Consider the following 120,067-nt stretch of genomic DNA (forward strand, 5'->3'; position numbering starts at 1 on the left):
ACGACTCAATCCATTGGAACTTCCTGTATTATATGTTGCACCGAATGAACTTCACTGAGAAATGGGTGTCGTGGATCCGCGGTTGCATTGAATCTGCCAGGATATCAGTACTCGTCAATGGCAGCCCTGGAGATGAATTTCCTATGGGTAGAGGTATCCGCCAAGGGGACCCTATTGCTCCATTCCTATTCCTGGTGGTTGCTGAAGGGTTAAATGGCCTTCTAAAACAGGCGAGGAGTGTGGGCAAATTCAATGGCTATAAGTTTGTCAATGGTGAAGGGGTTGAGGTCTCTATTCTCCAGTTCGCTGACGACACATTGTTTGTGGTGGAGGCGATGAGGCAGAATGCCTTCACGCTGAAGTGTATCCTCCGAGGGTTTGAATTAGCCTCTGGATTAAAGGTTAATTTCCATAAAAGTAGTTTGATTAGCGCTTCTGTTCCTATCCGAGAATTGCAGATTTTGGCAACCATATTGAATTGTAAGCTATTAAATCCACCCTTTCTCTACCTTGGAATTCAAATTGGAGGCAACCCAAGAAGATTGGGTTTCTGGGATACAGTTATTTCTAAACTCAAGAGAAGACTGTCAAATTGGAGGAGAAAAAGTCTCTCTTTCGGAGGTCGCGTGTGCTTGATTAACAGCACCTTATCTTCAACCTCGCTGTACTATTTATCTCTGTTCAAAATGCCGCCAGGAGTTATCACAATCTGCAATCAAATCCTAAGAAGGTTTTTATGGGGGGGCCCTGACGTGAGTGACAGAAGTGTTGCTTGGGTTTGTTGGGAAGAGGTCTGTAAGCCAAAGATCATGGGTGGCCTGGGTATTAAAAACTGGGAAGGATTTAATCGCGCTATGCTGAGCAAATGGAGATGGAGACTCTGTTTTGAGAGTGGAAGTCTATGGGCTAGAATTATCTCTGCTAAATATAATGTCGTAAATGGAAGAATCAGGAATTATACACGGAGACATGTTTCTTCATGGTGGAGGGATATACAGAAATTTTGTTTTGAACCTCAACAAGGAGCCTGGCTTGACTCTTCACTTAGCTTATCAGTTGGTAAGGGAAACCGCACAAGTTTTTGACATGATAATTGGTCTGGCCCGATTCCTCTGGCCCGATTCCTCTGGCCTCAAAATTCAACCGCTTGTTCACTCTCTCCACACAACAAAACGTATCTATCCAGGAGGTTGGGAGTTGGCATGATGATAGTTGGGTATGACACCTTTCTTGGCGAAGGGAGCTTCGTGACCGAGAGAAAGCTTGGCTCCAAGAACTGGTTTCTGAAATCGGAATTATTCAACTTAAGAAGGATGCATCTGTCTGTTGGAAGTGGTTACCATGTTTGGATGGTTTCTCCGTAAGCTCTGCCTACTCCACCCTCTCGGGTTCACCATATGTTCCCCCTGCCCCAGTATTTAAACATGTCTGGCAGATGCTAGCTCCCTCTAATACTAAAGCCTTTGTCTGGAGGGTCATGTGGGATCGAATCCAAACCAGATCAAATCTTTATAGAAGGAGCATACTGGCAACTGTGGACGATCTACACTGTCCCTTTTGTCATCGTGAGATTGAATCGACGGACCACCTACTCCTCTCGTGTAGCTATGCCTATAAGGTTTGGTCCAATTGTTCCAATTGGCTGGGTATCATCTCTGTGTTTCCCAAAAGCTGTAGAGAACATTTTCTTCAATTCCCTTTCGGTACCTGGAATTCCAATCAGAGGTTGGCTTGGTGGTCCCTATGGAGTGCGGTGGTGTGGTCTCTGTGGTCATGGAGGAACAAACTCATCTTCCAGCACGAGGTTCTGGATTGGTCCAACTTGCTTGAGATCATTCAGTGGAGATCCTGGAGCTGGATTACTACAATGAATAGGGACTTTCGCTGCTCGTTATTTGAATGGACTTCAGAACCGCGTGCCTGCATTGCTCAGATTGGACCTTAATGCTGGTTTCTGTTGCTGGCTCTAGTGCCATTCGCTCCTCTTGATTTTTTCTTGTTTTTTTCTCTGTTCTTTCTCTTTCCCCCTCATTTGTATTGGATTTGAAGTACCCCTTGTGTTTTATATCAATATAATTCTTATGGTTTATAAAAAAAAATGTTTTAATATATTTTAACTTTCTAACCTATAAACTTGTTGGCCTGACTAAAGACTTTGATATTAGATAAAACTTAAAAGTGGCTATCATACCTAAAATAAAGTCTATAACAAGTAACATGGGTTATATTATGTACTTTTTAAGTAGGTCGTATATATTTATGCAATGTTTCGTCTTAGCATATTTTAACCTGCTTTGGAATAACAGTGTTTTTCTTATAGATTCATGCTATGTTCGGCAAAAAGATATATGTTGTATTATTTTGCTTGTCATTCAATTAAATATTACATTTGAAAAGAGATATCTTTGTGAACAATTGTTTCGTGCGAGTCATGAAGAGTAAGCATTTCTAGTATCTAAAATTGTTCATATAATCATATGTGTACGCATGCGTGGAGAGTCTGTACAGCATAATCCTTTAAAAACTAAATTTATGTACGTGCTGTATTATTAATGTGTTGAATCCAAATAACCAAAAAAAAATCCAAATAGTATTTTTATAAACAATTGAAACTTGTGAGTTATAATGTCAATCAGTCTTCTATAATTTCTATTTATGACTTTGTACATGTGCTCGTGCGCATGTAAGTGGCACATTACTTTTTTTTTAGATAAGCCAAGTGGCACATTACTTGACTTATCATGGGCATGATATAGACTTAGCTAGGTTATTAGTCTTGTGAGCGGTTTGACACATTTAACCCTTGATTTATTCTTGATATAAAAAAATACCCATTTGTTTAATAAATTAGACTCCAATTTTTTTTTAAATCTATTTAGTAAAAACTATGAAACTTCAAGCCATTCAAAAAGTATTATAGCTCTAGTAGTATGACCAACTTTTAAAAAAATGACCATTATTCTTGATAAAAAAAACCCTATTTGTTTAATAAATTAGACTATAATTTTAAAAAAAATCTATTTAGTAAAACTATGAAACTTCAAGCCATTCAAAAAGTATTATAGCTCTAGCAGTATGACCAATTTAGGTAAATGTAATTAGTTCAATAATATTTCCATTATTTCTATTATTATATCATATTTTTAATATGTTAAAATTATATATATTGATTAACTTATTTGAAAATTTAAACATTCTAACTCATATTAAAATTTGAGTATGTAGATTTAATTAGATATAAACTTATAATACGTTTAATATTGTGAGATTGGGATGACAATGAGGTAGGTCGAGGTCGGGTTTAGCTCTCTCAACCTCGACCCGTTAAGAGCGGAGCGGGTACAGGGTAAGGTTGAAAATGTGGAGGATGAAAATACAAAACTCAAACTCATCCTTGTTGGGTTTGGGAAATCTGCGAAATGCACGTGTCCTTCTTAATTAATTTTAAATATTTTTATTTAATCTTATTATAATATATATATTTAAATAATTAATATTGAAAATAAGTTTTAATTTAAATAATTGTGAACATGCTCTCTTCTTTTGTTTTGCTTGCAAAAAGTGTAAGAGAGAAATACCTGATTTGGTAGAAAATCATATGAGGAAAGCCAAATGCAAAAGGATAAAATTGTCTCATGCTTTTTTTTTTACAGTTTTAAAGAATAAGAAAAACTAATTAGGGTAAAAGTTGTACCTTATTTACAATTTTAATATGTCAAAAAACGTGTGTGAAGAGTAAAAAAGAAGAGTAAAAAAGTATAGTGTATTAAATACAAAGGTAAAAAGAAATAAAAAATATAGTGTATTATTTTATTTGGGTTCCGCTAACATGGAGCCCGAAAATCGGGCTCCAAAATTAGAGCCATGTGTTTGACCGGTGATCAACCTTAATTTCAATTTTCAATTTTTTTAAAAAAATTATAATTTACATTAAAACTTAATTAATGAACAAATCTTAATTTAATTTAATTAATCAGACCAACTCTCTTCTCAAACAACAGTCAACACTCTTTCCTCTACTCAATCAACACTGCTACTATGAATCAAATCAATCAAATGCCCATCATGCCTAATTCTTCAAATTCTCACATTATATTCGTTCCTTTCCTCTGAAACCTAAACAGTTGTCCATTGCATTTGGTTTGAAAAGATGGGAAAACCTTCAAGAAGCCTCGCCGCCCGTACGAGAAGGAGCGTTTGGATGCGGAGCTGAAGCTCGTCGGAGAGTACGGTACGGGCTCCGCTGCAAGAGGGAGCTCTGAAGGGTTCAGTACGCTCTCAGCCGCATCCGCAACAATGCCAGAAATCTGCTGACGCTCGACGAGAAGAACCCTCGCCGGATCTTCCAGGGTGAGGCTCTTCTGAGGAGGATGTTCCGTTAAGGGCTTCTCGATGAGACCTAGAACAAGCTCGATTATGTCCTTGCTCTTACTGTGGAGAACTTCCTTGAGCGCCGCCTGCAAACCCTTGTCAGCAACAGTGGTGGATGAACCACCTACACCGCTTGCACACGGATATGTGACGATGATGTGGTGGTGGTCCGACAACCGTGGGAAAAAGGGGGAGGAGGGCGATTCCGGCGCCGTCCTCATGGATCTGGAGCCTGGTACACCTCTGCGAGACCTTCTCCCATGACCTTCTCACAAAACCTCCTCGCCTTAACCACCCCGAAAAATTCCAAACAGATCTGAAAAATATGGGTCTCTCATGGTATCAAGATGGTGCCTTCAATGGATTTCTATGATCCATGGGCTCTAGATCTCACAGTCGCCAGCGCCAGCGATGAGAGACCCATGGATTTCAAAATTATTTCACAGTAGGGGAAACTTGCAATGTTTTCCAGCGATGAGAGACCCATGGATTTCAAAATTATTTCACAGTAGGGGAAACTTGCAATGTTTTCCAGCGATGAGAGACCCATGGAACCCAAATAATCTAATACTTGAGTATATACTTCCACATCTCTGTTGGTTAGACACCACCACGACTTAGAAATTTTGTTATGAAGATTTGATTTTTCAATTCGTTTAGTGTTCAAATCTGGTGATAGCATCTTTGAGCTTCAAATTTAATATTGTATTGTAAAGATTTGATTATTCTGTTGATTAAGTGTTCAGAACACTGTTAATAGCATATTTTTGTTCATCTTGATCTGATTCATCTTCTCTTTGTAAAAATTTCTAGATTTAGAGATTCAATGAATGAATAGATTTCTGGGTTTGAGTAGTGGGGGAAGAAGATGAATGTGGAACAGGAAGAATGTGAGATTTTTATTAACTTTATTACAATTTTTTAATTAAATATTTTTATTTTTTATTTTTTTAAGTGAAGGGTGATAGCAGGTAAAAAACAGGGCTCCAAATTTGGGGCCTGAAAAATAGGGCTCCACACTAGCGGGGCCCTATTTTATATATATTTTACTTGTCTATCCCATATATTTTATTTTATTTTCAAAAAAATAAAATATTGATTACTACCTGAGAGAAAAGTAAAGTATCATTCCCCGCCATTTAAAACCCCTTGAGACTAACTTCATTTCAAGCGTGACTCTGTCTCTCTTCCCTCCCATTCGCACCGCCACCACTCACCGCTCCGGCGACGCCGATGGACAACGGCGGCGAACTCAACCTCGACGAACAAGTTCAACTAATCTACAGCAACGATCCAACCCACACCGAAACCCTAATCACAAACCTCACCTCCTCCTCCAACCACCACCGCTCCCAAGCGGAGACACTTCTCAACCACTTAGGCTTCCATTTTCTCCCCCGAATCGCCAAATTCCTCCGATTATCCCCCAACCCGACAACCCGAACCATGTGCGCTCTCCTCCTCCGCAACCTCATCCTCACCCACTGGCCCCAAGTCTACGCCGTCCCCCGCTCCACCATCTGCCACCTCCTCGCCTACAGCCTCCACATGGAGTCCGATCCTTCCATCGCTAGGAAGATCTGCGACACCGCTTCGGACCTCGCCGCGATCATCATCCTTCCTTATAGCTATGCCCGATCGTCCGATCTCCTCTACTGGCCTAGCTTCATCCGATTCTTTAACAGTGGTGTTGCCTTAGCGGACCAGAGACTCAAGCAAATGTGCCTTCGAATCTTCGCCAGAGTGCCGCAGAATGTCCGTGAATTCCTGCTCCCTGATTCGACCTCCCGCCATGATTTCCTCGCCGGGTCTCTCGCCGCCCCCAATTGCTTTGATGTTCGTGTCACCGCCGTTGCTGCCGCCGTCAATTTCCTTCAGTGCCTCCCCAATCTCTCCGAGCAGGACAGGTATGATACACTTTCAGTCCATGTACTTTCAAAATTGACCAAATGTGGTTCATTCATTAAATTGCCATGTAATAATTACAACAAAAAATTGATATGGTTCACAATTTTATTCAGTTTAGGGGTTAGGGTTTATGATTTAGGGTTTAGTCATTGGATAATTAACAAAAAGTTGTGGTATACTGTATATATTTATTTTCTCCGTTGGTTGTTGTGACAATTTTTTGCTGAAATGCCATGTTAACATGATATGTTGTGATAATTTGTTATTCAAATTAGCTTGGTTATGGGAGATTTTCATTTGATTGTTTCAACTAGCTTACAAATTTTAACTGAAAATATTTATGTAAGAAAACTGGTATAACTGACTAACTTTACATACAGGTTTGAAGATTTGCTGCCGTTGATGATGAGTACTTTTACTGATGTGTTGGTTTCCGGACATGAGGCTGCCGTGCAAGATTCTCTTAAGCTCTTCATTGAGCTTGCAGAGAATTGGCCTCGATTACTTGAGAAGCAAGTCACCAACATGGTTGAATCCATGCTGGAAGTTGCTGAGGATGAATCTCTAGAGGAAGGGACTTGTCATTTAGCTCTTGAGTTTGTTATGACCCTTTCTGAGACTGGAGAGCGTGCACCCGAGGTGATGAGGAAGATGTTGCAGTTTGTGCAGAGACTGTTACTTGTGGCGATGAAACTGTTGCTGGATATTGGGGGTGATCTGGTTGAGGCTGAGGCTGAAGGTACCAATAACTATGAATATGGACAGGAGTGTTTGTATAGGCTTTCCGTTTACTTTGGTGGGAGCGCTATAGTGCCAATTGTTTCTGAGCTGTTGCCAACTTATCTGGCTGCTTCCGAATGGAAAAAGCGTCATGCTGCACTCATTGCCCTTGCACAGATTGCAGATGGTTGTTCAGATGTATGTACTTTTACACCATTCAGAAGTTATCCTGTTATATATATTGTATTATTGTTATGTAAAGATTCTTGTACACTTCGATATTAGATGGTGTAGTTGGACTTGTATTTTCAACTTTTATTTTTTGCATACATGTATCCATGCCTATGATATCATAATCTTTGACGCTGCAGGAGATGATAAAAAATATGGATCATGTATTGTCGATGGTTTTAGATTCATTTCATGATCCCCACGCTCGAGTGCGATGGGCAGCTGTAAATGCAATCCGGCAATGGTCCACTGATTTGGGGCCAGACTTGCAGGTTAAATATCACCACCTAGTTCTGCCAGCATTAGCTGGAGCCATAGATGATTCTCAGAATCCCCGATTACAGGTTTGCACTGTTATATTGTTTAGGTTAGGCACAGTACTCATGTATTAATTCAAGTCACTTAGACTCCTCTATTTTATTATTTTGTGAAAATTTGCAAAAAAATTCTAATCGACAGTTTATATTCTCAGTCATATTAGGTTAATGATTCATGCTGTATAATCTAGCTTGAATGCTGTTCAATCTAACTTGGCCATTTGTTTCCTGTATTTGCAGGCTTATGCTGCTTCTGCCGTGTCAATTTTTGCTGAAAACTGTATTATTAGGTTTGTAAAACCTTATTCAAATATCCTTAGGTTTGTAATTTATTAATTTTTTCTCAATAATTGTGTGCATTGCATGAGTGTATATAATGTCACTTTGTTTGATGATTGCTTCATAATCAATAAATGTTGACCACTTCTACAGTACCGTTCCATGTTGGTACAGTGCAATTTGCTCATGTGAAAACATAGCTGGCCATAGTTCAACATATCGTTGATGAGCTGAAAATCAGAAATAATTATCTTTTAATTTTTCAGTAGTTTCAATTTTACAAAATATTCCCTAAGAATTGTTAATAACTGATTTTCCTTACTCTGAAACCATCCCTGCAACAGGCATTGTAATTTGTAACAAGTAACGACCTCCACCGTTTGCCAGTGAACCACCATGGTCATTCATTCAACTGCACCTAACAGTCATGTAATTCAGGTATCCATTCTCTTTCTCTGGACTTTGGTTCCTAAAATTCACCAATGTATCCTACATTGTGCTGTTCCATTCAATTTTTTCCCTTTTCTTTGTTGGCAAATGAAAACAGGTCATAGCTCCTATGAATTGATGATGAAATGTTATTTAAGAGCTACCTCTGTGACAGCAGCAAATCAAATGGGGGAGATATTTTGACAACATCTTTTGTAATTTTAGGTTCCTTATCTGGATTAATCTATATAGTAGTTTTACTTGTACATGCTCCCTGAGTTCCAAAGTAATAAATGTTAATGTGTCATGTTGGAATATTATAGTATGATACTGAGTTATACTATGTAGAGTTTACAACTGTTGTATATGAAGTTCGCATTATCGGATCTATAGTTTCATTTATAGAAAGATTGCTTGTGCTTATTGGAGACAGTGCACTGGCCTTCTGGCCCCTCCTAATTAACCAATGTTCTTATTTTATGCGCTTTAGGGGAACTTAAGGCTACAAAAACCTTTAAATTAGAGCATGTCACCGTGCAGTTTTCGTATTTTTCAGTTTAGTAATATATAATTTTCAGTTTTCAAGTAAAATTTAATTTGGTGATTTCTACGCTTCAAAATGAGTAGTCTTTCATTGTCACTTGGGAGTATTCTTAATACACACACACAAAAAATGACTTTTTCAATAGTTAGAAAAGAAACTCAATGTATCGATCTTTCATTGCAAAGCAAAAAAATTCATATGAAAAAGATATCTTTATAAACCCTTGTAACCTTGCCTAATAAAGCCAATGCATCTTCTATGAATTTTGTCGAGCAACATAACATTATAATGGCTTGATAACATTTTTTTCTTGATGTAAAATATGTGATTCTACTGTCTCAAGTTTTTCTTTCTCAAGCAAATCAAGTTCATTTATTTTTGAATTAAACAAATTCACCATTGTTTAAATATTTTCATTATTAAAATCCTCAATTGCATTTTTTTTATCCAAATACTAATATGATTTTTTATAGGAAGTAGTTTATATTTATAAATTAGACCCTAAACCCTACACTTTGCATTAAAAAAGCCCAAGAAAGACTTAGGCACTTAGCCAAGCTTTTAAATAGATTTTCAATTGATCAAGGTCGTGTGTATTAAAACAAATCATTGTTATATTTGAATGTTTACAGAAAGAGTCGTCCCACCTTCTATTGTTATTTCTTAAAGTTAATTTCTTTTTCATGTATACTAGCATAATGAGTGCCTGGCCTTGGATACCATTTGGGTATAACGGACTTTCATCTCCATAGATAAGAGTTTCGTTCATTTTTTTATCTCGAAGTAATGCTAACGTCTGTTTGTGTTGTTGGTATCGGTGGGTATTGAGACATTAAGCCCACTCATTATTGGCAATAATATTATTCTTCAAGCATAATCCAGCTTCCCTCCGTAGTGGCTTCTATCAAAGGACTCAACCAGAATCCAATGTAACAATGTCTTCTATGAGATTGTTACAATCTAATTGGCAGCCATGAAACATGAAAATGCTAATTAGCAACTAACATCAACCTTCACTTCCTAGTAGTCTTCCACCAGATAGTATGGTCTCTCCTTTCACAGGCAGAAACTGGACGTGATCTTAGGTAATGAAAATATTTTCTGATCCGACGGCCACATGCACTTAGGATAGAAACTTTCAGCAGCTTAGATCAAACTAATAGCAGACTGGATCAGCTTAAGTTTCTCGAGAATTAATTCTGAAACCCATAAGCTTCTCACAGTTTCTCCCAAGAATTGATTCTGACTTTAGAATCAATTGTAGAATAATTTCCAAACACGCATTGAGACATGATAAAGACACATATTAAGATTGTAGGGAAAAATAACACCTGAAGATGGTCAACATATACAACCAAACTCCTAGGAGGCTAGGAGAATCAGTAGATCACACATTAAAATATACACCTAAAATCTCTGGAAACCATTTAAAAATAAAATACCGCGAATAGCATGTCAATGAAGCAGAATCTATCAGCACATCAGAATATAGAGCAGTGAGTAAGACATCATGACCACCGCAATTTTCTACCTTCGTTGAGGATCCACTGATGAACAGCACACCAATTGTATCCAGAATGGTCTGCTCTTGATTTTGCTTTTTTCTCTCTTGATGCCTGCAGGATATCTTGCCGGAGAGTTCCATTCTTTTGCAGCATCTCCTTTCACCACTTGATCTCCAGGGGATTCAGGACCCAGAATAGAGTTAACAGTTTTCAATCCAGAACCATTGTTACCATTCTTCTGAGTCACTGAATGTTCTTCCATTTTTGGAGATTCAGGCTTGCTGCTGCTATTTGCAGCCTCGCCTAATAGGCTCTTTAGAGGTGTGTGCCCCTTGCTGTTGCTCCTCCAGTTTGTTACCTTGGCTATTATTTCTTCATTCTTCTTTCTCCCTTGAGACTCATTATTAACCTGAGTTTGAGTGGGGAACCAACCAGCCTGTGAAGTGGAATCTGGCTGTTGTGATTTCTGGACTTCTGAAGCAGCAGCACCTTTAAGGCTAACCACATGGCTAGACTCAACCAATGTCATGAACGACGGAGGTTCGAGCATTTCTGATTTTCCGGACTGCTGTCTCTCAGATGCAGCTTCTGCTTTTGGAATGTTCAAGTAGGATTTATCCGCCGCCTCTGCTGATGCTAGTGAACCGGTTGATGGTAAAATTTCAGTATCAGTCCCCGATGGTGCATTGGATTGCATAGAGAAAACTGCTAAATGGATCACGAAATAGTTAAGACCAATTTTTTTTTGCACAAAAGCCCATTTTATTATTTTAGCTTTAGTGGTTTATACAAATTTAGCAAGGCAATAAGGTTGAAAGAAATGCAAGAATCAACTATGCGACAAATGCAATTTGCAGTATCACTTGATCAATTCAACCCCATATGAACCAGAACTTCTGTAAAATTAGATGCAAATGAAGGAATTTTCATGAATAGTATAGTGCTCAAAATATCTAGAATTCAAAGAGACCTATGGCTGAGATTACAGGAGATGGATATTAAAGATAGAGTAGCGGTTCGGGAGACATGTTTAATGTGTATGAGTCATTAATCTCCAATTAAGAACGTAGCAAGAAAAGGAAAGCATGGCGAATGAATACTATTTCAGTATAGTACCAAGATCTACAGATAACCTCTCTTGGCGCATGTTTGGATTAACATTTGTCACACTTGATTTTGGTAAAATTGGCTACAGTAGAAGTGATTTGAAAATGAAGTGATTTATGTTTGGATACATTTATGAAAACGTGAGTTTTGTTGGGTAATGTTGTGAAATGCAGTTGTAAGTTCTCACAATTGATTATGTTCAATAAAGAAGTTACACTCTAGCTTCTACAAGAATTAATTACGGTTCAGAAATCAATTCTAAAAATTGGCTCACAAACATCAGTATTTTCATCCAGAATTGATTTTACTCCACCAGAATTGATCCTAGGGTTTCCTGTTGCACCATACCAGACATATTAGCTGGCTTCAATGACCAGCCTAGTATAATGCAATTGCCTAACAGATATGATGTGTCTATAATGTGAAAATGCATTCAGTTACAAACCAAAAAGATATATATACCTGAAACAGAACCCCAGTGGCCTTCCAAACTGTCACAACGGCTACTAGAGTAAACTGAAGCATCAAATCCAGATGAACTATGTTTAACCAAATTATTACCACTTTGATCTTGAACAGGCACAGCAGTAACCAAAGTCACATCCTCACTATGTTCTCCACCTGGATTACCTTCAACAGCAGCATCATGCTGAGCAGAAGGCTCAGTATTTAAAGAAGTAAATGATGTATACTTCCTGGCAAGGTCTTCTGCAGCCTTCACTAATAGTTCTGCATCTCGTGCTTCGTGTGAATCAGCAAAAGTTCCAGCAGATCTGTCACATTCTTCACTTAGTTTGATTTGGCCATTGATTTCATCTTCTTTCATGACTTCCCGGGCACCTGATAGTGAATCTATATCTTTGCATTCTGTACCATTAGACTTTCCCGCAGGGCCATCAATTCCAGCATCTGAAGTAACTGGGATTTCAAAATGACTGCTAGAAGAGTTAAACGATGAAGTATCTCTATCTGTGAAATTTTCTTTGCATTGAGCATCAGTTATAACACATTGTTCGGTTTTACCCATTTCACCAGCATCATCACTCTTAAATACGTCACTTGATTGCATGACATATGGTTGCAAGAGGTCACTGGGTTGAAGATCATTCAAAATAATCTGAGTATCATTTCCCACATTAGCTTCTCCACCCTGCCCATCTAAAGCTACATTATTTACTTCAGTTATGATTTCCTCATGATGGCTTACATTGCCTATGTTAATGACACTAGTTGTTTCACCGGTTGCATTCCCAACAGATGCATCCCTCTGACTCTCATTTGATGGGGCCACTGAATCACCTTCAGTTAAACTTATCTGTGGAGAATTTTTTTGAACGCCAACAGGTCCCTGGTCTTCAGAAAGATGAACCACATGATTCTCATTCACCTCAGTTTTCATGGCATTCATATACAAACCACTTTCATGCGAACTTTGATAACTTTCAACTGTGAGCTTGACTGGGGATAATTCAGTACAATCTTCAGCATGCATGTCTTCAGTCATAGGCTCACTGTTGATCTGCTCTGACTTCACGCTACTATCCATAACATGCATATCTGAAGAGAGGACATCACTTTTTTCACTCAATTGGCTTGTGATGAAATGAAAATCATCTTCCTCAGTAATTGTTCCCATTAATCCATCTTCCTTGTCTTCCAATGAGTCAGACAAGTGTAGGCTGGGAGGATTTGGGAATATCACTCCTTTGTGATCTCCATAATAACTTTGAAGATATGTTACAACAGGTCTATCATCAAGTGTAGCAAACTGTGTGATGTCTTCAGTCATAGGCTCACTGCTGACCTGCTCTGACTTCACGCTACTATCCATAACATGCATATCTGAAGAGAGGATATTACTTTTCTCACTTAATTGGCTTGTGATGAAATGAAAATCATCTTCTTCAGTAATTGTTCCCATTAATCCATCTTCCTTGTCTTCCAATGAGTCAGACAAGTGTAGGCTTGAAGGATTTGGGAATATCACTCCTTCGTGATCTCCATAATCACTCTGAAGATATGTTGCATCAGGTCTATCATCAAGTATAGCAAACTGTGTGGTGTGTGCAGATTCTACCTGAGCATCATTAGTGATTACGGACGGGTTTAACTCAAGAGGGAAGTCATCTTGGGGAAGCAATGAAACGAGAACAGCACCATTCTTTTCCTTCAGATTACCAACTCCATCACCCACTTGATGGTCCAAGGAAACAGCATCACTAATTGCTATTTCAGACACTTCTTTATCAGATGAGTCGACAATTTCAACCATGACTTTTTCTGATTTTATCTCATTCTTTCCTTCCAAATTAGTTTCCTCTTCAACACACATAGAACTGCAATCTGCCACATTTTCAACAGCATGGATATTTTTTTCTACCAATACATCTGGTATAACTTCAGCGTTGCTGGGCTGCGAGTCACTTGGCAAACCAACAAAATCGTCACCGTGCGCAACAGTCGATTCTTTAGTCCCCAAATCTGCAACTAAACTTGAAAATGAATCAACGGTAGAGCTTGACAATGGACCTTGCAACTCCACTGTTTTGTCTTCTACTTCAACACTTGCACTTTGCAAACTTTCAGGATTTTCAATTTGGCCATCATTGCTTGAGTTGACAATTAATGGACTAACATCTGCAGCTGTGAAATGAATTATAAGACATGATAGAACCACAGAGAAGATACAAATGTTGGAGCTTAAAAAAATGATAATTATAAATACACTTCCAAAAGATTTTAACACCATGGAATTCTTAAAATATATATTATGTTGATTTTCTAATTAACAGATATATCTTTGCATTTTAGCTTATATAGGTCTGAAAAGTGAAAACACCATTCCCAACCAGTTCTTACCATTTATTGGTAGAGTAAAAAAAATATTGCTGTTGCAAAATCAAACATACTTTCTTTTTTGTAATAACTCTTCTGCCAAGCATTAAGTCATTGAATTCACAACAAGGTGACAAGGTAATTCAAAAGCTTTAACGATAAAGGCTCAGATAACACTCATAAAAAGGTAACTTTTCATTGACCAAAAGAAGGCAAGACGAATAGGGCACTTCCAGTTACCTCCATGTATAACACTCGTGATGTAGGACTCATGTGAACAGATCCAGATTCTGATGTAAAATTTTGCTAACTAGGACTGAGTTGACCAATCAAATTAACATGCACAGATAATAAAACCAATAAACCGCTTTATGGAATTTTCACAACCATTAATCTTGACACTCATACATCATGTAAAAACAAACTTCCCAAAATTCTTAATTAATCAGACAAAAGTGCTTTATTGTGCAACTCCATACTCATTCAATAAAGTCAAGCAATGCAAATCTTAATAAAGAGATGATGACGCGAGTGTAAAAAAACCCATCGCGTTACCATTAAACACATTGTGCTCAGAAGGCCCTGAAAGAATTTGTTCTTTAATGTGGACTCCTTCCACATCAGTACCTGAGTCCAAACTTTCTTCTTGTAAACGCTCCTTAATTCCTGGACTCAATCCACTATCCATAAACTCAGCAACCGCATCTGAAAACACATCATCTTCTGATCTTTCTGATCTAACCAACTTTTCCCCAATTCCATCATTACCCTTCTCATTGTTGACCAGGTCCAAGGCAATTGAACTTGAACCTGACGCAACCAAACCTAAAAAAAACATCAACACATTTTGGAATTTAGTATCAATTCCAAAGACCATTTATATATATATATATAGACAAGAAAACAACAACACTAAGTCAATAACAGTTAACAATGTTGAACATTGCATACCTGGTGTCTTGAAATCATCATCAGAAACATGTTCATCATCTGAACCAACCAATTTGTAGCCTTCAATGGTTCCACAGATCTTCTTGTGCGCACGTCTGTGTTTGGCACTTGGATGTGGATTCGGGAATGGCCACCCACATTTGCGACACACATGAACTCCATGACTCTCATGCCCTTCAACATCATAAACAAAAAACCATAAAAATCTTCACTAGACCCACAAGATTTCCAAACCCACAAAAAAGACAGAGACTTTCCGTAAGAAAAACACAAAAAAACAAACCCCAGAAAGTGAAATAATATAAAAATCGAAAGAAGTGAGAAATGAGAGAGAAATTGAAAGAGAAAATGCAGAAAAAGTGAAATGCACCTGAAGTGTGAGTTCTTCTTTGATCTTGGTCACCCATTAGTCAACGAAACAGAGGAAGAAGTCAACCAAAATGGAGGAAGCAGAAAGCGAAGAAGAAGAAGAAGAAGAAGAAAATGGTGGAGCAAGAAAAACAGAGGAATGGAAGGAGATTAGAGAACTATGAAGAGGGTGTGACAGTGGTTAGGAAGAAGAAAACAGAGGGAGGGACCCACAACGTAGGTCACTGTTCATACGACACGCTTCTTCTTCTTCTTCTTCTTCTTCTTCTTCTTCTTTTGCAAATTACAGTGTCTCTCTCTGTGTTTGTTTCTACTGGTTCCAATGTAGATGAAAAGGATATTTGAGTCTTTTCGTTCGTTAGGGTATAACTGTTATTCCACATGTGTTGCACGTGCCATGTGCCCGTGACAACCTCTCCACCGCTGTGAATAGTAGAATGGTCACAGTCACAGGGCTGTGACGGTGGGTTCCATGACAGCTCATGTTAGTATTTTGTAAAAACTAGAAAAGAAAATAGAATTGAAAATAACTTACTATACACATCAAGTGTCATGTTATAAGATAGGAGAAGAATTTATACAATGTGGTATTGGATGGACTGGTACATCATTATTGAAAAAAAAAATTGACAGGCAATGAGGTTGATGGTTGAATTAAACTCGATCTACTTGATTTGATGTGTCTACAATATACGTATCATATAAACTTCCAAAGTTAAGGGACCCAATTGTCTCCTAGGTTAAACATTTATGTTGATATAAGCATTTAGATAAGAGTTTGCTATACAAAGGTTTGAATTTCACTTACAAGTTACAACAATAGTAATTGCTACCCAATAGTTTGCTATACTAATAGAAAGCACACACTATTTTTGTACATACTCCACTTGAGCATCAATTAGGTGTCTTTATTCATTTTCATCACTTCTATTATATCTTTGTATTTATCTGACAAAAACTTGTTACTGCATACATCATTTGAAGAATGTGGAGTTGTGGACCCTAATATAATATAAATTATGGTACGTAATATAAAACATAATAGTATTAGAATATATAAGAATTTAATATTATCCGCCGTTTAATTATACATTGTAATAAATTTATCATATTGTTTAAATTAATCTGATAATATGTTAGGTGGAAGGTAGAGTGGTGGTGATGATGGTGGCGGTAGGTGATGGTGACGGTAGATCGAGGTGGCGATAAAGGTGGCAATGGTGGTGACTACAGCAAAGGGTGGTGGTCATGGCCGTGGCGAGTCTGACCACGATGGTTGGGGGTTGTGACGGTAGAGTGGTAGTGGTGGTAGTAGTGATAATGGCGATGGCGGAGGTGATGACGCGACGGTAAGACTAACGGTGGAGTTGGATGTGGTTTTGTCAGTGGCCGGTGGCGGTAGTGTTGTAAGGCGGTAAAGACAGTAGTGGTTATAACGGTGAGCGGTGCTGATGATAGGCAATGGAAATGGTGACGACAACACTCGGGAAGGTGGTGGTGGATGTGATTGTGGATCAAATTTATTGAAATAATTTATACGTCACAATTTTACCGACCATATTTTATCCTATCTTTATATATTGGATAAAATAATCAATCAAGTATTTAATGTGTAAAAGTGTAATGATAAATGAACTTATACAATATAATATTAACACTAAATAAAATATATTGTAACTTTCTTTTGGGGAGTATCTTATACATACTTTCAAGCCTAACAAACCCCAGCACACTTCTACAAGGCCAAACCTCTTAGGTTCTTCTAACGGTATATCTAAGCATAACTAAAAAATTTATTTAGTAATGAATTTTGTAAAATTTAAAATATCACTATTGTATGATGAAATAACACATTGAGATTAAACACTTATTTAAAAATAATCATTATGTTGTGAGTAATTTTTGTCTTTATCATTCCTTATGCTGGGGACACTGGGCCATTGCTGTTGAGGAGCATTAGTCAATTAAATTCTACGTTGGGTTTGGTTCTTTTGTCCATATCTGCTCTTGCTCTTGAGTGTTGACCACGACTAGTAACTCACTCACTAACTCCTCCTGTTTCTAAACCAACAAACACTACTTGTCTTTTTCGGATAGATACTCAGTTCACATATCATTATCATCATTTTCTTAGCTGTAAAGTTTTATTCTTACGAAAAATAAATCATGCAATAAAATGTATTTTTTAGTCTAGCATGTATCCTTCATAGAAAATAACCTTGTTTAAATTGAGAATGTAAATGCTAAAGGAGCTAGTTTTCCTAGTATAATGTTTTCATGTACAAGACTCAAGTGTGAGAATTCTTTTAAAAGGATTCAAACACGTAAAATTTAATCGTCACCGCCATTTTAAGTGCTGAAATTAAGGTTTTAATTAGAAGTTTGAGCTCAAATCTTAAAAATTAGTTTTAACTAAGCTTTAGATTAGAAAAAAGTAATTCAAAAGGTTTGGTCCATACCCTTTTAAAACAAAAGACTTGTTTAAAAGAAATTAAACATGTATTACTTCAATAAACCATCATTTTAAGTGTTGGATTGAGGGATTAGTTATAAGTTTCAGGTCAAATTTAGTTATTTTTTACACTTGGGAGGTAAATTTAGTTCTGCTTTTGCATTAGATTGAAAAAGAATAAAAGGTTTGGTCGATAGTACCATTTTAAAACATTGTAAATAATTGATTTTAATTATACTGATCCAGTGATCGAAAAAATAGAAAATGATAGTAACTCTTTAAGGAGGCAATATATATGTGGGTGCACCAGAAGTTCAATGTGTAAATATAAAGAGATTCCTACTTAGGAATGGGCGGTTACGGTGGCATTAATAATTTGGTGAGTTAAGTGGGGGGAACCCACCGTTACAAAGCAAGTGGTTGTGCTGTTGGGGATCTTAAAGATAGATTCATATTTGATCTAACAAATCTTAGTTAAGGTTGTCAGTGTTGGATGGTGCGTGCCTTACAAGACAATAAACAAGTATTTATATCACATAACAACAAATCTTGGTGGTACTTGCTACTTTAATTGTATGAAAAGATGGCATGATTAGGGATCCTTTGTCTTGTTCATAAATAGCATACCAATACTACATTTTTTAGTTTTTCAACATTGTTGAAATTGCTTAAGTTTTTGGGCATTGGTGGATGTTGTTTGGATTGGGCCGTATTTATGATTTGGAAGTAATGAAGTTGCTTAACATTTTGGGTATTGGTTGATGTGGTTTGGATTAGGCCGTCTAGTTACTGTTTATGATTCCGGAGACAACATTTAGGATCTTTAGACCAAAAACAAAGTTTTGTTGCTACCACATTCTAATATCAGGAACTGGAAGTTATATTAACCCAAAATTTAAAATTAATTTTAACTTTTAGATAAAATTTACTATTTACTATAATAATGTGAAACATGAGCTCTGTATGTCAATTTTTATGTATGTGTAGTTATTGAGTAGATATTTGCATTTCTAGTAGAATCGTGTGATCTGATCTGATCCGATCCTACAATTTCCTATCTTTTACCCCCTTATGATCCTTACAACATGGCTTTTAATACAAAAAAAGTATTATTTCTTTTCATTCTCTATACAACCAAACAAAAGAAGACACGATCCATCCCATAGACATATTAATTCCTGAAAGTATTAAAACAATGACAAAAAAGTACTTAGTTTATAGTAAAATGAAAAAAATTATCTAGTAATTCAAATGTGAAAGTTCTATTATAAAAAATGCTCATTCTTGTACGAGCCCATTACAACGTAGTACCCCCACCATCAGACATTAGAGATGCAGCAGCTGCAGCAGCAGTAGGAACAACACCGGTTGAGATGCCTGGTTTGGACAGATGGAGAAGCCTGAGAAATTGACACCAAAAAGTTGCATTTGTCAAATGATCTATATCAAGGAATAAACAAAAAACATGATATGCTTCTGCAGATTGAAGAGTTGCTAGTCCACCCAAATTGATAAACGGTAACAAAGTCTAACACTTCAGACAATCATAAAGTGATATAAAACAAGTGAAACAAAATTATAAAATCAGTGACACATTGGTTAGTCACAGATAAAATTAACAGTAAGAGTAAAATCATTCATCTACCGACTACCTGCCACTATGCTTAGTTGTATGCAAAGTTAGCAGCTCCAGCTTCAAGGTGAAATAAATATTTGCGGCAAGTATAATGTCATGAATCAACTATCCTAAAAGCTTAAGTTTTCTGGTTAAGGCGCATGAATGGTTTTATTTCATACTTATAACACCTCCCTCACGCAATAGCCTATTGGGCTTGATGCGTGGCCAATGCATAGGCACACCTACCTTGAGCTAATGTTCAAGTTTTTATTAGATTAATGAGGGACAACAAGGATCAAACTCTTGACCACTAGGTGATAGAGGCGTTGATTCCATATCATGAACCAACTATCCCAGAAAGCTTAAGTTTTTAGGTGAAGACGTGTGAATAGTTTTATATTAATAAATAAGTGTGCAGTTGAGAAGACAGAAAAATTCTTACGGTGCAAGGTATTCACAAAAGGATGACACAGCAGAAGCAACTTCAGTATAGGTTTCAGCAGAAGCAGGCGCTGTTACTTCAACCATCTGTATACCAGGTGTTACTGGCTCAGCCTCATCAGTTGCGTGCAGCTTTGGCATTTTATTGATTGATGAAACCGTTACAGTGATTTGCGCACCCCTGTAGAACTGGAAGGAAAACCCCACCCTCAGGAGCTCATGATCTAACTTGTACCCCAGTGTATAAAACATACGGAGCACATTCTTGCTCGCTTTGCTTTCCACCATGTTCCTAACCAGAACTGAAATTTGGTCAGCACCAGCACCTCTAATTGGACCACCGATATGTTTAACAGTCCTGAACGAGTCATCAAAGCACATATTAAATGTGTATATATTGATAGGTAAAACGTTCTAACAAATGATCAAGAATAAAGTTGCACTGTTTACCATGAGGGCTCAGCCTGCTCTAGATCACATAAGAGTCGAACCTCTGAGGCCACATTGCCTAGGAAAATAAGCCATAAAACCATCCATGGTCAATTTGAGAAAGGTCAGCGTATGACAAAAATGTTGAGACTCTGAAGATTTGAGAACATTCCGACTCCGTCAAGGAAAAAGGCTATACAAAATAAACCTAAAACTTGAACAGCCATGAATATCTTCCAAGTTCCATGTCATAGAATAGAAAGAGTAAAACAAGTAACATGACATGTAAAACTGTGAAAGCCAATACAATAAGTACATCACAGGGAAAAAATGGAGCATGAATCATGCCATTTAGATGCTAGCCAACTGCAAATGCTTACGTGAAAATATTGCTGCATGTAAGCGCTTAATACAGACTACACGCTATGTGCAAAAAACAATCATAAAATGTTAATTCATTTAATCTTACAGTGACCTGCTGCCCATCTCTCTTTACAATACTATTCATCTCCTGAGCACTCTCAGCCTCTCAGAGGCTTAATTTCTTAGACATGCTATTGAAGATTGATTGAAGCCTTTACTAGTTTACTGTATTAACATCTGTTTCTCTGCTTCTTAATGTAAAACAAGTTATCTTGTATTTGTTTTTCTCAAGGGAGTGATACTCTTTCCTCTTCCTTAGTAATCAAATTACTCTTATAAGTTACTCCCCCCTTTCTCAAAAGAAAAAAATAATAATGAAAAAAATAAGAAGAAAAGAAAGGTTGGCCATAGCTTAGCAAAAGATTTGAAGAAAAACTCACCTAGATTTGGACCATTCTTGAGGCATATTTCATGGATCCTCAATCGTTCTCTCTGAACACCACATAGTCCTTGAAGAAGAATCTCAAGGGCCTCAACATGCTGCAAAGGATAACAAAATATCAATTGTCAAGGTAGTCTTGAACACACTCCTTCCACGTGAAGGTTTCCATCTTTTAAAAACAAAAGCAATATAAAGATAACATATCTTGATTATCTTAAAGCACAATATATGAAAATATTGAGCAAAAGAATGTTTAGTTTACTCTTTATGTTCCATGAATAGAATAATTCCAGAGCCTTAACCAGGTAATCTTTTAATTGGAATGAGTACAGAATAGGAGATATGCAAATGGTAGCAATGGAGGCCAAGGGCCTATAAGATGATAAGACAGAAACTATCTTGCATGCAGAGATTCCAAACACAATCTAACATAGGATAATATGCCATTATGTATTACTCATGCCATGCCTTGCTTATAAAAAAAACCCATGCCATGCCTATGTTGTCAATCCCAGTTCCCAGCTCGTCGTAGCTAGCCTCAAAATTGGGAAAGCAGGATGGCCGGGATAGTAATTTTTTGTCTATATTTTGTATAATTTATACCATATATGTACACACACTAAATCAATGATAAATACAGGATAGCAGGTGTTGTCGTGGTGGTCGTCGGCCGGTTCAGGGTCTAAGATAGGTTAGGTGCAAAGATAGAACAGGGGAGAAAAGGGTCGAAGTGGGTAGAAGAGACGGAAAGATCGAACAAAATCAAAGTTCTAGGGTTTTTTCTATTGTGAAAACTCGGAAATACGCCTAAATAAAACCACCAACATTTACATTTGGGGGGCATTCTTGGAAAAATGTTATCTCGCCGGGATTATGGCCAGGACTCCAGCCGGGATGGCCGAGGCAGTGAAATGGGCTGGGATGGGAACCTGGAATCCCGCATAGAGAACTTAGACCCGTGCTAACAGTGACAGTTTGTAAAAACATTAAACAGCTTCACATCAGAGAGGATGGAGTTATTTCTTAAAAATGCAACAAACAAATTAGACATTCAAAAGACAAAACACATAATACAACAAGAAGAAAAATTATGTGAACACAACGTGCCAACACAAGAAAGCTGAAATTTGAATATTTGGTGAGAATACACAAAATTTGAGTACTATGTATGATAATTGAACACTGCAATGAAATAGTCAAATAGTTTACAGCAAGCAGATTTCAACTGTAATTGATTCTAGAGAGCTGACATTGGCAATGAAGAAATGATTGTAAACTCAGTCAGTCACCTGTGTCTCTATAATTCCCTGAACCACGCATTCCATTTCCGCTTTGTTCCGCTACCAGCGAACTGCGAACCGCAAGAGAATCGGGAAACTGGTCCCTGTCAATTTCAGACCACAATTAGGTTTTCAGGTCCCAAATTTCTATATTTCACTTAATTATTTCATGTTTATTCTCATGTCTCGCCGATTCTACGATATCTTTTTATAAATAAATAAACGCCCCTTCAAAAATATTTTATTTTAATTAGAATGTTGGCTTATTGCATTTCTCAGTAAAATTATTATTATTGCTAAATTAAAAGATACAATAATGGAAGATTGTTGTTTCATGCTTTCGAATTTTGATGTTTTTGATTTGTCTTTTGTTCGTACAACTGGTTACGCGATTGTCAATGCTTTAGCAAAATTGGTTTTTCACCTAGGTAACTTGGTTTGGATTGAAGAGGCTCCTCTGAAGATTTTCACTCTCATTCGGTTTGATGCTTCTGCCTCGGTGGCTTCTTCTTAATTTGAATGAAACCGAATTTCAAAAAAAAAACTAAAAGATAGTGTAGACTCCTAGCAGTGGTGGATGTTTATAGGTTGAGATCTCTCGTTGATGGCTCTTTCGGGTGTAAGAGACTATACATTTCATAGTTGAGTTATGGTTACACTCAAAACAAATTGGATGAAGCTCATGAAGCTCGTGAAATGTTGGTCTCTAGTCGTCTTTATGAGCTTTTTTCGAAACTCATTGCAATGGGGAAAGAGCATTAAGCGGTCATGAGATCTCTAAGCGTTTGCACACAATGTTTCCCTATTTCAGTTAGCTTCAAAACAAGCTTATCACGACTAGAGGCCAACATTCATGAGCTTCATCCAATTTTTTTCTAATGTAACCACGATAAATGTATAGCCTCTTTTAGCATAAAAGGAGGAGCCATCAACCATAGATCTCAACCTATAAACATCACCACTGAAATCATCATAAATAAAAATAAAAAGTTAAATTTCACCATAGTGATTTAATATGCCTGCGATTATTCAATTTTTATTTTGATGAAAACTTCTATCAAGTAATCCAAGTTTCACGAATTTAAGCAAATAACTCCCTTAACATATACTGTAATTTAGAAAATAAGAGAAATGAGATTGAAACAAACATTGCTTTGAAATGATCCCAAAGATGCAAGATTTTGACGTTGACTCAATCTCAATCCCTCTAATCAAATGGGCATATCAGTGTGAATGAATTAATCTATGAAAACAACTAAATTTAGGATTGACTAAGCAATCAGCATGCAAGGATTTATCCCATTGTTCACAGAGTGAGATTGTTCACAGAGTGAGATTATGAAATGGAATCAGAAAGTAAAATTTCCTCCCCAGCCTCACCCAAATCAGAAATTCATAGAACCCTAGTACCTAAAGAAATACAAATACCCAAATAAAGAATCACAAATATAGTTACGTGCTCCAATGCAGTGACCACATATGCCAAACTCGCCTTTCTCTGTGGTGTCTTGTGCTCTAGGGTTAGCCATGTTTTTTTCAATTACATAGATAGGGAAGAGAGTCTTATTATCTTGATCAAGTAGAAGAAAGACATATAGCTCCGTTGAAAAACACAATAATTATTTTTTTTTTGTTACGAGGCGATAAATTCATGGTAAACTAAATTTAAAATATTTAATTTAATGATATTAAATTTGAAATTATAAAAAAAAGGGTTAAACAATTTCATAAATCATGGGAAATTACATATAAGAAGGATTGATTTATTCATCTAGGGATGACAATTGGTAGGATTTGGGTAGGGTACTATACTACCCATCTTCATACCTGCGTTTTCAAAAAGTACTCGTACTCGTCCCCATACTGCGTGGGTAGCAACTTGATTCCCCGTGCCCGTACCCGTTGGGTACCTATATGCACATATATAGGGGTGTTCAAAAACTGGATATGGTTAAAACCAAACCATATCCACTTTAAAACCAGTTTTACAATTTGGATTTTTTAACCGATCCAGTTTTGATATCTCAAACCGGTTATAAAACCGGTTTTTAATCTGGATTCGGATTTAAACCTGTTTTAACCAGTTTAAAACCGATTATGTTTAAAACCGATTTTAAACCAATTTTAAAATTCATATTTAGTTTAGAATCAGTTTTTAAAACTGGATTTGATTGAAAAACCGGATTTGGTTGAAATGGTCCCAAACATCAGACCGGTTAGCCCGCCTTTTCCGTTTTCTAGAAGATCCCACATCAGCGCTGTTAGATCCATCTTGTGGAGGAGGAGATAACTCGTGATCCATCTGACAAGGAGAATTAGGCAAGAATGAAATAAGGTATAATTACCATTATATAATAAAACCAAATTTAACAAGATTTGAGCCAGAACAATGTTATGATAATTGAAATCTCATAATTGAATCATCTGTAAGTTAGACGATGGCAATGCAAAGTGCAATGAGGAAGCAAAGTCAATGACTTCTAAATACTGTTTGTCATGTGGAGGAGTCTCAGCACCACTATGACATTCATTAAGTAGAAAACTTTTACAATCAAACATTATTAACCATACATACATCCTGCCAAAGTTCAATTAAAAGTTTAATAATAAGGGCCAATTACAATTACAAGTTTCAGTCTTGGGAGTACAGTGGCCAAATCACTACTCACTCCTATAACTAAATCAACCCTCACTGTTAAAAGTTTCCATTCATGCATACATCCCGCCAAAGTTCACATGGATGATGGATCTTGTGAGGAACTGAGGATGAAGGAGTGTATAATGTCACAAAAACTTCACAAATTACCAAACATACTTCATCTACAAGGTCCAACAATTATCTCAGAAAGTAAGTTTATAGTGATGTTTTATATCACAGACAAATATTACCAAGATTAACCAAGAAAGAATCTTAACATACCATAACTTCCTCCTGCTGGTGAAGGAAACTCAAGTAAAATGAATCAAGACTGAGACCAACAAATGAATCCCAACAATTCCCAATATCTAACCAAACCGTAAGGCGCAAACAGAAGCCAGATTAATTCAACTAACAAAAACCTAGGTTATAAATCAAACATCATTTTTTTCTTTGATAAGGGTTGTAAATCAAACACTGACAATACCCTATAACAAAAATCAGCAATCCAATCTAATCAAACGCTATTTGTTGCTTTACACACATAAAAGCAAAGAAATTTATTCAGATAACACAACAACATATGAGGAATGAAGATCGGAATCGCTATATCGGAAAGAAAACAACAACGAAATGAGGGATTGAGAAAACGGAATGCAGAGTGACTCACTAGTTTTTGGCCCAGCTGGGTGATTCCACAAAGCTTGAAGCTTGGAGCTTGGAAGAATGGTTCAAATTGGCAGATTCAGGTTAGTGTTGTTTGTTGCTCTCATCTCACTCTCTTCCTCTTCGTGATTCTCGAATTGGTTCACGATTGAGGGTTCCACATCTGGTCGCGCGGTGGCGGCGACGGCGGCGAGATCATTGGTGGCGGCGAGTTGATTTGGGAATTAGGGTTAGAGACTTGGAGTTCATGGTTGAAAGTTGAGTTTGGATTTTGGAAACCGGTTATGATTGAATAGGGGAATATTAAATTTTTTAATATTGAATTTGGTTTTGGATATGGTAAACTGGTTTTTTATCCAAATTCAAAAACTGGATATCAAAATAGGTATCCACTTTAAAAAATGGATAAATTAAAACCGGTTTTATATGAAACCGGATTTTCTGGATATGGTTATGGTTTGGTTATGGATTGGTTATTGAAACCAGATTTTTTGAACACCCCTACACATATCCGTACCCTTTACCCGTAATTTAGCTAACCAAAAATGTATCTTTCCCATTTTTTCAATAAAAAAACTAAAATATAATGGCTATTATAAGCATTAATTAAAAATAATAAAAACTATATATATATATCTAACTAGTAAAATCATTCAAATGTTTTTTTTTAAGAATAAAAAATTTAACTCTAAATTTATAATTATAGGTTTGCTAATAAACTCCTAAAATTGTTGGTTACTAACTTACTTAATGCTTATCAAAAAAAAAAAAACTAACTTACTTAATAAGTGAGACTAAATTAGCAACCATAATAAAGTTTCACTTACATTTTTTTAGTAGAAGTTAGAAAGTTATATTTTAAGTATATATATATATATAGGGGTTTGTTAACTTGCTCCCACTTGATTTTGTGAAGGAGTAAGTTAACAACCAACACCTTTTCTTTTAGACAGAAAAACTCAACTTCCTCTTCTTAGAACCAACTTTAAATGAAGGCTATTTATGTAATTTACTTTTAAAATTTTAAATTCAAAAACTCAACTCGAAACCTGTTTCTTTTTTCTTTTTCTTGGGTCTGTTTCTATTGTGCTGGCTTTGGCTAGTTGTTTTTTCTAGTCTTTGCGTTCTTTTACCATGTTTGTTTGTATATTTACCTATTGCACTACGTGTGCATTCTTTAATAAATTTTGGCCTATCTAAAAACAAAATTGAAACGAATTGCTCTTAAAAGATGAGAGGATTATAGCCGCAACTACTTTTTTTTGCTTTACCCCTCTTCTTTTTTGTGTTTTTTATTATTTGGGGTTGAGTTCCTGCATGACTGGTGGGTAAAATATTCACAAAACCAAATTTTCTGATGCTTGATTTCAATGGCAATGCTGAATAAACGTCATAGGTGTTCAATGGAAAAAGAGAGAAAAAAGTGGGAAGTTGGAGGAGAGAGAAAATTGGGTTTTTTTAATTAAAAAAATTTTAAATCAAAATTACATAAGTGCCCTGTTAAAACTGTCTTGGATAAAAAAGAATTGGATTTTTTTGTCCAAAAGAAAAAGGTGTTGGTTGTTAACTTGCTCCTTCACAAAATCAAGTGGGAGCAAGTTAACAAACCCCATATATATACTCCCTCCGTTCCTAAATAACTGATACTAATTTGGTTCTTTTTTTTGTTCCTATTTAACTGATACTTTTACAATTTCAAGAGAGCATTAATGCTACTTTATCAATTGTGTCCTTCATTTATTGTTGGTAGGAAAATTGAAAAGTTAGAATTGATAAGAGAGATAAAGGGTATAATAGGAAGTTAGATAATAATTTTAGTAAAACAAGAATATTAATTGCTACTTCTTAATATTTGCGCCACAACCTTAAAGTATCAGTTATATAGGAACGGAGGGAGTATATATGTGTGTGTGGAAATGGGATTGCCCGAGATGCGGATTCATATATATATATATGGGGAATGCTAACTTACTCCCACTTGATTTTGTGAAGGAGTAAGTTAGCACTTAACACCTTTTTATTTTGGACAAAAAACTCCAACTCTCTTTCTTCTTTAAGACAATAAAGTGGGGCTACCAATGTAATTTTGGTTACCAAACTTATTTAATTTTAAATCTCAATTTTTCTCTCTCCTCATTTATCACCTTCTTCCACCTTTCTTTGTCTTCAATCGGTTCCCATTTCTCTGCAACTGCTACCTCCAAGAACCAAAAGGCTCCTTCCACTACTCATTCTTGTTTCTACAATTCAATTTTGGGTTTTAGGAGCCCCTTTGCCATTCACGTCATTTAGGAGCCCCTCCCAATTCTCTCTCTTCAAGCCATATCTGCAGTTCCATTCAGTCTTCTCCATCATTTCATTTAAAAAGAAATCCAGCTTATTTTCCTTCTTCAAAATGAATCTAATTGAAAAAGAGGACCAAGAAAGAGAAAGGAAAAGAAGCAGGAGAACGAGAGGAAAAGGAAAAAGAAAGAGAAGGGTATTAAATGATGAGAGAGAATTTTAAGTTTTAAAATTAAATAAAAAAAATTTGGATAACCAAAATTACCAAAAACCCAGAACTTAAGTTTTTTTAAATGTGAGAAGAGGAGGGTAGTTTTTGTCCAAAATGAAAAGGTGTTAAGTGCTAACTTACTCCTTCACAAAATCAAGTGGGAGTAAGTTAGCATTCCCCTATATATATATATATATATATATATATATACCACCAATTATGTGTGTGTGAGTATAGTATGTGGGTGATTTTGAAAAAAAAAAGTATAATATGTATGTGCGGGTATGTGCCACTACTTTTTGTGGTTATTTACCCATGTCTAACCTCGTACCCATTTTGCGAGTTTTTACCCTACTTATTGTAAGTATTTTTTTGCGGTTATACAATGGATCTTGGACCCATTGTCATCCCTAATTGGGAAGCAATACGAACCGGTGAATTAGAATGTTAAATTGAATTTATTCGGTGGCACATATACACTACACTTTGTTTTGGGAAAAGAAAAAACATTAAATTGAGTAAGTATTATGATTCTTTGTTTGAATGGAAGACGAATCTAGTGATTTATCTCTCAACTTTGTCTTGATGGGAAGCTTTTTTATTGCGATTTGTCATGCTGGTGGGATGATTATGTATCCTTGGTTTCATTTGTTTGTTGTGTTGTAGGGGTGGCTTTGGACCATGTTATTTGTATGGTGTTGACTTTCTAGTTTTATTTTTTATTTTTTTTCTTCTTCCTCTTTATATTTGGGTTTGACACCCCTTGTACTAAGGTTAAATACAATTCATTGACTTATCTGAAAAAAATAAAGGAGTAAGTTACTGAAAAATTCGGGTGTTACTGAAGAAAAAAAATAGAAAAGAGATATTCGTTAGACAAAAAAAGAGAGAGAAAAATATTTAATTCCAAATTTTTTGAAAAACCAATCCTTCATTTTGCCATTTGTTTAGCTTTCCTATATCTGACTGTTTTCAATTTTTTAAAACTGGATAAATATATTAAGAGAAATTAAGTGGCTATAGAGGCAATTACATCGAACTCAACAAGAGAAACACAGTTCGGAGAAACAAACAAAAATCAGCAAAGTAGCGCCCACACAGACATCAGACCACCACTGGTCCTGGAGTAGCAACCGCCAAAGAGAATAAGTTGATGTCAAAAGGGGATCGTAGCCTCATCACACTTCATACATACATACATACATACACACACACACATGCATACATACATACATACATATAGTAATTGATGAAATCTCCATTTACACCTTTCTCTCAAAGATAATTTTAAATGTAGTTAAAAAAAATTAAATGTGATTTAGTTTAATCACTTTCAATCTCCCGTGTTGCATAAAAGAAAATTAAGGATTTTCATAATCAATTTATTGGTTAAGACTAAGGGTGTGTTTGGTTGCTGAAGGAAAAGTAAGAGGAAAGAAAGTGAAAAGGAAGGAAGAGAAAGGAAAAAAAGAGAGTGGAAAGAGGAGAGAGATGATTTTTTAAATTGTTTGGTTTGAGAGATTGAGGAAGAAAAAGTGGAAGGAAAGAAAAGTGTATGTTTGCAAAATTACATAAATATTCCCAATTGAAAATAAATGATATAACTCATGTTACTTTGATATTTGTATTATTATTTTAAATATCTGTAAGCTACTTTTATAAATTGCATCATGATTTAATTATTTTATTGCTATGGAAATATAACAAATAGAAAGTTGTAAATAAAGAGAAGGAGATATTTTCCATTTTAAATTAAATTATGAGAAAAGTGAAAATACACTGTCAGTGTAAACTTTTTTTACACATAAGTCCAATTGATTTCTGCTACATCACAGACTATAATTGTAATTTAATTAAAATAAATCAAGAATATAAGTATTTATCCACGTGACATACAATAATTGGATGACGGTGTAAAACTTATTTACACCGACAGTGCACATCCATTAAACTCTAAAATTATCACCATTGTCAGTTTTTCGTCCAGATTTGGAGAGAAAGATTTATCGCGTGGATCCCACCGATTTTGATCTTTCCATCCACAGTAACATTATAACCAAACAGAGAAGGCACACTTTTTAATAATCTTTTCCCTATCACCACATTCTTTCCTCTGTCCTTCTTGTGTTCCAAACACACCGTAAGGCTTTTTTGGGATCGGTGGTAGAAGATGGGATGAGGTGAGATCTTTTCATGTTTTGTTGTTTGAGTACTTTAATGAATGGTGAAATGGGATGGTAAGAGGTGTGATAGATACCATCCCATCCCATCCAATCCACTCATTTTTGTACCACCTAATTTGAGGGTTTGCAATGGTACCCATATTTTACTTAACTAATGCAATATTTTTTTTTTCCATTCCGCTTGGCTCTATTTCGTTTCATTGTACTCCACTCCGTTCCATTCCGTCAATCCAAACATAACCTTATAGACTATGTTGTCTGTAATTAGTGCTCATCGGTAAGGTTTTCTCAATTAATAGATTTATCTTTTAGTGTAAGCTTATTAAAAAATTATAATATATTACATTTAGCCAATGACTCATTGGTTCAATCAATGACAGAGTAAAACCTTTCCGTCCTGGGAGGGGTCTTCGCCAAGGAGATCCGCTATCCCCTTATCTTTTTGTGTTGTGTATGGAGAGATTCAGCCTTCGGATCCAGCAGTTGGTGGAAGAGAATGTTTGGAAGCCTATTAGGGTTTCTCCCCATGGCCCCCTGTTTCCCATCTCCTTTTTGCTGACGATGTTCTCCTTTTTTGTCAGGCATCTACCACCCAGGTCCAACTTGTAGCAGATACCTTGAGAGATTTCTTTGCCAGTTCTGGGTTGAAAGTGAATATTGACAAATCCAAAGCTATTTCCTCCAAGGGGGTTCATCCTAGCATCCGTGATGATATTCGTGGTATTGCTCCCATACCATTCGTTAATGATCTGGGTAAGTATCTTGGATTCCCTCTATCGGGCGGGAGAGTCTCTAGAGGCCGGTTCAACTTCTTATTGGAGAATATCAATCGGAAGATGGCGGTTTGGAAGACTAACCTCCTCAACCTAGCGGGTAGAGCTTGTCTTGCGAAGTCGGTGATCGCTGCAATGCCCACCTACACCATGCAAGTCTTTTGGCTTCCTAGGAGCATCATTCACCACATCGATAGGGCTATGCGGAGCTTTATCTGGTCCAAGGGGAGTGGGCAGCGTGGATGGCATTTAGTTAATTGGTCCACAGTGGTTCGGGACAAGTCCCATGGTGGGCTTGGGATGAAGGACATGAGTGATCACAACACCGCGCTCCTTGGCAAAGCGGTGTGGCTGCTCTTGAAGAATTCTAATAAGTTGTGGGTGCAAGTAATGCAGCATAAGTACCTCCGGGATCACACTATCCTTAATGCTCCCCACCGTGCCAGTTCTTCAGCTGTTTGGAAGGGTATCCTTCGGGCTAGAGACAGGCTCCGTGGTGGTTTCAAATTTCGGCTGGGAACCGGCAACTCCTCAATTTGGTACAACGATTGGTCGGGCCATGGTAATCTCTGTGAGCATCTCCCTTTTGTCCACATTACTGATACTCAGTTGCACCTTCGAGACTTGGTAGTGAATAATGCTTGGGATTTTTCGAAGTTGTTTACTTCGATTCCAGAGGAAATGAAGCAGTGGTTTTTGGAGGTCTCTCCTTCAGTTCAGAACACGAGTCACGATGTTTGGACTTGGGGTGAATCAGAACTGGGATTGGATTTGGAAGCTCAAAGTTCCAGAGAAAGTGAGTTCTTTGTCTGGCTTTGCCTGCATGATGCCCTTCCAGTTAATTCGAAAAGATTCCACTGTCACTTGGCAAACTCAGAAGCCTGTTCTAGGTGTTCTTACATCAGAGAGGATGGGATTCATAGCCTCAGGGACTGCACTCACTCTAGGGAATTGTGGTCCCGAATGGGTGCTGGGAGATGGAATAACTTCTGGACCTTAAACTTGTCCGATTGGATTACCTTACATGCGCGTAGTGATCATGCCGTGAAGTTCCTCGCGGGTCTTTGGGGCATTTGGAAATGGCGCTGCAACATGGTAATGGATACAGCTCCGTGGACTATAGATACAGCGTGGCGGAAGATCGCCCATGATCATGATGATTTTCTCAAGTTTATGCAGCCCCAGTTGAGTCATGATGATTCGTTTTGGTTGAGTGTTGTGTGGAAACCTCCTCCAAACCAGTGCATGAAAATGAATGTGGATGGGAGTTTCAGGAGTGATGAAGGTTTGATGGGTACAGGTGGAGCTTTACGTGATAGTTCAGGGAGCTGGGTAACTGGTTTCATGGCTCACTATGACAATGGCAACGCGTTTATTGCAGAAATGTTGGCCCTTCGGGATGGTCTCAAAATCGCTTGGGAGCAGGGGTGTCGCCGTTTGATTTGTGAATCAGATTGCCTTGAATTAGTTCGTAATCTGGCTAGCGTAGATTGGGTGAGTCTGCATAGTCATGGTCACATCCTCAGTGAGATTCGTACCATGCTGCGTTGGAGCTGGAGAATTGATATTGCGTGGATTGACAGAGAAGGGAACAGGGTTGCAGATTGGCTAGCGAAGCGGGGGGCCTCTATTGCGTTGTCCGAGGTTCAGGAGCTGGTGGAGCCTCCTTCTGAGTTACAAATCCTTCTCTTGAAGGACTCTCTTGGTGTCTCTTAGCTTGCTTTTCTTTTTCTGTTGGTTGTTTTCCGATGTATCAAAAAAAAATGACAGAGTAAACCGCTTCAGTCAATGACTCATTGATCTTGTATCCTGACCAAGTCGATGACCGGTACGAGAAAAATAACACTACCCATCTCACTTCACCTTCTTCTCTGTAGAATCGGCAGTCTCTACTTGCTACTCGCCTGAACCACCACCACCACCACCACCACCACAACGACGACACAGACACCATGAACTTGGACAATTTCCACAAAACCTTCGCGGACCTTCAAACCCGCTGCACCACCTTCGTCCACAACCTCACCCTTCTTCGTCCAAACCCTCCTCCTCCTCCCTTCCGGACAAACCTACCTTGGGCCCGGATATCCCAAAACACCTCCGCCACCACCACCGGGCCCGTTCCGGCAGCTAAGTCTTCAATTGAGCAGTGCCTCGAGGGCGTACCCGTTTACGCCCTCAGCAACGCCGCCGAGGAGTTTCTGTTGGTCTCCGGTTCTTCCACCGGCAAGAATCTCGGCCTCTTCTGCTTCAACAAAGACGACGCCGAAGCGCTCCTCCACCAGGTTACTGAAATTGACCCTCACATTCGTCAGGGTTCCAAAGTCGTCCCTGTTGCTCTCAACAAGGTAGTTCACAGTTCACACTCCCCAGTTGTAATTCATCAATTCTCTGTATAATCTTTCAATTGCCGCTATTGAACTTGTTTGTCATCATGTTTTTGTAGGTGTTTCAGCTGAAGGTGGATGGTGTGGCCTTCAGGTTGATACCTGAGTTCTCTCAAGTGGTGAATGCACTGCAAGTGAGTCACTTCATTTCTGGTTTTTTAAGTAGAATTTGTAGGGTTTCCACTGATGAATTTTCAGACCAAAGATTTACAACTAGCTAAAATGTTTAGCAACCCAAATCCTCTGTTTATAGGCTGCAAAAGGAGTTCAATCCTCAAACCTACTACATGTTTGACAAAATTTCAGTTGGGTTGTATTCAAACATGGTTTTTGTCTTAAACAATGGTTTGCAAACTACTATAGGATATGATAAGCTATATTAGTCTATTTTAATCCAATGTTTGATGAGCCAATAGGATGAGTAAGCTTATTCTAGTGACTTATTATATCCATGTCATTGGTAAAAACTTTCTCTTAAGGAGTGCTAGGGTAGTTGTGTTAGAAGCATGTAGGATAGTCACCTTTACCTTGCATCATCACCATTGCAACTTGGAACCCTCCACCACCATTACAGCCACTCGAAACTATCCACCGCATCACTACCCGGTGTCCTCCACTGCCCCTATCTAGTGCCATCCATTGCTGCCACTGCCCAACACCTCATCATCGTCACCGCTCAGCACCCTCCACCACATCAAGAGCCTTCCACCACCACCTCTTGACTCCTCCACTTTCATGGAAGCCTAACAACCTCACGGCTGTAGGGCTCCACCACCCCAATTAAACACCCTCTGCTTCCGCCACTACTTAGGCAACCTCCACCATTGCCTCCGCCACCGAGCACACTTCACACATCAATCACTCAGCACCCTCCACCATCACCACTGTGGGCACCCTCCATCGCTGCTACTGCCCAATACCTTCCACCACCGCTGCCATTGGTGACCTCGATCATTGTTGTCATTTGGAACCCTCCACCACCACCTCCTACCACGGTCGACCTCTGACTATGATGCTTTAGGTCCAATGATATTCTTGAAATTTTGATTGATTACGATGCTCTCTTATGGGAGAATGTGGAAAAAGTTTCTATTTGACCCTTTTTTTTGAAAAAAATTATGTTCTGTGCAACTTGTAATGGAAAGTCTTTCTTTGCGAACAAAAGTAGTTTGTTGATGGAAAGCTTCCCAGGAAGAATTTCCCGAGAATTTGGATTGGTTTTCACTGATACCCAGAATCAGAGCTTGACTGCTATGGTGTGCTAGTCATTACTCGTCAGTTTGGTGGAATTTTCAGAAATTGGTCTTGCATACTGAAATAGTAGTTGATTTGAAGTTTGAAAATGCCTGCATAACCTACTTAACTTGTTACGTTTTATTTGAGGTATACATTAATGATCATTAATGCTTGTACCTTACAGGAGATGGAAAAATCTGGCCTTCCTTCTAGTGACTTCTCTGGTGTTCCAGTTTTCGAGGTTCTTCTCTTAGCTTCTAAATCTGGATATATCATTTGTATTCTTTATCCTGTGTTGCTAGCAATCTGATGATAAGAGGTTCAAGAAATGTTCTGCAGCATGTTACAGCAACAATAACAACCTAGCCTTTGCCCAATATGTGGGGTTTGCTTTTGCCACATGTTAATGCTATATAAATTTTAGGTAAAAAGACAAAAACAAACACAATATTTGTAGTTCTGGTCCTTGTCTCAGTAGTGACAGCCTCGATAGCTCTTTTGAGCAGAGAATGCAGAGTTTCTGTGCTTCTTATCTGTTTATAGAAAGAAGCACAATTATACAAAAGTGGGTGGATGATCAAGGACATGCCTGATGTGTACAAGCACATGTATAAATAGAAAGGAAATATTTTCAAAAGAAAAATAAAATGATCTTGTACCTTAGAACTTCATGATTATAATAATAAAACCCCTTAAATTTCAAAACTTATGGGGTTGACATGGTCTTTTCTTGTGAAGCATTAGTGAACAAGTGATGCTGAGTGGTCGAGTGTGAAGTTCGCTCGTAAGGTATCTTTTTCATATTTGTGTGTAAAAATCTCACTGGCCTTTAATATCTGCAGGTCTTGGATCTGAATGTGTTCTACATGCTCAATGGGTTTATAATGTTTGTGTGATGAAAAAAGAATACTTGATAGTTGATACTATATTTATAGAGACACTAATAACTTGATTTAATCTACTGTTCTACTTGGGATGACTATCCGTATAATCTTATCATAATTTGTGATTACACTTCATATCTCTTCATGTTATGTTACCATCATTTATTTTCTTGGTGGGTTTCAGTCCAGAAGTCTGATGTTGAAGAGCCAGAATAAGAGATACCGTCCACTTTTCTTCAGAAAGGTGCAGTTGAAGTGCCTCCATTGAGTTACACAAGTTTAGGTAGTTGTAAATGAAGCCGAGAAATTTTTCGTTTCTAACCTTCTAAATTTTTGACAGGAGGACTTAGAAAATTCACTTCAACGAGCCGCCCGTGAGCAAAATAAATTGAATCCTGCTATCAGACAAGGGGACATACAGGTATAGACTACAACAGCCCCCTCAATGCGTGACCTGTTTTTCCAATGGATTTACCCATGATTTATTTTTCAGGTTACTGCTCTAGAGGATTTAATAAAGGAAATGAAGGTGAGTGTCGACGTTACTGCAGAAGTTCATTCAACATGTTGTGTTGTTATTCCCTCTCTTTTCTGTGGGAGTTTTTCTTTCCTTCTTCTATTCTATTCCTTTTATATGTAAGCAATCTATTGTGTAACTTGAAACTAACAATAACATAATTTTGCAGGAAAAATCAACATCGAAATGGAACGATGTTGTTTTTATACCTCCTGGATTTGATGTTTCAACTGACTCCAACCAGCAATAGTTCAGGAATATGTAAATGAAATTGATCACTCATTTCACTTTTATACACCTGGTATTAGCTTAACCCATGACACAGACTTCTGACTGCAAACTCTTAAATACCGATGGCAATATGAAATGTTATTGAAGAGAACTGCTGAATTTTCATTTTCTGCTTTGATTTTCATTATCAAGTAGGTTAGAATGGACTTCATAGTCTGTTTTTGGATAATTGTTGAGTGTAACGGGAACGGACTTTCATCCCGATCCATATGAATTGCGTTCATTTTTTGTCTTGACGTGCATGTCCTAACATTCATTTCTATTCTTGTGTCTATCTCAATATTACAATACTATTCATCTGTGCATGTGAACTGTGGAGACTAGCATATTTTCATGCACGTGTGCACCAACTGAAATATCTTTGGATGGTACCACTTGGAGATGCATCAATTAATTGTGAGATTGCTAATGACTGTGGTGGTAAGATCTAACATGATTATCTCACAAAATTGTCCATCACTAAATATGAACTTGCGAGATTAGATATTTAGATTGCAGGTAGCTCTGCATTCTTTGCCAAAGTTTCCCTTCACAACTTACACCCTTGAATAAACAATTTCCTTAGTTTAATCGATCTGATCTCCTTAGTTTTTTTGAGCTAATTAACATTGATCTCTTTAGGCACTGCTTTTATGTCGTAGTCGCTTTGTTTGTTGGGGCAATGCCCCTCCCTGCAACAAAAAAAAAAGTATTTCTACATTAAAAAACTCATCAAATTTAGTCGTTCTATCAATTTTCATAACCTAAAATTCTTAAATTTTCAATTTTTAGAAAAATATTATAGGTTTTATGATGGGTTGGAGATTTGAAATAATTTTTAAGTTTAATATTATACACTTGATTGTAAATTTTGTTTAAAAATAAATAAAATTTGTTGTTATTCCTTTTTTAATTTATCAATTTGAGAAGTGTACTTTATAGTCTACTTATTTACATTTTTTTAGCTGCAACTACTTAGTAATTATGAATTTGGTTAAATATTTCCTACACAAAACCAACAAGATGTAACATAAACTGATAGATAATTGGGTTCTTCAAGCATTTAGTCCAGGGTTCGATTTCAGAGTTTCCCGCGGATCCAAAAGTATTTGTTGGAGAAAAAAAATTATTTCCTACAAAATATTGGTGGATCAAAATCACATAAGAACCAAAACTATTTGAACTTTGTTTTGAAGTAATGGGGCCAAGCGGTATGTGCATGTCACTTGATACATGTGATTTGAATTTGAATGAAAAAGTAAGGCATGAGTGCCTTTAATTTTCACTTTCACTTTTTTTTTTCATATTTTGAATTTATATTTATATTTTCATATTTAATTACAAATTTGATAATATTTTATTTCGTTTCAGTTTTGTACATATTTTTGCTATTTTCTATACAAATTTTTTAGATTAAAAATGAAGTGGAAATAAAGTGTTTTGTGTTTAAAGTTGAAAATAAAAACTAAAAACTGGAATTCAAATAAAAATTATTTCATGTGAAAAAACTTCTAGGAAATTAAGTACTAAATCGATAACCTCTCAATAGATAAGTTTAAAAAAGGCAAACTGTAGCCAAGGTTGGCAAATTCTGGAATTCTTGTCACATTGTGGTCTCATTTAACTTTCTCCTAGACACTGCTATTTCATTTCGTCTTTCACGTGATCACTGTTACATGGAACTTATCTATAGTAACTTGTGCGTGATTATAAACAATAATTTTCGAACCAACACATTGTCAAATTTCAATGGACTATTGTTGTCTAAATGCTAACCACAGGAAAAATATAGAATACCTTGAAACAATTAATTGAAAGCTTTGGAAACTTGTTTGAAATATAAAAAATGACCGTGAAACGTATTTGAAGAATTGATCTAAAATTATTATTGGAAGATATTGAAAATGTTGCTGGGAAGAGAAGAGACAAACAATAGACCTTGCATTCGATCTAGCAAATCGGATCTCAAACCTTAAAAAGATTGTTGATAAGCTTAAAGCTGCTAAAAGAATGAAACTATTGGATCTAGGAGAAAAATATTTGAATGTGTCAAAGTAATATTTGTAACAAGACAAGTTAGTTATATAATATTATGTTGTGTTATACAATTTTTTAATGTGCATGTTTTATGATTTTTTACTTTTAACTGAGAATAGTTTATTCATGTAATCATGTTTATTATTAAACGTGCATGTATGTAAAATAAAAGAACTTATATAACTAATTTAGGTGTTATAAATTTAATATGCTTATGTAACTCTGTGATGACTTGCATCATTTATAAACATGTTGAGGTCCCTAAGTTGACATTCTCGTGCAGGCTAAACAATACCTCTTATTTAGAGATACTAAACATAATAACTTCAAGTTAGGTAGGTAATATTGTTTGCTTTAGTTGAGAGTGGCCAATTTAAAGGCGTGTTTGACCTCACAATTCTAGTTTTGCATTGATAGATATTGCGACACTAATTGGTGGCAGTCGTATAAGTTGATGTTAATTTAGAATTTACACTTTTGCCAACATTCTAGGTGAGTTACGTTAGATTAGAGTAAATCGATCCTCCTTTTCCGATGTATAAAAAAAAAAGAGTTAATCGACCCTAGAGTTAACCGACCCTATAATTAAGTTAGATTCATGTCTTTTAATTTCAAGCGTAATTTCAATTCCAACGTTCATATTATGCAGACCGATTTTTGTCTACTTAGCACCAGCTACTTGCATTGCTATAAAATCTATGGTTCACCAGCTACTTGCATTGCTATAAAATCATGGTTTGAGCAAAAGTTATAACAGATGTTTTTGTTCAAAGTTCAAACCATAGATTTTGACTTTTTCAAATAAAAATCCAAACATGTTATGAAGTTTCATTTGGTATGGAACTATGAAAATAGAACCCACCCATTCTGGATGTTAAACGTTCAACTCACCGTGTCTGCCACCCCAACCTCTGCTAGCTGTCCTATTAAACCATCAACCAAACCAGTTTTCATCACGGGTCGAGTCGGTTACTAGAAACTCAAATGTTGCATCTGTAGTTGCTTTGGTTTATGGACATTATATTGGCATTAAAAAATGAGACGCGTCTTTCTTCAAACAGAATATTAAGGTCACTAATTAAATTATGTTCCTTCTATTTGGATCAAATTAAAAGCTGGACATACAATGAAACAATCCAGATTTGGGTTTATGACAATTTTTGACAATCATTTGAAAAATGCAAAAACACATTTCTATCGGCCTAATATAGCTAGAATGAGTTTTTTTTACCTTTTTTATAATTCTGTAATTTGTAGCGGTAAAGACTCGTCACAAACTTCCGATGTTAGAAGGATATATAACAACACCTTGATTTGGGGTTTAATAATTATTTTCCAATTAAATATTCTCTATGGACCATGGTGTGTGTATATATGATACATCCATGATATTTAATTCCACAATTATTCTCGTTAATCATTGTCACCGCTCACTAATTGATGCCATATAGTACCTACTTTAGTCTCCACCAAAAGCATATGCCATAAAAGATTGGTAGAGAGGGTCTCATCATTGAGCTATATAAGAGGACGAAATCACACATTTTTTATGATCGATCTATCCTTGCTTTTCATGAAAAATGTGACTTCAGGAGGAATTAGTAGCTTTGATTAATTAGTTTATCTTATATATGTGACAATATATCATCGTGACCAACCAATTTAGTTGCATTGAGCTATTTCACTGTCTATTATATTCCTTACTCACATTCATCTTGTTGTTAGTCTTTTTGTTTCTTACAACTTTCAAGTCCCTTTCAAATTGCAATACCATTACTTCCATATATTGGCTTTCTCAAATCTATCCTATAAATCATCAACCCCCACAAAAGTTTCTTTATCAAAAAGAAAGTTATATAACATTATTGCGGAAAGCATCACTCATATGGATCGATTTGTACTGATATGCTAGTTGTTTTCTTGAAGAAAATTATTTGCAAATATCTCTATAGCGTAAATCTTTAATAGACGTTTAGAATAAGAAAAAAAAAAGAGAAGAATAATTCATGTGATATATGAAAATAGGAAAATAGATGCATTTCAATTTGGGTGTATGCACTATATTTGAAATATAAGTATTATTATTAATTATTTCTTATATTAAAGAAAACATACTTCTTGATAGAAACTAGAAAGTAAAACAGAAAGAAGAGACGGACATTAATCAATTTCCCCAACCATACGCATTTACATAAAAATTAGGTCCATTTAAAGTGCTATCATTCTAACACTCATTAAATAACTTGTTAAATAAGGCATCATTCATTTTAGTGGCTTTTTGCTATAAAAAAAGGTTGGAGATTCTGCAAGCTGTTTCCCATACGTTGATTCCCACTTACTAACTCCCCTATAGCCTATAATCTGCGCTTCTCTTCCAATATACAGTTAGTGAAGGTTAATAAACATTAGATGGAGGAAAGACTACACTTCAATGATGATTCACACTGATATGGACTTTTCAATTATTCATATGTAATTCTATATCCTAAAATTTTAGTGACTAATAATGCATATATTTGGTTCAAGTGGTACAAACTCATTAATTATATTCTCTTTGTTTGCAAAGATATTAAGAGAAAAAAAGATAAAGAAATAAAAGATATAACACCCTTATTTGATAGAATAAGGGAGAAGGAGCGATCATTTGAGTATCTTATATGATATTATCGCCCCTATTTTATTCATTTCATTTTATTTCAGATCTCTATATTATTTATAGAAATTAAATTGAATTACGAGTTAGTCCACCACTTTATTGCAATCTCTCCAAATTGAAAAAAGAAGTTGGGCACTTGCTTTATTTAATTTTTTATGTTTTACCCATTTATCAGGAGTTTGAAACCATCAGAAATATGTCTTCAAGCGACCAAAATTTTTTTTAAGTTCGTCAAATAAAACTGTCTTTAGATATAAAAATTAATTTTCTCTCTCTTTACTTTTACATAAAATAACTTATGTATTGACATCCATTTTCCCCTCACAAGTCACATCATTCTTTTTACTCGTCTTTTTTTTTTCCTCTTAAACTAAATAGAAGGGACAATCCTGCCGAAAGGACCAGAATATGAATTTTCCTAGTTGAAACAGCCTGTAATAGTACTACTCCCTCATGTCCTATTTATAAGCATAAAAGAGAAGAAAAATCTTGGTCCTTTTTATAAGAATCAAATGAAAGTTTGAGCTATATTAATGATTTTTTTTCCAATGATGCTCTTATTAATTCTAACTTGTAAAATGTGTCTCATTGATGAGGTGATCAATGAAACATTGCCAATTTGCCATACTCTTCAAAAATTGTACCATTATGGATGCCCTCATTCCAAGGTTGATTTATTCAAATGTTTGGACCAATATTTATCAGAAAATCTATCCTTGGCTAGGGAAGTGGGTAACATAGAATTGTGGGGCGCAGGCAGCAGGAAGCTAGATCATGCACAAGTAAATCTTGCCATTAATAATCCTTCATACAAGTATTGATTTTATATGCACCGTACTCGTGAGAAGTAAATGCATATTAATTGATTTGAATAAATTTTCTTATTTCTCTGTTTGTTTCTCCATTCGCATCCAAAGTTTTTGCTGTCAGCTTTGGAAAAGACAAACTAGAACTAGCAGCAGCAAACAGAGTTATCAGCATCACGGAAGTGGATAACCATGCCATGTCATTTGCACTCTCGTGATTGTGTATTTTTAACCCCCAACATCAAATAATAGTAATAATGTGTCACAAATTTCAAAATTCTTTGACATTGAAATTTGAATTGAAAATCTAGCTTGTGGAATGGTACATGACCCTTCCACATGGCGTCATTTTACTGGATCCACAAATCATGATTGGTGGTCCCTTTAAGTTGTAATTAAAATGCCTTCATGGCTTTATTCTCCTCCCCCATACCAGAGCCAGTTGGCATCCATTCATCATCTAATTTTCTCTTTTTCAAAAAAATAATAATAAGAAGAATTTTTGTTCCAAATCATACAAAAGTGGGGTCTCCCCTATATACATAAGTTAATATTCTCACTTTATACACATTTACAGCAAGAGAGTGAAGGAAGGTACGATGGAAAACATGTGAGAGATATAATATCATTAATATGTGGTATGATATAAAAAAAAAAGTAAAAAAAAAATGAGTGAAAAATGAGATAGAAGAGAAAATGAAGTGTGATGTAAAATCAATGCATTTTTGAATCTAAACACCAGAATATCATCAAGACTTTCCCAATTTTTTTGGGAATGTTGTTCATTATCACACCTATAGTGAATGGTTTAGATGCAAACTAAGAAGTACTTATTAAAATTTATTCAATGTTTTTTTTCTAGTAAATAAATTTTAATAAGCTCGTATTCAAACATGTTGAATGTGATGAAAAAAAGACATTACTCATTGCTCATACTTCTTTTATAAGGTTGTCTAAATGATTCTAGACAATGTTTGAGTTGAATTACACTAATCATAGGTAAACCAATGATATTTAGAATAAAAGGGTTTATCAATTATTCAATTGGTTCATTAAAGTGAGGTAAAGTTACCCCATATCATCTAGACTACTTTTTTATGTGATGAAAGTATCCTTCACAAGTAATATAATTCAAATTTGAAACATTTATATTTAAGTGAGACTAGCTCTCACGACCTAAGTTTTATTCATACACAAAATTTAAATCTCATATTCTCAAATAATAGCTCAAGTGATAAGAGCATGAAAAATAATAAGTTGAGGATGAAAATATTCAAAAATCAATCTCTAAATGATGTAATTTATTTTTTCAATATAAAAAAAAAACCTCACACTAGTATTTAAAAGGAATCAAACTTTATCCAACCACCAAATACCAATTACTAATAATTGTAGATACTGAGGGTAGCATCCTTTGCACAAAGTCACAAACCCACAAAATATAACCAATGCATACCCAAACAAAAGCTTCCAGCTTTTAAAGCTTGCTAAGCTGGCACCAGCTTTTGGTCCTTCCAATCCAGCCCCCAGTTATTGCTTCTTCACGCGCCTCACCATACTCCTGCCATACCCAAACTCTTGTATATATAAATACACCTCTTTCAAACACATTACTTCATATCACAACAAGCTCAATCTCTTTCCAAAATGGCTTCTTCTACTCATAGTTATGGCTTTTATGTGTTTATGCTGATGGGAATAGTGATTAGCACTATGGTAGCAACTTGTGCTGGAAATTTCCACCAAGACTTTGATCTAACATGGGGTGATAACCGTGCTAAGATATTCCAAGGTGGTCAGCTTCTATCTCTTTCCCTAGACAAAGTCTCTGGCTCTGGCTTCAAATCAAAGAGAGAATACCTCTTTGGGAGGATTGATATGCAGCTCAAGCTTGTTGCTGGCAACTCTGCTGGCACTGTCACTGCTTACTACGTATGTCTTTTTTTTTTTTCTCACAATGACACTTATTACAGAAACTCATTCGAAAACCACTTTGATATCAAAATTATGGTTAACAAAAAAAAATTAAGAAAAGTTGTTTCGGTTTACTATGATATTGATCTCAGTGTCATTTTTGAAAGTGTTTGCAAATTTGAACTTACACACTATTTTCATAACATGATTGTTCTTAATATTATTTTTTTCGAAACAAGAAATAATTTTTCAATAAAACAATGTGGTGTGAAATTTATTCTTTTGGGTATATATATAGTATATATTGTATACATACAGTATGCTCATACTTTGTAATTTTTTTTTCATTTTTACTATGACAAAACTATATGTACCCATTCATTGTATCTGTCACTATTATTGCTCATGCTAGCTAACACAGAAAAGCTACAGAATTTGTGTGTCTTATAGTTTTAGGTAACTTTAGAATTGATTCTTCATGAAATAAGACCATTATTGACATGCTTTAACACTTTAGGCATCAACATTTGTCAAACTCAACTGTACATTCACGAGAAGTGATATTGTGGGAGCAAACCCATACAACAAGTTAGACTACAGAATATCTCCTTGTCAACAACTATTGCTTTTTTTAATTCATTCCATGGTGCTTTAAAAACATTGATGTATACATTAATCAACTTGGTGTTTTTTAAAACAGAGGAATTCACTTGCGCGTGACAGGGGAATGAAGATAATGTTGACTTAGTAGTCCAAAACATTTTTAAATATTAGAAACTTTTTTTAGAAAGCATTTAAATATTAGAAACCTAAGCTCGTGACATAATTTATTAGGGAAAAGAAAATGGATGAAGTAAATTCCCCAAAGAAAAGCTCCTTTTTCTTTTTGTTACCCATATCAATTACATATAGTATAATATCAATGTTGTGTGGTGCAGTTGTCATCCCAAGGGCCAACACATGATGAAATTGATTTTGAGTTCTTGGGAAACCTAAGTGGTGATCCCTATATTCTTCACACAAACGTCTTCACCCAAGGCAGAGGAAACAGAGAACAACAGTTTTACCTCTGGTTTGACCCCACAAGAAACTTCCACACTTACTCAATCATTTGGAAGCGCCAGCACATCATGTAAGTAAATATATATTTTATTATTTTTTATGGATGAAAATTTAGGGTGAAAGGATGATGCCCTCAAGTGGGGACTCGAATCATTAACGTGTCAGATACGAGAGTCTAATGCTTCACTCTACTATTAAGTTACGCATATATAAAATTCAGTTTTTGTTCATTTCTAATAGACAATTGGGTTAACTACTGCAGATTCTTGGTGGATAACATGCCAATAAGGGTATTCAAGAATGCTGAATCTGTTGGTGTTCCTTTCCCAAAGAACCAGCCCATGAGAATCTATTCTAGCCTTTGGAGTGCTGATGACTGGGCCACCAGAGGTGGATTGGTGAAAACTGATTGGTCCAAAGCACCCTTCACAGCATACTACCGCAACTTCAAGGCCACTTCAATTTCAACAGGGTCTTCAAATCCAAATTCTGGAGCTGAGTATCAGACAAATGCACTTGATGCTTATGGCAGAAGAAGACTGAGATGGGTTCAGAAATACTTCATGATCTATAACTACTGCAATGATCTCAAGCGATTCCCTCAAGGCATTCCTGCTGAGTGTAGGAACTAGGCACTGATCAAAATAAAACTCACTTCTTGAGTTGGATTTGAATGGTCTTTGTAAAATATGTTGTCTTTAAGATTATTTAATGACTTGCTCTATTCATCTTGTTCTTCTACTTCCTTTTTTTATTCAAAACAATAATGTACATTAAGAGGCATAATAATAAAATTCTTTGTACCACTTTTCTCATCAGTATGGGGAGTTGGTATCTCATCCTCCCAGTGAAGCCCATCATGTTTGCAAGAGAATTAAGCAAATCTAAGCACATAAAAAGGAATCAAAGTATACTATATTCTGTGCATTATGGGTAAGAGAAAAAGGAGATGGAATTCTAAGGGGTGGACTCTATTTGCACTAGTTTCATTTTGTACATTATATATTATCTTCCCAAACATGGCGACACTTATCAGTTAGATGTGTCAATACAATTAGTAAGCTGAACGGCTTGCGATAACGGGAATAAAACCAGAACAATGAGTCGAAAAATTGGGATAATGAATATGATGTACCACCTAGTCTCTTTTTTCTTAAATTGCACTTATGACAACCAGTAAGAAAAACAATTACTAATCAACAATTTCTTGAATACGCAACTTAAATATGCACAACTTCAAGCAAAATGTATTTACAGTTACAAATAAAACAAAAATAGGACTAAAAGTAAAATTTGGAGAAGATGTCTCTGCCCTTTCTCCCTCAATTTTCTTTTCACCAGCATACTCTCCGCCGGACATAGTTTTCCAAGACCACTAACCAAATATTTGTTTCACTGCAAGAAAGATACTTCCATGCTGAGACGATAGCTGGTGTAAGGTGTGGTTAGCCATTTATCTGCGTCCTTTGATGATTTTTTCTTGGACATGATCTGCAAATCTAACCCTTGGTCGCTGCAAGTTCTGTACAAACAAACTGAAATAAGCTAGTTGTTCAATTGGAGGAACCAATTTTGGGTATTATAGCTGTGCACATACTGTTATTCTGCAATGGATGCTAAGATCATCTTTCATCATGCTAAGGCGCTCTTTGGCAAGTTGTTCTGCTGCATACGCTTTCCTACAGGCTTCTTTCACCTGCGATATATAGTGAATAAAAAGCCTTAGTTTGATTGGATTTTCCTAATCATTTTAGGCTAAGCTATCACTATTTTGCATATACCGAACCAAGAATGTCTGAATTATAAGTTACAGTAGAGATTAAACCAGGTTAAATCTAAAAAACTTTATGAACCAACAACAAGCAATTAAATAATAATGAGAATGAAAAGAATTGAAAAAAGGCAAAGTTTCTGTGAATTTGTCAATGCAAGGGAAAGTCCATTTCATACTAAAATAGGGGTAAAATTCACTGATGAGAGAAAGAAAGAAAAAGGATAGCAGCAATGCTAGGAGATAAATGTAGCCAAAATAGGCATTTCACAGAAGGAAAAATAGTGATCCAGTCAGTGATCAGGGAAAGAAAAACAAAAGGGCAAAGGTTAATCTACTAGTCATGCCAATCTCTATCCAAAACATTATAAAGAGCTAAAGATCTTTTGTAGCACTTACCTGATCTCTATCAAAACCAGGATTGTCATTGACACTATCAATTGGTCTTCCTAACATATCTCTTAGATGAGATAGTTCCTTTAAAAGGTCTTGGGCAACCTCTTCCGCATCTAGCAACTGATTTCTAGAATATTCAAATGCTCTTTCAGCATGAAGGCGAAAAGAAGCACAGTTCAAGCATGTGCAAAGCCCTCTGCATCCTCTTGGATTTCTTTTTAAAATTCCCTTCTTGAAATCAACAGCAGGGACCTCAAGTTTCTCTTTAAGTTCCAGTTGAGACAAGCTCAGACAACATCCATGTGCCTCAGATAGCTTCTCTTTGTCATCAGGAGATATTGAGAAAGAACAATTTCCTTTTACTTTTGAGTTAATCAATGACTCAGACAAGGCAAATGTAGCCTCTTCTCTAGCCATAACTTCATTAACTATAGGTCTTAAGGGCGTGCTTGGTGAATCTATTCGGCGAACAGAAATTGGTGTACCAGAGGAGCTCTCTGGTTTGCAGAGCCCATTTAATAGAACCTGTTCATCGCACATTTGCATCACTTTGCATTTACTATTCGATGACTGAAATCCGGGACTTCGAGATCGTGGGCTTGAACTATCATCATTTAATTCACAAGCATTCAACTCTTTTTGCTGCGTAGTACCAGAATTGGCTGTAAAATGTTCCATAGGAACAGAATCATTAGAATCTCCTCCGGAAGTTGCTCGCAAGTCTGAATCAGAAATTGGCAGAAGTGGTGTTTGATCCAAAAACTTCTGATGTTTCGGGTCATGCCTGTTTACTGAAGCACCTAGAAGTATTGAAAAGTTCAGTTTTAGACTGCTGATGCCATGGCCAGTAGAAAAAAACTTGCAACATAAATAAAGCTGAATGATATCTTCCAAACGAATAAGAACCAACACTTACAAGAATTATATTTCTTGGCATTTGAGAGAAGTGGAAGCAATCTTTTGTAGGTGGGAGATCCAGCATGTTTCAACGATTTAATCCGTGGACAGCGATTTAGGACCTGCTTTGAAATGGGATAATCAATCATTTTTCAAGGAAATATATTCAAAGAGGGAAAAAGTATATCTGATCGAGAGAAAAGGGAATATAGAATCATAATTTTGTCCATGCAAGTCTTAAGGAAAAAGTAAATATATATATGGAGAGAGAAAAAATTCCGGTCCTCACCGGTGTGATCTTGGATTCAGATGCATTCTCAATTTCATATGCATAACAACCTTTCCTGCCATTATTTCCTTTAGAACCATAAGCTATGCCTTTCTGAACACTTCCTTCTTTGTTTCCACCATGTGCAGCCATGTCTTGTGTTTTAGAGATAATATTCTCTGGAGGTGGTCTTGGAACTTCATTTGAAACACCAACATGATTCAAAACCACAGCATCATCACTTTTTCTGATTGCACCATTGCTTCTTTCATTCTCCTCCAAATCTTGCATATCAGTATCCAACTGACTCGAACTCTGACCTTCCGAAGGATATCTGCTAACATATTTACGCTTCTCCATATTCAGAAGCTGCTTTACTTCACCATTATTGACACTGAATCCTTTTACTTCACTTGAATGATGCTCAAGTGTTTGATTGGAGACACCAACGTTAACATAAAGCATACTTTGATCTTTGGGTGATGGCCCCCTCTCTTGCAGACTGGATATGCTATTCTGCATATGCTTGATGTCAACATCGTGCCCATCATTTGCAACAATTTTAGTAGAGTGAAAATCAACTATAGCTGAACACAGATCAAAATTTGGTTCCCTCGAGCATTCATCTTTAGAACCAACCACAGCTTTCTCAATAGGTTCTTCAACAGAGGGTGCAGATAAACACTCCTGAACCACTTCTTTAACATCCGATTGCATTGGCAATTCAGGCAAGTCTTGGGAAGATGTTAACTTTGGTAGGTTACCATTAGATAACTCATTAGCAGAATTAAATAAAATGTTTCCCAAAGCATTAGACTCAACTGTTCCATGTATGGGACCTTTCTCTATCTTATGTCCATCTATAGAAGCTTCTTCAGGTTGAGAAGATAAAGTAAGTTCGAATCTCTTCCCATGCATATCCGCCTCATCTTTTTTAGGAGTCCCGTGACCAAATTTGGATATACCTGTAAAATCAAGAGCTCCTTCATTATCCATATCCAACATATATCTGCTGTAATTTACATTATAAAAATGGTTATAAATTTAAAATGGTTACCAGGGTCATCTTTGGCTAGTTCCATTAAAAATGGAAGAAACCTTTTAGAGACTGAACCAAGAGTTTTGAAAAGTTTCCCAGGCAAATGTGGTCTTCGCACCTGAAAATACATCATAGGTCAGATCTAAACTGCTGCTACTGTAAAATCATGTTGTCATTAGGACCAAAAAACCAGTCAAATGGTATATTAGAAAGCTCAATACTCAATAGCTACTACAGTAAAAGTTAAACTCAATAAACAATGTCCTCAAACAAAACTTTTGAAGACTAAGGTTTTGACCTAATTGGAATGTGGCATAATTAAAATAGTAAAGATCAATAACAAAATGTCTCGACTCATAATTCATAGAAATCCATGATTTGAAAAAGTGACAGATTCTTACAGATTTACTCTTGAGAAGAGAATCTTTTCTTGAATCAGCTTTCAGACAAACCCCTTTACTAAAACTTTCCTGAGTGTTTGTTCTCAAGTCCATAGGTTTGAGACGCTTCATATCCTGGGGCACACTCTTTGATCGATCCACATTGACCGCTGAATTATCATATATCTTAGCATCAGGAGGAGTTGTCAGTATAAAGTCATCATTCAAAACACCAAGTTGCACTGATGTACAACCACTGTCATTAGTAACCTTGGCGTAATCAAGGTTGTTCTTGTGGATAGAACATTGCATAAAGTCATCATTGTGCAAAGCATTCCCAACAACTTTAACACCATCGGAATCTGCAGCTGGATCACACTTTGATTCATTGAAGCATTTATCATCACCAGATGGCACGGATAAACACTCACCGGATACTTCTCTCTCATTTAATTCCATTGGTGATTCAAGTAAGTTCTGGGAAGATGACAATTTTGAGCCATTAGTCTCACGCATTGTGAAACTTTCAGACTTCAGTTCAGGTTCAGAAGGTTTTTCACTTTGAGATGACAAAGGAAGCTGGAAATCCTGTCCACCCATACCCTTCTCATCTTTATCACAGTGACCCAATTTTTTGGTACCTACAAAATTATCAGGCCAGTTAGTTCCGCCACACGCCTCTAACAAAAGTATCATCTAATACAATTAAGAAAAACAATTACCAGAACCATCTCCCATAATATCCATAAGATATGGAAACAGCTTTCTGTAACTGACCGAACCCGGGGCCTTGAACAATTTGCCCTGGAAACGCGGTCTGACTCCGAGCACCTGCATAAAGATCCAAATCAAAACTATGGTTGGCAGCAGTTGAAAACTATAATGTGATAGCAAATAATCAAAATGAAACATAGTAGACAAAAATGTTAACCTAGAGTCCCAACCCATACCACAATAATTCATCCAAACCAATTACATAATGTGCTATAACTAAGTGTAGACCCAGCTACCAGAAAAATAATGCACAACCAAGACATAAATTATAAGGAAAATTAAACTTGAAAGCATGAAAGGTCCTTACATATTTGCTCTTAAGAACAGAATCATTTCTCTTGCTATCTTTCCGGGATAAACCTTCCCCTGAATTTTCTGCTTTTCCAGTAAAAGGCGCATCTCTGACAAGAAGATCCTCTTCCCCTTTCCCTTCATCTCCATCAACCTTTGAATCACCCAATAACTCTGCATCTGGTGGAGTCGTCACAACAATTTCTTCATCGAAATCATTAATTTTCCCTGAACAATCTCCGTCATTCCCCTCCTCAAACTGCTTGTGATCTGAGGAATCGGTGTTTGCCCGGTCGAAATCCCGAGCCTGGGAAGAAATCCCCAAATCGGGACTCACAGTCACTTTCATCGTCGCATCATCCACACACAAACCACCTTTTTCTGCTGATGATCCAAACCCTAAATCAGCAATTTTCCGATCCGTGCAATCAGAATTGACAGCAATCATCACATCATCAACATGCACACCACTCTTTTCCTCACTCGACGGCGATCCAAACCCTAAACCTGCAATTTTCCGATCTGCGCAATCGGAATCGATCAAATCTAAGGAAGCACGAGCGCTGGATTGTGGGGAATAAACTCGCCGCGCGCGCAAGTCCTTTGTCAGAAGGCGAGGTAGGTCTCCGCCATCATCGTCACGCTTCGCTTTCTTCCGAAGATACTTGACGAGAAGGGTGTCGCCGTCGTCCTCCTCCGGTGGTTCTCGCTTTTCATCATTTCCAGAAGAGCCACCGAGACCGGAGTAGAGGCCACCCTGTCTCGGACCGGAATCAGGGCGGCGCTGGCCGGAGCGGTTGCGATGAACAAAGAGCTGGGATCTACTGCGGGTGAGTGCACCGGGCGGTGATGAAGAAGGATTGCTCCGTTTTCGGGAGATTAGGGTTTCTTCCATTGCTGAAGCGCTCTCTCGAAGTGTGGGATTTGGCGCCATGGTTATTATATATGTGTGATTGGCGGGAACAAAGGGTTTCTTTTGGAGGGAAATTTGTACTTTTGTCTTTTTGTGATCGTGAGTCGCGCGCGAGTTTCACCAATTCACACTCATCAACTTTTTCTTTTCTTTTTTTGGTACAAATCAACTTTTTCTTTTTAAATTTATACATTTGAAATTTTAATACACAAAAGGCAATTTTTTTACCCATTCAAAAGATACAAGTGTACAATATCTTTTACTCTGTTTTACCATAATTTAATTGTGATTATTTTTTCAAATTTACAACTTAGTCATTGCCATTTAATATAATTAAGTAGTTTTGTTACAATTGTATATGCAAATAGTTTATCAATCACATAGATATACACCTTACATTTCTTATCTTTTAAATTTTTAACTTAATAGAGATTTAGTATCTTAGCACTCAATTATATAATTGTTCCGTATTAGGGAGTTCTGACGTCGGAAACCGACAGAAAGTAAACCCTAGCAGAGTACTAAAAATATCACAAAAGGAATATTCTCATTAAATGTTTGAAATGTACTTTTTACAAGGGGTTGACCTCTCCTTTTATAGAGGGAATGATCATAACATGGACTGTCACTGTACTTGGGCCTGACAACCGGGGCCCAAGCCTATATACATATAAGACAAAACTAAAGGAATCTTCCAGCTGGCGCGTGGACCCATCCAGAAGACGGGCGGGCTTCGACGTTGTTCCATAATCCCGCCATGGCTGCTTTCGTTCATCTAAATGCTTGATTTGGGCGGGAATAAGGGATACTTATATCCCGCCCAGTCCACATGCCCCCAAGACATGAGGCTTAAGTAAGTTGAGTCGAAATGTCTTTATACGTTGATTCGTCGCCTACCTTTATCATTTACTTCGTTCTTCTGATAATTGTGTCGCCGTTCTTTCACTTGTGTAGGTGTCCCGCCCAGTCCACATGCCCCCCCAAGACATGAGACTTAGGTTCCTTGAGTCGAGACGTCTTTATAGTGTATCGTCATTCTTTGTAGTCATGGGTCTGTCGTCACATTCTTGCTTATGAATTCTCGCCATTTTCATGCTCCTTTATATGTCGCCATTCTTTATCTTTGTCGACATCTCGCCGTTATCACACCTGTCAAACACGTCTTTTCAACTGACGCACGTATTCTTCTTTTCCGGGATTTTGCTATCATTTGCCATAAATGCAGTTGTGCGTCTCGAGGAGTTACGTCTTTTCGTTTCATACCTTTTCAAATTTCAAACCCACGATCCCACGATCCTTCGCAGTCTTTCCCACTCATTCTCTCTCTTCCTTTTTCTTCTATAAATACCATTTTTACCTTTCACTTTTCACTTTTCTGAAAACCTTTGCTCTGAAAACTTTTTCATCGCAGCTTTCCCTCTCTTCTTTGCTCTCCGGTGAACCTTGCTAACTCCGGCCGTCGTCATTGCGCGGTGCTCCCCCATCGCCGACGTTCTCTTTACTCAATCCTCCGCTTCTTCCTCCGGTGAGTCCTTCCCCTTTCTCTTTTCTTGACACTGTGTCTTCTTCTTTCTTTGTGTTTGGACCTGTTCATCTTCTTTTTTATTTTTATGAAATTACCCAGCATGTCGACACAAAATTTTAGCATTTCCTCCTTAGAGCTCACTTCCCCTTCTACGGAGGGGGAAGTTTCTGCCCCCACCGTTATCGAAATACAATCCTCGCCCTCCACTCACGAGGATTCCGGTCCCGCCGGCTCCGTTGATTCTATTCTCTCCTCTAATGGAGATTTGTCTTCGCCCGAATGGCGTTCTAATGCGCATTTAGTCGAAGATAAGTGTCTTTGGCGCTCCATCTGGGGTAGCCTTGGAAGCATCAGTTCGCTTCGAATATCTTCTCAAGGGTTTACAAAGATAAATCCCGCCACCTCAAATAACGAAGATCACCTGTTAAATGTTCTTCCATGTGGCGAGGACGATTGCGTTCTTTTTCGCAAGGAACCCACTGATGAATCGCCCGATTTCTTTTTTGTTTATGGTTATTTTTTCTTGGATTTGAATATCAAACTCCCTTTCTCGCCCTTCATATGCCACGTTCTTACCTTTTTGAACGTGGCGCCTTGTCAACTCCAGCCCAACGCCTGGGGTTTCATACGCTGCTTTGAAATTCTCTGTGAACATTTGAGTTGCACTCCCACCTATCCCTTGTTTTTCCTTTTTTATAAGACAGTCACCACAAAACCTACATCTGTCAAGTGGGTTCCCCTTTTGGCTCGCAAGAACATGAGCCGATTCACCGCCCTTAAAAGCCATTACAAAGTGTGGCAGAAAAAATATTTCAAAGTCATGGAGTCGCCTGAAATGAATAACTTGTTTCGAGATTCCAATAACCAACCTCTCTTCCCCTTTTACTGGACAAAAAACCCTCGCCGAAAAATATCTGTTTCATACGACGCCTTGGATGAATCCGAGCAAGCCATCGCCGATTACCTCCGCACATTACCAGTGATCTCTGGTCATGACCTGATTGAAGCGTCGAAATCCGGCACTTTAAATCAATTTTTTAGTAAGTTTATAATTTTTGCACAACTTGTTTTTCTTTTTGTTTATGTACCTCGCCTAATTGATGTTTTCCATGCAGCCACGATGGGAAAAAGCAAGGTTGATGCCAACCCCCTCAAGATGAAGGAATACCTCGCCCAGTCTGCTGCGGCGGCGAAGAAAAGGGCTGCCGAGACTGAGCAAAAGAAAAAGAATGAAGGTACTTCGGGCTCTGATAACGTCAGGGACCCAAAGCGCCAAAAAACTTCAAGCGCTGCTGGTGTCAAACCTCTTCACCAATCAACTCTTGATCCAAAAGGTCGTCCGACTGAGAAAAAGAAGGGGCATGACAATGTCCCGCCACATCAATCGGATTCAGGCGCACTGATCAACCGCCCTTCAACTCCATTCGTCCAAGCTGGTCCTAGCTCAGCTATTGGTGGCGAGGCTCTTCCCCCTCTGCTGAACCTATCTGATCCTCGCTTCAACGGATTGGATTTTATGAATCGTACCTTTGACAACCGGATTCACAAGGATGTTTCCGGTCAAGGCCCTCCCAACATTGCTTCTGTGGCGATCCATCATGCGCTCTCTGCCGCCAGTACTGTGGCGGGAATGGTTCAGTGCGTGAAGGAGTTGATAGCAACCAAGAACCGTTATGAAAAGAAGGCGGCTGACTATAAGACTGCCTATGAGCAAGCAAAAGCCGATGCTGAGACCGCCAACAAAAACCTGAAGGCTGCTGAGGAGAGATGTGCTAAGTTAACTGATGACTTGGTGGCTTCTGACTTGCTTCTTCAAAAGACCAAATCTCTGAAAGAAACTATCAACGACAAACACACTGCTGTTCAGGCCAAGTGCCAAAAACTGGAAAAGAAGTACGAACGCCTAAGTGCTTCCATCTTGGGGCGTGCTTCTCTCCAGTTTGCTCAAGGCTTTCTGGCGGCCAAAGAGCAGATTAGTGTGGTTGAGCCGGGCTTTGATCTTTCCCGTATTGGGTGGCTGAAGGAGATCAAGGATGGTCAAGTAGTTGGTGATGATGACATTAGCCTCGACCTCCTTCCCCAATTCGATGATGAAAGTGAGCCTGAAGAAGATGGCGAGGATGGGAATGAGCAGCACAAGAACGAGGATCACGAGAAGGAAGACCCTCAAGCTGGGACAAGCCAGGGCAACAACGCCAACAATGAGAACCTGGCTTGAATTTGTAATTTGTTTTTATTTTATTGAGTCATCTTTATCTTTGGGGCCTTGCCCTTTTGTCTTTTATCATTCCAAATCATGTACGGGCGTCGCCCCTTTTTCTTGCTTTTAATGAAGACCGTTTTAAATTTATTCGTTGTTACCTTGAGTTGTTACCAATTATTGTTGTTACTTAGGTCTATATACCTTAGTCGATTTTTCGACGAGGCTTGGTTTCTAGTGGCCACTAGAATTGCCAAGGCTTGCAATATTGGATGGCGATACTTTCTTATTCCGAAAGGTTTATTCGCGGTATTATATACCTTGATACGATTTACTCTGCATAAACTCGTAATATAAATTAAAAAATTAAAAAGTAACTTTTGTTGAAATAATCTTCATTTCTCTTTCATACATGAGAACAATTGTCTCCATTCTTTTTACATGCCGCCTCATTAAAAACCTCTCCAAAGAAAGGAAAAAAGAGTGCGGCTTCATTCACCTTTGGTTGTTTCCATTAACTAAAATACTGCTTTAGATGAGAGGCGTTCCATGTTCGTGGAACCTTTTGACCATTTAGTTGTTCCAACTTATAAGCTCCTCCTCCAACATCGCCTATAATCCTGTAAGGCCCGCCCCAGTTGGGTGAAAGTTTGTTGTGTTTATCGGGTATTGTATTTTTTCGGAGCACTAAGTCTCCTACCCTCATTTTTCTTGGCACTACTTTCGTTGAGAATTTTCTTGCAACCTTCACTTTTCCCGCCTCATTCCTTATGTGAGCCTCACGTTGTTCCTCGGGCAGCATGACTAGATTTGCTATTAAATTTTCCCCGTTGTCATTCTCATTAAACCGAGCCACTCGCCAATTTTGGTTTTCAATTTCCACTGGGAGCATGGCGTCAGTCCCATAAGTTAAACGATACGGGGTTTCCTTTGTGCTTGTCTGTTCAGTGGTGTTGTATGCCCAAAGAACGCCTGGTAGTTCCTCCGCCCAAAGCCCTTTTGCTTCATCCAGTTTCTTCTTTAAACCTTTCAGGATAACCTTGTTAGCCGATTCAGCCTGCCCATTGGTTTGTGGATGTTCTACAGAGGCAAATCGCATCTCGATTCCCATTTCTGTACAAAATTCCCGGGTAACACTACTTGTGAATTGTGTTCCGTTATCCATTACTAATGCCATGGGGACCCCAAATCTACAAACAATCCTTCGCCACAAGAAGCTCCTGACCTTGGCGGCCGTGATAGTTGCCACTGCCTCAGCTTCTATCCACTTAGTGAAGTAATCAACCGCCACGATGATATACTTCATTTGTGCCTTCGCTACTGGGAATGGTCCCAAAATGTCTACCCCCCACATAGCAAATGACCAAGGCTCCATCATGGTTGTTAACTCTTCTGGCGGAGCCTTGTGCAAGTCAGAGAAGACTTGGCATTTTTCACATTTCTTAACATACTCAAGACAGTCCTTCTTCATCGTCGGCCAATAAAATCCAGCTCTCATGATTTTCACCGCCAAGGATTTCCCGCCTATATGGCTTGAACAAACACCTTCATGGACTTCCGCCATTATTCCATGGGCGTTCTTGGTGTCAACGCATTTGAGCATAGGGGACATAATTCCCCGCCGATACAACTCACCATCCACCACTGTGTAAAAACTGGCTTCCCTTCGTTTCGCTCTTGTGTTCACATCGTCATCCTTTGGAGGGTTTTCTAGGAAGATTTTGATTGACTCCATCCAAGAAGGCTCGCCTTCAATTACTGACTTGACTGCTTTCAACTTTATTTCTACCAAATCAATGCTCGGGCGAGGCAGGGTTTCCTGAATGACTGTTTGGTAATTGCCCAATCTCCCTGTGCTCGCCAATTTTGCTAACACATCTGCCCTCTCATTTTGGCCCCTCGGGACATGTTCTATCTTAATTTCTTTGACCTCCATCATCAATCTGTGTACCACTTCCAAGTATTTGGAAAGTTGCGGATCCTTTACTTGGTACTCGCCTTTCACCTGTTTAACCACTAACTGCGAATCTCCCTTGATAAATAACTTTTGGACCCCCAGCTCGATGGTTAGCCTTAAGCCTGCAATCAAAGCCTCATACTCAGATTGATTGTTGCTCGCCTTGAACTCGAACTTTAGAGACTGTTCAATGATAATTTTGTCTGGACTTTCAATTGTTATCCCAGCCCCACTTCCAGTCTTATTAGAGGATCCATCCACAGATAGGACCAATTCTCCTCGAGTCTTCTCGCCTTCCGTGGGTGTTAATTCCGCCACGAAGTCGATCAAACTTTGAACTGTGACTTGGCCCCTTGGCTCATATTGTATATCATATTCTGACAATTCCACTGACCAGCTAACCAATCGCCCTGACAAATCGGGCTTCTGAAGTACTTGTCTTAAGGGGACATCAGTTTTAACTTTAACTTGGAAACTTTGGAAATAAGGCCTAAGGCGCCTCGCAGTTTTCAAAATCGCCAATGCAGCCTTTTCAATTTTTTGGTACCGCAACTCTGCCCCCTGTAAAGTATGGCTCACGAAATATATAACTTTCTGCTTTTTTCCCTCTTCCTGGAGCAACACTGTACTCACCGCCTTGTCAGTAACTGCTAGATAGAGCACTAATGGAAAGCCTGGTGTTGGCTTGGAAAGTACTGGCAATGTGGCCAATGATTCCTTTAATTTGATAAAAGCTTGTTCGCATTCCTCTGTCCACTGAAACTTTGAATTCTTTTTTAAGCATGTGAAGAATGGGGTCGCTTTGTCACCCGACATTGGCAAGAAACGTGACAAGGCGGTCATTCGTCCTGTCAAACGCTGAACTTCTTTGACACTTGTTGGGCTTTTCATTTCTAAGATCGCCCTTCCCTTATCAGGATTCACTTCTATTCCTCTCGATGTCAACATGAATCCCAAGAACTTTCCTCCCTGGATCCCAAAAGAACACTTCTCAGGATTTAACTTCATTTGATATGTTCTTAATTGAGTAAACGCTTCCTTAAGATCGCCGCCATGATCACTAGCCCTAGCGGACTTTACGATCATGTCGTCCACATATACCTCCATATTCCTGCCCACTTGTTTTGAAAATATTTTATCCATGAGCCGTTGGTACGTAGCTACTGCATTCTTCAATCCAAAAGGCATTGTCTTGTAACAGTAATTCGCCTGATTGGTCATAAATGCTGTACTCTCTTCATCTGATGGATGCATCATGATTTGATTGTAGCCCGAATAAGCATCCATGAGACTTAAAAGTTCATTTCCCGACGCTCCATCCACAAGCTTATCGACATTGGGAAGTGGATATGAATCTTTAGGACACACTTTGTTCAAGCTTGTGTAGTCCGTGCACATTCGCCACTTCCCATTGGATTTTTTGACCATCACAACATTGGCGAGCCATGTCGGGTACTGTACCTCACGGATGAAGCGAGCCTTGATTAGTTTCTCAGTCTCTAATTGTACTGCCTTATTCTTTTCATCACTCATTCTCCGCCTTGGCTGGATGACTGGGGTCGCCCCTGGTCGAATAGCCAATTTGTGAGTGATCACATTGGGGTCAATCCCTGGTACATCATTGATGGTCCATTCAAAGAGATCCAAATTATCACCCAGCAGGGTGATCAACCTTTCCTCTTGCTCCTTTGTCAAACTGCTGCCAATCTTTAAAATTTTATCCTTAATTTGCACTTGCTTGGTTTCTTCCAGAGGTTGTGGGCGGAAATCATCAGCATCGTCTCTTGGATCCAAACTGAATCCCTCTTGCGGAAAGATTTATGTGATTCTGTGACTTTCTTTGGCGGCCTTACGTCCATAAAGCGCCACACTTCTTAGATAACATTCTCTTGCTGCATTTTGGTCCACATGTAATACCCCAACCTTTCCATTGCAGGCTGGATATTTAACAGTCAAATGAGCTGTTGAAACGACCGCACATAGCTTGTTGAGGGTATCTCGTCCCAAGAGTACATTGTAGTTGGCTCTGCACGCCAGGACTAAGTACTTCACTTGAAATTTCTTTACGAACTCTCCTTCGCCAAAAGCAGTTGGTATTTCCACATATCCTCGAACAGTGACACGGTCCCCTGTAAACCCTACCAAGGTTCCTTTATACGGCCTCAAGTCTAACTCTTTTAGCCCCAGGCGATCAAAGGCATCTCCATAAATGATATCCGCCGAAGACCCCTGGTCTAAAAATACCTTCTTCGTGACATAATTGTTAACCCTGATTGTTACCACAATTGGGTCGTTGTCATGGGGAATCACGTGCGCAAAATCCTGAGGAGTGAATATGATAGGGGAGTGATTCACCCAACACTCGCTTTCGCTTGCCTCATGTACTGAGTGTACTGCCGCCACATAGCGCTTTCTAGCCTTACTTGAAATTGTACCCCCGCCAAATCCTCCTGCAATAGATGAACATTCCCCAACAGGATCGCCCAACTCCTCCACTATCTCCTTGCCTTTGCCTTTGTCTCCTTGGGTGATCCTAGCGACTTCTGGCGTTGCTGTGTCTTTAACGAAGTTTGCCAGATGACCAGCCTTAATCAATCGATCAATTTCCCGCCTCAAATTCCAACAATTATCCGTCGTATGCCCCAACGCTTTGTGGTACTCGCACCACCTATTGGTGTCTACATTAGCTGGCGGTCGCCGCGGTGGTGGCGGGTACTGCACAACATTTGTTTGCCCAACGGCCCTTAAAATGGTGCTTAAGGGCGCATTTAACTTTGTAAGTGGAACTGGAGCTGGCGTAGTACCATGCTGACCAGTTGTGGCTGCAGCGGGACCTTGAGAATTACGGTGCCATGTATTTTGAAATCCTGGTTTGGAGTTTTGATATGGTCCCGGTCTTGGTACACGGGGGGTTTGTGCTACCCTGGTTTCCTTTCCTGCCTTAGGTTTATCCTGCGAAACCCCGCCGGAATGGGCTTGCTTGCGTCCTTCCTCTCTTTCTTGTTTTTTCTGATCATCCTGCTCAATTAATATGAATTCCTGAACACGAGCACGAAGGTCCATCATGTCTTTTGCTGGTCGCCTCGTCAAGTCCCGATTCAAGTCACCCGCACGAAGACCATTTTTGAAAGACGTCAGGCAAACATCCGGATTGCCCTCCTCCAGTTGAACCGCCATTTTACTAAATCGCGCCATGTAGCTCTTGAGCTTCTCCCCTGGCTGTTGATGTATGCTGATAAGATCAAACATGGTTGCCTTGGTAGTTTTATTGGCGGAGAATTGAGTTAAGAACTTTGTGGACAAATCAGTAAAATTGTCAATGGAGAAGGGCGGTTGACGGATGAACCATTGCATCGCCATCCCCTTGAATGTTGATGGTAACAACCTACACTTCACCTCATCTGTTGCTCCTCCAATAACCATTTTCGTGTTAAAATATCGCAAGTGTTCCATGGGGTCTGAGTCGCCTGAAAAGGCGTCCAACGCCATCGTTTGCAGATGTTTTGGGATGCCCACCCGTGTGATGGCGGGAACAAAAGGCTGGAATTCAACAACGTCTTCGGCCTCGAGCCGTTGTTCTTGCTTATAGTCTTGTCGCTGAGTTAAGTACTGCACCTGGGCTTGCAACTGCTCGTTCTGGCTTTGTACTTTTTGCAAAGTGTCCAACATTTGTTGCAAGGCCGCCGGAGTGATTCCCGTCACCACCTCTGGCGCTTTTCTCGGAACGCTGGTTTTGAGGTCATCCAGATTTACATACTCAGGCGGCGCTGATCGTCGCCTGACTCCTGGATCTGATCTGGCTATCAGATCTGAAGGTCTTCCTGGAGCTGCATTCACCAACGAGACCGGTGACTGCGCCACCGAGTGAACCCCCGCCGAAGAAGCCTCCTGCTCCGGCTCTTGAGGTACTTCGCGGCTGTTGTACCGTCCACCGCCGCGGCCGCCGTGACGACCACCCCTCCGGCGATGATCGCGGCGGCCCACACCACACGAACGAGTTTCCATGGATCTTAAAACGCACCCTCTATGTCAAGTAGTAGATCGAAGTAAGACCCACAGACGGCGCCAATGTTCCGTACTAGGGAGTTATGACGTCGGAAACTGACAGAAAGTAAACCCTAGCAGAGTACTAAAAATATCACAAAAGGAATATTCTCATTAAATGTTTGAAAGGTACTTTTTACAAGGGGTTGACCTCTCCTTTTATAGAGGGAATGATCATAACATGGACTGTCACTGTACTTGGGCCTGACAACCGGGCCCAAGCCTCTATACATATAAGACAAAACTAAAGGAATCTTCCAGCTGGCGCGTGGACCCATCCAGAAGACGGGCGGGCTTCGACGTTGTTCCATAATCCCGCCATGGCTGCTTTCGTTCATCTAAATGCTTGATTTGGGCGGGAATAAGGGATACTTATATCCCGCCCAGTCCAATAATATTACATTGGATTAGTAATATTTTTTGGTACATCAGAAAGATAAATTTGACATTTTAGAAATTGATTCATAAACTTTTTTCTCTTCAATCTCTTTGTCTCTTAACTATTATCAATTGAGATATTCTTCAGACACACATTGAATGAGCACTTATATTTTTTTAATACAATATTGCATTTGATTAGCACTTAAATCTAGGGATGACAATTTCCACCTGTATATGGGGATCCCCGTGGGGACTGCCCCGTTTGGGGTCCCGATCCTGGGGAATTTTTCCCTGTGGGGGTGGGGATGGGGACAAAAATCCCCCCGAAACAAATTTGGGGATGAGAATGGGGATCACCCTCCCAGCCCCGCGGGGACCCCGCCCCGTATATATATGTAAAAAATTAATAATACCTTTAGTAATCAAAGTCAAGTAGGTAATAAAAAATATAAAGTATCATAGCCAATTAATAATACCTTTTGTTATGAGATTATAGATTATTTCATATTTGAAAGTTTATATGTATTTATGCTTTTTTTTTTTTTTTAGAAACTTTGATTAATGGTTACTTGAAGACTTAACATTTTGGCGATGACTTGACTGCGGGATGATTTGTATTTTTACAGAGTTTAGACTTTTTTAGGCGTTGACTTTTGAGATATTTTGGATGATAAACTTCACATTTTTTTGGATTGAATGTTGAATTTTATATGTCAATTTTCTTATTTGTAGACTTAATATGAATTTTGATCAATGTTATTTGTGCTGAAATTTAATTGACCCTAAATAGATCATATGCTTACATAGATACAAATTATAGCATGTTGTGATTCAATAGTGTAAATGAATTGTGCACCTGGAAGCATTGAAGAATCCATGAGTCTGTTGTTTGACCAGATAATGAAAGTGAAAAAGAACCAGAGGAATGGAACTGCTCTCAGCCCCTGGTAATACGTTCTCAGGATAAACTGTCTAATAGGGCAACAGTTTATATATTACCAGTTGAGACCAGGGTCCCCCTCATTAGGCAAAGTTAACTGACCTAACCCATCATAGGACAGTTACTAACAAAAGCCTAATCTACCATCCATCATAATACATGTAATTGAATTAATTTAATAATTCACATAATTCATATTAATGACCAAACAAAATATATTCTAATTAATTGATAATGTTAATCCACATAACAAAAGAGAGTTAATTATAAATAAATCTAACATTCTCCCACTTGGATTAACATTTGTCAATTAACATAAAACATATGTATCATTAAATGAAATATCAATTATGGCAAAATACATGTAAGACAAAGAAATATAAGCTGTGCACCAAAAGTTACTCAACAAAAGATTATATCCGATAGGGATAATAACCATATATAACAAAGACTTATATTTCATACAAAACAAAGATGGATATAGAAAACACAGTGATAACCATAAGTGTTATTCCATGAAATGACCCAAGCATCTAAAATGCTATAAGAGATATGATAACAAAACTAACAACATATCTCATAATCTACAATTCAGACTCCCACTGATCCTAAATATCAAAAGACTTTAACCACATGAGTTATGTGACTTGAACAAAAAAAGTCTTAGATCAGTGAATATACCATTATTAATAATGTACTACAATACTAGAGTATGAAATTTTATCACAAGGGGTCTACAAGTTCTTTGGTACCATAAAAGCCACAAACAAAATTCCACAAAGGTCTAAGTGCATTTTAGCCCAACAAAAGTAAAGATTACATGTTGGCTAAACAACAAAATGCTCTGCAAAAGTTGACATAAAATCAATTCAAGATTTCCTAAACAAGTGACTATAAATCCATGTAAAGCTAAAGCTTTATAATAGCATGGACGATACTTGTTTTGACAAAAGGATATCTTGAATTAATAAAACACAAAATGTCAATAATGAGCAAGCACTTGTGACCATTGGTCTAAAACAAGAGTATAAGTACCTTAAAAAATGCAAGAAATCATACTCGATAGGAGTAGTGATACTATACATCTAAGTCACTTATACATTTGACCATACATAACATGGAATGTTGGCTATGATCACAAGCACAGTAAAATTACATGCCAATGTGTTGTACCAACAAAATAATGTTGGCCTTAATCGAAAGCACCACAAAAAAATGCATGTCAAATGTGCTGTACCAGACATAATGTCGGCCGAAACAAAAGCACCATAAAATTACATGTCAAATGTGCTGTACCAACCAAATAATGTTGGCCAAGATCAAAAGCACCATAAAATTACATGTCAAATGTGCTGTACCAGACATAATGTTGGCCGAAATAAAAGCACCATAAAATTACATGCCAAATGTGCTGTACCAACCGAATAATGTTGGCCAAAATCAAAAGCACCATAAAATTGCATGTCAAATGTGCTGTACCAGACATAATGTTGGCCGAAACAAAAGCACCATAAAATTACATGTCAAATGTGTTGTACCAACCGAATAATGTTGGTCAAAATCAAAAGCACCTAAAATTGCATGTCAAATGTGCTGTACCAACAAAATAGCCCCAAGTACTCATTAAAAATGCTTACTGAGATTCAACAATATATATATATACATATATATATCTCTCAGTAACTAGAATGAGACTGAGTGCCAAAGTCTCCAAAAGAGTGTAGACACTCCCACTAATCTAATATACCGTTGGTACCATTAGGAATCAATTAGAGCCACCTAGTACCAAAATACTCTAAATGGTACAACCTTTAATAGTGGGATAATGACTATGCGGTAAAGTCAATGTGAGTCTGGAACTCACAATCTTTCTCTCTCCAAGGATCATTAGAGAGAAATAAAATAATGCTGAGTTATTACGAGAGGTGGTTACTAAAGAATCACCAAATAGAGCCCAATATATATATACCACAAATTATTATGAAATTTGTGATGAAACTAACCACAAACTCAGCATATAAGATTAAGGAGATTATAAATGTTCATTTGACATTTCTCAACATAAAATCATTTATATTGTCACATACATAAAATCGAAAAAAGATTTTATGAATGAGGCAACCCATAATTTATCACAAAATGAGTTAGTTAAAATCTCTAGTATCTTAATAGGATTTGAGATCACTTTCAATAACTCACTCAAAGTTCAAGTGCTACACTATAACATAATAACTAAACACACTTGAATATAAAGTTGGATTTACCCATAATATCAGCGGAAGCATATAAGACCTATGGTTAATTATTGTAGAGGATATGGTAACAAGTACTCTCTAACTCCCACTGTCACTATATATTGTGGATAAGAAGCAATAGGTCAATGTCAATACGCTAATTTGATAGCTTGACAAATTATCTTAACAATCATAGGAAGTTCATTGTATTTCAATATTTTCGAAAGAGATTTAATAATATCCTCAATATAGGTCCCATTATAAAGTGATATTTAGTAGTATATCACACATAAGTGTATTCATTTTCAAATTCAACTAATTGAGCAATTAGTTGAGTGAGAGACATTGCATAACTTCAACTCAGAAATATAAGTCTCTCCCACTTGATAGAGAAAAATAGTTAAACCAACCATATCAAAATAAAACAAAAGGAATACTTAAGTATTTTTAAGTTAAAAGAATACTCAAAACTATTTTCTCTATCACACAATGATCATGTCAAGCAATGTCATACTGATAGGGCATACCCATTACTTACATTATGCAATAATAAGGAAAAATATATCAATATAAATTTTATTTAATATAATTTGCTTTGCGATAGGCAAATGCAAATCTTTAAGATAATTTATTGTAAAAACAAAAAAGCTCAATTAATGTAATGTATTTAATCTTATGTCCCATAAAAATTCTAATACCAATAGTAGTAGAATGAATTGACATAAGTTAACAACGCATAATACATTACAAACAAAACAACAAATTACACTAATAATAATATATCGATAGGGTACATTATCATTAATGTAAATATACACAAACTCAAAGTAAATTCTTTAAGGAATTTAGGTGATATAATTTTTGCAAATTCTGAATAACTACGCCCACGACAGGTGAGGTCGCAGTTACACAAAATATAATAAAGCGCATGTAATCACACTAAGGTTTGTATAAACCTTAAGATGTAATTTATATACAAAGATTATAGGCTTAAATTATATAAAGACCTAAAATTATTAGTTCCATATACAAAGAAACTAGCAAATAAATTATACTAAAAATATTGCTAGCAAACTAAAGAACTTTCTCCATAATTTTAAGGTCCAAAAGCCTATGGCATAGTAATAAAAAATGCTATTCAATATTTGATTTATATAAATAGGAACGCACAAAAGAATTTTAAATTTTTAACATGAAACATATATGTCAAAATTTAACCATGAGAATGTGGTAGTCATGTCATATACTTACATTTAACTATCATTTTTAATAAACAAAGTAATACCAAAGTATTACATGGTTAAATAATAAATCAATTTATGCCATCATGTCCTAATTGCCACACTAATATAATTGCATAGCTAAGAGAAACATAAACATCAATTAGAGAATTACTTTCATTAACGAAATTCTCTAAAGACGCAGTTATATAATCAATCAGCGTATGGAAATTTTATAATCAGATTTAGAGTGTCACATTTATCATCGTGAGTAGAGTTCAGTAAAATTCACAATTTAATAACTCATGAAACTCAATATATTATACTCTAATGGTTTATTTATTAAACCATAAAATATTTCCCAAATATAAAATATGTACTAGTGGAAATTTTAGTTTCATGATTGCACTGGCAGAGGAGAAAGAAAACGTGCGCCACTTCACATTGGTCTTGATATTTTAACATACCATACATGCATGATTTATCATGTTATCCCATAGTTACATAGAGTCCACTCACAAACAATCAGTCAAAGCACATGTACTAAAGAAGTGCATCGTGTGCAACAGCAGTAGTTTTGAAAAGTCATAATGTGCCACGTCAGAAAGGAAAAATAACCAACTTATCCTCTCACTTTTTTTTTTTTGCTACAGTGACATAACAAGAAACAAACTTTTCTTCACTGGTACGAAAAACTCAAGCAGCCAAGAACACATGGTATAGCACATATTGATTTCTTCTGATAAACTATGTTATAAAGATAAAATTTTGAGCGTTAACCACAGGTCTAAGAAGACTAAGAGCCCTCAAGAAATTTTCGAAGCTATGCATCACAGGAAGAGAATTTGTAATCGAAATTTTAGGGTTCATGAAACCCAAAACAAGAAAATGTTAATTTTTCACAAAGTACTCAATGAAATCATCCCAAATTTCAGTACAAAGGTCGCACAATAACAACGACCAAAACCCCTAAATCAAATTTTCAAAAAAACACGCACAAAATCCCAGGATCGAAATCTAGCAAGGTCGGTATTCAACAAAACGCGAATAGAAACCGATGTATTCAACAACACACATACATAACAGCCATAATCCGTATCTAATACGGCTCTGATACCAATTGCTGAAATTTAATTGACCCCAAATAGATCATATGCTTACATAGATACAAATTATAGCATGTTGTGATTCAATAGTGTAAATGAATTATGCACCTAGAAGCATTGAAGAATCCATGAGTCTGTTGTTTGACCAGATAATGAAAGTAAAAAAGAACCAGAGGAATGGAACTGCTCTCAGCCCCTGGTAATACGTTCTCAGGATAAACTGTCTAATGGGGCAGCAGTTTATATATTACCAGTTGAGACCAGGGTCCCCCTCATTAGGCAAAGTTAACTGACCTAACCCATCATAGGACAGTTACTAACAAAAGCATAATCTACCATCCATCATAATACATGTAATTGAATTAATTTAATAATTCACATAATTGATATTAATGACCAAACAAAATATATTCTTATTAATTGATAATGTTAATCCACATAACAAAAGAGAGTTAATTATAAATAAATCTAACATTAATTTGAACTTCAATATACATTTTCATGGAATTTAACATGTTCTATTCTCATCCGTGGTTTCTATACATTTGTGGTCCAGGAAGAAATTTGTGTATTTTTTATATATTAATTTAGTTTTATTATATTTTTAATGATGTGTTAATGGTCCTCATGGGGACCCGTGGGGAGGTGGGGATTGGGGATTGGGTGAAAATTTACCCCGCCGTAAGGAATGGGAATGGGGACGGGGACAAAAGAGAGATGTGGGGACGGGGATGGGGGGCCACTCCCCACCCCCGCCCCGCGCGGGTGCCATCCCTACTTAAATCCCTTTATAACAATTTCAAAAAAAAAAAATCCCTTTATAACTAAACAATTGCATATGTAAATAAAAGTTTACATTTTTTTTTGGTGCATTGGAAAAACCAACCATTTTTCTATTATAAAGGGAAGAAGTTGTTTAAATGACTCATGATAGAGTTTGGGTTAAATAACTCATCATTCAATCGCATTGGAGATAAGTGAGTTAGAGTTGAAAATAAATTAATAAATAAAATATAGAAATTTCAACTCACTTATCTTAAATGTGATTGGATTATGTGTTATTTAACCCAAACTTTTCTTGGGTCATTTAGACAACCCGAAAGGAATGAAAAATCAGACATAATTATCACCAATTGGTCAGCCACATATCCTAGTTACATGATCCATATCCACCAACCGCTAGAAAAGCCATCAAATTCTTTTCCGAAGAGCCACCTTCCTTCCCTGCCTCCATAGCCAAACCCTTGAATTTCTCTGCATTCCTTCTCACTTCCTCTGCTTTCTCTCCATTCCCCATCACCGCATCCAAACACTTCCTAATTTCCCCTCCTTCCACAACCCCATCCTCATTCACGCTATGATCCATCCTCACCCCAATCTTCCACACATCTTCCACCATCTTCGCATTTGTCATCTGATCACTAAACCGAGGAAACGCCACCATAGGAACCCCTGAAACCAAGCTTTCCATCGTCGAATTCCACCCACAATGCGTCAAAAAACAACCCACTGAACGATGCGACAACACCTCCACTTGACTACACCATGTCACCACCTTCCCCTTCTCTTCCAATTCCTCTCTACAACTCAACTCCTCCTCCATTTCCCTAATCACCCACAAGAATGGATGTCCACAATCCAACAGAGCACGTGCAATTTCCTCCATCTGAGTCTTTGACAGCACAACAAAACTCCCAAACGACACATAAACCACCGACTTCTCCGCCTGCAAGTCCAGCCACTCAGCGCAACCGTTCGAGAGGCGGAAGATGTCACCGCCGAATGAAGTATCATTCAGATCTTTCCCGTCCAAGAACGCCGACGGAATCAACGGCCCGATTGGAATCACGTTGAACTCTTCAACAGCTCTCATAGCTTCTGGCTCCAATGCTTCAAACGAGTTAACAAGTATTGTCGGGTTCGCTTCAACGTCAAGCTCGCGAAACTGCTCTTCGAAGTAAGAAACAATGAAAGAGTCATTCGAGGGTAATAGAAACGAAGGTAGATCACTGGGTGAAAGCGAGAATGGCAATCCTGGTAATTCGAATTCAATTTTACTGAGCAAGCAGTCATGGTATCCATGGAAGTAGTAGTAGATGATGTCCAACACTGTGGCTGGTTGAACCCAGAGTAAAGCGGTGGGGAGGTGAAGCCCACGCGCCGCCTCAGCTGCCCAGTGGAGAAGCAGGGTGTAGATAAGGCAGGTGAAAGGTTTACCCTCCTGTGCAGCGGAGAGGATGAGGTCGGTGACGAATTCAGTGCCGCGGCGCTTGAGCTCAGTGGCGTAGAGCGAGTAGTCGGTGTCGGGGGTGAGTTTGAAGCCGTCGTCGAAGCCGTCGGAGAAGGGGAGGAGGGTGAGGTTGGGGAGGGTGGGTTTGTTGGAAATGCGACGGTAGGTGTGGAGGGTGGTGCATAGAGTGACGTGTTCGGCGCCGGAACTGATGAGGCGTTTTGCGAATTGGAGTGTTGGGTTTATGTGGCCTTGTGCTGGGTAGATGATGAGGAGGAAACGGTGGTGGGGCATGGTGGCGGAGGGAGGGTGATTACTGATTAGAGTGTTATTAGTGGCAAATGTCGTTTCAGACTCTCTCAGTGGCCACTACTGGTTGGTGTTATCCTTTATTGAATTTATTTTCGTTACTGAGAATCTGAGATATAGTAGTACACGGTTTTCAATTATTGTTATCCTATCATTTTCATTTAATTTTATGTTGTTTTGGTGGTCTAGATAAGATATGAAAGAATAATAATCATATCATATTATTATCTGTTATTTGTTGCATCAGTAAGATAAGATAACATTATCTTGTCCATCATATCTTATCTTGTTCATTATGTATAAAAGTTATCCTGAGGGGAGATAAGATAGAACAGAATAAGATACCAGTTATATATTTTCTTTGAGTATCCTAACTCCAAATTAGTTTATTTTAATATTATATAATTTATAATAATATTAATTAATTATAAAAAATTAATTAATAAATATAAAAAATTTAATTTAACTAAAATAAAAAAAAAACTTTTGAAATAATATTATTCTTAATTTAGTTAACTTTTATTGTTAATTATCACGTGTAGTAACTAAGTGAAAACCAATTGGTTGACCGCATAATTTCATTTAAAATATAGGCTATCTTCAAAACAATAAAATAGGCTGATTAATAAAATTTAAATTAATTTTAGATATTTAAAGTATAGACTCGTTCATGAAAATGTATAAAAAATTAAATTTAATAGAATAATCAATTTTTAAATGTATTTTTTATTCAAATATAAATTTGAAATATTTTTACTTTATTATATCATGTCCTTATCATGTGCACCTCAAACACAGGATATGATAAGAGTTTATCTTCCTGCTATCATATCTTGTTGCTATCCTGTTCACATATCATATATTATCCTGACCACCAAACGGTCCTTTACATATGATTGAGATGTATATCATCCGTGTCATGATGATTGTTACTTAGATATAAAATTTACAAAAAGAGCTTGCTCAATAGTAGTAGGAGGATCAATCCACCACTAGTCATCATGAGCGGGAAAAATCTCAATGGCCCCAACAGCCAAAATGTAAGCATTGTAAGCAATAGAATTGGCTTTAGGACATGGTGAAAAGATATTGTACTAAACCTAAAAGCTAACCTCTTATAATCAATGATTATAACTTCAATATCAGGATGACAGTTAGACGTAGGAGTGTCAAAGTGGACACGGCCCGTGAGCTCAACTTGCAAGCTCGCAAAAGAGGGATGGATTGAGACATAAAAAAGGAGCTCGCGACAATGATAACTAGCCCCTCAAACATGGTGGGCCAACCTGCAGCGGGGTGGGCTAGCCTGCTGTTTTTTTCATTTTATTTTTCTAGAAAAATTTGTAGTACAAAACATGCATGGATGGGTATTCATGGACATTATTTTCGAAATATTGATGGTGAAGGATAAATTTCAAGAATGAGAATCTTCTAGTGTGAAGATTGTGCCTCTACAACGTTTACAAGAGTAAAGCAATTATCATATTGTGGGTTAAATGGTATTGGTGTTGTACTCGGTTACACTTATGCTTTGAATATCCAATAATTTGACTCCAGTTCTAATCTTATTTGATAAATTAATACTTCAGGTTGAATTATTGTCATATTGTCTTTTCAACGGATTAGTAAGGTTAGGTATATAATTAACAATTTTTTTTAATATTTTGATAATTAACATATAAACTTTGTAAAAAGTTGTATTAATTAAATATGTGAGTTGATTAGTGAAAATGGCGAGAAATTGATTTATTATGAGTTTTAGTATTTATGATTTTTTTTACATTGAAAAGATAAATTACACCCTCATGAATCAATCATCGGACCTACCCCTACCCAAACTCATATGTTTTTATCTCCTACCACTTAAGCTAACATACGGGGACAGTATTTATGATTCTTAATAATAGGCTAATATAAATATATTATAAGCTAAAATATATTTTTTAAGGCAAAATCATTTAAAGAAGTTTTTTTTTTTCAAGCTAGCCCGCGAACCGTACCTGCAAGTTCGCCACTATGAGGAACGAGCTAGACTTTTCCATACCGCATCTCACACGTGCTAGTCCGCCCCCGCATTTAGACGGGTTGAGTGCGGGACGGGGCAGTTGCCCTCTTTGACATGCCTAGTTAGAAGAGACCATAGCTGAATCCAACTAAGAAATGCAAATGAGCTAGCAAGACTCCAATGCAAAGCAAGAGCCTCCAACTATTCATTTAAATTTTTAATAGAACATTAATTGATATTTTTTTTATATAATACCCTGCGAAAAGAATAAATGATATGAGATAAAAATGCACTTTAAGCAGTAAAATATGAAAATAAATAGTATGTTTTAAAAAATTAATATTTTCTAATATGTGTTTCTTTTTTTTCAATGCAGTTATTTTTAAATAAATAGAGTATTTTTGTCACATTACCTATCAATTATCATATTTCTTATTTCATGAATAATGTTTTGATGACACTCCAAATACACATCATCGAGTGAGATATAGAAAAAGAAGTGAGAGAGAAGAGAGATATGATAGATAATATGATATGGAGGGAATGCAAAGTACATATATTTAGGTATAATTCTAAACCACTCAATATCCGACGTGTCATCCAACAATTGACTAATTTTCGTAAAAATCATACGTGTGAGTTCATTCTCCGTCCTCCCCACTCCTCCTTCTTTCTTATCCCATTCATCCTCTCTAATTTTTTTTGAAATACGTTATTTCTAAGTCAACATCAACACTTAATTCCTTAAAATCTCATTAAACATAAAATAAATCATAGCCACAATCATATAATTTAAAAACCCTATTTGTTTTCAGATCTTTCTTGTGTCACATCTCTTGATGGGCACTAACTTGTGGTTGGAGTTTTTTCTTACAAAATGTAGTTCATCTCCTCTCTTGTTGCTTGTTGCGTGAGCATAATAAGATAACATTATACTGTCAATCATGTGTAAAAGTTATCCCGAGAGGAGAACTACGATAGAACAAGATAGAATATCAGTTATATATTTTCTTTTAGTATCCTAACTCCAAATTAATTTATTTTACTATTATAGAATTTATAATAATATTAATTAATAAATATAAAAATATTAATTTAACTAGAATAAAAAATAAATAAAATTATTATTCATAAATAGTAAAATATACTACTCACTTACAAATATTAATTTATTAATAGTAGTAGGCTAATTTAATATTTTCATCTCCTTTTATTAAAAAATTATTTATCTACTTATATAATAATTTAAATATAAAGTACTTTTGAAATAATAATATTTTAAATTTAGTTAATTTTTATTATTTATCACGTGTCACAATTAAGTGAAAACAAATTGATTACAAATATTGATTTCTTAATAGTAATAGACTAATTTTCTATTTTTCATCGCCTATTATTTAAAATTATATATCTACTTATATAATAATTTATAATTTAAATATAAAGTACTTTTGAAATTATAATATTCTTAATTTAGTTAAATTTTATTGTTAATTATCACGTGTCACAACTATGTGAAAACCAATTGGTTAACTGCATAATTTTATTTAAAATATAGGCTATTTTCAAAATAATAAAATAGGCTAATTGATAAAATTTAAATTAATTTAGTTATTTTGAAATATAGACGCATTCACGGAAAGTGTATAAATATTTAAATTTAATAGAGTGATCAATTTATAAATGTATTTTTTATTCAAAATTTGACACATTTTTCCTTATCATATCATGTCTTTATCACGTACACCTCGAACATATGATAAGATAAGAGTCTATCATGCTCTTATCCTATCTTGTTGCTATCATGTTCACATATCATATCCTGTCTTAACCACCAAACAGACCATAAAATAAAGTATTGAAATTGGTCAATGATTATATTAAGTGGTCATTATAATTTTAATATATATTACAATTTAAGAATAATTAATCATTAATTAATAATTATTTATATGGATATGTTTTTTTTATAGGAAAATGTTAGTGGTTAATTGTTAGTAAGTTATAAAATCCCTTCAAATTTCCTTCAAGGATTCAAACTATGGACCTTCCCCTCCCCAACCCTTATGTCCCCTGGCTCTTACCACTTGAGCTCACCCTTGAGGACATTTATATGTATATGTATTCTTTATCTTTACATACATATATTAATTATTAGAGTTGACTTGAAAAAACATTAACTAGTGAATTATAAAATTCATTTAATAACATTTATTATGATTAAGTATATTACTTATTATTTTCTAAAATATCATGTATATATTTTAATTAATTGTTACATTATTTTAAAAAATCTCAAATCTTTACACATTGCTAAGAGTAATAACATACAAATAAACCTATATAATGCAAGCGTGTTATAAGCTAAGTGGCAAACGTAACACATCATAAGCAAAATCAAGAACCGCTATGGTGAGCCACCGCTTCCTCATCGTATCATACCCCGGGCAAGGTCAAATAAACCCTACCCTCCAATTCTCCAAGCGACTCATTGCCATGGGCGCACATGTTACTATTGTCACCACACTCCATATGCTTCGTCGCATGACCACCAAAACCACCATCCCTGGCCTGTCCTACGCCGCCTTCTCCGACGGCTTCGATGATGGTTTCATAGTGGACGTGGCCACACATTTCAATCTCTACACACCAGAGCTCAAGCGTCGCGGCTCCGAGTTCATCACCAACCTCATACTCTTCGCTGAAAATGAGGGACACCCTTTCACTTGCTTGATACACACCTTATTCGTCCCATGGGCACCACAGGTAGCGCGTGAGCTCAACCTCATAACGACGAAGCTGTGGATTGAACCGGCTACCGTGATGAGTATCCTCTACAATTATTTTCTTGGAGGTGACTACATCGCCAAGAAAAATACCGTAGAGTCCTCGTGCTCCATTGAATTTTCGGGCTTACCGTTTTCGCTATCACCGCATGACATGCCCTCGTATTTAATATCGAAAGGCTCTTACGTTCTCCCTTTGTTTAAAGAGGATTTCAAAGAGCTCAGAGGATAAGCCAACACAACGATTCTTGTTAACACCTTTGAAGCTCTAGAGCCGGAGGCACCCAGAGCAGTTGATAAGCTCAATATGATCCCCATTGGACTGTTGATTCCCTCTGCTTTCTTAGACAGAAAAGACTTCGCTCATGATACTTCGTTTGGTGGTGATATCATTCAAGCCCCCTCAAATGATTACATTGAATGGTTAGACTCAAAGCCTCCCTCATCGGTGGTTTATGTGTCGTTTGGGAGTTACATTGTGCTTTCGAAGACACAAATGGATGAAATTGCACGTGCATTGTTAGATTGTAGACATCCATTCTTGTGGGTGATTAGAGAAAAAGAAAAGTTTCAAGATGGAGAGAAAGAAAAAGAAGAGGAGTTGGGCAACATAGAGGAATTAGAAGAGGTGGGGAAGATAGCGAAATGGTGTTCTCAAGTGGAGGTGTTGTCACATCGTTCTATGGGTTGTTTTTTGACACATTGTGGATGGAATTCAACGATGGAAAGCTTGGTTTCAAGGGTTCCTATGGTGGCGTTTCCTCAGTGGACTGATCAGAATACCAATGCAAAGCTGATAGAAGATGTGTGGAAGATAGGGGTGAGGGTGGATCTTCATGTGAATGAGGATGGTATTGTGGAAGGGGAGGAAATTAGGAGGGGTTTGACTGTGGTGATGGAGAATGGAGAGAAAGGAGAGGAACTGAGAAGGAATGCAAAGAAATGGAAGGGTTTGGCTAAAGAGGCAGGGAAGGAAAGGAAGGTGGTTTTGTAGATACAAATCTATGTGCTTTCCTGGATGACATCGAAAATTGCTTGGGTATTGCTAAAAACTGAGTTTTTTTTCCCGATAAACTTGTGTTGTTGTTTCTCATAGTCAAGAAAAAACAATAATTTCATGTAATTACAATCAATTTAAAATTAGTATGGTGTTTGTTGAGGTACCCTAAGCCAGATTAAGGTGTGGTACCCAAAATGACTTGGTTCAATAAGAAAGACTCATGTATCGATTAAAATTTTGATTTTGTTCTATTATAGTAATGTAGTATTCTACTCTTAAAGACGTGAGTTATGCGATTTGTGTTTTCGGAGGTTTATTCATCCATCAATCATGATCATTTTACGTGTATCTCCATTACCATCATTCGTTTCCACCACTCGTGCATTGTTCATTAAAAAAAGAATTTTATGAGATAAAGTTAATTGACAAGTGAAGTAAAATCTAAAAATGTAGTATTTACCTTGAATAACATGATAATAATCTATTAAATTACTAAATGCGAGTACCACACCCAAAAAAAATTTATAAGTACCACATAATTTATCAGGTTGTTAAAAAAACTTCCCTAGTGAGATGATCCCAAATGTGGTAGCATGTAGAACTCTTATGTTAGCACTCTGTGCAAGAACTCATTATTGAGTTCAAGTTGACTAATTGGTTAGTCACTCGGTAAAGTTAGAGGTTGAACTAACGCACAATTTCTGGTTTGGTTATGCGACTAGATGTTTCAATATAGTCTAATAGTGATTCATGAAAACCTTTAGCTACATGTTTGACCTTACACCTATCATTCTCACCATTAGTATTTCTTTGATCCTGTACACCCACATGCATCCAAAAACATTTGAGGTTTTGCATAAGAAAATAATTTTCTTATGATATGCATATTTTTTTTTTTTGGTATATCGAAAAGATAAATTACACATTTCATAATTAATTTCTGGACCTTCTCAACCTAATCAATATGTTACATAACTCTTACTACTTGAGTTTTCATTCGAGGACAACCGACACTCTTATTGATTAATATAAGAGTAACCGCTTTAGATTAATGCATGTATTTTTAATATTTATAATATTTTAAAATTATGTCTTGACAAAAATCCTAATCTAAATGTTGGGCCGTTCGGCCCAGCCATATTTTAGAAGAAAAAAAAGGCCATGAAGGGGGATGCACCCCCCCCCTCCCACCAAACGATGGACTAAACTCTCAGCCCTTTATATGATTTTATTCCCTTTTTATTTGACATTATTTGAATGCAATTACCTAATCTGGGGTACGTCCGTATGTAGTGAAATATGCATGGATTCAGCAAAATCAATCAAAACTTAATCTATGATACTATTTTATTATTGTTTTGATTCTCTGATTTTCCACTCTTATTAAATTTCCGTTTTTATTTTTAATATATTTTGAAATTTTGGATTTTCAATTTTCATCTCTAATGAAGGGAAATAACACAAAATAAATAGACCAACTTAAAAATATCTCAGCCCAATTACTTATAAGTGAAACAATCTTATTTTTCTGTTTTTAATCTTAATTAATCAGTCAACTTTTCCTAAATTAAAAAAAATTAGCTGGATAACATCCGATGCTAATGAGGAAAATGATGTACACCAAAAATAGATTGAGCAACAAAAGACCTAACATGCCATTTCAAAGTTGATGGCTGCACCTGGCAGTGCCGACTCCTAAATTTCGAACTATTGACCTAAGATTTAAACTCTCAATTTAGGGTTTAAACATTTACTTTTTACTACTGTGACCGACATTCGTCGTCGGACTTTACATCGTATTTTATTAGTATAAATTTTAACACATGAGATGAGTTGCTTCTCACTGAAGATTGTCTTACACTGTGAAGTGTGCCCTTCTTCTTTCTCCCTCTAAAAACTCTTCAGACACACCACCAACCGCATTAACCTCCCTCCAATGCCTCACCCGAAAACCCTACTTTCTCTCTCTACACTCTCACTCCTCTTCTCCATCACCATCATCATCGCCGCCGATGACGGCCCCGTATTCGCCGCCACCGAAGACGCCGCCGTCATGTCCAAGCTTCTCAAATCCCTTTCGCCACCGCCCTCCGACTGGTCATCAACCACCCCATTCTGCCAATGGGACGGCATCAAGTGCGACTCCTCCAACCGCGTCACCACCATAAGCCTCGCCTCACGCTCCCTTACCGGAACACTCCCCTCCGATCTCAACTCCCTCTCACAACTCACCTCCCTCTCGCTCCAAAACAACGCCATCTCCGGCCCCATCCCTTCCCTCGCCAACCTCTCCGCCCTCAAAACCGCCTTCCTCGGCCGTAACAACTTCACCTCCGTCCCCTCCGCCTCCTTCGCTGGCCTCACCGACCTCCAGACCCTCAGCCTCAGTGATAACCCCAACCTCTCCCCCTGGACCCTCCCCACCGAGTTAACCCAGTCCACCAACCTCATCACTCTCGAACTCGGCACCGCAAGGCTCACCGGTCAGTTACCGGAAAGCTTCTTCGACAAGTTCCCTGGTCTCCAGAGCGTTCGTCTCTCCTACAACAACCTCACCGGAGCATTACCCAATTCTCTCGCCGCTTCCGCAATCGAAAATCTATGGCTCAATAACCAGGACAATGGGTTATCCGGCACCATCGATGTGCTTTCTAACATGACGCAGTTAGCTCAGGTTTGGCTTCACAAGAACCAGTTCACTGGTCCCATTCCCGATTTGTCACAATGCAGTAACCTGTTTGATCTGCAATTGAGGGATAACCAGCTAACCGGTCCGGTTCCGAATTCTCTGATGGGTCTAACGAGCTTGCAGAATGTTTCTCTGGATAACAATGAGCTTCAGGGTCCTTTTCCGGCCTTCGGCAAAGGGGTTAAGGTCACCCTTGATGGGATCAATAGCTTCTGTAAAGACACTCCGGGACCTTGCGATGCTAGGGTGATGGTTTTGCTTCATATTGCAGGGGCATTTGGGTATCCGATTAAGTTTGCGGGTTCTTGGAAAGGGAATGACCCTTGTCAGGGATGGAGTTTTGTTGTGTGTGATAGTGGGAGGAAGATCATCACGGTGAATTTGGCGAAGCAGGGTTTGCAAGGAACCATTTCGCCTGCGTTTGCCAATTTGACCGATTTAAGGAGCTTGTATCTCAATGGGAATAATTTGACTGGTTCTATACCTGAGAGTTTGACCACATTGACTCAGCTTGAGACTCTTGAGGTGTCTGACAACAACCTTTCTGGAGAGGTTCCGAAATTCCCACCAAAGGTGAAGCTACTGACAGCAGGTAATGTTTTGCTTGGACAAACAACGGGTTCTGGAGGCGGTGCAGGTGGCAAAACCACCCCATCTGCAGGGTCTACGCCGGAGGGAAGTCATGGTGAATCAGGAAATGGTTCTTCATTGACACCGGGTTGGATTGCTGGTATTGTGATTATTGTTTTGTTTTTTGTGGCTGTGGTGTTGTTTGTGTCTTGTAAGTGTTATGCCAAAAGAAGGCATGGGAAGTTCAGCAGGGTTGCTAATCCTGTGAATGGGAATGGAAACGTTAAACTTGATGTGATAAGTGTTTCTAATGGATACAGTGGTGCTCCGAGTGAGTTGCAAAGCCAGAGCAGTGGTGATCATAGTGAACTTCATGTTTTTGATGGTGGAAACAGTACTATGTCGATACTCGTTCTCCGACAAGTAACGGGTAATTTTAGCGAGGACAACATATTAGGCAGGGGAGGGTTTGGAGTTGTTTATAAAGGAGAGTTGCAGGATGGGACTAAAATTGCTGTCAAGAGGATGGAGTCTGTTGCAATGGGAAACAAAGGGTTGAATGAGTTCCAAGCAGAGATTACGGTTCTTAGTAAGGTGAGGCATAGACATTTGGTTGCTCTCTTAGGGCATTGTATCAATGGCAATGAGAGGCTCTTGGTGTATGAGTACATGCCACAAGGGACATTAACCCAGCATCTGTTTGAATGGCGTGAACTTGGTTATACTCCTTTGACATGGAAACAAAGGGTGATAGTAGCTTTGGATGTAGCACGCGGGGTGGAATACTTGCACAGCTTAGCTCAGCAAAGCTTCATTCACAGGGACTTAAAACCCTCGAACATACTATTAGGTGATGACATGAGAGCCAAGGTTGCTGATTTTGGGTTGGTTAAAAATGCACCAGATGGGAAGTATTCTGTTGAGACACGGTTGGCTGGAACATTCGGCTATCTTGCACCTGAGTATGCAGGTATTGAAAGCTTTTGGTTTCAAGCATGTGCCTCTTAAGTTTTAAAGTATCTAGTACCTTATTTCATGGTTATAGTTATAGCTGTGCTTCATTATCATGCTTTGCTATTGAGAAAATTTAAGTAGTTTGAAAGATTAAGCACACAAAATTGTAAGTCGGGAGAGAAAATAATTGATTTTTTATCCCTAGAGATGTTTCTCAGAACTCTGGCTACTTAGCAAATTTTTACCTGTTTCTTGAGTTTTTATTCAGTTGCATCATAGGAAGTGTAAAATTGTGCTATAAAGTTCATGTTATGGCGGGATCCAGAAAAAAAGGTCGAATCCATTGCGGGTCTCTCCTAATCATAGGGCATCAACTCTAACCATTGCATCAAGGGTACTCTTCAGTTGCATTGTGTTTTTTTATGATTCTTGGTGGTGGATAGTTGCAGGCACGTAGTATATATATTGCATTTTATTGACAGTTACAAGGGTCCGACTCCCAACTATCCTTTATGATATGAATATTCTGGTTGCATTAAATCTTGGATTACTTCATATTGTCATGGGACTAGGTTCTCTGTTGCCACTAATTGGTATTTTGCTATCTACCTTCTCAACTCACTCCTTGGTAGCTTGGTGCATTGACATATCTTTAGTTAAAACTCTGTCAATTTTGAATTGTATTGTATTAAATCAACCAGCATTGAAACTTATAGTGTATAACGAGCTAAAATGTTCTATCTTGTCTAATTTGAAGAGAGTTAGATTATAGTATATGCTTGGTTATTATTGCATTGAATGTGATTGGCTTCGTTTGATTTATGCAGTTTATTCCATTTGTAATTAATGTGATATTGTTTCTTGGCAGCAACTGGAAGAGTGACAACCAAAGTGGATGTTTATGCGTTTGGAGTAGTTTTGATGGAACTGATCACCGGCAGAAGGGCTTTGGATGATTCTCTGCCGGACGAAAGGTCTCACTTGGTAACATGGTTCCGCCGAGTCCTAATCAACAAGGAAAACATTCCAAAGGCAATTGATCAAACTCTAAACCCTGATGAGGAAACCATGGAGAGCATATATAAAGTGTCTGAGCTGGCTGGCCATTGCACTGCTCGTGAACCAAACCAAAGGCCGGACATGGGGCATGCCGTGAATGTCTTGGTTCCTATGGTGGAGCAATGGAAACCTACTAGCCGACACGAGGACGACGGCCATGACAGTGAACCTCATATGAGCCTTCCTCAAGTTCTGCAGAGATGGCAAGCCAATGAAGGCACTTCCACGATCTTCAATGACATGTCCTTATCACAAACCCAATCAAGCATCAACTCTAAAACTTATGGATTTGCTGACTCATTTGATTCACTGGATTGCCGGTAGCCAATATTATGATTATTGTATGCCAATTTTTTTATATTAATTTTAAAATGTCATTTTTACTTGCTCTTAGAATCTCCTATACTGAACTAAAACCTAAATACGTGAGTTTGATGTTCTTCATTCATTGTTCTAAGCGGTGGATGACGGGTTCTAAGAGATGGTTGAGGTAGGAATCAAAGGATAATTATTTTTTGAGAAGGGGAATGGGACTGTAAATGTTCAATTGGTAATGTGTTATATAATTTTTCTTATTTTACTAATCAGAAATGTGTGAATCACATTCCACATGTAATATTTGTTTTTCATGAGTAGGGATTATTAGTCTTGTCTTTTCACTTTTGACCAAGTATTTGTAAGGTCTAGTGTTCTAAAAATCGTTCCAAATTAATATCTTGGAAATCAACATTAGTTGACCCCATGTATATGTTTTTAAAATTTATGATTTTAATTGAATGACTCAAATTCTCTGATTGCATTAATCGCTTCTGAAAAGGAATTTATTGATTCTCCTCTAATTGTTGGACCATATGTGTGATGATTTACTTCACACTGGATAGAAATAGAATCTCAAAATTCAGATTGGTAATGGGCTGACTTTAAATAAAATCACATGATAAAAGCCTCTACGTGGACGCACGTAGGGCATATCAAACCATGAGACCAAAAAACAGGGGAATATCAAAGCTGGTGGACCTTTAATACTTCATATTATAAAGTAAGGAGATGCATAACTTTCCAACAAAGCACATGCTGTGGGTACCAATTTCTGTATTCTTTATTTTGTGGTTACTTAACTCGTATCCATGTTAACTTGCACACCACATTCTAGATGTGTTCTTTAGCTGTTGTCGAAAATATAGACCAAACTGAGCAGTTGAAAATAATTGCCAATCCATGATTGTTGAGATCTGATTAGAAGATCAAATTCTTAGAACTAGTTTATCATTTTTATTTTATTTTATTTTATTAGTTGCTGTTTGTTTTCGTAAGAACGTGAGCAGCAATTTGCATTTTCCACGAGAAGATTATTCTTGCCCAAGTAGAAAGAAATTTGAAATAAATAAGTGAGGTACACCATGTGCTTGCTTCAATCGCTTGATGTTGGATCTTGGATGGATCCTCTATATTTTAGCTACTCCATCTTTTATTTTCTATAGGTATATTTTTAGACAAATTCATTCCTAATTATAGATCATTTAAAATTTAAAATATGAATACTTTTTTTATTCCGTAATAAATAAAGAAGAATCTAAATTGAATCCTATAAAAAATTCATTGTAATTGGTCCCATAGTTTTTTATTTATTTAAAATCAGTCTAAGCGATGTTATTTGACTTACAAGTCAAATTTTGTGCAGTCACCAATCCACGTGGTGAGCCAAGTCAACTAAGAGGCGACTAAGTTGATTTTTAGCATCTGTTTCGATCTCTCTAAATTTTTAAATATGTTTTTGTCACTTCATTGTCTCCTTCTTCATATTCATCTTCCTCTTCCTCCATAATTAACCACCACACTTGACACTACCTACCACCGTGCCTCCTTTCTCCCTCTCGAAAGAACATCCCCACCATGAACTAACCCAAACCAACCCAAACCCTGACACTCTAGAAATCACCCCTAATGTCTTATTCACCCTCATCCTCCATCTTCCTCAACCCAATCATAATTGGGGAAATAGGTAAGGTATGTGTGTGTGAGATTGAGAAAGAGTCAAACAAAAGTGAATAAGCCACCTAGGAGGAATAATTATCTTCATTTTAAATTTTAACTGAAATAAAGATATATTTTCTGATTTTGTGAAATTCAATTGGGTAACTGTGTAAATAACGTTTACACTAACAATGCATATACCTTTAATCCTTAAAAACATACATAAAATTCAAGAGAAGAAAAATTATTGAATTTTTTTTGAATGAAAATGTAATAATACCATTTGGAGAAACCGCAAAATACAATATTTTGTTTGTTTCTTTGTTCTGAATGTGCTAGTGGAGATTAATTATGGGTGTCAAAACAAAACAAAATGGAATTCAAAGTTAGAGTTATACACATGACATTGTCAGTGACATCATCATCAATAAGAAAATTTGCCAAAGGTATTTCGTAGCGGTTAAAAATGGCTATTTGAACTTTTAGGTAAAAAAAATTGATTTTAATATTCGGAATTCAAACAGGTATACATTAAGCTCGTTAATTAGAGATAATACATATATGTTATACTCAACCATACACTGTATTATTTATTCCGCAAGTATATTACTTATGAAACCATACAATAGCAAAACCTATCCAGGTGTATGGAAAATCTCCTGGATACTTAAGAACAACTAACTTCTGAGTAAATTGGACTTAATGGGAAAGAATGATCCCAAGCATATGTGAAGATGACAGGATCTTCATAGATAATGTTACCACCATTAACAAGACAAGCATCGCCCTCAACCTTCAAAACTGAAGGATCTACTTTCTCAACGGTTTGAAAACCACGACAATCCAACTTTACGTCACTTTGGACACAACATTTGTTGCTGATAGTCACTTTCCATTGTGGCTTTCCTTGCACCTGAACCCCTGTCTGAGCTTGTGTTACAGTGAGATACTTGATGGTACAATGGGGGAGATCGCCATAGCCTGACACATAATGGGATAATGGGAAAAATTAATAGTGAAGGAAGAAATTATATATGAACAACAATTTATAGGATTTTTAAATTAATCTATTGAAATAAAACATTACAGTGAGATATTAGGACGAGGACACAAACGATGAGGAGAAGCTTAGTGGTTGAATCAGCCATTTCTGACAAGTCGAATGCTTGTTTCAATTCCTGAATTCTTGAATTTATCTAGGTTGAGTATAGGATTGGTGTATGTGGCATTACTTATATAGGCAAAATTTATAGTTAATATAAATAATTATTTTGATTAACTTAAGAGAGTATTAATAAAATAACTTTTTTTGGTGAATAGACATTTGTAAAAAGAATTAATTGTACTTTTGACTTCAGTTATAAAAATTAAATTCATTTAATGATACTTAAATTATTTAAATTATAAATATTAAAATTATTTGTGGTAATATTTTTTTACCAAATATTTTATGATAATATTAATAGTTGATAAAAGTGTGAATATTAATTATTCTTATGTCAATGATATCCAACATTAGTTGTCAATTGTAAAACTTTCATTATATAAATCAGATTTTTTTTCTTCTGAAATGGGAATTGTAACAAATATATTATTATCTTTGTAAATCATATCCTGCTTTATTTGCCTCATTGGCAACTCCAAATATGTTAGTGCAGGGCCGACCTAAGGGTAAAGCCACACAAGCAAGGGCTTTATGCTTCAAAAAATAAAAGAAATTACTAAGTAAAATAGGCCTCCAATTTTTTTTACTAAGTAAAAAAAAGCCTCCAATTTTAAAAAAGAAATATCTTTTGTAGATAAAAAAATCTCATTTTATTCGCTTTAGGCCTCATTTAGTGTTGGATCGACCCTGTGTTACAGATATCCTACTCTATATTGGCCTCATTCTTAATAAAAACAAACTACTGCCCAAAATTCATTCAGATTTTGCTCAAAATAAGAGGGGAAGAATCCCAAAAATTATGTGATCAAGTAATCAAATCCTCTGAATTTCTCCAAAAGAAGGAAAAATCTTAGAGAATGAAATAAATTTTTTTTTGAAAGTGAATTGCATTCAATTAAGAAGAAGCCTCAGAGGCAATAACATCGTTCTGGATGATAGAGGAAACCTCCAAAGGAGCCTCTTCAATCCAAACCAGAGAACCAAGTCTAAACGCTAATTTAGCTAGGGCATCCGCCACAGAGTTTCCAGTACGGCGTACAAACACAAACTCAAAAACATCAAAATTACAAAGTAATAACCAGCAATCATTAACGACCGTCTCAAGGTGCGAAAGGCCAATCTCCCGGCGTCGCCAATAATTATGGAGTCCTAAGCAATCCGTTTCCACAAATAGAGTAAAAAAGAATCATGTCAAATCACACAATTAAGTAACAAAGTTAAAAGAATTTGAAATGTGGCATATATAAATAGAAGAGCAATTCAACAGGAAGTGGCACGTTTCATCATAGGGAAACAACCCATTTCACCATTCCTTCTCCACCAAACCCTAGCTTCTATCACTCTGAAAGCCAGCAAAACAATGGTGAATTAACCAACACTACAAATAAAAACAAAGGCATCCTGGTTATGTAGGGAGGGAAAATTTTCGATGGTGAGGGTTTTCCTAATCCTCACCATTCCAGCGTTGTTCACTTTCCCTGTATTTATGGTTCTGTTTTCCCGTTGTTAGCCATTTTTCTCCCCTGCCCTCTTCTATCTTTTTCGGTTTGTTTCAATGCAAATAGTTTTTTTTTTTACACAAATGTTAGTTGTTAGTAAATTAGTCCATCCTCCGGATTTGAACTCGAGACCCTTCACCTTCACCCCACTCAATCCTTATGTCCTTAGCTCTTACCACTTGAGTTATCCTTATGTAAATAGTAAATACTGTTATTTCTAGCACTTCTTGTGCATTTAATATAAGAAGTCTGGGTTGAGAAGGTTCTGTTATTTCAACCCAAACGGAATTGAGAAAGGAGGTAAATTATGTGTGGTGAGAGTCAAACTAAAGTGAGCAAGCAATAATGACAAAATTTATTATAACAATATTTTATTAAAATATTGATAGCTTTATCATAAATGAGAAATTCACTATATTAAATCTATTAAAAATATTATATATATATATATAAATATTAAAAACCATATTCAAACAATATAGTGATGATATTAATAAATTAATATTTTTTGCAAAAAGTTAAGCCTTTAAATATTATTTTTGAAAAGAGAAAAAGGATGATGCACCGACAGTGTAAAGTTTTTTACACCGTCAACCAATCAGATTTCAAGGATGTGCCACGTCAATTAATGAAATTAAATAAAAAGAGAGATTTTCTCACATCCTTGAAATCTGATTGGTTGACGGTGTAAAAAAACTTTACACCGTCGGTGCATAAAAATTAAACTCTTTTGAAAAAGGAGTGTGCTTCTATTTATCTCTCAGTTTGCCTCTCTCCGTTCTAGAGTTCTTTGTTAAAAAAATTACTTAAATAATTAAATTTAAGCTTTATAGTTTAGGGACCTGTTTGCACATTTTATAAACTCGGGGACTAAAAGTGTTAATAAGTCTAAAAACTACTAATATCACTGAATAACAACGTTAGTTTTTTTTTTAGAAAGCAGAAATTTTTATTAAAATGCGGTTGATAGTACAAATAGTACTCAATAAAGTGAGAAAACCCCCCAATACACCCTAGGAAAGCCTTAAAAAAAGCAATTTAGGACAAGCTAAACTGCTACCCGATGGTTCATAGGGCAAAAGCCTTGGAAACCAATAATTTAGGTGCATCCAAAAATAAAACTATCAAATTACAGCACCTAAGAACTACCTTCACTGCACAAATTGCAGGACAAACCCTAGGCTACACCAACAAGGACTCCATCCCGGATCAAGCAATAAAAGACCAACAAGAAGGGGCATCTGCCGATGACCGAAAAGCGACGAAACAGCCACTAACCCAACAAAAACAGAGCCCAACTTAGCATTGGGGGATGCTAATCAGCGCCGAATATCAACCAGCGAGAAAACAGAAAAACCTGCCCAAAATTTTGGACGCGAGAGGTCCTCCCGCGCACTCTGACTCGGCCGGACCAGCGTACCGAACAACGAGCAAAGCGAAGCCTGAGCCACCCAAACCCAAAAACTCAGATCCGCCAGAGAAGACCCCAATCTACACCAGCCCATCACCGCTACCGATGACTCGAACACCAATCCAAAAGCGCCGGCTACACCACATCTTCAGCCAAAGCTCCACCCAGCAACACCTTGCAAACAGAACCGGAACAATCGACATATCTGCCGCCACCAAAAGTTGCAAAAGGGTGGAGGAGAATAATCATCAAAACACCCTGAAGATGTCAAAGCCAGAATTGAACAGAGCAAAGTCTGAGCCCCTGTTACAGCAAGCTGAAATTAGGCATCAACGTGAAACCCACAACAACCTTTGGAGGCTTGAAAGGTACAGCAACAGCAACCTCCAGCTTCCAAACCATTGAGACGAAGTCCTCCTAAGGAAAATCATCCAAACGCCCCTCTCCCCCAAACAGATTGCTGTGTTGCAGGCCCAGAAAAAAACTCAAGGTTGAGACCAGGAACGATCTCAACTCCAGAGAACCTCCAAGAAACGGCGATGATGGACCCAGCAGCAGCCCACCGTCAGCAACTGAGCAACACCTCCACTCTGAACCGAGCAAACACAACCATAACAGGGGACGACGGCGGCCAAGAAAAGTGCGACGAACAGTAGGAGCAGAAAGGGGAACCCAAGTCACAGATCTGAAGAGGGGCAAGTATCGCACGGAAAGAGTGGAAAAAGAAAGGAGCAAGGAGGAGAAGGGGGGTTGCCGCCGCGCCGAAAGAGGAGGCGCGGCGGCCACCCAAAATTGGTTGAACGAAGAGAGAGTTGAGAGGATATAGAGAGAGAAATAACCTAGAGGACGTCGGTTAATATTGGGCGTACAACGTTAGTTATTAATAATAACTTGACCATATTTTTCGATGAAGAATATGCGGGTGCGCCCGAAGAAAATGAAAAGAACCAAAAACCCAACACTACAGACCTCTACAACAAATGGTAGAGGCATTATTTGAATATAGCAAGTTAGATATTATTACCTTTGTTTTTTATTGGAGGTTCACTTTAAAGAAAAAAATATTCATTTATATCTGTTTATTTAGTATTTTAAAATATTATTAAATGATGTTTTTCATAATAGTGTCATTGTAGAAATAATAAATGATAAATGATAAAATACATTTCAGAGGGTAAAATAGAAAACAAATACTAATAATTAATTTATGATCTTTTTTCTTGTATCGGTTTCTGTTGTGTATATGGGTTTTAGCCCTCCTTAATGCTATGATCTATTTATTCATTTCTTTTGGTTGTTGAAAAAAACTACTCCTTTCGTTTTAAAAAGATTATTATTTTGGACACTCTTTCAATATTTCAAAATGTTTGTAGTTTTAGAAAGTCAATGCACTTTTTGCTAATTTTTCCACTTAGAGCATCTCCAATGTAAGGTTCTTAGTTCTTATTTTGGAGTTAAGAACTAAGAATTAAGAACTTTACCATTAGAGGTGCTGACATAGACTCCTTAGTTCTTAAAAATAAGAACTCAGTTCTTATATAAGGAGTTTTGTTTTTTGAGTTATGAAATTAAAATATTAATTATTTCTCTCTCATCCAAATTACTTTATGAGTTTTGTTTTATTACTTTATGAAAATAAAAAGTATAAATAATGTGGTTGGTGAGACCAAATGAAAAGTGGTAAGAACTAAGAACTAAGAACTCATGGTTGGAGCAAAACTGCTTGAGAGTTGCTTAAACACATGTGGCAATACGGACCCACATGAATAGTGCTAAGAACTTAGAAATAAGAACTAGCATTGGAGATGCTCTTATACTCTCATTTAATAAATTTTCTCTCACTAATCACCTTTCATATTAACCAACCACAACTCTTTACTATCAACTACATTCTTCTCTATCAAAGTACAATTTAATAGCTGCACATGATACTAATAAAATTATATAAGAGTACTTTAATAACATTATACTATCAATAATAATTATTTTATTTTTTGTGATACAACCTTAACAACAATTTTTGTGGAACAAAGAGAGTACTCCCTCCGTTTCTATTTAACTGTCAACTTTGAAGAATTTTTTTTGTTCATATTTAACTGTCAACTTAACATTTCAAGAGAGCATTAAATGATGTTTTTACAACAAATGCCCTTGTCCGTACAATAAATGAGGAGAGATAACACATACTTTAAAGGGTAAAATAGAAAAATAATTCTCACATTTTCCAAAAATCAACAAAATTAATCACACCCTTAATATGTGTGTCTCACTCAAAGTGGACAGTTAAATAGGAACAAAGAAAGTAATACATTTTGAAAATTAACAAAATTAATTGCATTTTTTAATATACAATGTTTTTTTCTCTCTTTCCATACACTTAATGTTTTTTTCTCTCTTTCCATACACTTAATAGGAACGGAGTAGTTACTATACTAATTACTGACAGGTCAATTGGAAATTAAACAATATTTGAAAATAGAACTTCTAGTTCTAGGGAACGATCGAAGTAAGTATATCGTTTGGGTCTTTGGGAAATAAATATGAGGGAGAGAGAAATCGTATGATTTTTTATAAAGAGGTAAATTAAATAAGGTTTTACTAAGATAAGTAAATGCATGCCATTATGGCATTATCTAATTCTCTTTCTTCTGTTTTAATTTTTTATATTGAAAAAGTAGGTCTAATTATTTTTTAATCTCTCTCCTAATCCTAGTCAAATAGTTTTTTTTTTTTTTAAAGTTGAAAGTTTTATCGGATTCGAATTGATTGATACTCCATCCGTTCCTAAATAACTGACACTATTTCTAGCTGAATTTTGTTCCTAATTATCTGCCACTTTACAAAGTTCAAGAGAGCATTAATTATATTTTACCAATTGTACCCTTCATTTATTGATGGTAGAAAAGTTGAAAAGTTAGAATTAATATGAGAGATAAATGGTATAGTAGGAAGTTAGATTGTAATTTTAATAAAACAAGAACATTAATTACTATTTCTTAATACTTGTGCAACAACCTTAAAGTGTCAGTTATATAGGAACGGAGGGAGTAATATAAAGGACACTCAATAAAGTAAGTATAATCCTCTCCAATATAGTACATAGGAAAATCTAAAAAAAAAACAATTTAGGATCGCTAAATTGCTACATTACTACTGCTATTGGGCAAAACACCTTAATTGAAATCCAATTGCTTTAGCCAACCCACAAGAGTTAAAAAAAACAGTACCTAATACTTCGATTATCAGTTGGTTTACCCATTTCTGGCGCTACATACACCCTCCGGTCACATATATAAGAAAAAAACACTTTTTAGGTTCATTCATTTAATGAATGTATCTAGTTGTTTTAATGACTAGATACATTCATTAAATGAATAAACCTAAAAAGTATTTTTTGCTTATATATGTGACCGGAGGGTGTAATCGTTTTTCTTAAGTCATAACTAATTATATCATTAACACTTTTATCAACTATTATGATTATCACCGTCAAAAAAAAAACTACTATGATTATCATAAAATATTTGGTCAAAAAAATACTCCAGTCAAATTATAATTATTTCTTTTATTAATGCTCCATTTACCAAAAAAAATCTTTTATTAATACTCTCTTAATTTAATTAATAATTATGTACATTAGCCACAAATTTTGCCTATATAAATAATGCCACACACAACAGTCGTATACTCAACCTAGATAAATTCAAGAATTCAGGAATTGAAACAAGCGTTCAACTTGTGAGAAATGGCTGATTCAACCACTAAGCTTCTCCTCATCGTTTGTTTCCTAGTCCTAATTTCTCACGGTAATGTTTTCTTCTAGCAATAGATTAATGTCAAAATCTTATAAATTGTTGTTCATATATAATTTCTTCCTTCATTAATTTTTCCCATCATGCATGTGTCAGGCTATGGCGATATCCCCCATTGTTCTATCAAGAATCTCTCTGTAAAACAAGCTCAGACAGGGGTTAAGGTGCAAGGAAAGCCACAATGGAAAGTGACTATCAGCAACACATGTTGTGTCCAAGGCGACGTAAAGGTCGATTGCCGCGGTTTTCAAACCGTCGAAAAAATAGATCCTGATGTTTTGAAGGTCGAGGGCGATGCTTGTCTTGTTAATAATGGTAACGTTATCTACGAAGATCCTGTCATCTTCACATATGCTTGGGACCGTTCTTTCCCATTAACTCCAATTTCCTCACAAGTTAGTTGTTCTTAAGTATCTAGGAGATTTTGCTATTGTATGGTTTCACAAGTAATATACTTGTTGAATAAATAATAGTGTGTGGTTGAGTATACCAATTACCATGTATTATCTCTAATTAAAGAGCTTAATGTATACCTATTTGAATTCCGAATATGCTTTACATTGCAAGTATTTGAATCAGATCGATCATAGAGGATTGTCGTATCATGAGATCAATATAATGTTACATCTAATACTCTGAATAGGTTCTCAGAAAAGCCTCCCTACCTCTTCAATCTCCAAGCCAGTCCCTGTTGAATCATCATCGAGCCAAAACCGCGACCATACCAAAAAAAAAATAACACCACTGTCACTGCTGCCATAACTCATAAGCCACCGTTTCTAAGCCATGATTTCAATGAGATTGAAAATAGCTCCATTTAAATTTTTTTAAAAAGAAAAATCAACTTTATTAGAATTAATAAGTATCCATGAGCACAAAGAGTCTCAGAATAAGTAGTAGAGTAGAGGCGGTCTTTCCACCATGCTTTTGTCCACCACATAACCCTCATCAGTAATAGATCCCCGATATAGTCTCATACACGAATTCCTTTTGGTTGAAAACTACGTTGTTCCGTGCAAGCCATATTGGCCACACCACCCACACCAATTCCCACAACACTTGATCATATTTAGCACGAAGAAAAGGTCATTCCTGAAACAGGTCACAGACAGACCCCGGAATGCACCATTAATATTGGAGGCGCCATAATTGTGGACCAGAGAACCTCCAAGGTTGTCACACTAAAGCATCAAGTGTTGGGCAGATTCAACACACAACCCACATAGATAACAAAATCCCTCATTTTCAATTGAGATGCCCCTTTTTAACAGATTTTCCTTAACCGTCACACGGCTCTCCAAAGAGTTGCCAAACAAAAAAACCTCCCTTGGGGAATAATTTTTCTGCATTATTTGGTAATCAGCCATGAAACAAGGCTGAAAGTTCCCAGTTCAGCAGCAGAATAGCCATCTTTGACAGTAAAAACTCCAATGGATCCTCCCGACCAAACGATGGTATCTTCATCATCACATGGGAAGACCAAGTTCAAACTAGACATTAATTATTCTAAAATTCAGAAATGCTTTAATTTTCATATAAAATCCAAAAAATGTTAAAAATCAAAAAAAAAGAATGTATAAAACCATTAAAATAACCTAAAAGTTAGTACAATACTAGTATATAACAAGATAAATAACACACAAAACCAATCTCCCACTCCTTTAAGTCCTTCAAGTCCTTCGAAGTCAAGTTCCCGCTTTTTCAAACCTCTCAAGTCAAGTTTAATCAAGATTTTTCTTAAAACTACGTTGCCTTAATTAATTGATAAATTTTAAAAAATAAAACACATGTCATTACATAATTGGATAACTTGATAGAATATATATCAAGAACTTGATACAAGTTTTATCCTAAATTTTATTTTAATTTAAATATAACAAACATTTAATCTGTGATAGAATTCGTGTTAATGTATCATGTACCGGAGCTTCTGTTTGAATTGAGTAATGGGCTGCCAACATCTGCTCCATCACCTCCATGGTGTTGCCCAAGACCTGGCTACGTTTGGTCGGGAGCATGGTGTTGGCAGTACGGTTTAGAAATTGGGAGATCTATACTTAACCACAAAAGCAAGCTGAAGGGTTGAGGTTTGTAATACCCTTATAAATGCTATCTATGCTCTATCTCTAGTCAATGTGGGACTTCTAACATTGGCGCACGATGAGAAGGACAACTACTTGCTGCATTGAGTGCATTCTCTTTTTTGCATGGCCAAGTCTGGATGCAAGTATAGCAGAAGCTTTGAGTTTTTATTGGGCAATGACCATTTGTCAGAAGTTATGCTAGCTTCAGCACTATGGCTAGCTTTTGAAAAGGACTGTTTGTTGCTTATATGTGTGTGGTCTGCCATGAAGCCATCAAATTTTTACGTGAGTTCTATTCTATTGTTCAAGATTGCAAAGTGTTAGCGTCTAGCTTAAGTAAATGCTCTCTAGAACATGTTAAGCGTCATTGTAATAAAGCGGCTATTATGTCCAAATTAGCTTATAGGTTGCCTAATAATGTTTAGATAGAGAGGGCCCTCTAGGACTATGTTTTACCATCCATGATTAGTAACCCAAATGTTGCTATTCAAAAAATAAAATTTAAAGTTTGTAGCTTTCCCCTAAAAAAACTTCATAATAGTTTTAGATTTATATAAGTGTTATGAATGGATGACCATCATGAGCCAATAAGCCAAGCCCATATTTCTTTGTCTCACTTGTAGCTCTTTAAGGCTATAAATAAAGGACGATGCATCAAGTATCACATACCTCATTCACTCTATTATTTCCTTCACTCTTGTCTTGCTCCCATCTTCTCTTCTCACTTGTTCTAGTTCTTTGATCTTGTTTCTCTCTACTTCCTTCTTTCACTTGTATTATTGTATTTGTTTCATAACATGTTATCAGCACGATAGTCTCTTCATAGCTCTAAGCTCTTCCTCTTCTCTTTCAAGCGAGTATATATGCATTCAAAATAAATTTTCTTAAGGGATGATCATCCAGAGAAAGTGTTATAAATGGATGGCCACCATGGGCCAATGGGTCAAGCCCATATTTCTTTGTCCCACTTGTATAAAGGATGATGCGGCATCAAGCATCAGATATCTCATTCACTCTATTATTCCCTTCACTCTTGTCTTGCTCTCATCTTCTCTTTTCACTTGTTCTAATTCTTTGATATTATTGTTTCTCTATACTCCCTTCTTTCTCTTGTATTATTCTATTTGTTTCATAACAATAAGAACATAGTTTCTCATCACAATTGAGCTCATAATATTAAATTTAGTATAATATTTTTCACCATAAAACTTAATAGTTTTTATATACACGAAATATTATAACGACGGACGTACATAATTCCGAATTAAAATTGAAAAAAATAGGATAGGAAAATCGAAAACTAATTAACTTATATTCTTAACCTATCCTTTTTTTAATCAACCAAAAAAATAATAATAAATGTCACTTGACTTTTTATTAAATCAATATTTTTTTAAGTGTTGAGAAACAACTCCTCTCAACATGAGTACAGTAGCCGAACAACATAAAGCTGACAAAAACCATACCACTATAACAAACACCTCAAGGAAGAATCAATCATATTCTCAACAATAACCTAATTTTGGCTTGTATACAATAACAAGAGGTCATAGCCAAAATGGATCAATTCGCTATGAACAAGCAATATTTGAGGCAGCTGGAGTTAATGGAAAAGCCTTATCCCAAGCATATGTAAATTTGAAAACTTCACGGTATAGTATAGGGTTACTATATTTAACAAGACATACAGTCGAATTTTCTTGATGATACAATATGTATGGATTTAACTTCTCAACGGTTTGAAAACCTTCACAATTTAAGAATACCATGCTTTGGTTACACTGGCAATTGTTGGTGATAGGCACACTCTATTATATATGGCTTTCCTTGTACCTTAACTCCTGTCTGAGATTGTGCTACGGAGAAACTGTGGATGGTGCAATAACCATTGCCTAACACATAGTTAAATGAGAAATTATGAGCAAACAATAGTTTATAAAATGAATTTGTGAACTTTAATTTAATCAAACTACTGGGAGAAAACATTACCTTGAGAAATAAGGACAAGGAAGAAAACCATGCCGAGAAACTTAGTGGCGGTTGTATTGGCCATTTCTGACAATTTAAATGCTACCTTCAATTCTTGATGAATTCTTGAATTTATCAGTGTATGTATATGACTGGTGTGTGTTACATTACTTATATAGGTAAATTATATTGAAAATATACATAATTACTTAGGAAAGACGTGTTATAATTTTGACTTACGTTAAATATCTTAAGATTTTTTTTTGAAGATATCTTAAGAAAAAGTTGACTAATATATATATTAGGAATGAGAAACAAAAAAAAAGTAATATTAGGAATGATTCTCATCATCTTTAAATAATATATCAAATTTATCTTTGAGTGAACTATGGAAAATATTAATTATATTATCTATAATTCCGTGACTGTAAATTTTAAAATCTTATATGAATATGAATTGTTTCTAATTATATTGATTTTATTTATAAATACTTTACAACCTCTTTTTTTTTTTTTGAACTCAAATACTTTACAACCTTAATCATCAATAATAAGATCATACTTTTCAAAAAAAATAAAAAAAATAAATAATAAGATCATACCAACTATTAATTGCAAAAAAAAAAAAAATCATACCAACTATATATAGAAATAATCCTTACCATCTTTATTTTTTTCATGAAAGACCTTACCATCTTTAAAATATACTATAATATTTATTTGGTCAAGCATTGCTTATAAATAAATTAATTATCTTCATTTTTTTTACGAAGTATGTCGTACCAAGTGGCATTTTAGTATAATATTTTTCACCATTAAACTTACTTATAATTTTTATTTAGACCAAAATATTATAACAGCGCAAGCATACATAATTTTGAATTAAATTGAAAAATTTAGGATAGAAAAAATCGAACAAATGTGATCACATTATAATTAACTCATTATCTTAACCTATCTTTCATCTTATTATAAAAAAAAAAACAATATCAATATCGATATACAGTAGAAAATAACAACTTCTATTAATATGCTCCTAGATTAATTCTCATAAGAAAATTTTCACGTGTCATTCCAGTAGATAACTTTTATTTAAAATATCAATATTTAAAAAAATATAAAATTCGAAAATATTGTAAAATATAGATTTTATTTTGAGCAATTAATACATTAAATCCTTTTTATCATTGTTTTTTTAATAAATGATGAAATCATATTTTTCAAATTTCTTATTCGGTAATTTGATTATTAAGTTTACTTGGAATCCTTTTTTTAATATATCAATTTTTCTAAAAAATCAAATAGAACTCCAAAAAAATATAAAATCCGAAAATATTGTAAAATAGAAAATCTTAAATAATTATAGGTGTAAATTTAGTAAAATTTTTGTGAAAGTTTGAAGATTGTGTGATATTGGTCGTGGTTTTGTTTTGTTAATTGTTCATATTTTTTTTAGTCTCTTAATTTTCAAAGGTAAAAAAATTGGAAATTTTCAGTATATCAATTTTAATATGAATATACATATCTAAATAATAAGAAAAAAATTCGCAAAAAACACTAGTAAAACTAAATTCCCTATGAATTTTTATTGAATCAATCATATTCTCAACAATAACCTAATTTTATTTATAAAAAAAAAACCTAATTTTGGCTTGAATACTATAACAAGAGGTCCTAGCCAAAATGGATCAATTTGCTACTAGACAAGCAATATTTTGAGGAAACTGGAGTTAATGGAAAAGCCTTATCCCAAGCATATGTGAATTTGAAAACTTCACGGTATACTATAGGATTACTATATTTAATAAGACATACAGTCGCATTGTCTTTGGTATACAAAACGTATGGATTTAATTTCTCAACAGTTTGAAAACCGCGACAATCTAATAACACGCTGCTTTGGTTACAAAGGCAATTGTTGGTGATAGACACACTCCATTCTGGCTTTCCTTGTACCTTAACTCCTGTCTGAGTTTGTGCTACAGAGAGACTGTGGATGGTGCAATAACCATAGCCTAACACATAGTTACAGGATAAATTATGAGTAAATTAACAATAATTTATAAAATTAATTTGTGAACTTAAATTTAATCAACTACTAGGAGAGAACATTACCTTGAGAAATGAGGACAAGGAAGAAAACCATGCCGAGAAGCTTAGTGGCGGCTGTATCGGCCATTTTATTTTTCTCAAGTAATTGCTACCTTCAATTCTTGAATTCTTAAATTTTTTCTAGCTAGGTTGAGTATATGACTGGTGTGTGTGTGACATTACTTATATAGATAAAAAATTATGTTAAAAATAGAGTCAATCAATATAATAACTAAAAAAATATAGTCAATTATGATTATGATTCAAGTTAAATATATCTTTCCTTTGAAAACAAGTTAAATGTATTAAGAATTTCGACTAACATATATATTACGAATGATTTGTAACCAAAAATATTACAAATGATTAACAAAAAAAAATTTATATTAGCAATGATTCTCATCATCTTTAAATAATATATCAAATTTTGTAGGAAAAAAATATCAAATTTATTTTAGAGTGGAGATTAGAGAAAATATAATTATATTATCTATAATTATATCAAATTTATTTTAGAGTGGAGATTAGGGAAAATATAATTATATCGAATTTTGATGACCTGTTTTTATTGTACATAGGAAAGATAAATAACACACAGCAAGAATCGACCCCTGAACCTCCACTAGTTTTAGAATTTTGCCCTGTTCTTTCCCCCTTTTCTGTTTTGCTTTCCTTATCTCTCTCTCTTTTTCTTTTGTCTTTCCTCTCTTGTATTAAGGGTTGGTACCCGTTGTACCACCATTTAATATAATTTTTTGGCTTATAAAACAAAATCTATAATTACGTGACTCAATTTCATACATTTTATATGAATTTTTTTAGTTATATATTTATTTTTTACAGAGTAAAATAAAGCATTTATCAATTAATAATAACATTATACCTACTTCATGGGAGGGTTTGTTTTGGTAAGCAAAATATAAATATATTGAATGGGAATCTTAGGCGTATTCAGGAACCAATGCAGAACATTGGATTCAGAGCAAGGAAAATTTACAACTCAGCTAACGGTGAAAAAAAACCAAATGCTTTTCAGACTAGCTTTCTCCACTCAGTACATAACTCAACAGAACTCCTCTTAGGGAAAAAGAAACACCTTAGCAGCAATCTTTCAAAGGCAGAAGACTAGGCTTTCCTCCAGGACCCGAAAACAAAAACAGAGAGAACCTGCAGAAAGGGGAATCACAGGAAGCCTATTTGTGTGAATTCTTAATCCGACCTCTTAGGAAACTTTATAATTTCCAAAAAAATAATGAAATCAAATTAAATTTTGAAATTAATAAATAATTGATTATAATTAACGGATAAATTATATCTTGCAATTTCAATCAAGGTGTGGTGGAGGTCAAAAGTTTTCTCAAGAGTGCGACTTCTAGAAATCGAATTCTCAACTTAAGAGTTCAAACAATCACTTTTTACCGCTTTGGTTGACACTCGTTTAATAACATTTTAGGTATTGAGACCAATGACATGTTATTAGGTTTGTGATGACAATGAATCTTGCTCTATTCTCATTGTATGACGTTGGTCCTTCCGTGTCAGAGCACGCGCGGTCCTCTGGTGGTCGCTGCCATTGGAGTTTGCCAAAAAGTTGTCCCTGTGGCGTCTGAAGTTGTCATTATTGGGGTTTTGTTTTTTGTATTTTTGGAATGAGATGTTTAATTTTGCGATTTACGTTCCCCTGAACGCTATTTTAATTTAAAATGTAATATGTTCCAAAAATATTAAAAATATAACAAACAATTATGATAGAATTTTTATATTCCTAACATCGTAATATGATAATGCAAAGTTTTTTTTTTAAACCATGATAATACAAAGTTTCTCATAGCTTTTTGGTGAAAGTTTCTCAGTAGTTTAAAAATAGTAGTTTCATCTTTCGAAAAATAATAATAGTAATAGTTTCTCATAACAATTGGGCTCATTTTTTTTTGAACAATTGGGCTCATTGAAGACCCAGAAATTTGGGTAGTTTCCTTAATTGGATGGGTTATAATTCAAGACTTTTTTTTTGAACAATTGGGCTCATATAATATTAAATTTGGTATAATACTTTTCACCCTAAAACTTGCTTAAAGTTATTATTTACACAAAATTATTATAGCAGTACACATGATTCTAAATAAAAATAGAAAAAAATTAGGATAGAAAAAATGAATATATATATATATATACAAGACTTTTTTTTTGAACAATTGGGCTCATATAATATTAAATTTGGTATAATACTTTTCACCCTAAAACTTGCTTAAAGTTATTATTTACACAAAATTATTATAGCAGTACACATGATTCTAAATAAAAATAGAAAAAAATTAGGATAGAAAAAATGAATATATATATATATACAAGACTTTTTTTTTGAACAATTGGGCTCATATAATATTAAATTTGGTATAATACTTTTCACCCTAAAACTTGCTTAAAGTTATTATTTACACAAAATTATTATAGCAGTACACATGATTCTAAATAAAAATAGAAAAAAATTAGGATAGAAAAAATGAATATATATATATATATATATATATATATATATATATGATAACATCATATTGTCATTATTATATCGTTAAATATTAACGTGAGCAAAATTATGATATTACGAAAAGAAATATCATAATGTGAATAACCAAAGAAAAATATCATAATGTTATACAGAATTTTGAACTAAAACGAAAATATTATTATAGAAAATTTTAAAGTATAATTTTTGTTATAAAACTTACAAATAACGTCTTAATTTTATTTTTTATACAAATTATCACGTATAAATTTTGTTTTTAAAATCAGAAAGGGAATGATCTTAGGAAGAACCTAATATGCACCATTTTTAGGTCTACTTTGACATTGTTGATCTTAACCAATATTAACTTATTGAAAACTTAAAAAAAAAAACTTATTGAAAGAAATATAATAAATGCCATTTGACTTTTTATCGGATCAATCTTAGCATTAATTGGGATAAAGTTAGACCAAAATTAAGGGACAAGATTTGGAGCAACTAAAAGTTTGACGTCATTGTGTGATTTAATCGCACCCAACTTGTTTTTAACATCATAGAAAATGAGGGATGTGAGATGAGTAAAAGTGTAAAACATATAGAGATACAAAGACAAATTAAATGAGATGGGAAAATATTGAAGATAAAAAGGGCAATATGGAAAAAAATTAGAATTACTTTTGAACTAGCAACTTGTTTTTCTGACAAAATTATATTTTTATTCTCCACAATGATCACGTACACACTATTGAGCAAGAATTAATTGCCTGTGAAACCATACTATAGCAAAAGATCATAGCCAAAACCCATATGTTACTTTAAATACAACTAATCTGTGAGGAAATTGGAAATAATGAAGTAGGCCGATCCCAAGCATATGTGAAGCTGAAAGCATCATGGATAGGGTTACCATTATTAATATGACACTCATCACCCAAGACCTGCAAAAGTGATGGATCTATTTTCTCGACGGTTTTGAAACCGCGGCAGTATAACTTTATGTTGCTTTGGACACAGGCGCATTTGTTGGTGATAGACACTATCCATTCTGGCTTTCCTTGAACTATATTTCCTGTATCAGTTTGGAGTAGGGAGAGATCTTTGAAGGAGCATTGACCATAGCCTGAAACATCATGGCAAAAAAATATTATGAACAACAATTTTGTAAAATTTATGAATTTCATATTTGTTGGGAGAAAACGTTACCTTGAGAAATAAGGACAAGGAAGAAAACAATGCTGAGAAGCTTAGCGGTTGAATCAGCCATTTTATTAAGACAAGTAAAGCGCTTCAATTCTGATGAATTCTTGAATTTATCAATGTACAGGAATAGTGTGTGGCATTACTTATATAGGTAAATTATGTTGCTAATTTTCGAAATTATTTAAATTAATCTAAGAAATTATTTGTCGGTGCAATACCATTAAATTCTATTAATAATATAATCAATTTTGATTTTTATTTAACTTAAATATCTTTAAAAAAGTTGATAATCATATTTATTAGAAATAATTCGCTCATCATCTTTAAATAATATTAAATTTGCTCTAGAGTAGACTAGGGAAAATATTAATTATTATCTATTACGTGACTTTTTTTTAGTGTAAGACAAGTGTCTTTTTTCGGAGGCAATTCTGTTCGAGCCGGAAACATCCACATCATGGTGAGACTAAGTCTCAGCGGAGTTTTTTCCATCCACAATACTCGAACCCAAGATCTTGCTTAAGGGAAATCAAACATGTACCACTTGAACCAACCACCCAATTATTATCTATAATTACGTCACTACATGAGGATAAAGTTTAATTTGTATGTTATATATGAATAATTTTTTAAGGGCTTAATAATGTTTTGGTCCTTGTATAATAAACTGAGTTTGAAAATGATCACTTTCCGAAGCAAAGTTTGAACTCATTCCATATTATTTGAGAAACTACCTGATTTTGGTCTTTATCGGAGATTGTGGTCCGGTGACATTTGCCCCATGACTTCACCGGTCCTGCCGAAGTTATGTTAATTAGTGAGTTAGTAGCAAAGGTCACTGAACCACCACCTCTGACAAAGTCCAAAACAGGTAGTTTCTCAAACAGTAGGAACTGAGTTCAAACTTTGCACCTGGGAGGGACGATTTTCAAACTTAGTGTATTATTTAGTGACCAAAACCTTATTTAACCTTTTTTTATTTGTTGAATATGTTAATTTTAAAATTCATATGATGATTATTGATTAACTTTAATCATCAATAATAACTTCATGGATTAACATATATGTTAAAAATATAATTCTAATAATTTATAATTTCATATATGTTAAAAATAAGTGCCAATATAAAATATAAAATTGAAATATATAATTTCATGGATTATTCTTTATCTCTCTGACATTGAACTTGGACCAGAACAGGTACATGGTGCAAAGTTTAATTTTAATTAATGAAATATATCACATAATATATCAAATATAATTCTAATAATTTAGAAAAAATCTTGTACAGTCCAGTCCCATCTTTAAATATTATAATATTTATTTGATCAACCATTGCTCATTAATATATAAATCATATCTTATACTATATACTATTTTCGAAACAAAAAATTAGTAATTCCGACAAGTATTACCCCCTCATGCTATCTCTTTTTTCATAAGTTTTCTCTCTAGGTAGATGATATCATATTTATATTTTCTGATTTTTCAGTAATTTAAATATTAAATAATTCCATATTTTTCAAAAATAACTATTGTATTAATATGACATTTAATGGTTATTAATGACATTAGAATAATTAACAAAATTTAATTGTAACTTTTTGGTGGCTTTTCTTTTTTGGTATGTCGGAAAGATAAGTTGTGCCCTCTAGGAATTGATCCTTGGACCTTTCCCTCCCCAACCCATATGTCTTAACCCTTACCACTTGAACTATCATTCAGGGACAGATTGTGAATTTTCTACTATTAAACATATTTGACATTTTTAGTATATGATTTTCAACGAAGAGCTATTCTAGCTCCAACCCTAGATGCGGTTTCCAAAGCCAATGAGTATATGCTATCACAAATACCTGGAGATACAAAGGAGTACTTGAGTTGATATAGTTCGCAAATCGGATGAGGATACAAAAGTTCAAAGTGAGTGGTTCACTACTGAGTTTTTAAATGAAATCAACATTTCTGGTTTGCCAAATCATAGGTTGGTGTTAAAAGTTGAAGGTCCTGTTAATTTGTTATGCCTGCTAGTTTGTGTAATTGGACAAGACTTATTATAAATGATCTTGGGAAAAATGTAATTGGAGCTACAGTTATTACAGGAAGATGTGCATATCATAAAATATTATTAATCAAGATGATTATAATCCCTTCAGACACATGTTATCCTTTTAAATTTCAAAGAAGACAGTTCTCATTATCATTATGTTTAGTAATGACAATAAATAAGAGTCAAGGGAAATCTCCCACATGTTGGCGTATACCTTCCAAGACCAGTATTTACTTATGGTCAATTGTATGTGGCGCTTTTAGGAGTTACAAGCAAACAAGGTTGAAAATCCTTACACTTAATGATGAAGGAAAGACATATTCAACAACAACAAATGTAGTTTACAAAGATTTTTTTAGTAGGATTTAATTTAATCATTTTGAATGTTTTTATGACGTACATGTGTTAATTTATCTTTAATTTATACAGTCTTGCCCTTCGTTCGTCATCCGTACTTAAGCGAAAAGTTGAAAAAGAAATTTCTAATATCTATTTGAATTATTAAATTTAAATCATTTATATATAATTCAAAATTTAAATAATTCATGATAACTTTCTATGTATTTTTTTAATATAGAATTTTAGTATTTTCACCATCTATGTATTTTTATTTTTATATCGAACTTTTTTAATTCTTGCCCCTCAAAGATTTTGTTAAATTTTTTTTATACTACAACTCTTAGTTCTCTGAATATTTTTGTAGATTCTTAATCCATCTTCTTAGGAAACTTCATTATTTCGAAAAAAAATAAATCAAATTAAATTTGAAGTAAATTGTTTAATTTTTGTTTGAAGTAAATATATAAATAATTGATTAGAATTGAAGAATAAATCGTATTTTTTTTTCGATACATCGGAAAGCTAGGATAAATCGTATGTTAATAGGATATAAGTCAATTAAATATTTGTGAATTAAAAATAGTTTTATGATTTATTTTTAATTTAGAATTATAAGATAACTTAAAGTTGATAAAATTAGATAAAATAAGAGGTAAGATTTGGAGAAATAAAAAAACTCGTATTTTTAAATTAAGTCTTGTATTGATTTAAATTTAAATTAGCATAACTTCTTTTAGAATAGAGTATTACATTACATAAATCATAAAATTAATATTAATCGTTCTTTAACTTTTTTTTTTCATCCTCCATTAACTTGTGAATCAAAATATTTTCTAACTCTCATTCTCAATTAAAATCAAGAATTCAGGCAACAACACCTATCTTTATCATTTTCGTTGCAAGCAATCAACCACCTCATTTGCTATGAAACTACAATCTGCAATTTGTCTCCTCATTTGTTGGAAGAAAAAAAAAAAACAATTGAGTTCACAATTTGTCTCCTCACCGTAAAACTTGCTTATTGTTATTATTTACACAAAATTATTATGGCGGTGCACATAATTCTGAACTAAAATAGAAAAAATTAGGACAGAAAAAATTGAAAAAAAATATACGATAATATCATATTGTTATAATTATTATAAATTCAAAATTAAAGAGTATAATATTAAAAAATGAAATATCGTAATGTTATACCAAATTTTGAATTAAAACAAAAAATTATGATAGAAAAATAATTTTTCGTATAAAACTTACAAATAAAGTCTTAATTTTATTTTTTATTCAAATTATCATGTATAAATTTTATTTTTAATTTGATCAGAAAGAGAAAGATCTTAACCAATATTAACTTATTGAAAGAAATATTCATTGTCATTTGACTTTTTATCAAATCAATCTTATTAGCCTTAATTGGGATTAAGTTAGAATAAAATTAAAGGACAAGCTAGCTATTCCAAAGAAGAGATAGAAAATGAGGGATGTGATGAGTAAAATACAAAGAGATACAAAGGGCAATATGGAAAAAAAATTAGAATTACTTTTGAACTATCAACTGGTTTTTCTAACAAAAGGTTTATTCTCAACATTGATCTAGTAAACTTCAAGAGAGGTACACACTATTGAGCAAGAATTAACCTTACTATAGCAAGAGATCATAGCCAAAATCCTACTTAAGAACAACTAATCTGTGAGGAAATTGGAAAAAATGAAGTAGGCCGATCCCAAGCATATGTGAAGTTGAAAGCATCATGGTAGATAGGGTTACCATAATTAATAAGACACTCATCACCCAAGACCTGCAAAACTGATGGATCTATTTTCTCGACGGTTTTAAAACTGCGGCAGTTTAACATTACGTCGCTTTGGACGCAGGCGCATTTGTTGGTGATAGACACTATCCATTCTGGCTTTCCTTGAACTATATTTCCTGTCCGAGTTTGGAGTAGGGAGAGATCTCTGAGGTAGCATTGACCATAGCCTGAAACATCATGGGAAAAAATTATGAACAACAATCTTGTAAAATTTGTGAATTACATGTGTTGAGAAAACGTTACCTTGAGAAATAAGGACAAGGAAGAAAGTAATGCTGAGAAGCTTAGCGGTTGAATCAGCCATTTTCAGACAAGTCAAGCGCTAGCTTCAATTCCTGATGAAGTCTTGAATTTATCAATGTATAGGAATAGTGTGTGGCATTACTTATATAGGTAAATTATGTTGCTAATTTTCGAAATTATTTAAATTAATTTAAGAAATTATTTATCGGTGCATTACCATTAAATTCTATTAATAATATAATCAATTCTGATTTTTATTTAACTTAAATATCTTTAAAAAAGTTGATTAACATATTTATTAGAAATAATTCGCTCATCATCTTTAAATAATATTAAATGTGCTCTAGAGTGGACTAGGGAACATATTAATTACTATCTATTACGTGACTTTTTTTTTAGTGTAAGACAGGTGTCCTCTTTCGGAGGCAATTCTATTCGAGCCGGAAACATCCACATCATGGTGAGACTAAGTCTCAGCGGAGTTTTTTCCATCTACAATACTCGAACCCAAGATCTTGCTTAAGGGGAATCAAGCATGTACCACTTGAACCAACCACCAATTTATTATCTATAATTACGTGACTACGTGAGGATAAAGTTTGTACGTAATATATGAATAATTTTTTAAGGGTTTAATAATGTTTTGGTCCTTGTATAATACACTGAGTTTGAAAATTGTCACTTTCCGGAGCAAAGTTTGATCTCATTCCATATTATTTGAGAAACTACCTGATTTTGGCCGGAGGTTGTGGTCCGGTGACATTTGCCCCATGACTTCATCGGTCATGCCGAAGTTATGTTAATTAGTGAGTTAGTAGCAAAGGTCACTGAACCACCACCTCTGATGACAAAGTCCAAAACCAGGTAGTTTCTCAAACAGTAGGGACTGAGTTCAAACTTTGCTACTGGGAGGGACGATTTTCAAACTTAGTGTATTATATAGTGACCAAAACCTTATTTAACCTTTTTTAATTGTTGAATATGTTAATTTTAAAATTCATATGATGATTATTGATTAGCTTTAATCATCAATAATAAATTGACCAACTCTCTCTATTTTTTTTTAACAGAACCAACTCTCTATATTAGAAATAATTCTCACCACCTTTGAATATTATATAAGATATTGTATTTAAAATTTAATAATTAATGAAATATATCATATAATATTCTCACCACCTTTGAATATTCTCAGGATCTTCACGATTGTTTGGCATCCAATCTGAGATGCAGCCGTCGGAATCACGTTGGATCTTGGCCCAACCTTTTTGCAAACGTGATTTGGAGTGTATGGAGAATGCGTAATTCTGTGATATTTGAGCGAGTGATGTGGGAGGCATCGTCGGTTATGGCTATGGCATCAGCGGTGTCTTTCGACGATTCGCGAGTGACTTACCTGGACCCAGGCCCCAGCAGCAACGCTAGTTTGTGCTGGCTACTTCCGCCGGTGGGTTCGTGGAAGTTCAACGTGGATGGGTCTGTTTGGCAGACGAGGGAAGCAGGTTGTGGTGGTGTCCTTCGTGATTGTGATGGAAATTGGGTTCAGGGCTTCTGTAGAAGACTATGATCCTCAAACCCTCTTCTTGCGGAGCTGTGGGCGATCCGAACTGCCGTAGACTTGGCCGTTCAGCGAGGATGCTCTCCTATTATTAATGAAACGGACTCTGCGGAAGCCCATGCTGCTGTGACCTCTGCACAACCTCTGATTCCCCCTTATTCAGAGATTGTCAGACATATTAGGCGGAGCATTCCCCATGGTATGAAGGTTGTCTTTGATCTCATCCCTCGCGAAGCTAATATGGTAGCTGATTGCTTGGCTCAGAATGCACATGTCTTCAACTTTGGAGTACACTTGCTGCATCACCCACTTATGGAGTGTCGTTATCTCTTATATCAGGACTCTATGACGGTTGTTGCCTCCCTTAGTCTTCCTGCTAATTAGTGATCTTTTTTCGCCTTTGGGGCTTTAGCCCCGCCATGCTATTAAAAAAAATATATCATATAATATATAAAATATAATTCCAATAATTTATAATTTCATATATGTTAAAAATAAGTGCCAATATAAAATATAAAATTGAAATATATAATTTCATGGATTATTCTTTATCTCTCTGACATTGAACTTGGACCAGAACAGGTACATGGTGCAAAGTTTTAATTTTAATTAATGAAATATATCATATAATATATAAAATATAATTCTAATAATTTATAATTCCATATATGTTAAAAATAATTGCCAATATAAAATATAAAATTGAAATATATAATTTCATGGATTATTCTTTATCTTTCTTTCCCGTCAGAAAAAAACTGTGTGTCTTTCAAAAAAAAAACTATGTGAATAAAAAAGAAACTTTGCAACAATAATATTATATTTTATATATTCCTATTATATAGGTTACGTTACGTTACTTATTTATTATATTATTAAAATATAATAAAATATAGTTCTGATAATTAGTTTGTATTATGTCAAAAACTAGGATTATAGCCCGTCTCCGTGCAATGCACGGACGAGCAGTTCTGTAATTTATCATATTTATTCAATCAATTTATTTAACTGCATCTAATTAACTCACATACCAACTATTATAATCTTTAATAATTACAACCCAAATATGGGTTAACCGAAACATAGGAGTCAATGAACTAATTATAAACATATAACAAAGTTTTATTTTAATTTATCTTTGTCAATTATACTTGAACATAATTACAGTGTTAACGTTTTTGTTATAAATATATGAAGGCTAAGATTATAAGTCAAGAGATAGTTGAATATACAACAATGTTAATTGTTAACAGATATTTGAATATACAATGTTAAAGTTTTTGTTATAAATATAGGAAATAATAAATATACAACAGTAAGAAACCTTAGTGTTTTATTGTTTTTGGTTTTATATGATTTACTAATTAAGTAATCACCATAAAAGAAATAAAAACATGTAAATAAGAAATAGACTCCAAAACAAGAAACATAGACAGCCCAATCTGGAAAAAAAATGTCATAAGAGGAAGGTTTATTTTAGACCACATCTATATTTCTTATAAATAGCATGATCACACAATGATCCTCTAACAAAACAAAAACAATATCCAACATCAATCTATCTAGCCTATCTGGGACAATGATTGACCATTGTTTTAATTAATGGCACAACGTTACCCAGATTATTAAGTTACACAAAACGTATCCATATTTTCTTTAATGGTAGAACAATAAATTAGGGAAAATTGAATGCAAACATTTTTTTTAGATAAACCCCCTAAAACATTGAATTAATTAGGCTTAAATATGCTTTTGCTCCCTCTAAAATAAGGATATTTTTGTTTAGGCCCCTCTAAATAAGGTATACATCACTAAATGCAAAATCATACTGAATACAAAATTATTCTGTCGTCACCTTACATCGTTTAAAATGACCTAAACCAAAAAACTATGATTTTAGAGGGACTTAAGATAGGATACCTCTAAAATATGTCACGTTAATGTCTGTTATGTAAATGTAACAACATGCGCTTATCCTAATTGCCTTTATGACATTAATTGTGGATAACACTCCATCCTCACCACTGGATAAATTATGAGTACTGATTTCCAAATTCTTCACACCTGTGATTCAGACTTTCTTAACTTGCCATTTGCATCTTCAGTAAGCTCTTTTCCAACCACCTTCAATTTTCTTTTCACACACTTACAGACAGCAGACTGGTTGCTACTTGCTACTATCTCCATATCCAACAGTATCAACAATGTTCTTCATCAACATCTGTGACCTGTGAATCCCTCTGAATGTTAGTAAATGAAAGAAAAACTTGAAGGCACCCACCTATACTACTTAAATTTACTAATTTAGTATGCATTATAATATACCAGTTATCTCTAGAATATCATAACAAACTAAATAGGTAAGAAACAATACATCTATGACTTGTAACAAAAACATATATTAATAATATTATTCATTGTATTTGGACTATATAAAAGGACAAACAATAATTACCATTGTTGACTTGGTACTTGTTATCTCAGAGAAGAAACGTGACACAATCTCAGGATCAAAACAAATTCAAAGAACTTCATAGCAAGGATAACCCTTATATGTTATACCAGGAACCCTACAAACTTTAAAAAGCATCTTCTTTTCAGTAACTTTTTCCTCAACCTCCAGCGGATAATCAACATCAACATCAGGCTGTATACAAAATTAAATAAAGAACATGAGTAATCTATTTTTTTGATATATCATGTTACAACTTGTTGTAATAGGAAGGGATGTCTCAACTGCATCTTCCTTTCCTCTTCCTCAACCTACTTGCTTATCAACATGTCATTCATATTGCTCGTCAACAACATGGCACAGGCGAGCTCAACAACTTCACTTGATTTTGATCTTATTTTTGGTGTGAGGGAAAGTCAGAATAGCTCATCAAAGTAATAACACAATTAAATGAACTTCTCAAAATAAGCTGAACCAATACTCATATTTGAGAGTAAATTGAAGGTATAATCATAAGGCTTTACATAAGCAAGATATAGATTGTTGCTTCTACCTTTCTAAAAAAGATTAACATTACAATTGAGTCTACACATCACAAATTGAACTGAGCTTGTAATCAAAGTTGATAATCATCAAATAGATTTACAAATGTAACTAACTTTTGAAATGAAAACATTGATCTTGGCTAGGCAAACTGTTGAGAGAGCATTGAGATATTCTACTCTCTTTCTCTCTCTTTTAGAAAGCTGAAACGAAATCACATCCTCTTAAGGACTTTCAAAAGCAACACCATTTTTAAATGTTCTAAGCAATTTCACATGATGTAAATTGAAAAGAGAACATGTTACATATTTCATTATTGCATGAAGTAAAACATTCAAGCAAAGCCTCAAAGCTAAATCCATTTTCTTGTGAGCATTTCAGCAAAAACTTTATGAAGCCAATGAATTCTCTTTTCTTATCATAGAATTCAGCTCTTCATAAGCATCCAATAACGGTGGTAATTTTCACTATTCATCAAAGTTAACTAATTTTGAAATCTGCATCCTCTTAAGAACTTTCAAGAGCAGCACCATTTTAAAAGCATCCCACATTCCAATAAATCAATACTTATAAAAATGAATCATGTCAAAGTTGTTGACATTTATTTAAAGGAAGCAATGGTGCATGAAAGCATAAGACAACGATAGGGAGTACCTCAGGTCCTTTGTGGGCAGTACCGTTTTGTTTGTCATGAGCATTGCTCAGTGACATTCTTAATGACATCCCCATCTACATAAAAGTTCTGCTTAAATTTCTCTGTAGCACTTCTGTCTCATAACCATCCACGAAACTGAGCCTCTTCACTCCAATCCTTTTCTATTCTCCACTCCTTTTAAGCTTTTATAAAGCAACCAAAACAGCCAGCTACTAACCAGGTTGACTCCTTAAACTGGTTAAAGAGAATTCATGCCTAGGATTAAAATTATCAGTCAGTAACATAAGTTTTGGTTACAAGATTCGAGAGAAAGCATCATAAAACAATTAACAAATCAATTTCCTCTGATTTGGGTACTAACTCAACATGCCACATTAGAGTATATTTCAATTGAATCAATTTATAAAAGAGAATGAAGAAAACACCCATAACAAGTGGTGCTTCCTATAAACTTCTGAAAATATACCCTTTTTAATTCACTCCTATGACACTAACGTGCCAATCAGGTAAACAACACACGGTGCATTAAACCACATAAGGGAAATTAATCAGATATAATTCAGATCAAAGGTAAATGTGAGGTTCCCGTATTAATTAAATTGATGTAGCTGTAAGAACTTGCCATACTCATCACAATAAAAAGATTTAATATCTCTGGCTAACAGCAAGTATGAAGCATAGAACAAATATTTGTACCATCTATGTGCCATCTTAAAATGAAAAAGAAAAGATGAATGAAGCATAGACAAATATTTGTACCATCTATGTGCCATCTTAAAATGAAAAAGAAAAGATGAGTAGGTAAATAAACCAAGTCATAAATTTGAAGAAGCTAGATGAAGAAAGAGATTTAGCAGATTTTGCTGCAGGGTAGGAAAGAGTGCATAAGAGGGTGCTTTTCTTTTTATAACATTTGAAAGAGATAAGAAAAAGACCTCAAGAGTGAACATTAGCTCCAATAAATATGGGAGAGCTAACTTATAGAATTAAAACTTTCACATCATGGACAACATCTACTAATTAACTGCATAATTCATATGATGTGAAGGGTGAAAGAGTTCATGAAACTCTGAATATGAAAAACAAAATCTGAACATAAAGTCATTTTTAAAGTTGATTAATGGAGAAAATGAACTTACCATCACCTTAAAATTGTGTGAGCTTTTCAACAATTTAAATGATGCTCAAGTTCAACTAATATGCCAAAAATTATGCATGTTCAGATAAGCATAGTATCAAAGTGTAGCTATGCCTTAAAAAGAACTAAGAATGAAGAAAGATCCCACATGTTGTCATATGCATTGCTAGTCAGAACTATAAGTTGTCAACATAACTTAAGGCCCAAAATCGAAGACACTTGAATGCCAAATATATCCAGCAACAGAATTTATGTGTGCAAGCATAATAAATTCAAGGAATAAACCAGAGAAGTCTTAGACTAACCCAGAAACAGATTGGTTCCAAAAACTTATTAGGATAGAAATCCTCATATGCCTTAACTGAAACAGTTTAGTGTTTAATAAGCCTTATATTCCCAAAGAAAAGTAGAAACATTAAAGATTATAACAGGGGCAGACAAGAATTATCCGGCTTCAACAGAAACAGTTGAGCAAACAACCAATTTTTAAATAGGAAATAAGAACCTAGAACTTGGGGAAGCCAAAATGAATCAAGAATCAAAATGATCAGAAAAAGGATGATACTGCCCTGACTTTTGATCATATAGGTTATCGAACCACATTGTCCAGCCTTCTTCCCTCTTCTCCCCTTCTTTTTCACATTGCATGCACAGGCTAGCTCTGAAATTATGTCCTTCCAATAAGCCGAATCATCCATTTCGTCCTCTTGATCTGTCATGCCCCTCTTTGTCTCACATGGTCACAGTGAAGAGAATGTTAACATTAGTTTCAGAATAATGGGAATTAAGAACACAATGGGGCGGACAAAACTGGTTGTAGGCACAGTTTTAGAGAACATGAGTAATCTATATAATCCAATATCCAATATAAAACTATAAATAAATCAATATAAGCTCATGGAAGCAAAATTACATATAAATCAACATAACTTATACTCATTGTCATCCATCATCCATAACAAAGAAGAAGAAAACGAATTGATTTTATTCAAGAAAATGAACACAAGTTACACAACTACTGATACTTTTGAGAGACTTAGCTTCTCTCCCTAGAATTCCCCAATCTTGCAATCCAAATAACCCCCATTATCACTACTATCCCCTACTTATATTACTATGCCTAACTATCCTTTCTTGTAACTACTAACAAACTAACTCTATGTTGGTTACCAAGTTAGTGGTACAATGAAAATGAATCCTATAGGTTAGGGTTCCCTAAAGCTCCTTTACATATCCTTTCATAGAAATTAATTGGGATTTAGTCCAGCCATACGTGGAAAGATAAGATATGCATAAACTAATCCAATCAACTAACTTAAATGTGTTTTCTTCTAAGTAAACAATACATTTCAGCCAATATACTGAAAACAAAAGTTAACAAAAATAAAGGCCAGTACTGCAATACAATGAATATAGGAAACTAACCAATGAGAAAATCAGATTCCCCCATTGTTGCATCAATGTAAGTAGAGTTCTTGAGTGATAAACAAATAGTTGGAATAACATCAGAATGTTCCTGCACTACTTTTGTTCTATGATTGAAGAATATCTTGAACTCATGTTCAGAGGCACAAAATGCGCCATAGTTTCCAGAAACACTAAAATAAGTTATCTTGTATACATTACCCTCTGAAAATTCACCCCTAAACTTGCTAAGATAGTTCTTCTTAATGTAAGCCTCAATTTTTACACCCAATACAACAAAATAAAATGATCAATGACGAATTACAAACTTGCTACAGCTAAACATAAATTATTATCAGAAAAAGGATTTACACAAGTAAAAAACAAAAGAACAAACCTCTGAAGCAATCAAGACAAGATTAAGCGCATATGGTTTGGAAGGCTCACCAACAGGAAACATCTCCCACTGATGAAGAACATGAACCTTAACTATCCATGTATCTTTGCCAGTACTTAAAATTCGAAGGGGATGGAAAGGACATGTAGTAAACGCCATGAGTAACTAAAATTACCAGCAATATAGAGAATAGAGAAATAGAGACAACATAGAAAGAAAAGAGGTTAGACTAAGAACACCAGGAATAACACACAATAGAGGTATTTATAGACAGCTACAAATGAGAAAAGAGTACAACTACATTGAAATAAAAATTCAAATGCTTGCCAACAACAAAATAGCTGGAACACTGTGCATATATACCAAACCTCTGGAAATAAACTAACATACCAACAATCAGCTGACGAAGCAGACAACATCTATGGCTTCTGATACACCTCTTATACTGACGACGAACAGTGCACAAATGAACCATTTTCTTCAAAAATCTATTATCCTCCCTCTGATTTCCACCTAACAGAAGAAGTCTTCAAGAAACATATGTCACAATGACGAAATTTTCGAACAACCCATATCAATACAGGTGTCAAACCTAAAATTTAGTCCTCCTCCTTCCTCCAAATTTCCAAATCTCCTCTCTTCTGTCTTCTCAAATCTCAAATCTCAAACTACACTTAACCTAACTTCTGCTACACTGACGGGGACTGCAACAATGCAGATCAATCGCAGACAACAACCAAGGAAACACTCTTCTCCTTCATCCCATACTTCTTCAACGCAAACCGTGATGTCATCTACAGAACGAAACTTCCAGACGAAAGGTGGAAAACAAACGCTCAGATACGAATGGCCAGGATTAAATATCAGAAATTGAGCAGGCTTGAGATGGATGGCCCAGATTCAAAGTTCTCTTATGAATAGTGATTTATTGTCTCTCTTTTAAGGTGTAGTAGATAAGTGTCAATATAAAACTAAAATAATTTTATATATCCAACAACAGAAAATAAAATGAGCTCTAAACAAATCAATTTAAAAATCTTCCGATCCGAATTTTTCTTTAGTTTGATAATCTTTGTTCGTACGTTCTGAAACCTTTTGTTTCTATGGCTTTGACAGAGCCAGAAGTTGGCTTTTCCTCCAGGTCAAATTTCGTTAATATTCAAATCCTCGGAAAAGTTGAAAGAGTAGTCTTTTCTATGCAATCTAACTTGTTGATCGAATCAAATAGGGAATGACTTAATAATAGGAATAGGAATCATATTTATTGTGATGACTCATGAAGGTGTTGGCAACATATAGGAAGAAACTTCGCTGAATAGTGGAGAATTCACAGTAAAATCTGACACAAAAGGAAATAGAATTAAGATAATTAATGAAACTTGAATGCTATTATCCTACATTTTGTTGTAGAAAAGGGTTGGGGTACACTACATAGTACATACTGTATGCATAGCAACTCATGTGTAATGTTATGTTTATCTGTAAATTAGTTTCTCATGATTTAGATTGGAGAATGTTGTGTACCACAAGACATGTAAATCAATTGGTGTGAGACTGTGAGGCTATTCTAGCTAGAGCTCAAGTCTAGTGTTTGAGCTTTTGTGAATGTACCTGCATTAAGTAATTAGTAGGAAGAGTTTCATCATCCATAATTGTATCACCCAACCGGCTGCGCCTCAAACTGACACACGGTGCTTCAGTTTCACCATTTGAGTGAGAAGACAAAAATAACCTTCCTTGCACAAATTTTTTCATCTTTCTCCTTCCACCGTCACCAACACACTGTTATTGTTGTTCCTCCCTTTCCACCCCAGCTCCTCCGCCGCCGCAACCTCCACCCGCCAGTGCTGCCACCCTCCTCCGCCTTCACCACTCAAGATCGCACACCCATGATACCCAGATCCAGAACCAATACCCAGATCCAGAACCATGGCTCTGTTGTTGCTATTCCTCCCTCTCCACCTCAGTTCCGCCGCCGCCGCAACATCCACCGCTAGTGCCGCTGTCGCTAGGGGTGCACATGGGTTGGGTTGGATGGATTTTGGTCAAAATAAAATCCGAACCGATCAAAATTGTATGGGTTGGGTTGGGTTGGATTTCACGAATTTCTTCTTCGGACCCGATCCGAACCAACCCGACGAAGTTTGGATTGGGTTGGATGGATTTATTGGGTCCATATATTAAAATAATAATAATATATCTGAAATATTAAAAAATCTTGCAAAAATTATTATAAATTCAGAAAAAATATAAAAAATACTAAATATGTTATTATACTAAATAGCATGAAAAAGACACAAAAAGATATAGAAATAATACCACATAAATGACATATAGCCAAATATCATGAAAACATAAAACTTAATTACTAAATGACATGAAACAATAGTATCTAAAAAGTCAAAAACAACACTAAATGTCATGTCATGTGTAAGACCTAGATTTTCAGAACAAGCTAATTTCCGACTCACGCGTAGAATCAGTGTAAGCGTGACAGGAGTTTGATATTTGAGAAAGATTAATGAAGAAGAAAGTTCAGGAATTGCTTGAGGAATGTTGCGTAGTCATTTTAGGAATTAGAGCGAGTCGTCTGCACACCCGCCTTATGGCAAGCGTGTCCAGAATAGGCTAATTTCGCTTTAGAGCAACGTTTTAAGTGAGATTTCGAATCCTTGGAAAATTTAAAGATTTTCTTTATTTTTCCTTCGACCAGCGTTTCATTTCGGAACTCTAGACTGTACGCACGATAGTATTCACTTTTCGGAAGTCCGACGACGCTAATTTCCTTGCTTCGAAACCCTAGATTCGAGCGATGGATGAAGACTTTTTCTATTCGGGACTTCTAACGAAGTTTCCGTCCGCGATGCCAGATTTGTTTCGACATTTCCAATCTTTCTTCAGAAGGAAGTTTTGTCGTCTGAGCATCACAGCAAAAAGTAGTTTAACGGGACAGATTAACTTACACCGCCTTTGGGATTTTAGATATCGTTTTTCCCAAATCATAGATAATTGTTTTGAGTTCTGGAATTCTGACGCCAGAATCTCTCTTAGAATTCCTCGGTGGACGTGCTGCAAAAATCGGAATCGCGAAATTTTCATTTTCCCGCGATTTCACCTGCCTATAAATAGCTCGAAAAAGCAAAATCTCTTCATTCTCACCCATTCAAGGCCGCGAGCAAGGAGAGAGGAGGAGAGGAGAAATTTTCGCGAAAACTTGACCAATCTTCGTGCAGTTCGTCCCTACTTCTAGGTATTGAGGTAACTAGCATGAATCCTACCTCTGTTTACTATTTCTGTTGCGTTTCTGAAGTCGTTTCTGTGCTCACAGTTTTGAGCTTTTTCTAAAATTGTCCGATTTCCTTGATTTCTTGGTTGGGTTATGTTCCTTATGTTCCCATGAGTCTAAAACCTCTGTCAGTAATCGCCGATTGCGATTCAGTTGTCCAAGATCTGAAAAATTGATTCAAAACCCCATTAGTCGCACATTTCGAAACTTTATTGTCGAAAAGCTGTAATCTGACTTCGTGCCTTTAGGATTTGTTGTCACGGATGTCATGAGGATCAATGCTGTCAAATTTGTTTTCCGAACTGATAACTTTGAAGTTTTGAGCCTTTATTTTGGACCAAAATGCCCCTGGATAGTCGTATTTCGACCCGATTGTCCGAAAATTGTTCCGACAATTTCTTTGCCTTAGTTTTACCCTAAAACTACCTTGTGAATTGATTTAGATCAAAGAAAAAGTTCGAAAACCCTATTTTCCATAGTGGCCGAAACCTAATTGCTTGGGTACCGTGTCCAAAAATAATTTTTGGGTCTCTATGACCTGAGCCATTGCGTAGCTCTTTCAATTGTCGAAATTTTGGCGCCGGTTTCGTGTCATTCTGAGTTCTGTAGCTCGAGTTATGCTCGTTTTAGCGAACGAAGTCTCCGTTGTCAATTTGTGCCTAAATAGGAACTCTGAAGCTTTAGAGGCTTTCTTTACGATTTCGATTAGTATTAGTAGATCGTGTTGCTCCTAGTGAAGCTTGTGTTGATGATTGTGTTTTTTTGTTCTAGGTTCGCAATTTCCATGCCCAACTTCTACTCACGAAGGTAAGGGTAACTCAGTTTTAGAGCGTCTTTGAGTCTTGCATGCTTTTATCGCACTGCCTGTGTTTGAGATGAAGATGTTTATATTGATTGGCAGATGATTATGATTATTATGCTGAATTTGGAAAATGTTTTCTGAGAGGCTTCGGCCGTTTATTGGTTTCTGTCGTTACTGCTTTCTAGTGGATGAAACATGTGGTTACTTTGGATTGGTCCTTGGTTGGGCTTTGTTGTTGTCTGACTTGGCATATAGGGCTTGAGTCAAGTGGCGATGAGGAGGTGTGTCCTATCATTGTCCCATCTTGCGAGATGCTAAGTGGCGATCAGGAGGTGTGTCCTATGATTGTCCCGTCTTGTGTGACGTTAAGTGGCGATTAGGAGGTGTGTCCTATGATTGTCCCGTCATGTATGACGTTATAAGTGGCGATGAGGAGGTGTGTCCTATCATTGTCCCGTCTTGAGAGACGATATTGATCGATCCATTTTGTTAGCAGCATATAGTTGCATTATAGGGAACTAACACCTGACCCTATGTTGTTGGATTTTCGTATTGGTTTATTGATATCTGATTTGATGTTACATTGTTGAGGTTATTATTATCTGAGTCCGATTTATGTTTAAGTTGTTGATATATGAGTTGAGTTATGTTGCTAGTTATTTACCATGCCAGGTAATTAAATTCGAACAGCATGATTTTTCTCTTTTATACATGGTAATTGCATGAAGTTAACCCTTTCTATTTGCTACTTGTTGTTTGGGCGCTTAACGCTATTAGGCGATGGAGATCCTTCCGCCGAGGCATAGCTACTCGAGTTGGAGATCGAGTTGTAAGCGGTGGAGTAGAGGTATGAGAAGCAGCTTTGCTTCTCTTCTTGTGGATTATGTTGGAGTCTCTTTTACTTTATGAGAACTCTGTTATTAAAGTCTTGCTTCCGCCACTGTTAAAGTGCGCATGTTTATTCTGAACCTTACTTATGGTATTGTAAACTATTATTACTGTATATCGGGAAACAAGTTATCTAAATAAAGTTATGGTATGTTTCCAACCTTTTAGCCGAAGTGTTTAGTTGTTTTACAGAAAAAAAAATTCCCTTGGTTTTTAGGGATTGCAGATTGGTCCTTAGACTTTGTTAGGTTACTAATGTGACTCCTCAGTTGAGAAATTGGGGTGTTACATCATGACACTTAGAACTTAGATGTCTCCAACGTGCCAAATAACTATATATAAACATGTAACAAATAACTACGAACAAATACTCTAAGTTCAAATATGACAAATAACTACAAATACTTAAGTCTCAAAGTTTCAAAAAGTCATCACTCCGACACTAGCACTCCAAGTATGAGTAAAATTATAAATATTATTATTATATATATGGATTCTGGGTTGGACTGGATGGATTTGAACTGAATCCGAAATCCGATCCGAACTTGGTTGGGTTGTAGTAAAATTCATCCGACTAACCCGATTGCCCGATCCAACCCGCATTTTTTCTATTGGATCAAATTGGGTTGGGCGGGTTCATTGGATTTACCCAGCCCATGTTCACCCCTAGCTGCCGCAACCACGACAAAAGCCACCACTCTTTAACCTCAACCACCGCTCCCAAACTCTCCTTCTTCAGCAATTTTTCAACAGATTTAATCCATGCTCAGGACCTGGAACCCACAATGTGCAGATCTGGAACCCACAACATCAATTTTCTAAAAAAAAAACAACACACGATTGCAGATCTGGAACCCACGATGGAGAAGCTCCAAATCTGGTAGAGATGAACAGAAAGATCAGTTTTTTATGGAGTGGAACTTTGTGGCTCTGGGACCGGAGGTGGATGTGGGAGCGAGAAGGGGATGGGGTGTGGAGGAGGAGCGATGGGGGCAGGAAAAGGGGGTGGGGAGGAAGAGGGAGAAGGGGTGGATGTGGGGATGGAGAGGGCTAGGAAAGGAGAAGAGGTTGGGTGGTGGGGGTGGGGTTGGGCTTGGTGAGCGTGAACCTTCTCCGCCTTCGACGGCGGTGTCGCCGTGATGAAGGTCGTCTCCGCCGTGGACTCTGTGATCAGTTAGGGTGGTGGGGGGTGGGGAGGGTGAGGAGTAGGAAAGGTGGTGGGGGTGGGTTGGGGTATTTTAGTAAATTAATATATATTTAACAAATAAATTCTTTTAATGTTAAGTAATCTTGGCCATTGAATTAAAAAAATATTATATCCATTGGTCAAAATGAAACTGCAGCACCGTGTGTCAGTTTGAAACTGACACACGGTAGACGAAACCGTACCTAATTATCTAGTAGAGAATATTTCTGATTTGAAAAAAGTGGAGAATGTTGTCTCCAGCTGTAAATCACCTTCCATTATTGGAAGGGAAGATTCGGCAAGAACCAAACGAAGCGAAAATGACATGAGTTAAAAAGTTTAAGAGAACGTGGGTCTTAGATAGGGTGTATTTTCTTCATGAAGAGAAGAGCTGTCTGCAATGCAATGGAGTTATATTACCTGTGCAACTCTCATAAAGTAATGAAGGAAGTTTTGTGTGTAAACAACATTTCTCATATCTACCATCATTGGAATCATGAACAAGCTTTTTCCTTTAGAAAAAATCTTGTACAGTCCAGTCCCACCGATA

At 35.9% G+C, this 120,067-nt stretch overlaps 13 protein-coding genes, 1 long non-coding RNA gene and 1 pseudogene across 24 annotated transcripts; 6 read left to right on the top strand and 9 right to left on the bottom strand.

Annotated features, from left to right (window-relative positions):
• The first annotated feature begins 5,518 nt into the window (after positions 1-5,518).
• Positions 5,519-8,643, top strand: LOC130715529 (uncharacterized). Of its 2 annotated transcripts, none has more exons than XM_057565638.1 (6): positions 5,519-6,278; positions 6,660-7,197; positions 7,371-7,574; positions 7,788-7,867; positions 8,171-8,264; positions 8,374-8,643. In XM_057565638.1, exons 1-5 carry the CDS (start codon positions 5,605-5,607, stop codon positions 8,184-8,186), a joined length of 1,512 nt encoding a protein of 503 aa, XP_057421621.1. In that variant the 5' UTR covers positions 5,519-5,604; the 3' UTR covers positions 8,187-8,264; positions 8,374-8,643. The 2 variants fall into 2 exon arrangements, with proteins under 2 accessions (XP_057421621.1, XP_057421622.1); XM_057565639.1 differs by having other exon boundaries at positions 7,788-7,837.
• A 1,447-nt stretch (positions 8,644-10,090) lies between these two features.
• Positions 10,091-15,990, bottom strand: LOC130710998 (uncharacterized). 5 transcript variants are annotated; one of them, XM_057560423.1, is made up of 5 exons: positions 15,568-15,990; positions 15,198-15,371; positions 14,874-15,071; positions 11,874-14,048; positions 10,091-11,012 (listed from the first exon to the last, which is right to left on the bottom strand). In XM_057560423.1, the coding sequence occupies exons 1-5, from the start codon at positions 15,602-15,604 to the stop codon at positions 10,327-10,329; spliced, it is 3,270 nt and encodes a 1,089-aa protein (XP_057416406.1). In that variant the 5' UTR covers positions 15,605-15,990; the 3' UTR covers positions 10,091-10,326. The 5 variants fall into 5 exon arrangements, with proteins under 5 accessions (XP_057416406.1, XP_057416405.1, XP_057416404.1 ...); XM_057560422.1 differs by having other exon boundaries at positions 11,874-14,054; XM_057560421.1 differs by having other exon boundaries at positions 14,802-15,071.
• Positions 15,991-19,176: 3,186 nt separating this feature from the next.
• On the bottom strand, positions 19,177-22,769 carry LOC130713942 (mediator of RNA polymerase II transcription subunit 18). The gene is made up of 5 exons (XM_057563772.1): positions 22,601-22,769; positions 21,310-21,409; positions 20,528-20,585; positions 20,079-20,435; positions 19,177-19,418 (listed from the first exon to the last, which is right to left on the bottom strand). Exons 1-5 carry the CDS (start codon positions 22,634-22,636, stop codon positions 19,316-19,318), a joined length of 654 nt encoding a protein of 217 aa, XP_057419755.1. The 5' UTR covers positions 22,637-22,769; the 3' UTR covers positions 19,177-19,315.
• Positions 22,770-33,107: 10,338 nt separating this feature from the next.
• LOC130712008 (protein TIC 22-like, chloroplastic) lies at positions 33,108-36,922 on the top strand. The gene is made up of 7 exons (XM_057561827.1): positions 33,108-33,693; positions 33,792-33,866; positions 35,153-35,209; positions 36,037-36,096; positions 36,193-36,273; positions 36,346-36,381; positions 36,539-36,922. Exons 1-7 carry the CDS (start codon positions 33,298-33,300, stop codon positions 36,617-36,619), a joined length of 786 nt encoding a protein of 261 aa, XP_057417810.1. The 5' UTR covers positions 33,108-33,297; the 3' UTR covers positions 36,620-36,922.
• A 6,724-nt stretch (positions 36,923-43,646) lies between these two features.
• Positions 43,647-45,932, top strand: LOC130712007 (xyloglucan endotransglucosylase/hydrolase 2). Its single transcript, XM_057561826.1, has 3 exons — positions 43,647-44,070; positions 44,991-45,184; positions 45,377-45,932. Exons 1-3 carry the CDS (start codon positions 43,786-43,788, stop codon positions 45,744-45,746), a joined length of 849 nt encoding a protein of 282 aa, XP_057417809.1. The 5' UTR covers positions 43,647-43,785; the 3' UTR covers positions 45,747-45,932.
• A 363-nt stretch (positions 45,933-46,295) lies between these two features.
• LOC130712006 (uncharacterized) lies at positions 46,296-51,874 on the bottom strand. The gene is made up of 9 exons (XM_057561825.1): positions 50,947-51,874; positions 50,588-50,696; positions 49,887-50,506; positions 49,504-49,603; positions 48,468-49,411; positions 48,198-48,300; positions 47,285-48,081; positions 46,712-46,810; positions 46,296-46,636 (listed from the first exon to the last, which is right to left on the bottom strand). The coding sequence occupies exons 1-9, from the start codon at positions 51,862-51,864 to the stop codon at positions 46,568-46,570; spliced, it is 3,759 nt and encodes a 1,252-aa protein (XP_057417808.1). The 5' UTR covers positions 51,865-51,874; the 3' UTR covers positions 46,296-46,567.
• A 16,393-nt stretch (positions 51,875-68,267) lies between these two features.
• LOC130714955 (phloretin 4'-O-glucosyltransferase-like) lies at positions 68,268-70,065 on the bottom strand. The gene has a single exon (XM_057564942.1). It carries the CDS (start codon positions 69,972-69,974, stop codon positions 68,601-68,603), a length of 1,374 nt encoding a protein of 457 aa, XP_057420925.1. The 5' UTR covers positions 69,975-70,065; the 3' UTR covers positions 68,268-68,600.
• A 4,338-nt stretch (positions 70,066-74,403) lies between these two features.
• LOC130715711 (phloretin 4'-O-glucosyltransferase-like) lies at positions 74,404-75,836 on the top strand (annotated as a pseudogene).
• A 1,780-nt stretch (positions 75,837-77,616) lies between these two features.
• On the top strand, positions 77,617-81,663 carry LOC130711063 (receptor-like kinase TMK4). Its single transcript, XM_057560517.1, has 2 exons — positions 77,617-80,009; positions 80,862-81,663. The coding sequence occupies exons 1-2, from the start codon at positions 77,717-77,719 to the stop codon at positions 81,374-81,376; spliced, it is 2,808 nt and encodes a 935-aa protein (XP_057416500.1). The 5' UTR covers positions 77,617-77,716; the 3' UTR covers positions 81,377-81,663.
• Positions 81,664-83,557: 1,894 nt separating this feature from the next.
• On the bottom strand, positions 83,558-84,229 carry LOC130715339 (uncharacterized). Its single transcript, XM_057565424.1, has 2 exons — positions 84,114-84,229; positions 83,558-84,007 (listed from the first exon to the last, which is right to left on the bottom strand). Exons 1-2 carry the CDS (start codon positions 84,172-84,174, stop codon positions 83,694-83,696), a joined length of 375 nt encoding a protein of 124 aa, XP_057421407.1. The 5' UTR covers positions 84,175-84,229; the 3' UTR covers positions 83,558-83,693.
• A 6,556-nt stretch (positions 84,230-90,785) lies between these two features.
• Positions 90,786-91,455, top strand: LOC130709938 (uncharacterized). The gene is made up of 2 exons (XM_057559068.1): positions 90,786-90,907; positions 91,010-91,455. Exons 1-2 carry the CDS (start codon positions 90,847-90,849, stop codon positions 91,321-91,323), a joined length of 375 nt encoding a protein of 124 aa, XP_057415051.1. The 5' UTR covers positions 90,786-90,846; the 3' UTR covers positions 91,324-91,455.
• Positions 91,456-96,639: 5,184 nt separating this feature from the next.
• On the bottom strand, positions 96,640-97,144 carry LOC130713361 (uncharacterized). Its single transcript, XM_057563133.1, has 2 exons — positions 97,081-97,144; positions 96,640-96,980 (listed from the first exon to the last, which is right to left on the bottom strand). The coding sequence occupies exons 1-2, from the start codon at positions 97,142-97,144 to the stop codon at positions 96,640-96,642; spliced, it is 405 nt and encodes a 134-aa protein (XP_057419116.1).
• Positions 97,145-100,371: 3,227 nt separating this feature from the next.
• Positions 100,372-100,826, bottom strand: LOC130710952 (uncharacterized). The gene is made up of 2 exons (XM_057560348.1): positions 100,766-100,826; positions 100,372-100,682 (listed from the first exon to the last, which is right to left on the bottom strand). Exons 1-2 carry the CDS (start codon positions 100,824-100,826, stop codon positions 100,378-100,380), a joined length of 366 nt encoding a protein of 121 aa, XP_057416331.1. The 3' UTR covers positions 100,372-100,377.
• Positions 100,827-104,806: 3,980 nt separating this feature from the next.
• On the bottom strand, positions 104,807-105,269 carry LOC130710797 (uncharacterized). The gene is made up of 2 exons (XM_057560161.1): positions 105,209-105,269; positions 104,807-105,132 (listed from the first exon to the last, which is right to left on the bottom strand). The coding sequence occupies exons 1-2, from the start codon at positions 105,267-105,269 to the stop codon at positions 104,825-104,827; spliced, it is 369 nt and encodes a 122-aa protein (XP_057416144.1). The 3' UTR covers positions 104,807-104,824.
• A 3,290-nt stretch (positions 105,270-108,559) lies between these two features.
• Positions 108,560-114,266, bottom strand: LOC130711927 (uncharacterized). Of its 6 annotated transcripts, none has more exons than XR_009010839.1 (4): positions 112,129-114,266; positions 109,504-110,671; positions 109,222-109,413; positions 108,560-108,994 (listed from the first exon to the last, which is right to left on the bottom strand). It is a non-coding gene; the product is annotated as an uncharacterized LOC130711927 (long non-coding RNA). The 6 variants fall into 6 exon arrangements; XR_009010837.1 differs by having other exon boundaries at positions 109,504-113,520; positions 113,746-114,264; XR_009010836.1 differs by having other exon boundaries at positions 108,560-108,987; positions 109,504-114,244.
• Between the last annotated feature and the right edge of the window lie 5,801 nt (positions 114,267-120,067).

The sequence above is a fragment of the Lotus japonicus genome, chromosome 4 (genome assembly GCF_012489685.1).
Source record: "Lotus japonicus ecotype B-129 chromosome 4, LjGifu_v1.2".
Taxonomy (NCBI): Eukaryota; Viridiplantae; Streptophyta; class Magnoliopsida; order Fabales; family Fabaceae; genus Lotus; species Lotus japonicus.

Coding starts and splice junctions, on each gene's coding strand:
- LOC130711063 (XM_057560517.1), top strand. CDS start 77,717: ATGCCTCACCCGAAAACCCTACTTTCTCTCTCTACACTCTCACTCCTC. Junction 80,010..80,861: donor TCTTGCACCTGAGTATGCAG/GTATTGAAAGCT, acceptor GTTTCTTGGCAG/CAACTGGAAGAGTGACAACC.
- LOC130710952 (XM_057560348.1), bottom strand. CDS start 100,826: ATGGCTGATTCAACCGCTAAGCTTCTCAGCATTGTTTTCTTCCTTGTC. Junction 100,683..100,765: donor CCTTGTCCTTATTTCTCAAG/GTAACGTTTTCT, acceptor ATGATGTTTCAG/GCTATGGTCAATGCTCCTTC.
- LOC130715339 (XM_057565424.1), bottom strand. CDS start 84,174: ATGGCTGATTCAACCACTAAGCTTCTCCTCATCGTTTGTGTCCTCGTC. Junction 84,008..84,113: donor CCTCGTCCTAATATCTCACT/GTAATGTTTTAT, acceptor ATTATGTGTCAG/GCTATGGCGATCTCCCCCAT.
- LOC130709938 (XM_057559068.1), top strand. CDS start 90,847: ATGGCTGATTCAACCACTAAGCTTCTCCTCATCGTTTGTTTCCTAGTC. Junction 90,908..91,009: donor CCTAGTCCTAATTTCTCACG/GTAATGTTTTCT, acceptor TGCATGTGTCAG/GCTATGGCGATATCCCCCAT.
- LOC130713942 (XM_057563772.1), bottom strand. CDS start 22,636: ATGGAATGCGTGGTTCAGGGAATTATAGAGACACAG. Junction 21,410..22,600: donor AGGGAATTATAGAGACACAG/GTGACTGACTGA, acceptor TATCCTTTGCAG/CATGTTGAGGCCCTTGAGAT. Junction 20,586..21,309: donor CAAGAATGGTCCAAATCTAG/GTGAGTTTTTCT, acceptor TTATTTTCCTAG/GCAATGTGGCCTCAGAGGTT.
- LOC130712008 (XM_057561827.1), top strand. CDS start 33,298: ATGAACTTGGACAATTTCCACAAAACCTTCGCGGACCTTCAAACCCGC. Junction 33,867..35,152: donor AAGTGGTGAATGCACTGCAA/GTGAGTCACTTC, acceptor TGTACCTTACAG/GAGATGGAAAAATCTGGCCT. Junction 35,210..36,036: donor CTGGTGTTCCAGTTTTCGAG/GTTCTTCTCTTA, acceptor GGTGGGTTTCAG/TCCAGAAGTCTGATGTTGAA.
- LOC130712007 (XM_057561826.1), top strand. CDS start 43,786: ATGGCTTCTTCTACTCATAGTTATGGCTTTTATGTGTTTATGCTGATG. Junction 44,071..44,990: donor GCACTGTCACTGCTTACTAC/GTATGTCTTTTT, acceptor TGTGTGGTGCAG/TTGTCATCCCAAGGGCCAAC. Junction 45,185..45,376: donor TGGAAGCGCCAGCACATCAT/GTAAGTAAATAT, acceptor TAACTACTGCAG/ATTCTTGGTGGATAACATGC.
- LOC130713361 (XM_057563133.1), bottom strand. CDS start 97,144: ATGGCCGATACAGCCGCCACTAAGCTTCTCGGCATGGTTTTCTTCCTT. Junction 96,981..97,080: donor CCTTGTCCTCATTTCTCAAG/GTAATGTTCTCT, acceptor ACTATGTGTTAG/GCTATGGTTATTGCACCATC.
- LOC130710998 (XM_057560419.1), bottom strand. CDS start 15,604: ATGGGTGACCAAGATCAAAGAAGAACTCACACTTCAG. Junction 14,055..14,801: donor TGAGCACAATGTGTTTAATG/GTAACGCGATGG, acceptor TTCATTTCACAG/CTGCAGATGTTAGTCCATTA. Junction 11,013..11,873: donor CCACTGGGGTTCTGTTTCAG/GTATATATATCT, acceptor TGATCCATTTAG/CAGTTTTCTCTATGCAATCC.
- LOC130715529 (XM_057565638.1), top strand. CDS start 5,605: ATGGACAACGGCGGCGAACTCAACCTCGACGAACAAGTTCAACTAATC. Junction 6,279..6,659: donor AATCTCTCCGAGCAGGACAG/GTATGATACACT, acceptor CTTTACATACAG/GTTTGAAGATTTGCTGCCGT. Junction 7,575..7,787: donor CTCAGAATCCCCGATTACAG/GTTTGCACTGTT, acceptor CTGTATTTGCAG/GCTTATGCTGCTTCTGCCGT.
- LOC130714955 (XM_057564942.1), bottom strand. CDS start 69,974: ATGCCCCACCACCGTTTCCTCCTCATCATCTACCCAGCACAAGGCCAC.
- LOC130710797 (XM_057560161.1), bottom strand. CDS start 105,269: ATGGCTGATTCAACCGCTAAGCTTCTCAGCATTACTTTCTTCCTTGTC. Junction 105,133..105,208: donor CCTTGTCCTTATTTCTCAAG/GTAACGTTTTCT, acceptor ATGATGTTTCAG/GCTATGGTCAATGCTACCTC.
- LOC130712006 (XM_057561825.1), bottom strand. CDS start 51,864: ATGGCGCCAAATCCCACACTTCGAGAGAGCGCTTCAGCAATGGAAGAA. Junction 48,301..48,467: donor CTGAATCCAAGATCACACCG/GTGAGGACCGGA, acceptor ATTTCAAAGCAG/GTCCTAAATCGCTGTCCACG. Junction 48,082..48,197: donor TGCCAAGAAATATAATTCTT/GTAAGTGTTGGT, acceptor CAATACTTCTAG/GTGCTTCAGTAAACAGGCAT.